This window comes from Simochromis diagramma, unplaced genomic scaffold (genome assembly GCF_900408965.1).
Source record: "Simochromis diagramma unplaced genomic scaffold, fSimDia1.1 OVJJ01000816.1, whole genome shotgun sequence".
In the NCBI taxonomy this organism is placed as follows: Eukaryota; Metazoa; Chordata; class Actinopteri; order Cichliformes; family Cichlidae; genus Simochromis; species Simochromis diagramma.
The window spans coordinates 4,778,683-4,920,014 of NW_024386908.1; the positions used below are offsets into that span (position 1 = coordinate 4,778,683).

The 141,332-nt window shown below is 40.8% G+C and overlaps 7 protein-coding genes and 1 long non-coding RNA gene across 16 annotated transcripts; 6 read left to right on the plus strand and 2 right to left on the minus strand.

Moving 5' to 3' along the window:
* Positions 1-1,174: 1,174 nt before the first annotated feature.
* LOC120735936 (aldo-keto reductase family 1 member D1-like) lies at positions 1,175-10,559 on the minus strand. 2 transcript variants are annotated; one of them, XM_040035739.1, is made up of 9 exons: positions 10,101-10,558; positions 9,710-9,877; positions 8,041-8,157; positions 7,845-7,922; positions 7,462-7,584; positions 2,438-2,547; positions 2,187-2,352; positions 2,010-2,092; positions 1,175-1,928 (listed from the first exon to the last, which is right to left on the minus strand). In XM_040035739.1, the coding sequence occupies exons 1-9, from the start codon at positions 10,191-10,193 to the stop codon at positions 1,886-1,888; spliced, it is 981 nt and encodes a 326-aa protein (XP_039891673.1). In that variant the 5' UTR covers positions 10,194-10,558; the 3' UTR covers positions 1,175-1,885. The 2 variants fall into 2 exon arrangements, with proteins under 2 accessions (XP_039891673.1, XP_039891674.1); XM_040035740.1 differs by lacking the exon at positions 7,462-7,584 and having other exon boundaries at positions 10,101-10,559.
* Positions 8,154-31,821, plus strand: LOC120735937. Its single transcript, XR_005696385.1, has 4 exons — positions 8,154-9,145; positions 12,943-12,948; positions 30,969-30,971; positions 31,807-31,821. It is a non-coding gene; the product is annotated as an uncharacterized LOC120735937 (long non-coding RNA).
* On the plus strand, positions 14,293-28,698 carry trim24 (tripartite motif containing 24). Of its 3 annotated transcripts, none has more exons than XM_040035736.1 (19): positions 14,293-15,081; positions 16,598-16,716; positions 16,843-16,990; positions 17,105-17,237; positions 17,429-17,545; positions 18,134-18,248; positions 18,347-18,493; positions 18,658-18,772; positions 20,815-20,954; positions 21,082-21,318; positions 21,476-21,598; positions 21,705-21,852; positions 21,975-22,032; positions 22,178-22,295; positions 23,923-24,215; positions 24,707-24,818; positions 26,460-26,534; positions 26,886-27,047; positions 27,156-28,698. In XM_040035736.1, the coding sequence occupies exons 1-19, from the start codon at positions 14,808-14,810 to the stop codon at positions 27,702-27,704; spliced, it is 3,183 nt and encodes a 1,060-aa protein (XP_039891670.1). In that variant the 5' UTR covers positions 14,293-14,807; the 3' UTR covers positions 27,705-28,698. The 3 variants fall into 3 exon arrangements, with proteins under 3 accessions (XP_039891670.1, XP_039891671.1, XP_039891669.1); XM_040035737.1 differs by having other exon boundaries at positions 21,103-21,318; positions 22,178-22,304; XM_040035735.1 differs by having other exon boundaries at positions 14,294-15,081; positions 22,178-22,304.
* A 3,330-nt stretch (positions 31,822-35,151) lies between the features above and the next one.
* Positions 35,152-47,892, plus strand: atxn10 (ataxin 10). The gene is made up of 11 exons (XM_040035068.1): positions 35,152-35,310; positions 35,870-36,061; positions 36,378-36,463; positions 38,616-38,712; positions 38,818-38,982; positions 39,080-39,160; positions 39,389-39,545; positions 39,715-39,832; positions 40,062-40,246; positions 44,228-44,291; positions 45,948-47,892. Exons 1-11 carry the CDS (start codon positions 35,180-35,182, stop codon positions 46,130-46,132), a joined length of 1,461 nt encoding a protein of 486 aa, XP_039891002.1. The 5' UTR covers positions 35,152-35,179; the 3' UTR covers positions 46,133-47,892.
* Positions 47,893-48,040: 148 nt separating this feature from the next.
* On the minus strand, positions 48,041-61,429 carry wnt7ba (wingless-type MMTV integration site family, member 7Ba). The gene is made up of 4 exons (XM_040035076.1): positions 59,920-61,429; positions 58,567-58,793; positions 53,381-53,652; positions 48,041-50,496 (listed from the first exon to the last, which is right to left on the minus strand). The coding sequence occupies exons 1-4, from the start codon at positions 60,000-60,002 to the stop codon at positions 50,017-50,019; spliced, it is 1,062 nt and encodes a 353-aa protein (XP_039891010.1). The 5' UTR covers positions 60,003-61,429; the 3' UTR covers positions 48,041-50,016.
* An 11,978-nt stretch (positions 61,430-73,407) lies between these two features.
* Positions 73,408-120,158, plus strand: LOC120735614 (peroxisome proliferator-activated receptor alpha-like). 6 transcript variants are annotated; one of them, XM_040035069.1, is made up of 12 exons: positions 73,408-73,450; positions 80,361-80,420; positions 98,721-98,830; positions 102,687-102,738; positions 105,071-109,964; positions 113,640-113,859; positions 114,235-114,389; positions 116,865-117,003; positions 117,809-118,008; positions 118,092-118,355; positions 118,444-118,687; positions 118,791-119,035. In XM_040035069.1, exons 6-12 carry the CDS (start codon positions 113,676-113,678, stop codon positions 119,033-119,035), a joined length of 1,431 nt encoding a protein of 476 aa, XP_039891003.1. In that variant the 5' UTR covers positions 73,408-73,450; positions 80,361-80,420; positions 98,721-98,830; positions 102,687-102,738; positions 105,071-109,964; positions 113,640-113,675. The 6 variants fall into 6 exon arrangements, with proteins under 6 accessions (XP_039891003.1, XP_039891009.1, XP_039891005.1 ...); XM_040035075.1 differs by lacking the exon at positions 73,408-73,450 and adding an exon at positions 73,522-74,580 and having other exon boundaries at positions 118,906-120,158; XM_040035071.1 differs by lacking the exon at positions 73,408-73,450 and adding an exon at positions 73,900-74,580 and having other exon boundaries at positions 118,791-120,158.
* A 1,764-nt stretch (positions 120,159-121,922) lies between these two features.
* Positions 121,923-123,694, plus strand: cdpf1 (cysteine rich DPF motif domain containing 1). The gene is made up of 3 exons (XM_040035973.1): positions 121,923-122,250; positions 122,524-122,635; positions 123,083-123,694. The coding sequence occupies exons 1-3, from the start codon at positions 122,135-122,137 to the stop codon at positions 123,209-123,211; spliced, it is 357 nt and encodes a 118-aa protein (XP_039891907.1). The 5' UTR covers positions 121,923-122,134; the 3' UTR covers positions 123,212-123,694.
* A 454-nt stretch (positions 123,695-124,148) lies between these two features.
* cdkn1ba (cyclin-dependent kinase inhibitor 1Ba) lies at positions 124,149-127,182 on the plus strand. The gene is made up of 3 exons (XM_040035972.1): positions 124,149-125,559; positions 125,865-126,027; positions 126,199-127,182. Exons 1-2 carry the CDS (start codon positions 125,157-125,159, stop codon positions 125,996-125,998), a joined length of 537 nt encoding a protein of 178 aa, XP_039891906.1. The 5' UTR covers positions 124,149-125,156; the 3' UTR covers positions 125,999-126,027; positions 126,199-127,182.
* Positions 127,183-141,332: the final 14,150 nt, after the last annotated feature.

The following is a 141,332-nucleotide window of genomic DNA, read 5'->3' on the forward strand; positions in this document are numbered from 1 at the left end:
TTTCCATAGGCATGCTTCTAATGGTGGGCACATGAAGAACATGAGGGGCGTGAAAGCTCGGGGAACCCTTAACCAATTTCTTGTCCACCAGGCCATGGCAGAAGCAGATATGGTATGTAAACACTGGTTTGTTTGTTTTTAAACCCTCTGGTTAAGGTTAATATGGACATGTGCAGTGAATATCAGCGCTATGTGGCCAGAAGTGTGATAATATAATTTATTTTGTGTAATAAACAACTGCAAGGATAGATGATTACAACACATAGATGACTAATACATAAAAGTAATACATAGATGAATAATGATGAGTTATGATGCGTAATCATGGGAACAAGTGGGTTTACAAACAGGAGCAGCTGATTAGCATTAGAAAAGCTGAAATAATACCTCAACTGAAGCCAATTGTACTAAATGCACTATATGTGCACTGTTACAAGAATGATTTTGTTCTATTGTTTTCTATTAATTTATATAATTTTAAGTTAAGCAGGACAGAGTTCTTTTAAAGAAAGATTTACTTATATTCTCAAAAGCTAAGCATGACAGGCTTCTGTTTAAGAAAGAGACCTGTTTTACTGTGTTAATGTTATTTTGAGCTAAAAATAAATGGCTAAATGATCATTTGTTTCCCATATGGTCATATCACAAAGAATATGCATCTGCTTAAATCAAATTCAAGTCAAATGGTTAAAAAATAATTTCACACACAAAAAAAAAAGAGCTACCACACTGGGAAGGGTGAAGACAACTGGGTTGCCCGGCCCTAGCCACGAGGTGTCCCTTATTTATTTTTCAGGGAGTTGGCAACCCTAATGATCGACTGTTCCCATTAGAATTCTACAGTTATCATCTTGTACCCCCTGAAAGTCCTGTATGCTTTGAGAGACCGCTACAGTAGGGAAACGTACAAAAGAGTGTCCAAACCATTGTAATTTTGGCTTATTTCTGTCTTATATAGCATCCTGACTCCTTAGCTAACTTAATAACTTTAGCTAAAGCGAACAGTCTAATTCACAGGTGTTGAACTCCAGACCTCGAGAGCTGGTGTCCTGCAGGTTTTAGATGTGCCCTTGATCCAACACAGCTGATTTAAATGGTTAAATTACCCCCTCAACATATCTTGAAGTTCTCCATAAGCCTGGTAAAGAAACTAATCATTTGATTCAGGTGTGTTGACCCAGGGTGATATATGAAACCTGCAGGACACCGGCCCTTGAGACCTGGAGTTCAACACCCCTGGTGTAATTCATTAGTGCAGTATTACTGGATCACCTCTGAAGTGATATGGTATGATATGACTATCACTGAAACGGCAAACTTTGTGCTGGATTATTGTGCAGTTTTCTCGAAGGACCTGGATGTATGACCCCAAAAACTGAATTTAAGAACTAAAACTGAATGGTGAGAAGTGAAACTGAAAGCATTCAAGAGCTAAATTTAATTCAAATTCAGTTTTAAAAGCTGTTATTCAGGTTGAGCAATTCAGATTTGGTCTGAGCAATGAAAGTGTTGGCAGGATGAGAACACCATCTGTCCAGAGTTTAAGCTTTCTATACTTAACAGTCTTGTTTTGATTTAGCCACACCTTATCTTTATTCTGTAGTTTGCAAACATTTACTATCCCAAGTTTGTTTGTTTTGTCACTCAAAACTTATCTGTAAGACTTTTACAAAACTAAAGATATCTGTGAGAGCAGACCTTCATTATTCTTCCCACAGCACGGCTCAGCAGTGAAACCCTTTACCCGAGGAAATGTATTATATTGTGTGCTGTAAATTTAAGTTTGTTTTTTTTTAATTAGCTAATAGCAATTAAATATTATTTTTAGAAAATTAAAGATGCCAAATTTAATCACTCTCGAACAATGTGTTGCTGTTTGTGGTGTCTAGAAGTCATCATGAAATGGATACTCTGGATGGTCAGACCACCTGTTGAGCCAGAAAAGAGAAATATTAATTGGAGCCGTTTGTTCAAGGAGAAAAACTTGACACAAGCTGCACTATGCTCACCTGAGAAGCTCCACAAAGCGGATGTTTGTGTTCAACCCTTCAACTGCCTTCATATCAGCGTCAGAGAGAGAGAAATCAAATATCTGGAAAGTTGGCAAATAAGTCTGGTTATATTCCATGCGTCTGGTTTTCAGAAGGCACTTTTTGCTACCTACACACCTAAAATTATAAACAAACCTCAAAGTTTTCCTTTATGCGAGCAGGGCTGAAGCTCTTTGGGATGACCACCACGCCTCTCTGTACATTGAACCGCAGACACACCTGAGCCGTGGTCTTGTTGTACTTTTTGGCAATCGATACCAGCAGGTCATCTTCCAGCATTGTGGGGCACTTTAGGTTTACCCTTTATTGAAACAGTGATATTTTAATATCAATCAAGAGAGGCTGAGAACTTGACTAGCTACTCATAAAATGAGTGTGACCCATACCAAGATGGATCTCTGGATGTTCCCAGCGGGCTGTAACCAACAATGACGATACTATTCTGCCGGCAGTATTCAAGCAACTTTGGCTGGGTGAAATAGGGGTGGCATTCAACCTGTAATAGAGCACACATGTATACATACACACATGTTTCTGATGAAGACAGCTTGGCTTATTCCTTGCGAGTGTTATGAACCAACACTTCCAAGTGCATCTTGATTGTTCATGTTACTTAAATAATAACTTCCTATCTCTGTTATGCTTTCATTGATTCAAAGTTCAGTCCTTTCATACTGATAATATTTCAGGCACTAAACTTACTTTTTAAATAAATTAAGTTTTCCCCACATTTCTGGGCGGTATACATTGCCTGCATTTTGTTCCTATACCTCTGCAACATATCCATGTCCTATCCATACAATGTTCACATATCTATCAAAACACAGCTGTGTGTGTGATTTAGTTAAAACATATTGGGCATATGTCTAAAATCTGAGTCTTTCTGTTGTATTGTTCATTAGCTGTATGCGCAAGTATTCAAAGACTGAAACTAAAGCCTTCAGCTGGTTGTGCCTCAGATTCTTTCTTCTGACTTTAATAAATTGCCGCTGCACAATAAAGTAACAAAAGCATTGACTCTTGAAACACTACTTTTTAAAATGAAGAATGGTTTGCACATTTAGCTGCTGATCTTACGGTAAATATAGTACTGTACATTTCCCAAGTCTCGAGTATTTATATTTCTAATAGGACACTTTCTTGTAAGTGGTGCTGAGCAATAGTTCTCCAGGCTTTCTGAAGACAAAGTTTTACTTTGGGCACTAGCTACAGTGGGGCAAAAAAGTATTTAGTCAGCCACCGATTGTGCAAGTTCCCCCACCTAAAATGATGACAGAGGTCAGTAATTTGCACCAGAGGTACACTTCAACTGTGAGAGACAGAATGTGAAAAAAAAAATCCATGAATCCACATGGTAGGATTTGTAAAGAATTTATTCGTAAATCAGGGTGGAAAATAAGTATTTGGTCAATAACAAAAATACAACTCAATACTTTGTAACATAACCTTTGTTGGCAATAACAGAGGTCAAACGTTTACTATAGGTCTTTACCAGGTTTGCACACACAGTAGCTGGTATTTTGGCCCATTCCTCCATGCAGATCTTCTCGAGAGCAGTGATGTTCTGGGGCTGTTGCCGAGCAACACGGACTTTCAACTCCCGCCACAGATTTTCTATGGGGTTGAGGTCTGGAGACTGGCTAGGCCACTCCAGGACTTTCAAATGCTTCTTACGGAGCCACTCCTTTGTTGCCCGGGCGGTGTGTTTTGGATCATTGTCATGTTGGAAGACCCAGCCTCGTTTCATCTTCAAAGTTCTCACTGATGGAAGGAGGTTTTGGCTCAAAATCTCACGATACATGGCCCCATTCATTCTGTCCTTAACACGGATCAGTCGTCCTGCTCCCTTGGCAGAAAAACAGCCCCATAGCATGATGTTTCCACCCCCATGCTTCACAGTAGGTATGGTGTTCTTGGGATGCAACTCAGTATTCTTCTTCCTCCAAACACGACGAGTTGAGTTTATACCAAAAAGTTCTACTTTGGTTTCATCTGACCACATGACATTCTCCCAATCCTCTGCTGTATCATCCATGTGCTCTCTGGCAAACTTCAGACGGGCCTGGACATGCACTGGCTTCAGCAGCGGAACAGGTCTGGCACTGCGGGATTTGATTCCCTGCCGTTGTAGTGTGTTACTGATGGTGACCTTTGTTACTTTGGTCCCAGCTCTCTGCAGGTCATTCACCAGGTCCCCCCGTGTGGTTCTGGGATCTTTGCTCACCGTTCTCATGATCGTTCCCACGGGATGAGATCTTGCGTGGAGCCCCAGATCGAGGGAGATTATCAGTGGTCTTGTATGTCTTCCATTTTCTGATGATTGCTCCCACAGTTGATTTTTTCACACCAAGCTGCTTGCCTATTGTAGATTCACTCTTCCCAGTCTGGTGCAGGTCTACAATACTTTTCCTGGTGTCCTTCGAAAGCTCTTTGGTCTTGGCCATGGCGGAGTTTGGAGTCTGACTGTTTGAGGCTGTGGACAGGTGTCTTTTATACAGATGATGAGTTCAAACAGGTGCCATTCATACAGGTAACGAGTGGGGGACAGAAAAGCTTCTTACAGAAGACGTTACAGGTCTGTGAGAGCCAGAGATTTTCCTTGTTTGAGGTGACCAAATACTTATTTTCCACCCTGATTTACGAATAAATTCTTTACAAATCCTACCATGTGAATTCATGGATTTTTTTTTCACATTCTGTCTCTCACAGTTGAAGTGTACCTCTGGTGCAAATTACTGACCTCTGTCATCATTTTAAGTGGGGGAACTTGCACAATCGGTGGCTGACTAAATACTTTTTTGCCCCACTGTATTTTTTTCACTCTTTTATCATAATTATTAAAACACCTAACACTGATCTATGAAATCAGTATTATCAGTGTCACAAAAAGGCAGCTAATTCAAAGGATTACTCATCGAGTCTACACATTACAGAAAAGTTAGGAAAGAACCAGTTTCTTTAGGGACTTATTAGCATCCTGTAGTAAAAGAAAATTTCTTCCCATGTCTTTTATCTAAATCTCTGCCATGAATAAGGCAAGGCAAGGCAAGTTTATTTGTATAGCACAATTCAACAACAAGGTGATTCAAAGTGCTTTACAGAGACATTAGAAACAAGAACAAATAAAAAGCATGATTTAAAATTAATAACACGATTTGATGAGCAAAGAGCTTTTAACTGGAAACTTGGCATATCTCAGTATGGTGTGAGGAAACTGGACAAGTGGAAGAAAGAAAGAAAAAAGCTTGCAGAAAAAAAAACCATTACAGCAGATGAACAGCATCTGAAAGCTATGTCCTTAAGAAAACAGAAAAACTGTATCAAAGATGTGATATGGGACCTGAGTGGTGTATCTCATCCTTCAACTAACCCATCAACAGTTTGTTGAGACTCACCATAAATGGTCTTTGTGGAAGGGTGGCTGTCAAGAAGCCATTCTTAAGGAAAAGAAGCAAGAAGAAAAGGCTGAATAGTGCCAAATTACACAAGAACTGTGTCAATACTGCGCCGTGCTACCTCACTGAACTCCTTAGTTCATATACCCCTGGGAAAGCCCTAAGATCATCAAGACAATTACTCTTAGTGCAGCCTAGATCCCGGCTAAAGACCAGAGGTGACCGTGCTTTTGCCCTGGCAGCCCCTAGCCTCTGGAACAATCTTCCTGCTGCTATTCGCGCCTCTGATTCCATCTATTCATTTAAATCTCAGTTAAAAACTTACCGAGCGTTTTCAGTTAGTTAGTTCACATCCCCTATAGGTTTACCCTTATGTTATTTATCTTCTACTAATGTTCCACTGTATAAATACCCCCACCTTATATTTATGATTACCCACTAATTTTATCTTCTAAACTATGCTCTAATGTTTTATTTCTTTTTTTTTTGGGGGGGGGGGGGAGAATCTTCACCCCTTTGTTAGTTACAGCCAGCTTTATAGAGGCGACCCCATCATAACCCCCCCCCCCACGGTGTGCTGCAAACTCTGTCTGTGTCTATGTGCACGAGCACATGAATGCCTATGTGAGCGCGTTCCCGCGTGTCTATGTGAGTGCTTGTGAGTGACTGTGCGTGTGGATGTGTGTGCGTGACAGTTAAAACACTGTGGGTGTAGGTGACTCCCTAGAGGTCATAAAAAAACCATCTCCCTTCCAGACCACAGTTATCCAGGTCAAATGTTGAGACCCCCACCCAAACATTCTCTGGGGAATTTCCACTCAGCATTAACTCCTCTCTGTTTTACTTTCACAGTTCAACTGGGGAGGGTCTCCTATACTCTACTCCTAAGTTCATGACACAATCAGGCCTTTATTACATTGAGGGCAGTGTCAGTGTCTCTACAATAATTCTAGATTCTATGTTAACACATTTCTAAACTCTAAATCAGCTAAACATTTCTACAGCAACCAACCGAACGAAGGTGACCCTCAGGCAATGGGGAAATTCAGCAATCAAAGCATGAACTTGTTTGTTTCAGACTTATAAGTTCATAAGTTGAACTTAAGTTCCAAGGTGCTCCCTGGTTCGCCGAGAAATATAATATCTTCACAGATTTCTACTAATGTTCCACTGTAGAAATACCCCCACCTTATATTTATGATTACCCAGTAATTTTATCTTCTATATGCTCTAATGTTTTATTTCTTATTTTGCCTGTACTTTTTTTTTGGGGGGGGGGGGGGTTGTGAACCACTTTGGTGTACCTTCGGTTTTAAATGTGCTATATAAATAAAGTTGTATTGTATTGTATTGTATTGTAAGAACTAGGCTGAAAATCAGTGGCTACAGGTCTTATGGAGTGGTGAATCCAAATGTGAAATTTTATGTTCAATTTGTAGTCAGCACTCTTTGTATGGAGGAGGTCAAAAAAGAGGTACAACAGTGAGTGTTTACACTCATCTATAAAACACAGTGGAAGCTTTCATGCTGCATTTCAGCCAGAGGTGTTAGGATTTTGCATTTTGAGACACAGGAAAGCACAGCAATAAAGGTTCTTTTTGTCTATGTGAGGCGTGGGATAGCTATCTATCCTAAAGCTCTGCCTGCAACTAGGTGTTGGGGAACATGATGACATCAAAATATTTGTTTTGATAACAAACTTCCAGCATCTAAGGTTTAGTTCTGTGCCATGTTCTATTGCACAACTTGAGGAATTGGTGTACAAAAAACACATGCACACACAGAGAGAGTAAACAAGTACTTCCTGACACATCTAGATGCATAACTCCATTCAGAAAGCTTTAAACTTAATTATTAATTAGACTGATTTTCTAACTAAAACATGATGAACATTGAAAGCACAGCTCCCCTCCTGCAAAGAGCAAAGATTTTTGACCTTAGTATTCTGAAAACAAGTACTTAGTAACTTATTTCCAGACAACTGCTTGCTTAATAATGAATAATGTACCACTAACCTGGTTTGACACAGGTTTGTGTTTCAGCCCCGGCTTGTTAAGGATTAGCTCTAGTTGTCGCTTGTTGAAGTTTGAAACCCCAAGAGATTTTACAAGGCCAGCGTCTTTACAAGCTTCTAAAGCCTGTGAGAGACATAGGAAAGCACAATAATAAAACAATATAGTCAACGTTGAACTTTGAAACAATTTAAAAGCTCACAGAAACAGTAAAACTGAGACACTGTTGAAGCTGTCATTGATTTTTACCACATATCTTTTTGTATTTAACTATAAGTTAAAGGACGCGTGTACCCTGTTGTTCTGTAGCAGTTATGTTGTCTTCACATATGTTAGGAAATCACTGAAACTAAATTTTCTTGAATAAGCAGGCCACCAAGTCTCACCTCCCATGTGGCACAGAGGTCCGTTTCATGATAAAGCCACTTCCCAGTCTCATCTTTGGGGTTAAATTCATCTCCTGGCTTCAGAAAATTATAGTGTTTCAGTATAGTATAGTATTTCATTTGGTGCAGTAAAACCTCATGAAATTCAAATGTAAAAATTAAAAACTTGTTATTAAGTTTTCAAATGTGTGCATACCTTGAAAGCCATGGGCAGTTCTATAATATAGAGGTCAACATAATCCAGCTGTAATGTCGTCAGGGTTTTCTCTAAAGTAGGTCGTACTAGCTCGGGTGGATGAAATGTGTTCCACAACTTCAAAAGAAAAGAAGAAAAGTTAACAAATGTAGAAAAAAGCTACAGAACTCAGCATTTGGTTTTTTTTTAAGATTCAAAGGTAAGTCATGAAAATGAATATGTTATCGATTCGTATGTTATCCATACCTTTTAAGTTTCTCACAGGCAAAAAGCATTTTAGACTCGTTTTTGGTTAACTTTTGCCTTGAGGGACTTTGTGATGTTTGTCTCGAAAGGTGTTGTACAAATCAAAATGTACTTACTTTATCTTCCTTATTTTTTTGTGGTTCAGGGAAATAATATTGGTATAATATTCAGATTGGCTTTTTTTCTTATTTGCATTATTAGTTATTTACTTTGAAATAACTAAAGGAGTTGTACTTTTTTGTCACTTTGGCCACCATTTTTGACAGGAAAAAACACATTTTTAAACTTTAAATTTTTTGTTGCCATCAACAATTACACCCAGAGAAATCCTGCTAAACGCATTTTTCATGCATTCTCGATATAGATATTAAAGCTCATCTAGAAACATGCATGCTAGGAATGGTGCAACCAAAACCTGTGCATGCCGTCATAGTGCTGGATTTGTTTCAATGAATTAGATGAAAAACAACCTGCTTCACCCTGAATAACCTACATGAGGATTTTTGTGGATTCGTTATTAATGGAACTTGTTGTTTGACTTCTAAAAGTCTTGATGATCTTCATGCATCACTGAACTCTTGAGGTGGGAAGTAACAAAGCACAAATATTTGTTACAATTTTATAAAATTTTCTATATTGCACTTCAGTAGTAAAACAGGCTCGTTACTTTTGCCTTAACGGATTTGCTTTAACGGATTTTTGTCACTATGAGCCAACATTGTGTTTTTGCATATTATGATACATGCAAATCAAACTGAGGCTATTTAAAGACTACATGAAAATACTCTGGAGATTAGTTTGGTGTACTGTGATGGGTTTAAAGTAAAGAAGAGTGTGTGACCGGTGCACAGTGACTGTGGTTTCATGAGTTTGCATGAGTTCTACATCAAGTGTAGCAGAGATTCATATGAATTTTAGCTGATGATTCTTAGATCTATTGACTGATATATATTTTTTATTTTACTTCTTTTTCTTCAGATTCAAGCTGAGTATACTTAGATTGGGAAAAAAACTTAGGCTGAAGTTTGTATTCCCATCTGCTAATATTATTTTATCATTGTGTTAACATAGCCGAAGGTTAACTCATTCACTGCCAGCCATTGGCAGTGAATGAGTTAAACCCATTGACTCATGCACTGCAATTGACGGCTATAGACGTCAATGGCAGTGAATGAGTTAAGTTAGCTTTGCACAGAAATAGAAATGTCCTCCAAACAGCTACTAAACAGCCTGTACTTTTTTACTTTTACTTGAGTAAAGAAGTTGAATCAGTACTTCATCCTTTACTGGAGTAGTTTTGAACAGTAATAGATGTACTTCTACTTAAGTACAGAATGTGTGTACAGAAAAACAGAAAGAAAGAAAAAGTTCAACGGTCAAGGTGCACAGGAGAGGCTCACACAAACAAGTATGCTTTGCAAACCTTTCCACAATAGAAGATGTCCTCTCTTTTCACAGTTCCATCTGCTATTTTGTCCCTTATTGCTTGCCCCACTTCGTGTTCATTGTAATAGATCAATGCTCCGTCAATATGTCTGTAGCCCGTCTCGATCGCAATTTTGACAGATTCATATGCAGTTCCTTTAGGAGTCTGTCAAAAAAAAGAAAAAAGAAGAAGTAGTAGTACTGGAAGTAATATATAGTATAAAATAAAATAACAACAACCATAATAATAATATAATAAGCACTCAAAAGTCACAGCGAAAAACAAACAAACAAAAAATCCTACCACTATTTTTTATTTATTCATTTAGTTTTTGCTTCGTGACACATGCACAACGATATACAATATACAATTAAATCATGAATCTTACCTTTTGGGGATCTGCATAAGTTCCCAGTCCTATCAAGGGTATGCTGTTTCCATCAGATAGGGGAATGGAGTGACTTTCTGCTGTCAATTCCATGTTTAACAAAAATGTTTGTTACAAAGATCTTGATGTCTGACACTGTGCACTCACTCGAACTTTTGAATACTGTCTAGGAGGCTGGCTCCTCTGCTCTCTACTCGGCCAGAAACTCCTCCCAAATGCAAAGTGCCTCAACTGTTGCTCATGAAAACATGAAAAACCGGACACCAAGACAAACGTTTACAAATGGAAGTGAACACGCTATCTGATCATCATGAATGAGACTAAAATGCTATACTATATGCTATATTATATGTTGGATTAAGCTTTCAGATACTGGTGAAAGCTGGCAGTGACAATGGGATTACGCTGAATTTATCTACCCCCAGGGCCCTATTTCAGGAAGCCGGTTTAGAAAACTCAGAGTGAAAAACGATACTCAGGGTTGAGTAACCCCGAACTGTCCAACTCAGAATATTCGGTTTCAGAAAGGCTGATAACAATTAGTTCAATCAACGCGGAGTTGCTTTAACCCCAAGTTAAGCGCGCGCACGAGGATACATAAAGCCCTGATTAGTGGAGCACAGATTAAGCGAGTCACCATGGAGACGGAGGGAAAGAAGGCACGGTCAATGTATTTTACAGCGCTTGAGGCCGAAATTCTGATGGCAGCGTATGCCGATAACATGCAAATTTTGCGGAAAAAAGTAACACAGCCTCAGCTGCCAAAGAAAGGGAGCATGCATGGCAAAACCGACAGAGTCAATGCGTGAGTGTTAATTTAAACATTGATCTAGGAATTTCCACCCATTTAACACGTTATTTTATTATATTTTATTTTTTATTTTACACATTTTATTTTGTGACGTGATGTGAGCGCAGGTGCAACCCAACAGGCCCCAAACGTTCCTGGCAGCAAGTAAAAATGAAATATAAAAATATAGTCCAAACAGGTAAGGTGTAATTGTATTATGAGCCATAGTGCTTGGTCTGTTTGTCCGATGTCAATCAATTGCAGTTAGAGGCTACATTAATTTTCTTTCTGTAAGCACTTATTGAAATTATCTGAGCACATTACAAGTACATATTTGCTTACTCTGTATGCTCAAATGTGACCCGTTATAGCCAACAGAAAAAAAGCGGAGGCCCGAAAAACAGGTGGGGGTCCTCCACCACCACCACTCACAGAGGCTGAGCAGTTGGCTTCCACATTTGTGATAATGTTGGCAGCATCACATATGATCTTCACAGTGCAGAGAACGCAAATTAGCATCCATTACTATAATGAAATAATTTGTTAGTTTGAAATGCTACAGGGAACTATGTACCTGTACATTAATGCTGTGGAAAGACTTCCTGTTCACATAGTCTCCTTCATTTAGTGAAGGAGCAATGATTGGAATGTGAGTGCCATCTATACAGCCAATCACGCCTGGGAACCGTGAGAATAAATGTGAAATTTAAGTAGTAGTTCAAGTATCACCACATCATGGATTACGTTTTGTTCATCCTGATACCTGCAATTTTGTGGAATCCCTCTTTGATAAATCTTGTGGGTCTATGACCGGGGAACACCACAAACGAGTACAGGAGACGTTTCAGTGCAACTGTAACATTCCTGACTGCCCGACAGACGGTAGCCTTGGAAACGTGCTCAGCGTCACCAATATTATACAGAAAGCTCCCGTTTGCAAAAAACCGAAGTGCAATACAAATAATATGTACAGAACTGAGAGGATGTCCGCGATGTGTCACATGAGTAATATTAGGCCTGAGGATGTTATTCAAATGAATTATAGATTGTGCTGAAAAACGGTAACATTCACACAGGAAATCATCAGGAAATGATAAAATGTCCAAACGCGCTCTAATCACTCTCTCCCGGCGGAGAGCTCTGCGGAGAATTTGGGCTTCAACATCTACTGGCTCTTCAAGGAAGGGACACGCCATGTCTGACACTTCCTACAGTCAGGTTTCCGACACAGAGGCGGAGAAAGTCAGGGTTAGTTGAAGTAAACCTGCTAGGGGGCAGGTTAGCTTCACGGAGTGTGTCGTCATAGTGACTCACTCAGGCTTCAGCTGAACTCGCTTTGTGAAACCGAAAACCCAGAGTTTTCGTTAACTCAGGGTTTACTTACTCAGAGTTTGCACTAAACCGGCTTCCTGAAATAGGGCCCAGTTCTTCAGGTGACACGGTGTTGAAAGCCAAAAGGTGAGAGGGAAATTAAAGGGTATTATCAATGGGACTATTCCACTCCACCCTCATAGTGGTACATCCCATCTGCCTAGTATTGAAAAGTCTTTCAAGATTCAAGAGCTTTATTGTCAATACATGAGTATACACAGTTTACAGTGTACCAAAATGCTGTTTCACCCCAAGCCCCCTATGGTGCATTTATATAAGTATATAAAAGATATATCTCCAAGATATATAAAACTAGGATTTACAACAAATAATATGCTAAATTTAGGGATAAAAGGGTACTAATTACTAACTATACAATACTATAATGACAACTGTACAAAAAAGTCTTTGATTTATGATTGACCTGGAAATTATATTAATTTATACTAATACTTATACTAATGGTTTTTTTTCCAATAAAAACAATAATAACATTAATAGATTACCTTTTTTTTTCCTAAGCTTTATTTTCATTTTTAAATTAGAAACAAACAAAAACAAACAAACACACAAAGCAAGAAAGAAAAAAAACAAAAAAAACAAAAAAACAAAAAACAAACAAACAGAAAACTCACAACTATGGGACAGAGCAAGTATCATCAAATAACCACAGCATGGCAGGCCATTGTGACCACAGAAGCACTCCCAGGTGCACACTCTTGTATCTATGCCTTTCAAGGATAACCTCAAACATCTGTAATAGATTACCTTTGAATGTAACTTGCCATGTTAGCCCTCTACTGCATGACTTTTTAATTTTTGGGGAAAAAAATATTTCTCCCTATTTTGGGGGAGCTTTAGGGTCCCTAATAGTATATAAATCATAAAATTTGACACCCTGCCCCCCCCCCAACAGATATTGGTTTGTTGCTTCAAGACAACACTGTGCGACAAGGGTAGTCAGACACCAAGTTATTCTATAATAAGTTTTATAAGTACAACAAGGATGAACAAATAAATAAGCAACAAATAAACAATGTAAACATTTCACAGAACAATGAAACACCAAAATACATCCAACATTTGACCCTAACCCCATGCACATGCACGCACACACGTTGTGTTTCCATCACTTTTGGGGACAATTGAATTGAAATTGAATGATTTACCTTGCAATTTGTCCCCATAAAGTAGGCGAGACCTCACAATGTGAGTGTGTAAACAAATTTGTGTCCCCACAACAATAAGTAATACACGACCACACACACACACACACTAACACACACACAGACACAGTTACTTTACCAACTGACCCCTGAGCTCCTAAGTGTCCGTCAAACCTGATTCAGGGACCCACTCCTCTACTTCACTGTCACTCTATGATAGCTCACTGTCCTCACTTTCTGAGGACAGAAAGTGCACATTCCCTTGGTTTCCTTCCATAAAAGGTTTTTACGTCCATGTCCTGTAATTATGAGTAGATTGCAAAGTAAAACACATTGACTATGATCATATAAATGCACACAAACACATCTCTACACACATATGCTAATGCATTATATTGCCTGAAAAAAATTAGGCTAACTGCACAGTGTTGCCTTGAGGCAACAAATGAAAATTAACAGTTTTACTGTATAAATAAATTTTAAAAAGTAGAACAAACAATCAAATATGTTTCTTAATATATTCATGCACATACAAGTATTTTTATATACATTTATTTCACTATAAACATGTAAAATAGTTATCTTTATCTTGCCTCCTAATGGAGATGCCTCTCATGGAGTGCAGCTTGCAGAAAGGGGTCCTCCCCGCCCCAAAAATAAAGTCACACCACCTTCAACTCATCATTTTATTGGAAAGATATGTGCCTGGTAGCATTATTTGAGAAAAATTTAAAAAAAAAAAGAAAGTTTTTTTTGTTTGTTTGTTTGAAGGGCCAGTGTAATGCATGAAAATGTGGTTTGTTGCCTCAGGGCAAAACTATGCAGTAGAGGGTTAATATAAGCCACATAATATCTCGTCAAAAAAATAAGTCGTTCCATTTGTAGTTTGTCCTCACCAGGACACCGTAAACGCGTTAAAGTAACGCGGTGCCGTGTGGGTATTATATGGTATGTGTTTTTAGCTGCGAATACACAGACAGTCGACAATCCCTGCTAATATGTGAGGTTTAGAACACAGTATGTGTAGCCTTGTTTAAATCAATAATTTATTGTGTGTGGTTATCTTTCTGTTGTTTTGATAAGACCCGCCACAGACCATGGAGTGTTTTTTTACGCGTTTAGCATATGCACAGTAAAACTAGGCTACGATGCTAACGTAGCTTCCCTAAAGGACAGAAATGCACTTTAGTTAACTAAAGCTGCTGTACAGTTAAGCAATACTGCGTGAAGCATGAATGAACCTTGGTTTTAATGCAGTAATCGTTTAATATTTATCTTCTTTAAGTCAGAGGAATAAAAGCTGTTCTTTGTTTTCGACTGTAACGCTAAGTGTGTTGATTAACTGATTGAAAAGCTCGGGTAGCTGTAGCGACTGAGACAATGGACGAAAGTGCCGAAACTGCTGAAAACGACGACATTGTCATCATCGTGGAAAACGAGGCAGAAAGTTTACCAGCGGAAGAAGAGAGACTGAAACAGCAAGCCACATTCGGGCTCATGGATACGTGTCCTGTCTGCAAGTTGAGCTTTCACAACAGGGAGCCCAAACTCCTGCCGTGTCTCCACTCCTTCTGCAAGAGGTGCCTACCTGCCCCCTTCATGAGTGCCGAACCAAGACGCGACACCCAAGGCCAAGTTGACAACAGCAAGTCATGTGAGGAAAATTGGCTCACAGATAAAGTTTGTCTGTGATAAGCAAACCATGACGTTTTGATTATGTGTGGGCTATTCCACATCAATTCCCCCAAATTACTGTGTAGTCATGTAATGTTAGATTTATCGGGAGGCGCACAGTGGGTTAGGTGGAAGGTTATTGCGTGGAGTTAAAAGGGGTCTAGTCTAAATCGGGCATCAGTATGGAGTGGAACAGTCAATGTCCATAAAGGAGAGCAGTTTTCTGTGATCTTTTGTCCCTTATTGACTCACGGCAGGAGTTATTGACTCAGCTCCTGCTGTCTCTCCACTCCAGCCTCTAGACTTTGGCCAATGATGTTGAAAGGTTTGTTGGTCCTGCTGTCATCTCTAGGACTGACAACTGTCCCCGCTCCCCCAAACATGCGCACACACACATACACTGAAATGGATAACAGCTACTACAGATTGATAGATAATCTCCAGCATTATGCTGCACACTTTAATATGTCTTAAAGATATGAGAGTTTGAAAATTGCAACAAAAAAGTTCCAAGTTTTAATAAATAAACACAATAAACAAGTGATATAAAAATATGAATTTTTAAAAATTAATTTTAGGAAAGTAGGGAAGAACATTATCACAATTTTTTTGAAATGTTACTACTAGAGACAAAGTCTATTTAGAAAAGTCTAATTGAAATTGTTATTTTTTTGAAGTATCACAATAAACTTCATGGTATAAATACACCTCATGTGTTTTAACATATCTGATTTTTAAAATTCAGCCCCCTATATTTGAAATGGCTCTTTCTACAAGCCTTAAAAGATAAAAATGCAATCATTACTATTAAATTTTTAACACACACACACATATATATATATAGTGCTTAACTCATTTATTAGCCCATCACCCAATGTAAAGTTTATGTAACAGCTGCCGTAAATTAACAGTAGTGATAATTACCAAAATCATTTTTTTATCTTTCTGTAATGGTTAATCCACCAGAATCCGTACGCTCTTTACTCAAAATTATATTGTTATTGCTGAAATATAATTTTTCTTGTTATGGATGAATTTTCAAATTTTACAAAAAACAGGCATTATTATTTTTTGATTTAGATCCCAAATCACAGCTATTTGCTTACGTTCCTGAGCAGAAAAATTCGTTTTAGTTATGCTTGATTTATTTCTGACTCCTTAGAAGTCCACTGTGTCATCTCAATTTCTCTGCAGCAGTTTCAAACTGTTCTTTCTGTTTTTGAAACAGGCTTAATAAGCGCTGATAATACAACCTTTACAATCAGTTGATTTAAAAGAGTCTTCATTACAGTATTATTTAGACATCATATAGATCTCATGCAGTTCTGCATTATCCTGTAAATAAAGTCCTTAAAGGGAGAAAATCAAGAGTAGAACCAGACTGTCTGAAATGGAGTGTTTAGAGCAGTCTGAGGGGTGAGCTTTGTTTTAAGCGGCCGTGTTTCGTATGGTGTTTTTTGAGCTAATGTCTTTAGTAATGTCTGTGTTCACTCCAGTGGTGGGCATTCGATGTCCAGTATGCAGACAAGAGTGCTGGGAGATGGATGTGCTGGACAATTTCTTTGTAAAGGATTCTGCCGAGGTGCCAAGCAGCACTGTGGAGAAAACCACGCAGGTTAGTCGTTGAGCTTATAACCTGAGCTGTTCCTTTCCCTGAGCTTTGATTTTATTGTGATACCACATTCCTGTAACTACACAACTGATTTTATTTTTACCCTTCCATTGTTTTTTGTCTTTAAAGGTGTGCATGAGCTGTGATGACAACACCGAGGCAACAGGTTACTGTGTGGAGTGCGTGGAGTTTCTGTGTGTCACGTGCATTGAGGCACACCAGAGGGTTAAGTTTACCAGGGACCACACCATACGCCAGAAGGAGGAGATGTCTCCAGGTATTTTCTTTCCAGGAAAGCCACCTGTTTTTCCTGTAATTGTTAACATGGTGATTCTTCTCCGTGACATTCCTGATCCGTGACGTTACGCTTCCCTCCTTGTTTATACACCAGATGCTGTCAGCCTATCCACACAGAGACCCGTCTTTTGTGACATCCACAAGCAGGAACCACTGAAGCTGTTTTGTGAGACTTGTGACCGACTTACCTGCCGAGACTGTCAGCTCCTTAAGCACAAAGATCACAAGTATGGAGAATGTATTTCTCTATTCACAGTAGGTTTATAGATGTTTAAGACAATGGTGTTGCAGCACAATTAAGTGCATTGTGGTTAAGCCTGCCACAGCTTTTAAACACACAATTTTTCCATGTTGTGATGTTTGATAACAGGTGTCTATTTGTACCTGATTATTCATGCTTAACCATCTTTGTGTTTAGCTACCAGTTTTTAGAGGATGCATACAGAAACCACAGGCAGTGTCTCGAGACCATGACGCAGCAGCTGCAAGAGAAAAGAAAAGCCATCGAGGAAGTATCCAGCTGCATCAACGGCGGGTAAATTTACCCTGCACAGCTGGAGCTTGATCAGAGAACCTGTTTTAGCTCCACTGCAGATATAAAGCGTTTTGCCATAAAAAATATTGAAGTGGAAAATTGAGCTGTATGAATTTAGGATTTTGGTTTTAATTAAATTAAAAGGGATTTCCACTTGATTTATATTCTTGGATTCCACTCCAGTAGCTTTACGTGACTTGCTGTTTCAAGTCCTCTTTATTTAACTTTTCCTGGGCCTCAATGCGGACTCTCAGTTGATCCGCTTTCTAAAATTAGCAGTTCCCCTTTAAACCATCCTTCCTTTGATTGGCTGCGCTTTGTAAACAGCGGTTGGGTGGGGCCGCTGTGCTCACAGCCAGCTCTGTGTGCTTGAGATGGCCATATTAACAACATCCACCTGCGTAGAGTCAAGAGTAGAAAACACTGTTTAAATCTGGAGCTTATGGCTACAGGGAATTCTGGCATACACGATGACCTGATCGTTTAAAATTAACATGTGGAAAAGAAAAAGCATAATAAAGTCCCTTAAAAATTAGACTGAAATAAAATCCAGATTAATGTGAGCATTATATGAATTTCACTTCACAGACTGCAGCAAGTTGAGGAAAATCGGAAAGCTGTAACTAATGAAATAAAGAAGTCCATCTGTAACTTGATAATGGAGATCAACAGGAAGGGAAAGATTCTGGTTAACCAGCTTGAGGTACGTGTGACCTGATTTCTTTAGGTGTAGTGATGTTTGGGTTTCTTTTCATTTTTCTTTTATTTTTTTTTTAAATAAACTTACACATTTCCCCCCAGGCTTTAACTAAGGACCATGAGTTGGGTTTGAAAAAGCAGCAGGAAGAAGTCAACTCTCTAGGCAGGCACCTAGACCACGTCATTAGCTTCACCAAATGGGCCACAGCTAGCCACAGCGGGACAGCTCTGCTCTACTGCAAGAGACTGGTGTGTAACTTTTAGCATCAAACAGCAATGTGGATTACTGTACACTATAAAGTACATTGTAGCTATTACTTGTTTTTGTCATTTTTCTAATATGTAATATTATCTGCAAAACTTGGTAATCTCAGTGACCTTAAAATGTCCCTGTCTTTTTCTCCTCCCCCTAGATCCTTTACCAGATCCATTACCTGATGAGAGCACACTGCAGTCCCTCCATCGTCCCTCAGAGCTCAGTTCGATTCCAGTGTCGCTCCGGTTTCTGGGCTACAAATGTAGACCTCGGTAAGGCTGTCAGCTGCTCACATGTATAAGAGGCAATGTATACTGATGGTAGCAAGAACAAAAGCTAACTGGCTGCAGAACAGCACATTTGAAAGGATCATGTGGGCCCTAAAAATTCAAATCCATTTTATAGTGCCCGATCTCCACACTTTATAACATGAGGCAAAGACCCTACAGTAGAAAGGTTATGACTGGGTTGTTCTATGGTCAAGCATTTGATAACAGAAATAAATCCAAATTTTATGTGTACCTTTGCTCATTAGTGTTATTTATTCAACAAATTTACTGATGCTTTTTTTTGTATGTTTTTAAAAGTTCAAATTCAATTATGCTTATCAGTGCTGAAAGTGATTGTTGTAAATTTTATGCATTTACAGCTATGGTTTAAAATGGTTTAAAACATGGTAGTCATAGAGCCTTCGTCTCACATTTATTTTCATATTTGATGATGATGATCATCATGAATGAATGGTCCTAATTCTTGACAATCGTTTTCTCCCTTTGTTTAAAAACCAGATAACGTGCCAAATAAATTAAGATAGTCAGTTATAATATGTCGTATTTAATTACTGTCAGCTGCCTGACAACAACAGAGCAACTAGTGTACAGATTCAACCTTTTAGGATTTACTTACCTGGATGATTGAGCATACATCAAGACATCTAGTTAAAAAATAAATGTGGAGATGTGGCTGTAAATATATTTTATAAAAGTCTCTGCACAGCTTAAGCATATAAGGACAAAAACACAAACCTGCAACCCCCACACTCAAAACTGGAGAATTTTTAGGTTGGGTAAATGTTGCATAAGATTAACATTGTTGTATTGAGTCATTTGTTATCTTGCTGATGCACGTGCATGAACCTACATCAGTTGTGGTCAGAAGTTTACATGATTGATGATGATGATTGATGATTAATGATGACTCACTATGGGCATGACTGTACTGGTAATTTTTGGTTTTGATGATTTCTTTGAACTGTTCTTTTTGCAGGATGCGATGATTCGTACAGCATCCGTCTTTAACGATTTAGGGAAAAAAAGAACTGGGCGCACAAGTTTGAATTTATTCCGGATTTTCTCTAATCTACACTGGGCATAGATACAGACTTAAATACATATAAACACCCCCCACTAACATCTGGTTAAATGTCCCTTAAGAAGTTGCACCTCAACCAGAAGCTTGAACAAGTTTCTGGCGTAATTCTGGCTGGATATTTGACAACTGTTTTTGGCAAAATTGTTATATGTCGTTTAAATTGGTTCATTTCATGGCACAGGGCCCGGCCTTTAAGCATAGTACACAAATTTTCAGTATAGTTGAGGCTTTGGGAAGCTTAAGGCTAGCCTGCTTTATCCATTTCAGATTTGGAATGGCTTGTTTGGGATGATTGTCCTGTTGGAGCACCCAGCTATTTCAACCGTCTAGCTGATGATCAGAGTTGAAGTTGATGAATTTGTAGGAAAGTCCTACTCCTTTGGTATTCTAACCAATCTGTACAATAAACCAGTAACACTGACAGCAAAACAGTCCCAGAGCATCATGCTGCAACCACCGTGCTTGACAAGTGCTGCAGTGTTCATTGCTATGAAAGCCTTATCTTTACTAGTCCAAACATACGCCTTGTTTTTGAGGCCAATTAGATAAAACTTTGTCTCGTCTGACCATAAAACTTCTCCCCAGAAAGCGTCCAAGTTGTCCACATGGACAGCTGCAAGTTTCAGTTGAGCCTGAAGGTGTCGATTTTGGAGGAGAGGTTTCTTTCTTGGTCATCACCCTCTCAGTCCATGGCAATGTTAAAGTTATTTCACTGTTTTCAGTTTACCTGACCATCAGCACATAAGAGCTGCCTCAGTCACTCCATCATCCAATCAGAGAAATGGTGACATTAGTCTGATGTTCAGACTGTTGTCATATTGAGTCATTTGGTATCCTACTGATTAATATTCGTGGACTGGGATGGTGGCATAAACTGCATGAAGAAAAAAAAAAAAAGTTCTGCGTCTTCGGTTTATGTAGTAGTTTGTCTTTTTTGGGGCAGGTTCCCTGGTAGTAGAAAGAGGCCCCAGCAGGCCACCGATCACCAACCACCAGACAGGTCCCAGAGCAGAAGCACCCACTGGAGCTCTTTCACTTTCAACTCAGCAGCGACAGAGCACACTCGCTCAGCTCCAGATGCAGGTAAAGGGATCTTTCAAGCTGTCCTTGGCTGCCTAAGAATGAAATGTAGTCATAGATATTCTTAAATATTGTGGACTTTTCTACATACTGTAGCCTTTTAATCTTGCCGAATACTCCTTTGATCAAGGTTGACAAGCTTTCCCAACAGCACCCCAGGGGGCCCCCTCCTAACTCGTGGTCATGGCACCAAAACGTCAGGCTACCTGGCCCCCCACCACCAACCAGACCTATCCATGGAGGTTCCTCTCCCTCTCAAGGTGTCCCCAACATGGTACAGCAAGGACGCAGGTATGGAAGTTCCCACCCCAACCCTCGAAGCCCCACATCATCTCTGCTTAACAACATGAGCTTCCCAGCTGCTCAGGTACGTCAGGTTGTGAGGTTTTGTTAAATTTAAGTACATCAGTGTTTGTTTTTCCTTTACTAAATGAAACAGTGGGACAAATTGATGCATTTTTTCTTTCTTTTTTAAATCTTTAAGTCTTTTAAGTGTTCTTTGAACTTGTCTTTTCTACATATAGTCTTTGAGAGATCTGATCCATACCTCCAGCTTCCCCCCTAAACCTACAGATGGGTCACAGGGTGTTTCCCGCTTTCCACAGCCTCTCACGTCTGGAGCAGCTACACAGATGTCACTGCACCAGGTTTGTAGGACCGTTATCATAAAGATTTTCAGTCTGACACAACATGAGTCCAGAAAGTGAAAGCATTTGCTGATAACTGAACTTTGTTTGGCGTTGTTTCCTTTAGAGATGCCTACCAGAGTCATCTTTCCTCAAGAGGAGTGAACCTGGTGGATCGGTCCCCTCCATCACTGTCTCTGTACCCAAACCTAATTTCCCTCCTATTCTAGCTTCAGCAACTGCTGACAAAACAACCATGCTTAATCACATGGCAGGTCATTATCTGTACATTGATCTTTTCATTTACAAAAAATGGCTTTTAAGGTCTGAAGTTGAGTTAAAAGCTCCATTTTGGGATTGGTTTTCAAATAAATAAAAAAATTGCCTCCTTTTAAAGGTCGAGGGAGGCTGAATTCCCCCATGGCAAAACCATCATCTTCAGACAGAAGCACAGGGTAAGAAGTGAGCAGAGCATCTGTCACAGTGCTACTTAATCCTGTAGTTTATTATTGTGATCATGGATTAACTGTGAATGTATAGCAGACTTTTTTTTTCTTTAAAAAAAAATCAAACACTGCTCTGTGGGAATCTGTATTGAAGGACGACTTCTTGGAAGCAGACTGCCGAGACACCATCAGCTCCTGCATTAAAGCGACGAAGGAGAACCTCTCCGGGTCCTGTTATTGTCATAAAGGACGAACCTGAGGACGACGACGAAGTCCGTTTCGTAAGAGTGGCATTTATAAACTTAGGATATTTACAGATTTGCCATTTTGATCCAAATGTATCATTCCTAAAACGTATTAAAAATTGATCTTTGACATATTACCGGCCCATTTTCAAAAAAGGTGGTTATTCTTTTTGAAATATAAACCGTCTGTGGATAAGAGACAAAGTTGAGAATCAACACAGAATGCTTGTGACTACACAGTATTATAAATACAGTGTATAGTTATACAGTATACAAACAGGCAAATCTGTAGTGAAAATCACTGCATCTGATTGACAACTCACTGAAAACTATTGTTGGTATCCAGACAATGCAAAGGGTAAGTCTTGCATGCAAAGAAAATATAAGTAAATAATATAGCAGTCAGGCTATAATAACTCAAGCCTAACTGCTCAACACTGCTTTTACCTTTTGAAGTTCAGGCTCTGGCTGCCGGGCTGGGTTCAGCATATAATCAGATTTAACATAGCTTTGTGTTAGCATGCCATTTGTGGAGCTGCTTGTAGAGACTGAGTTTTGTTAGCAGTATTAAACAGTTGTATCTGTTCTGCATGCAGCTTGCATTTCACCTTTCATACAGTAAAAATAAAAGTAATGCCCATATATCCGCTGTAGACCGTTGCACTTCATCTGACTTTAGCGCAAATGGGCAGGAAGGAAAAAGCTTTTTATTTGCCTAGAGTGCAGATAACTGGAGAACCTTTTGCAATGCCAGTAAGAAAATAATTGTAAATTTTGCATAATTACTGAATCTAGTACATTATTGCATTACTGAAAATGTAAAGTGATTACAATAACTTGTTACTTTGGTATGTGCAACACTCAACTCAACTGAGCAGTAACCTCGATCTCCTTGATGCCAGCTTATTCTGACAAAACTGATATACAGCAGCAGCGTTTAAGCTACCAGTTTATGCACACATCCCTGCTGGGAAACTCGTCATGTTTTAAAAGATCAAGAATTGAAATTCATTTCCAGGAGTCTTCTGTCCTGAATAGAGAAAGCATTCAGCTCACCATTGGAGAAAAGTTCAAATTCCAAAATGTGTGACAGTATAGAGAAGCATAATGCTCAGACATGTGAATGCACCAATGTGGTTTTTTTTTATTTTTTTAGGACTTCCTAATTTTAGCAAGACAATCCTAAAACACATTCTGGTCATATTACAACAGCATGGCTCCAAAGTAAACATTGGAGGCGTTAAACTGGCCTATCAGCAGTCCAGACCTATCATCCATTGGAAAATCTTTGGCAAAAATGGCCTGAACTTATTGAGCATTTATCAAATAACTATGAGAAAACATTACTGCTCTCAAAAACACAGCTGGTGGTCTCACTTCCCAAACACAAAGGAGCAGGGATGCAGTATTAGTACAGTAGTAGTGGTGATTTTGGCAGCATGTTGCTTGCATCAAATTTAAAATGTTTTCATTTTTAACCCTTATCTGTAAAAGACTGAGCATCCAAGTTTGTGAATGCCAGAACTTGAGAAAAAGGCGACATAGGATTATTGCATCTGCTAGGAGGCTGAGGGATACCACTGGCTTCCGCTGCTATTTTACATTAGTTCAGCCTCAAAATCATTGCTCCTTTTTCACTCTCTCCCACCTACAGGTGCAGTCCAGCGTCGGCTCTAGCCTGCCAGATAGCAGCACTGGAGCACAGTCTAAGCCCCGGCAGCTGCAGAAGGTCTCCCCACCAGCACCACCCCCTGGATCGGACTCCAAAGACAGGCGTCCTCAGCCCCAATCGCAGCCAGAGTCTGAAAAGAGAGCCGAGCCAGAAGAAGATCCTAATGAGGACTGGTGCGCTGTCTGTCAGAACGGAGGAGAACTGCTCTGCTGCGACAAGTGTCCCAAAGTTTTTCATCTGGCCTGTCACATTCCCACTCTGAATGAATCCCCCAGGTGAGAGACGCCTTTTTGGGATCATGCATAGACCACATGAATAAACAAGAGGTGGACAGGGTGCATGAGGAGGAGTGCATTTCATCCCAAAAAACCTCTGTTAGATTTTAGCTGGTCTGAACATTGTGTAGTTGAAATGGTTATTGCCTGTAATAGTTGTTGTATATAAAGCATATTGGACCATCAACATCATAATAAAATACAGATTTTTTTTCTTCAACCATTCTGAAATAAAAAAAAAATTCTGTACCTTCCACCTTTTTATCTTTATAGAATAAATGTAGAAATTGGTCTTAAATCCCTTCTCCGTTTGGCATTGATGAAGTCTAAAATCTCTCTGTTGCGCGCATGGTTATTATTCTTGCCCATAGTTAGCTTGTTAGTCTGTGCAGGCTGCTCTATGCAGATAAAATGTTAATCTTATTCAGCAACAGGTGTCCAATCATTTGGCGTTTCCTAACTGCTTTTCTTCACCGTACATCTTTCCTCAGCGGCGAGTGGTTCTGTTCATTCTGCCGAGACCTTGTCTCTCCCGAGATGGAGTACGACTGTGACAGCAAGGATGCCCCCATCTCTGAAAAGTTTCCACCTGTTGACAGAAGGGTATGCTAATCAAGCTGCCATTTACATTTATGTCCACGAATTAGTTTCAGTCCTTCAGCCTGCACCCCTCTGTTTTACAACGGAAAAGATTTTAGTTTGAGTTTCTAGTGCATTGTATCATAGTTTCTTTTCTTTTTAGTACATACTGGGAAAAACGAAAGGTCTGACTTGCCATGAAAAACATGTCTTACAACAGCGGTCCCCAACCTTTTTTGCACCACGGACTGGTTTATGTCCGACAATATTTTCACGGACCAGCCTTTAAGGTGTCGCGGATAAATAAAATGAAATAAAACCAGTACCGGTACCAAAAAAACAGAAGATAAATTCATAACACACGGGAAAAGACCCAGGGAAATTGAGTTGATGATAAAAATTATTTAAAAAAATAACGATTAAAACCCTGAAAACCATAAATTTCACACCCGAGCCTAAATTCTTGCGGCCCGGTACCGAACGACGCACGGACCGGTACCAGTCCGTGACCCGGGGGTTGGGGACCGCTGTCTTACAACTATAATTTGGTTATTTAACAGCAGCAGGTCAAGTTGGATTTAAAAAGAGCATCAAAGTCTGAGCCTGTTAAAAGTCTCATTGGAGATAGATTTCCTGCTCTGTGGGGGGGAAAATGGTTAAATGACTTCAGAATAGCATTTCATAATGTTCTCATGTCCCTGAAGCAACATTGTTGCTGTTCATAGGGACAGCAACAATGTTGCTTCTGAACCCAAAGTTATGTAAGATCTCTCTGGTCTCTATCATTTAAAATCAATGAAACTGCATTCCAAAGAGGCTAAAGAGGAGAGGGGACAGGCTAGTGCACTGTTGGTGCAGCAGCTAATATCTGCAATGGTTTTGTGGTATATTAGTGCTAATGGCTCAGGTTAAAATCACAGACGTGAAAGCTGAACGACTTTATCAGGCAAACATCTCCAAACACAGCCAACCTAAATGGGTATCACTGTCAACATTGCCTTAAAAAAACATCTAGCACTGACCAAAGTGTGAACATAAAATAAAAAGCCATCCATCCTGGCCATCCAGCGTAGATGTTAGTGAAACTGTTGGGAAGACAACGTTGGAGAAACGTGAACATTTTATTTGTACTGTATAATCTGCAGATTCTGACAGAAATCTGCAGCTATCCTTTGAAGCACCGCTCCTCTCTAAAGCAGCAATAAGGATAATTATTAGGTTATTTACATTGTTATGTAAATAACAAAATAACTTAAAGCAAAAATTGGGAAACGTAAAGTCCGAAGTCTTTATATTAAGGGCCATCAGTCAAACAATATTGTTTGGTCTGGGTCTAAACAGAGAGACTTCTTGTGTGACGTCTTCTTTTGCGCACGCACTAGAGCACGTTTGCTGTCGCATTTTATTTGTAGTGTGAACGAGCAGGCAAAAAAAATCGGATTTGATCAAAAAATCAGAATTGAGCATTAAGACCTGCAGTGTGAACGTAGCCTTATTTAAACTGTGATGTGATGCAGAATTTTTCTTTAATCAATATTTGATGTGTTGTCTTTGTACTTTGTACATTTTTCAATTAAATTGTAAGATTTACATTTTTACACATTTTCACCGTTTTGTTTTTTAAACTTTACACAAAGTTTTACATTTTTTTTTTTTTAAATCTAGAAATGTGAGAGGCTGCTTCTTCGTCTTTTCTGCAACGACTTCAGCACCGACTTCCAGCAGCCGGCTTCTCCTTCAGTAAGATGCATTCAATGTTCAGTCAAAACTTCTGTAGAGCATTCTGATATGTTATTTATGTTATTTTATTTTAGATATGTTATTTTACGGTGCTATTATTTCAAGTAAAATGAAGCAAAAAAATCTATTAATTTTTATTTACTATAATAAGTGGGTTTTTATTCCCACTTTTGCCAATGTGTTACTTTTTTCTCGTGTACTTTTTAATTTTACTCATTCCACTCTCAGTAACTTTATATAAATTCTGTTGTAACTATCTTCTCATATGAAAGTGATTCATAACATTTGAGAGAGTTTCACACAACACTTGGATTAGGTGCTCAACTTTTATTGTTCTTCTTCTAAACGTAGGAGACGAGACGGTACAAAGAACTTATAAAGACCCCGATGGATTTGTCAATAGTAAAGAGGAAGCTGGAGTCAAAGGCAAAAGACGGTGAAAGTTATGTCAGTCCTGAGGGCTTTGTTGCAGATGTCAGGCTCATATTTTTCAACTGTGCTAAGTATTACAAGGTTGGTCTGATATATGTATTTTTTTTTTTATTTTATAAATGCCAGTCATGCTTTATTTAATTTATATTTCCTTTATTTTGCTTTAACTGGAATTTTGTTTTTTACCAGCCAACCTCAGAGGTCGGCAGTGCGGGTTTGTACCTGGAGGACTATTTCGAGGAGCAGCTGAAGCTCATTTACCCAGACAGGGTCTTCCCCGGTGGGAGGGAAGAACAGATGATCCCCCCTTTAGAGGACGAGATAGACGAGGAAGAGGAGATGATGGAGGACGGTGCGGCTGACGTTAAAGATAAGCCACAAAGCCCTGCAGAAAAGGGGATCCCCCCAGTAGAGGAAGACACAGCTCCTCTAGAAGACAGAACAACACCAGCAGCAAAGGAAAAGTCGGACGCTGAAACGAGCGAGAAGATGACGGGCAAAGCGATAGCTGCCACAGAGGGAGACGCACCTCCTGCAGACGAAGTAAAGCAGGAAAATGTTGCTGCTGTAAAACAGGCGGAAAGCTCTCCAGCAACTCAGAGCGACACAAAAGACGGAGTAGCTTCCAGCTCCACAAAAGAGGTGAAACCTCGGATTACTACGGACACAACAACAGAGCCACCTGAAGCTCCGCAGGAGACGTCTGCTTCTGTGGACACAGCCAAGGAGAAGCGATAGATGGATGTACAGCAGATAGGAAGAGGAACTGTTGATAATGACGATGGATGAGTCCAGTCTTCCACAGAAGGGGCCCCAGTGGGGACCTACATTTGCTGCAATCATGCCTTTGTTTGTTTGTGTTTTGTAGTATGAATGTTGTTTTTACGATTGTATTTTTATTTATGTTTTATTTGATGGGAATGGTGCAGATTAGCATAGTTTATAGAGATTGCTCAGCTATTATTTATAGTTGGGCTTTTAATAGGAAAAGAACTGCTGTACTAAATGGGCTTTAGTAGCAGTTATGCTTTAGATCCACAGCAAAGATCTAAAAAGCTCTGTGTTCTTCTCTGAATGGACATTTGATATCTTGTAAAAGATTATATTCAGTGATGATGCCACTGAAAAGCACATAAATGACATTCTTTGTTCAATATGTACAGGTTATCAGTCGTCACGTTGCTCGTCACCTGTACAAAATAATGATGTATTTTGAAAGCAGCCAAAAATAAAAGTTTAAATTGGTAATGCATGTAGAATGTGTTAATGCTAACATTTCTGTTTAGGCTTTTACCTTCATGATCAAATACTGTTAAAATGCAATAGCTTTGTTTTAGTATGGTATTAACGCTACGTATGCAACAAATAAGTACTGTAGTTTCTGTACAGAAGGAAGTCCCACATTGATTGCAGTCAAACCATCTCTTGTGTTTCCACTTTCCACAGAGCAGTATTCTGTTGTTGGTATCGAGAAAAAATTGCTTCAGATTTTAGTGGGACTCACTTCAGATAATTCAGAGACGTCAGAATCTGTCGTCATTGTCATGTTTTACAAATTGTGCTCTACAAGATGAGAATGGCTCAAAAACTGACACAACATCATTAGCGTTAATATTCTCGCCTATATTGTTACTTTATTACTAATCAAGCATACTGTAAATAACTTAACAATGCTGAGCATAAAAATACCTGAATTTACAGTATTTGTAATAAACAGGGCTACATGAACATCTGGCTTGTGCTTGCGTCCCTCTGTGATAATCTGTTGGTTGTGATTTTAGAGTTCATGTTTTGGAGCTATGAACCGACGAGCCATTTGTCTACTGCAGTACATGCAGAAGAGCATCTCTAAATCTACAAAAGGGACAAATGGGCTGCTGCAGCAGAAGACCATGCTGGGTGCAACTCTGAAATGCGCGTGTTGTAGATTGTAATCGAATCTTTTATAAACCACCATCTTCATGCTAAGAAAATTGTTGTATCACTGGTTTAGATTGGTGATGGTGGTTTAATGGTGTGTTATTTTTTATTATTATTATTTTCTTGGTACATTTTGGATCCCCCGTTAATCATTCTGTCATTTAAACACAGCCTACCTGAGTGTTGTTGCTGCCCATGTCCATCTGATTAGACACCATGTTTCTAAGATTTTTAGGGCCGAGTACAGTGGGGTCGATTTTATCTGAATTTATAAGCAAGAAGAGGATCGTCCAGTCTTTAACAGAAACTTTGTATGTAATTTTCAAACTTGACCCATTCAATCACAAAGTAAAAGCAGACTGACTCTGTGTTATTCCCATCTTATTACATCAAAGTCGCTCTGAAAGTAGCAACTGACGAGTGGTTGCAGATCTGGTCACAGTCATCGAAGTAACCATTTCAAAGGCATAGCCAGATTGTAAGTTCATTATAAACTGGGTCAATAGTTTTGGTCATGATGCAATCTTCAACCACTATTTTCCCGACTGTAGCATTAAGTGGCCATTCGAGGAAAAGTTTTTGACCCTTCCAGATTAGCTTAATTTTTCAGTCCTTCAGGTTGCTCCACAAAATAGCACAGGCTGGTATATAGGACAGACTAAGACTCGGTTGGACCGTCTATACAAAGGATGGGCTATCTATACACCCGTTCGTGGTTTACTTTGGAAAACATGGCAGATAGTCACCCAAAAAAAGTAGAAAGACGGGTAGTAGAACGAACCGACAAAAGAAAAGCAAGCACCAAAAGAAAACATGGTAATTGTAACATAAAAAACCCCAGAAAGACACAGGACCAAAACTAACGGTCACATGAACCCTCCATAAGTCAACAATTTGTTATTTAACTGAAAAATCTATGAGGATTGCAAGCGTATTTGTTACAGTTTGGACACACTGGAATTATATCCATTTTCCCCCTACTCTTAGTGAGAAAGCAAAGCAGATTTTTAAATTATTTGTAATCTTGATATTTGTTCTGAGATTTCTTGTTACATGTCTTTTAGAATATTAGGAGACCCCATAGACCACTAGATGGGGCTTTTAAGTTGCCCTTCACCATGTGAATACTGTTTATATATTCACAAAGTAGTGATGGAATCTCACATACGCAAAGTTTCCTTTTAATACATTTATACACCCGACTCTTTGTGTTTGAAATTAAAGCTGCGAGATTAAAGTCGCTTTTTGCTCTCCAACATTTAAAGCACACAGATACACATTGGCTTTAATTCCTCTCAGTACTCATTCTTCCTCGGCTGTGGTCATTTTGAACCCTGAAACCAATTTTTCCGATGATCACTTCCAAGTGGCCAAAAGATCAAAGAGGCCTCGCCTTAGAGGAATGCAAGAAAAATAAGCGTGGCTCTTATTTATAGGCACCTGGGGCCCAGCCAAAATGGTGGGCTCAATTAGTGGTAGAGCAGCATTTTAACTCATTTGATGGATGATGCTTTTAGTGTTGGTGTTGGGTGGCTATCACTTAATTTGCTGTAATTGATACCAAAAGCCCAGTAGCTGCATTGGTCAGCTGAATAAATGCAACCAGACAAATTTTCCCCTCTTCCACTTTCCTCCTGCTGGTTTTCGAGGTTTGGTGCATGTGAAGCTGATTGAAAGTGCCAAGGTATGAAATATATGTCAGTGTAATTCTGCAATATCTTTGGATTATATAACAATTTCCAAAAATGGAAACAAATGGAAAATATAGTTTTCTGCATGGAAAAAGTAATATTACCTGCTTGTGGTGGCCTTAATTCCTTAATGCTGATTCAGTTGCTGATTTTGAGTCAGTTTCCTTTTCTTCCTCAGAAATGCGAATGTGCCATTGGATCACAACAAATGACATTCATTCTTACATACCCTCTTCTAAATTTTTCTCCGCCTGTTTTTCCTTGGTGGCACTGCAGTGGTGTGGAATACCACACAATCATTTCTGTGGCTTGGCCCCGTTTCGGAGCGAACAACTTGGACTCACCTGCTTGCTTGTAATTACATGGCTCAGCTCCCTCTACAGTTTTTGAGGTCGTGTTGTAAAAGCACCACTGTCTTCACGTTAGGGGAACCCTCACCCACTTGATTCTAGGGTTTGGAATCAGGGTTTGGCCTCTTTTTAAGGCGCCCATTGCTCGGCTTACCATAGAGGTCTATGGGACTATTCAGGTTTTGCCAGGTTCTTCTTGCTCAAGGCGGCTGTGGGGCTTTAGTTAAAGTCTTTTTATATGATGACTTTTGAATTCTGTATCAGTCACACATGTCCCTCAGATTGCATTACAGATCCCACTTTTTCCTTGGATATTGTCTCTTACTGATGGCTCCTCTCTGTCACACTTAGGTCCGACAGTATCACAGCCACTCAGTCGCTGTGATGTGCTAAGGCCTGCCAGCCATGTGACACCAACTGTGTTTTTAACCTCATCTCTCTGCCAACCTTCAGAGACTGTGCTGAACTGGAGGGTAAAGAAAAGTGGAGCAAAAATACATTTCATCTATGTGTGAAACCGTGTGTGTCTCTGGTGTCTGGTATCATATTATTAAAGAAGTAGGAACTTTAATCCAGGAAATTATTTGCAAGCATCATGACTCTGCTAAAGATAACATTTGTCTCAATCTGCAGAACAGTTATTAAATCATAATGTAAAAATGTGTGTAAAACACTGAATGCACATTGTGGTTTGCTTTTTTTAGTCTATTAAAAACCTTAAACCTTCTATTTGCATTACAAATAGTTGTACTCAGGACAGCTTTAGAGGTTAACCTTTACCAAGGTACTAGTGGTGTTTCTTTGAGAACCTGGAAGCAGATGACCACTTCTCTTTCGATGTGGTGAAGTACTTCAAACAAGCACGATTGTATAGGAAAGAGAGTTATGGTTACAAATGGCAGTCAGTTCTCTATAATATATATATAAGGGTTTTTTTTTCCAATCAACTGTGCATTTATGGTCTATTTTTACATTTAGATACTATATAAACTGAAAACTTACTAATTCAAATCTGTCACTAATCACTCAGGTGAAATCCAGCAGAATTTTATAACTGGTCCCAAGAACTTTGTGTTGAAGGTGGCTCTGAAACCATCCATGCCTTCATCTCTGAATTCTGCTTCTGAGCTGAGATAAAAAATAAATAAATAAATAAATAAAGCCGTTGACCACAACATTAAAAGCGCTAGCAATTTACTAAAGTAATGGGTCCTGGCATTTTTGACACATACCACCTAAACACTGTTGCATACCAAACATTCACCTCCATTGCAAAAACATTCCCCAACAGGAAAATGTGGTCCACTGAACCTCGAAAATACTTACAAATGGCTTGAGAACATACTGAATTAACACTTTACAGTCTCTGAACATGAGTTATTATGAGGTGTGCAGTGGGTCCTTAGAGCAGAGGGTGGAGTATGTTGTCAGCTAATGCTAGCAAGCTTAGTTAGCAAGCCACAGGGGGCTTGTTCAGATTAAATCGAATAAGATATAAAGCATTCTTTCGTCTTCTTCTTCCTCTTCTTTTGTCCCTAGCTGGCGGTTGGCAGGGAGGTTGTCCACGAAGCCAATACGTCGCTGTGGGTGTCGTAGGGTTTCCATCTTGATCAACGATGCACTTAGAGGTCTTGTGGTCTCTTGCCTTCACCTTTGCTTGCTTGAGGGTTAGACGTTGTTGTTTAAGATCATCTTCAATTTGCTTGATCCAAGTCTTCTTGGAGGTCTCTCATCACTCTCACTCTGATGCTGCTGCATCAAAAGGCGGTATGGCAGGCGATGGTTGCTCATGCGGCAGATGTGGCCAAACCATTGCAGTCGTCGCTTCCCAATCAGCTCTTCCATTGAGGCCTGCTGGTGACGTTGACTACGTATCACGCGTTGCTTAGACTATCACGGAGGGACACACGGAGAATCTGACGCAAACAGCGCGTTTGGAAGACCTCAAGTTTGTTGAGGTCGTGTTTGAGGATGACCCAGGTCTACGTCCCATAGATAAGAATGGGGAATCCCAGTGTACGGTACAGGCGGATTTTGACCAATTCTTGAATTCAAGAATATAAAGCATTAAAACACATTAAAAAGACAACAGCCTTAATGAACACAGTGTAGTTTGAACCCAGAAGCAGGGTTTTATACATCATCATTATAACAGGATACCCAGAGATGCTAAGTACCTCTTGGATTAGGTGTTTACACAATAAACTGCACAGAAATCAATATAATTTTACAGAAGCTGATTTTAAAAAAAGGCTCCACTACCACAAATGTGCTAGAGAAGTCCACTTGAGTGACCCCAGTCAGCAGAGGTGATGTCTAACAGAACGTGAATGGGCATGCTCCATCTACAGCCTGGTTCTGCTGGAGACTGCTTCTGGTTAAAAGGGAGTTTTTCCTTCCCATTGTTGCCAAGTGCTTTTTCATAGGGGGTCACCTGAGGGGTTTCTCTCTGTATTACTGTAGCTGTCTTTACCTTACAATATCAAGTGCCTTAAGGAAACTATTTTGTGTTGTGTTAACACTACAGTATCCTAAATACTTTTACTTTTGTTTCATGTATGTCACATAACAGAGATTTTCATTCATTCAGAGCAGCAAATAACTATTCAACCGCAGCCTTTCACTCAAAACCACAAATTAGAGCACTCGGGGGGATGAAAATTAGAAGGTTACATAATGTTGAGTCCACGAATGTCTGAATTGAAGCCCGTCTTCACAGAGCCACACTTCACGCATGGCTGAAAATGTTCACACCACAAATGAATTTCTCCTTTGTTAGCGCTATGCCAGATGTGTTGAAACATGGATTTTACAAGAGTGGAATGAAACAGGCTCTGGTATTAGACCATCAGGGTGCAAATAAACATTTATAATTTCCTTAACCACTGTGCGCTGTGTTTAGGTTCAGCTCAGTTTGCTGTCGTGAGTGCCGCTGTGACAAACTGCTGCTCGACACAAGGAGCCATTTCATTTCTCCTTGCATTTTTCTCTGTCTTGGAAGACCAAATATGACATGATTCACTTGGTATTAAAGTGTTTCATTTAACAACGCTGATTGTGTTTTGTACAGGCAAAATGCCCGACCATCTGTGAATAATAAAAACTGTGTGTGTGGTTGATTGTCTTGATGTTTTTGTTTTTTCTTTTTCCGAGAGAGCTAGATCGTCTGCCACAGCAGACTAAACCAGCCGCCGTCTAGTTAACATTACTGAGGTTTCTAGAATGGCTGAACCCTGATAGGATGTCCTGTTTTTCCTGTAACTCAACTCTTCAGATTCCCCGATCATGCCACAGCATTTCCAGTTTGTGAGGATATTTCCAGTTATTCCACTTGAAAAATGAATAATGGGAATTCTATAAAGGGAATGTTTGCTTCTTTCATTGCCTCATTTTAAGGCTGACAAATTGCTTGAGGTGGATGCTTCCTACCATCCGTAATCAACTCTTCTCAGCAGCGAGCTGCTTTTCACCGCTGCTGTGCTGTTCCAGGCCAGTGGAAATACAAGGGAGAACCATAATGGATCTGTAATCTAAAATTTGCCACTCTACATGGAAATCACAAAGGCTTGTCTTGCGGCTTTGTAGCTGCAGTTGCAGTAGCTGTTCTATAAATTATCTGGGTTGAATGGATTGACATTTGAACTTTTCAAATGTTGGTTTTGGTGAATGGATTTGAGATGTGAATGCAGCTGCAGCCTATAGCAATTTTAGGGAGGTTATAATGGGTACAAAATTAGACTAGATTAAATAGAGTTTGGTCTCTCTATTTTAAAAAAAACAAACAAATTTAGTTAGTTTTCCAAGTTCATAAAATAATTGCAGTTAGTTTTACATTTAAGTCTATGTTTTATTTGTTTTATTTTAGTCAACTAAAATGTTATTTCATATGTATTTTTAGTTTGTACCTTTTTTTAAGTTAACTAAAATAACCTTGGTCTCCAGAAGCTTGATGGCTCTCATCAGTTCTATATTTACTTCTGTCTTTCTCAGTGCTAAGTGCTTAATCAAATCATTACAGTGAAACACAGAATAGTTAAGTCATTTCCCCCCACAGTTTTATCCAAAAACACATGAAAATTCATTCTGTAGAGTCTATTTGCAGTCACAGCCTTCATTACACAGCAGTCTAGGGGACTCTTCTTCACCAAGAAAACAGCAGCACATGCTCAGTCCCCGCCCCATACTGATTTGAACCAATAATGTCTTAAAGAGTTTTCCGGACGTCCCGCCCACAAGCGTGAAACAGGCAAACATGGCAGCTTCCACCGACATCATTTTGGGGACCTCAGCGTCCATCGCTGGCATTTTAAATGAAAAACACGGACCTGAACACTTGCAGACTTTAAAAACATTTACAGCTGCGCTGCGGGATGTCGAATACAGGTGAGGTCTGGGTAATTTATTTATGTTTTATACGGAAATGGGCCGTATCAGTGCGGTCCGGCTAAGCTAACAGTAACTTGAAAATACCCAACTGTCAACTACGCACAGCCAAATATAACGGCACGCCCGGTTTCTGAACTCATTCAGACCTAATAATTGTCGCTGCAGCATAAAAAAACTAAACTAACACATATCAGCAGTATAGCTTAAATACTTGGTTTTGTACTAAAAGCACATTTTTAAGCATTACTGGCATTGTTTTTCCTGTGCAGGAGCTAACTCTGCTTATTAAAATTTAACGGCCTGTGCACGTGACATTATGCTCCCTTCTGTAGTATTTGTAGCACAGGAGTATCCCGCACATTGGATTCAAATTGTAAACTTCATGTTTATTTTTTTCTTAATGGAAAAAAGACAGTGTTTCACGCAAGATCCAGCTAATGTAGTGCAAATACCGCGTTATTAACTACATCTGTGTTTTATATCTGGTGGTCTCCCAGTGAGAGTACTGCAAATGAAATGAATATTGTGTATTTGTTCACCTGTTTGTCGTTGTCAGAGATGCTGTGGAGGAGAAGACATTCTCCACTCTTGTGAAGGTCCTGACCAGACTCTGTGAAGAGCTGCAGGCTGCCGGCTTGGACAGTGAGGATGTGCAGACCTTTACCCTGCAGCTCCAGCTGACCGCAGAGTGCTTCAGAGCTCAGAGGAACTCCTGTGTCCAGAGTATACGTAACCAGAGTCTGCTCAGGTATCCCCGACGTCACAAAGCAGCATGAGGGGGATCTTTCAGAAAATACAAATTAATTAAGTAAACAATGGTCATAGAGTTTAGTGACTGATTTATTTGGAAACTCTGCTAAAAATCCTTCTTGAGCATTTTTCCTGCTAAAATTTGGCAGTTTATGTTTAAGGAACTTGTACAATTATATCTTTGCAATTGCAGGATTTGTTGAAGTGCTATTTTTGCAGTTTATTATAATATTATGTCAAAGTTTGTTAGATTATTGGGCGCCTCCTTTCTTAAGACAAAGAAACACTTGACATAATGTGTCTTTGTCAACTAGGGAACTTGGTTTCATTGATGTATCCCTCAAACTCCTGAGATTTTTATCTACTGTAAATATGGAGATTCCAGATACCATCTTCGAACGTAAGTCTAAAATTCAGCTACTGATGCTTAAGGTACAGTACTTATTAGGGGTGCAACGATATTCGTATCGATATTGAACCGTTCGATACAGTGCTTTCGGTTCGGTACGCATATGTATCGAACAATACAACATTTGTAATTTATTTTATCAACTTTCCTTCTGACGATGCTGTCTGTGTTGAGCGCTCAGTGAATCTGCGTTCGACTACTCCGCCTAGGCTGCACTGTCGAGCGCAGATCCACTGAGCGCTCAACACAGACAGCATAGTCAGAAGGAAGAGCGCAGGGCAAGCTAGCAAGACAGAAGTTAAGCTCTACTTGCAACATTCAGATCTGGCGTTTGGAATTATTTTGGTTTTCATGTGAGGTATGACCCTGAAGGTAAGCGAGTCATGGACTAAAGTAAAACAGTATGTTGGATGTGCCATGCAATGCTCAATTACATGGGTGGGAACTAGTGTGTTAGCGCAGTTAGCTCGTTAACGTGTTGGCCGTCTAGCCCCACGCAGGGGTAGCTCGTTAACGGAGATTTGCCGTGTTGTGGCGTTAAGGTCATTTCAATGAGATCAACCTGAAAGCACTAGTGGGAACACAACGAATATGACTGCACATTTACGCCGACATCATCCTAGTGCAAAGACAAAAACAACAAGCATGCTACTAACTTTAGCCGAGTCATTTAGACAGCTGTTAGCACATGATTCTCCTTATGCTGCTGAGAATATAGCCCAGAAGAAGCGGATAGTATAGCTTTTATTTTGGAAAGAGACATTTCTCTGTAATAAACTCTCTTTTCCAAAGATGAGTGATTCCTCAATCAGATACAGGGCTTGCAATATCGCTAGCCCGACGTCCTGGAGCTAGCGATTTTTTCAGTCGGGCTACCAAAATCTATCTCTTCCCTGCCCGTCCGGCTATTGTAGGAAGGAAAAATATATGTCAATGCTTTTGCATTCTTTCAGAAATGTAGCTGGGTAATTATGTCATTGGCATCGGTGAGCCACTGTCAATATGTGACATATTGTAATCGCGTTTGAATTTGCGCTTGTTTTTTTGCTTTCACTTTGCAATCGTGCGAACTGTGTATAGAGAGCGACAGCACTGATCTGTGAGTGATGATAATTTGTGCACCAATTCCTCTGACATCGTCTTATTAATCGTTAGCTTACTATGCAAACATGACAAGTGAAATCTCCCGCAGCAAGCTTAAACATGTGAGAGGTTGATCGCGCAGAGAATCGCTGAGCTTATGTGAGTGCGTGTGTAAAAGCAGCACAATATATATTTTAGTTCTGCTGAGCCAAATAAGACAGGTCAGGGTGAAGAAGTGACAGCCAAAGAAGAGCTTACCACAAAACGGAGAAGTTATGACAAATCAGACTATAAGGCAAAAAGAAAGTGCAGCTTTATGGTTTCATGGACAAAATAATTTCTGTGGCTGCAATATGACGAGCTAAATAACCAGGGCTGCACATAAGTGGTCTGCAGGTGCGCATTCGCTGTCAAAATAAAAAACACGCTCAGGAGGTAAATTTAAACTTACAATTATATATTATAATGACAATTAAAAGGCATGAACGTATCAAAAAATATCGAACGTAACAATTCGAAGAACCGACCTGAATGTATCGTGCACCCCTAGTACTTATGTGTTTTTCCTTTGTCCCTTTCAAAGCCAACTAAATTGTTTTGAAGTGAGCTATAGAGGTTGTTAGAGATGGAAGTAGATTGTGCTGTTTTTGTCTTGTGGTGCTCAAATTGTAAAAGAAATTATGACTTTGACTAGTCAAAAAAATATTATGCCTTTTGTGTAGGCAGTTTCATATAAGAACTATTTTCTGTCAACAGTCTACATCCGCCAACCAGAAGAAGTGTGCATCCAACTAATATTACAGCTCAGGTTAGGGGAGGATGTCATTAATGTTTACATCCTGTCACGATGTCACTATCAAGAGCTGTTTTTCTTTTTTCTTTTTTTAGGGTTCTTTGAGTTTTACAAGAAAACGTTCTGTCAAGTTCTTTTGTATTCAAGAGTAGGCAAAAAACTTTAACAGTCTAGAGGGACATAAAAGCAATACACCATGGAGGAAAATGAATGTTGAATGAATGTTGAATGTTTTTTCTTATTTTTGATCGGTTTTCTGTGGCTCAGCTCTTCGCTGTGGCATCCAGTTTCTTGGTAACTTGGCTGTTGGTAACCAGTTGTGCAAAGATGACATTTGGATGATAAGCTTCCCAGACCTTTTCCTGTAAGTTCTGTGTGCCAAAATCTCACCCTCATCTTTTTGTTTGACTCCAAAATCACATGCAGATTCTATATTGGTAATTCTGTCAACCCGAACGTATCCAAACAGGCAGCTGCTTAGCACTGACGATGAGAAGACCGTGAACTACACCTCGATGGTAATCCACACATGCCTGGATGAGGCCAAGGTGGAAGATTTGTCCAAGCCACAGAACATTGAGCTGGCTCTCAGGGTGATGGAGCTCTGCAGGACTCAGCCTGAGCTGGACTGGACGTAAGTGCATCATTATGGTACTAACTTGAAAACTGTTGTTATGCATTAAGGGCATATTTAAGTGCTACTTTCCCTTTGCTATTTATTGATTTTTCAGAGTGCTGATTGCAACACAGCATTTCCTGAAGTCTTCATCGCTGGTGGAGAACATGTACTCTGAAATGTCTCACCATGATAGGTACTTCATTTTTGTTGTTTGGACAAAAACATGAACAACTCATTCAAACAGAATTGTAAAAATAAAGATATGGTTAAATGTATGCTACAACACCTTTCAACCTATTATTATTTTAGTTTGTTTGGTTTTTGCACTGCAGAGAATTGATGCACAGAATAGTAGTAAAAACAGCTAATATTTAAATAAAAACTATGGATGCTTCATATAGATGTACATTTTGTTTTTCAGAGTTACTTTATTAGAGCTACTTTTAGCCCAGCTAAGAGAGGAGGGCTCAGAAGACTGTGGCATCCCTCCCAGTGTGGCTCGTTTCCTGGCCACTTCCTTCCAGAAAGGTTGTGGTGCTGTGCTCACACTTGCTACGGGTTCTGCGTCCAGTGATGAGGTACAGATCATAAATTCAACACAATTTCCGCGGGTTTTTCACCCTGCGTTTGTTAGTCTTACCCTGTGTGAAATGAATTAACCTATGTTTCAGTCATTTTGACTCAGTATTGTGTCTCAAAAGATTCTTACTCTGTGGACTGCCCCCCGTTTGTTGCAATCCCCTGCAGGTCCTGCAGGAGGCACTAACAGTGATTAGTCTGCTGGATGTGCTGTGTGAGATGACCTCAGACCACAAGCAGTTCATGTTCCTACAGGATCATCCAGACCTTCTAGTAACTACTGTTGGTAAATGAAAAACAGCCATTAAGTCAACAACCGAGCAACAGCAGACATTACATTAAACAGCCCGCAAAGTCCAAATGCTGGAAAGTTTGAGGTTTATCATTTAATCTGTTTCTTAAAGGAGAAAAGCAGAATCTCATTTGTCAAAATCAGCTATAATCTGAATAGCTTTATGCTGCTTCTCAGAAGGTGTTCTGCTTTTCCTGTTGTCTGTCACAAACTGTCCATGCAGAGCTCCTGGAGCAGGTACACGCCACTGGGAAGGCCAGCAAGAATATTTTCAGTGCTGCTCAGAACTTCTCCTCCTTCAGTGGAGATGGAGACTCTTCTTCTTATTCTCCTGTCATCAGCTTTAAGGCACACCTCATCAGGCTCATTGGAAACCTCTGCCACAGCAATACCAACAACCAGAACAAGGTTTGGACAAATGAATGAGTGCAGGGATGGAAGTTTGTGGTGGTACTTGATAACAACTGTGACGAAGAGTGAATGAAAATTTTGCTGTAAGCCATAATTTCCAGATCAGAGGTAGCTCAATGTGCTGAGTCATATTTCCACTTGTCCTCTGTCTTTCCTTGACCTAAAAATCTTACTTCTGCACCTCAGAGTCCTTCATATGCTGCCATTTTAAATATGTTGAGAATTTACATACAGTATTTCATGATTATACTATTAGTGGGACATAAAGAGAACTTTATGTCTGTCTACCTATCTGTCAGAGACAGACACTCACAGAGTCTTAGACTTAAATCTGTCACATCTGAAGCGGTTCTTTAAGTAAAGCTTCAAAATAGCTGCCCAAATAAGTACCCGGAGGTATTTTGAAATAACTGTTAGGTGGGGAAATCTGCTCAAGCACTTTAGCTATTTTTTTCTATCTATCTATCTAGTAGGGGAGAGGAACAATCTATGCAGTATGGTATCACAATATTTTCCTTGCCATTATTGTCAATAGAGGTACAGCAAAAAATCAGTATTTTATTAAATAATACTGTGAGGATACTTTGAAAAAGATGGCTTATCTCATGCACCATCTTCATGAGATAAATGTTAGCTGAGCAAACAACGCTACCTTCTAATTCAGAGCAAGCTAATGACTCAGTCACAGTAAAAATAGGACAGCAACCACCTTGCATCTACAAAAACATAGCTGGCTGACTGGTGATTGTATTGACTTTTTTCATATTGTACTAAATGGCTGCGCAGAGCACAGGTCGCCTGATAGGAAGCTGTTCTGCAAACGGTTGCAGTCTGACTTGGAATGACTGCAGTCACTCTCTGAGAGATTACTTTAAATAATTGCTGTTTAATTTATAAATGCAGGAAGACTACCAACACACTACTATCAGTCTGAATGAGCACAATTTGAGGGGACTTGACTCAGCTGAGTGGTTGCATTCTGGTTATATTCCTGTAGAACAGGAAGGTTGCTGAGAGCAAATGTGATACTTACATTTTTTTTTTTTTTTGTCTATGCAGACTGCAACAGACAGCACTATGTGCCTATTTATTACAGATAATTGCTGTATTGTCAGAAATGGGTTACATGTAATTGCTTGCTTGACACCATGTAATTGTAAAGTGACAGGAGACTGACTCTGTCCGGCAGCATGGATGGCAGGTTTCGGTGACAGTGTTTGTGTGCTTGAATATTTCATTTTGCAGTAGAAAAATAACTGAAGTGAGATAACTTTTGTCAGTATCTTTTTATCCGAAAAGAAAGTTAACTTTAGGACATCATTTTCAGCTACAAAAAAATAAATCACAAAATATGTTATTGCAACACTCAGCATATTGCAAAATGTAAAACATCATATTGTCATGATATCTTATCACGTGGTGCCTGTTGATTCCTACCTGTACGTGCTAGCTATCTAGCTGTGAAAGATGAGCAGCGGTAAGGTTTTATACGTGGGAATGTGGATATTCTCATCATTAGTAAATGTCGGTGCTTATATGCTTCTCTTCCTTGTCTCTCTCCCATCCTCAGTAGGAGGAGGTAAGACACAAGGACGAGTCAAGTGAAGGAAGCGGGGAGACACATTAGCATATTGAAAATTGCCCAAAGCCTCTTTGGTTAGTTTTATAATATGTACCGATAGTTCTGTCAGGAAATTATGGTTTAGAACAATTATCGAATTTAGAAAAGGAAAATATTTACAAACCCTAAAATTTAAATGTTTTTCTTTGCTTACATTTATTCTAGCCTGCTGGTCTGCCCTTCTAATGCGATCCTTGGTCTCCTAGCATTTAAACAAATACCCTTAATCAGTCCAACACAGTTGGAGGGTCAAAAGTGTAAATGTGACTGCGAGGTTTGGGAGGCCCACCTGAATTAGTTTGCTTTGTTTGACCTCTCCACTAAATGATCATGCTCAGAGGCAGGTTCTAGTAAATGGGCTGCTGCATGCAACCTCAAACCAAATCTCCTGAGGAGTGCAAACGAGTGCAAAGTCTAATTGAGCGAGAGGCTGTGGGTTCTTTCAACACAACTCGGTTTTCCGCTCAAATGTGAAACATTAGCTTCTTGTTTATTTTAGAAATCTTATCAGTTTTTCTCAATTGACTTCTTTCAGCATGCAGCTATCAGCGTAAAGCACAGATGGGTAATAAAGCAGACAGTATCAACATCACTTTGTAGACTCGGCTGTACTTAATAGGAACAGATTTGTGGAATGCTTGTGGGATGGCCACCCTCAGTTGGCCCCTGTATAATATTTATGGATGCTGATCTGTGGTCTGTCAGTGGTCAGAAATCACCACGTATCTGTTTTCACCCAGATTTCTTCCAGTAAACCAAATGTCGTTCTGTTCACCTTTGGGAGAGATTGTAATTTAAGATGTGCATGCGAAGCGAGGAACTGCTTGTGCCGGACTGAAAGTCAGGGTCCAGCTGCTTGTTATTCATCCCTTTTATGAGTTTAAATATAATTTCAGTAACTTCAGACAATGATTCCTAAAGTGGAAAACGCAGACCTGCGTGCTCTGTGTTTCTTTGACAGTGTAAATGACATTTCCATTTTCTGTAACTCAGCACTTTGTCTTGTTCTGTTGCTCCAGTGTGTTTGGAGAGTAACCGCAACGGCGTGCGGAGGGCATCAGAAAGCAAATACAACAATTAAGCCTATAGAATGAGACACATGATAAAGAACAGATTGTCCTGTTGTGGTGCTCTTAGACTAACCCACAACCACACTGCTTTGTTTGCATGGATGTGAGGCTCTGCTAAGGGCATCTCTGTACTGTTCCTTTGTCTGCTGTTTCTTAACTCGAATCGTGAACCTCGATAAACGTCTCACAAATTCTTTTAGTAAATCTTGGATATAAAGTATCTGTTTAAGTAAGTTTATACAGATTTATTTCCTCCTGAAAAAGAGATATAAAGTAACTAGAGACTGTACAGCAAGACCTTTTGCTATAGTTTTGTTCACTTAATAAGTCATCTCATTAAGAGTATCTGGTTTTATTCTTGCATAAACAATAGACAGTTTGTAGTCTTGATATGTAAATGTTTTTACTTCAGCAGATGCTGAGTACTGATCCAATATCAGTGTTAAATTAAAAATAATGTGTTATTCAAGTCGGTCCAGTTGACATACCTGAGGTGTGAGTGGTACTGGTTGATTTTCAAGAACAAAATTGATGTGCTTAGCTGTAGTAGCTGCAGTGACAGGGATGGACAAGACTGGGAAAGTGTACATCAGAGGGACAGTTCAAAGTTAGAGACACAAGGCTGAGCTGGTTTGGACATGTGCAGAGGAGGGACAGTGGATATATTTCATTAAAGATATTGACGATGGAGCTGCCAGCCTGGAGAAAAAGAGGAAGACCAGAGAGACGATTCATGGACGTAATGAAGGCGGATCCACAGAGAGGTCTGGTTTAAAAAGAGGATGCTGAGGATAGTTTGAGATGGAGGTGGATGGAGCAGCCAAAATCATTTTGTATCAAGCTATATCAGGCTCTATTTTTTTCCTGATTTTGGAAAGTAGAATTTGGGAATAAATGACCTCCAAGGATAAATATACTAAATTGGCATTTGACGATTTATTTACACTGGTCTCATATTGGTTCAATGTGAGAGTCATCAGGCAGCTGCTTACTGCTGTCATTTATAGTTGTGCTAGTTTTGCCTCATTCTGCTCTCAGTTTCACTGCGAGTACACCTGCTGAGCCGACAGGTGAAGCGATGATAATGAATCAAGTAGTCAACAACGCCTCACGTTACGTTACAGTAATATATTACCGTTAAAGTTGAACAAACAACAGTGAAAACAAGCAAAAGAAATTGGGTAATTAATTACATTCTAATTCATTAGAAGGTAACACTGTGAAATTAGCTGGGGACCTGGCAGCTGAGTTACTCTATATTTGATATCATTTTCTTATATCCCATAGGTGCGAGAACTTGAAGGCATCTCCCTCATCTTGGATAACTGCAACATTGACAGCAACAATCCTTGTATCCTTTCTGTGAAGTATAAATATGAAGCTGTGGTAATGTAGCCATATTTCATGTTTATTTAAATCATTCTTCATATTTAAGCAAAAAGTTTGTGGGCTCTTTTGCAATTAAGCTTTGTATATTTGTATATTTGTACAGTAAAGGTAGTGGGCTTGCCTGCACAACTTTGCATTGAGCTTTAATTGTTGCAGCGTGTACTGGCTGGCAAGGAAAGAGTGCCGAAATGTGAAGAGAGTTATGTTGCTGTGCTTGCAGATGGTTGACAGTATCATGTGATGGGTTGCAGTTGGTGTTAAAATGGCTAATTCAACATGCAAATTTTGTTTTGTAAACTTTAAATCCAGTTTAATACACAACTAAAGTAAAATGCTAAACTTTCTTCTTCTATCCAGTGGAGTTACACTTTATTGGGCTTGATTCAATTAGCTGATGGGTACCAGCAGACCTTGGAAGAAAGAAAATAAACAGTTGGTACACTGCGGAGCTCCAGTTTTCACTTATTTATTGCACTAAAAGAAAGTGACGCTTCCAGCACCACATTCATCAGACCCACAAACCCTGACTTTAAACTGGAGGGAGCTCACATATAATGTATCTTTGTCACAACTTTTTGACAGTCTTTGAGAAACCGCATATGTCTTCAGGTCATTGGTTTTGTTCCCATGTTTATCTTTCATGTCTGCTTACCGACACATCCACACACACAGAACCACAACCCAGTCTATCTACCATTACATCCTGTCTAGAAAATGTAGTTATCTAGAAAAAAAAGTGTGTATGGGGTGACCTGAAATGCAAAGTATACACAACCTGTCTGCAAACCCGTTTGTTTGTTAGGCTGTCTTTGAAGTCAATGACCCAGGGAAAATAAAAACTGCTCATGAGTTGAAAGAGCTTGATCTATTTTCCAGGTTTTGTTGGTATTGTATTTTCTTTCTATAACAAATCATTTCCTAGATCCATCTTGCATGACATCTACTACTTTGTAGCGCGATGCAAAGTTGTTGTTGTTGCTTTTTTGGCTTTTTTTGGGGGGTGCAAACTCACCGCCTTTACTGTACAAATATACAAAACTTAATTCCAAAAGAGACTGAATAAGACCACAAATTTTGATTTAAATTGATGCAGTAGTGTTAAATGGATGCTTGTTTTTAGGCAATAGTAATGTGTTTTGTTTTGTTGCTCACTTTTAATCGGTTCAAAATCATCCATAGTTCTCATAAACTTGGCTGTGGTGTAACCCCTCAGTTTGTCCTTTGTCTGAAATGAGTAGTTTCAGCTATTCATCTCTCTTTAAACCTGGTTTCTTCTCATTGGCTGCCCCTTGGAAACACAAGGTTTGAAGAGCAGGTGGGTGGGGCTGCTTTTAGCCTTACTGTATTATGGAGATCCCCTCTCTATGAGAAAGCCAGAAACTGATTCCCAAGCTTTTGTCTAACAAGGATTGCTTCCACATATGCTGACTGTATTATTTGTAACTTTTCCCATCTTTAATATGAAGATCTACCTCTGAAGCTGTATAAATATGAGGAGAAAATAAGGAAATAATAAGTCATTGAAAAATATGTTTAAAAATAAAAGATGGAACAGCTGCATGTTCCACTCTCTAAAGCAGAAAGTTTGACATTGTTGTCCTTAACCGGGCATCTCTAGTCATCAGCCAGTGGGCAATCTTCACCATCAGGAACCTCCTGGAGCACAACTCGGAGAACCAGAAAGTGATTGCCACTTTGGAACGCTGCGGCACAGCTGACTACTCCGCGCTCAGGGAGTTGGGTTTCCTGGTGGAAGAGCGAGATGGAACCTTGCTGCTCAAACCTGTGAGGAAAGACTCCTAAAAAAACATCTGTGAGGAGAAAGAAGGTCCTCAACCCATAAACAGGTTTCCATGTAAAGTAGAAGGGAATACATGAAATGTGTACGCTAATGGGTGAACATGCAGCTTGTGTTAAAAGCCTCATGAATGTTACCAAGTACTTAAGCAGCTTCTTCAGCTTATAGGCCTGCTTAGTATTAGACAAATATTATCTGCGCCTGCTCAGGATAGCTAACAGTCACACTGCTGCCCACACAATAATCAAAAAAGTGCGATCAGAAAAGTATGTATTATGCTCTATAACGTACTTTTCTACCTCAGTAATGCTGGTACTCAAGCCTAAACTATTATGTAAACAAAAGATCTGTGGTATAGAAGCAGAGGTCAGGATGCCAGGAGCTCTGGCTTTGTCTTGATCCGAGTCTGGGAAATGAGTTTGTTAGTGGCGAGCTCATGCTGGTAACTTTTGGCAGGGCTGATGCTTTGCGGTTTAATCCAAAGACAAAGAGCACTGCAGTATCCTGGCTTTTTGCTTTTCACAGACACAGATGATACCAGCAGGGGTTTGGGTTTAATCCCAGGCCCATAGTGACTTCTGCAGTAACCATGAAACAGAGAATGACCAAAACATGATGTAATCTACCCCCTCCCTGCCTTACCTAATTAAATGGAGGCATCTTGGTCATGATATGAAGACCTTGTTCAAGTATTTCCAATGTCCACTTATCTACACAGATATGGTATTCACGATATTATAAGCTAAGGCGATTTATGGGGGAAATGCAGTAATACAAATGCATGTGTCGTTATTTAAAAACAAGGCCCAGTGTGTTTACCGTGTTTTTGCTTGCCTTTCCAGTTATTCTTGTTTTAGGATTATAACAGTATTAGTTAAATACTTAACATAGTTTTGTGAATTTCATCCTAATCTTCTATTTCTATCCATTAATGATTAAAACTAAGTCATTAGAGAGATCATGGCATGCAGGATGAGTTCTAACCATTCTAGAATAACACCAACTTAGACTTCACAATACTTTGAGCAATCTATTATTTATTATACCAGACTCCGGAGACTTTTCCGGGAATATTTCATCAATATTGTATTTCCTGTTTAGCTGTAGCCATGTTTGGTCTGCTGACCTGTGATAGCAATTCTACATCAGTAGGCAGTAGATAAAAACATACTGGAATTGTGCATCTGCAGAGCGAGTGAGAGGAATCGGACCATAAGCATTAGTTTGCAGAATGACATCCCTCCTGCTGCTGGATAAGCTGAACGGTCCTGACAACTCAACAAAGCAGCGCTTTATGCGCCTGCCAACACCCTGCTCCACCCTGTTTGCTCTGCACCTGATTTTTTAATGACAAAATGTGTTGAAACAATTGGTGGGACTCTCCTCTCGATCCGCCAACATAGTGAAGGGAGCTTATGGGGTTCCGGTCCCCAGGATTTCAGACGGCTAACAAAACAGCTGTTAGTCGCACTTGACTGAATGGCTGCAATGCTTTTCAGCCTCACAGGAAAGAGCCTGTGCAAGTCAGCCTGGCTGAATGAGGTGGCATGGCTGCAGCCATGTGGTCATCTCCTAACACATTAGTACCACATTGGTCAAGGTCATGATTTCTTGTTTCCCATGTCAGCATTTTACACCACAGGCCTCTACTATAATGTACTTGTGCCTTCTGGTTGGGGTTTCAAAGCTTCATTTTCTTTGGGTCGTACTATGAGGTTATGAATAATGAGTTTAATGCATAATAAAGGACTGCGTGTATCAAAGAGCTCTTTGTTTTTATTGAAATATTGTTGGCCTTTTGTGACACAAAACAAAAAAGCTAGAGGTGCCTTAGAAATTTTATTGGTAAAAAAAAGAATGAAATACAACTGTCAATGTTTGTGTTGCAGACTTTAATTTTGCAACAAAACAAATAAAATACAGATTTAGTTAAATTTCTTTAAGTTATAGCTATGCTTTTAGGAAACTGTTAACCAAAAGCACCATTAAGACAAATACAAAATACATGCACTTTGTTTTACACTACCCATGTACTGTCTATAAGCACCTTCCATGTACCTTTTTATTTTTATTTTTTTATAGGGGACCTATTATGCTTGTTTTCCAGCTGCATATTATAATACTTGGACTCTAGAGTAGCTTTGAGTGATTCACAGTTCAAAATAATCATTATTTATCTTGTATTCATCCATTTCCTTTAATAAAACCCTCTCATTAAGTCAACTTTCTTCTGATTGGATGCCATTTACAAATACAAGATTTGTCCCTTAGATGACCATATTAGGATGCCCCCTCTCAGTTAATACTACACAGAGCCGAAGTTGGAAAAACACACTAAAACTAAGTGTTTAGTGCAGTCTGAAGCAGGATTTCATTAATTGAAAACCTTTCCATGTTTAATATGAGCACCCACCATTGTAGCATTATATATGTGATAGAAAACAAGGAAAAGCACAATAGGTCCACTTTAATAGTGGTTTCCACTTGCCTTTGCATTACTTTGATTTGACAACTAACTATTAGAGCCCCCACTCTGAGTTATGAAGGATCATGTGAAGATAGACGATCTGGTCAACTTTTGATAAAACATGTAGAATATTTACAGTTTAGGAACCTTGAAGAAAACCAAAAATTCCAAATAACTTAAAGCTTTTCAATCTGTATACAATGATGTCAGAAAGCACTCCTAAATAGTGACTTTCTTTCCACCTTAAATGACATAAAGTGCCACGTTCCTCATATAAAAATATACTCTTCAAAATGTTTTGTAAGTTATATAAAGCCTAAATAAACATTTCTGAATACATTAAGGGTTCTGTCCAAAAATAGCTTTGAGGCCTTTGATCCTCACATACCCTCTTCCGTGTGGTTGGGGTACATGCCATCCACCCAGGCAGGCCTAAACCGCGCTGGAAGGCCTTGTGTAAGCACAGACCATGAATGTGGAATTCCACGTCTCTGCCGTTCATGGGAATGCTGGATGTATCTGAACCTGATTGCACCTCTATAGAGTTCCAATGAGGCTTACATGGTTTTCACAGAAGTCAAGAGCCTTCCAAAAACAAAACAGTGAACACAGTCAAGACGAGGTGCCGTTCAAACTGACAAGTACGGTGTTTAAAAGTACTTCATGTGTATTTTTCTGCCTCTTTGGTTCTTGGCATAGGAAAGCATCGGCGGTGAGTGTATGTCCATGACCCAACAGCTCCCCAAAGTAACCAATGTCTCATGACATAAAAAAAGAAAACATAACCACGTGAGTGCAAAAAAAAGAGAATAAAGCACTAGTAAGTTGCCCTTTATGGGAGGAAAAAATGGAAAAAGATTATTTTTGCTGTTTAGTTGCTGTAATTGAGCTTCCATATGACAAAACCATTGTGGCCCGCATGAATTAGAGAGAGGAAAAAAAAATGCCAGAGCACGTGAATTTGCTAACCATCCTCTAAGTGTGAAAAATATTTTGACATAAATAATTCATTTTCAGTGTTCAAACTGAGTACAGTGTAGAGCTGAACGCATTCCGCTGCAATCTTACTTCATAGTATTTCCAGTTAGCGTGTTCCAGACGTTTTCCAAGATCCAACAGTCGCCTTTCTCTTCTTCTGTGGAACATCTGTAGGATACGTCACTGATATTATCTTAAAAATCCTTTCACTGTCATGTCACTTTTACTCTAGCATGCAAGCAGTTACGTGTCTTAAATATTTATGTCTGTTGCTCCCAATCAAATTCCACTTTGTTTTCCATTCCAGATGGGATGTCAGAATGTGCAAAATGTAATAAATACCTCCAAAATTCTTCACTTCCAATTCCAGCTTCTCATATTCCCTTCCCTTCGTACCCTTGTCCCTTTTCCCTTCCTTTCTCGGTACCCTGCCTCATTGTTTCCTCACTTGCAAGTAAAAACCTCTGATTTCTCACTGCATGTGTTGCACTTGACGAAACAGCACCAGTGGAACTTGCAGTTGCACTGCCAGACTCGCGTGTAGTGGTGTGTGTTGTGACCCCGACCACAACACATCACGTTACAGCCGTCTGCGAGGCTCGAGGTGCCGTTGCACAGTCTTCCTCTTGTCCCTGTGCTTCCTGTGGCCCTGTCCTCTTCGCAATAGTTGGGAGAGCGCTCCAGGTACACCAGGTCTGTGTCTGTGGGCTTTTGGTAGCCTCGAGCCTGTTTGAGACGCAGGAAGGAGGGTTGGCGAAGCCGCGTGGCTCGAACTGGCTCTACTTGAACTGCATCGCTGTAGCGTTCCTTCAGCAGGTTACCGATCTCTCTGAAATTTGGCAGGGTGATCCAACAGGTCTTAGTAGTACAGGAACCAGATACACCATGACACTTGCACTCTAGCTTCATTCTCTCCTCCAGGATCTGAGCACACAGAGAGTAGATATTAGGTTGGTACACATTAATCATGGTGGTTAAAAGCCTAATCAGTAGGATAAGTAACAATTAACAATAAAACTTGGCAAAGAACTTAAGAAAGAGTATTTTGAAAACACAGGTCTTAGAATAGAAACTCAATGCAATAAAAATTAATTGCACCTGAGATTGCGTACACACAAGAAATCTCATTATCATGAGAACAAACTGAGTAAATCCTTGACTTCCAGTTGGCCTAACTGCCGGAACATACCCCACTCAAAATAAGTTAACTGAACATTTGGTCATCAAAGTCAGTTAAACGTCATGGATATAAACTTGCCCATTTAGAAAGCAAAAACCATTCTGATTTAATCTGCTTTAGTGCCAATGAAAGTGACAACAGGTGCACTGGAGAGCCAACAAGACAGTCGCCACAAAGGGAATGGTTTTGTAGGTGCTGGCCACAGACCATTCCTCTCTCCTCATCCCACCTGACTGAATTTTCTTCAGTTTTGGCTACTGCTAGTGTCCTCGGTGGTTCTTGTGGGTGCTGGTACGTAAATCCTAACCCATTCAGGGTTGATCCATCCAAGAAGGGTTGCTGTATTTCCCAGCACACTCTCAACAATGTGGAGGAGATACCAGGAGATGGACCGTTACGCGAGGAGAGCTGGACACGGTTGTGTAAGAACATCAACGCACTAGCAGGTCTGGTATCTGCTCCTTTGTATGAAGAGGTGCAGGAAGTTCACTGCCAGAGCCCTATAACATGAACATGAAAGCTATTTATGCATGTTTTTCTGAGCAAACCCTGTCACACTGAGCACATGTGACAGATGCAGAAGAGTATGGAACTGGTGTGGCAAACGTTACGCTGCCTGCAACATCATATACAGGGATGAGGATAAGGAGACAGCAATGGTCTGGGGGCATCACCTGCAAAACCATTCCCTTTTCGAGGATCGTCTCCACATGTTATCACTTTGATTTTAATCAAAGCAGATAAATTCATTCAAAGTGGTTCATGCTTCATAACTGAAACTTTAACTGATTTTTGTGTTATACTATGATAATGAAGTGTTCCCTTAATTCTTTTTTTTTTTTTAGCAGTGTTGATCCCCCACAGCCCTTTTAATGTTGAAGCTATGGGCTGTCTGTCTGCTTGGCTGCTTTATGGCTTCTTATAGAGTAGAATTGCCAAAGGAATTGAAAAATAGGTTGGAAAAACATGGAGAAAGATCAGTAACCGACTCAAAAGCAGTCAAAACACAGCTGCAGCACTAATCAAGAGTAACAGAGCCAGCCATAGTGCCACTAACCTCCTGAAATGTCACCACAGACCATAGTCTGTAGACTAGTTAAAATCTGAGAGGTAATTTTTGAGCCTCTGTTTATCTTATCAGTGAAAGTCAGAGTTTGTATGACATCTGAGACAGTGCGAAAGGACGGTGCACGCTCTAAGGATGACTTCCAAAAAAGGTCCTGCTTGCTCTTCCACACAAAAATTAGTTTTAGGAGAGCATTCTTTGGTCAGATGAAGCCAGATACATTTATTTGCCTTAGATAGGTTCCAATGTGTTTGGCGCAAACTCGTCCGGGACCCCCACACCAGCAGTGAAGCTCCAAGGTGATACGGGGCTGAATGAATGCAAAGGAGGTTGAAGAGATGACATTTATAGATGGGCCATGGCTACCCGTGGAAATCCCAAAATACCGGCTGACAAAATGACTGGCAGAAGACGAATATTCCAGCATGATAATCATCCAAAGCACACAAAAGTTTCTAAAGGAAGGAAAACTCAAAACTATGACCAGGCCAAGTATATTGCCTGATTGGAATCCAGCAGAACACCAACAGCTGAAAGAACGGCACAGCATCTCATCAGAAATCTGTGTGACACCGATATTCTTCATGCCAAAACGGATCGAATCTGTTATTAAAAGTTGCTGCTCTGGTTTCCTGTATTTTGAATAGAATCGGCCTGTTTTTAATTTCACATGAGAACAAACACTTGACCATTCAACTTAAAAGTAAGCAGCTAGTACAAGTTCATCATTTTGAATAATTCGACATTTAATTGACGTTGCGCGGGGGTGTACACACTTCTGTGTGTTGCAAATGGTCATTTTAAATTTGCAGGTCCATTGCTTAAAATGCTTAATAGCATTCGCTCGGCCTTCAAGTCTGTCTGTTCTGGTGAGCTGGGTTTTCTGTGGGCACTTCAACTTTCAGCACAGCAACATATAGGCCAACTTTATGTCAAAACCTGGGGAAAATAACTCATATCCCCGAACTGTAGTCTCTAATTAACTTTACCTTTGCTGAGACCACAGAATAGCATGTCAGCCCGAGAAAACTGACCAGAGCCGTTGTGCAACCATGCATGTATAGAGTTACATTGTGGTTTGAGCCAGATTTATATTATATTGCCATACAAATATTTTCAGATGACAAAATTGACAGGTGACTGTTTGCCTTGGTGACCGAGCTGTATTTTGTTTTCGATGCATTTTCAATGTGAGATGACTTAAAGCTCATAATTACATCATGTTGTAACTTGTTTGTCTACAGCTCTGGTCTTAAGAGAAACTCTGTCTTTCCCCTCGTGGTTATCGCATTTTTGGAAGTCCCTCCGGTCGGTTCAGTATTTGTGGTGGCGCAGAAGTGTGGTCTTTGGTGCTGCCGCTGAGAAAGAGGGCGGGGGATAATATCCTCAACTCTGACTTAATGCTTAGTAATTCAGTGAATGGGCTGTAGGCCTGTGGCACAGCTCCTTTTGGGAGTCGTCCTTACCAACCCTCACATTTTATGTCACACATTGTTTAATTATTATTTGCTTTATTGTTTAGTTTACAACTGGTCAGATAGAGTTTTGTGATCATGTGTTACCTTTCGCCCGGCCTCATTGTTGTGCAGGTTCATCAGCCTCCGGGCGTTTTTCTTGATCTCGCGGGCGTCCATGAAACGCCGCGAAAACTCCACGCCGTATTTGACATCAGCTGAGCAGCCTCCCCATTTCCAGCCCTCCTCCTGGTCATTGTAGCCCTGCTTGTCCTGGTCACAACCACACTGGCTCAGATTGCCTTGGCTACACGCTGCGGTTACTGCATGGGCAACTCCAGCAGCCGTGATGGCATAAGTGAACGCTGCTTCCCTGCTGCCTGAAGAAATAGAATCATGTTAATATACCGAATCCATTGTTATTCCAATATTAGGTTCATAGAGATGCTGATGGGCGTGAAGGAGGCCATCATTAGTCTGAAAAACCAGACCTATCAGAGAGACAGCAGAAACTTTAGGAGTGGCCAAATCAGCAACCTGGTTCACTCTTAAACAGAATAAATGCACTGGCCAGTTCAGCAACACCAAAACCAACACAGAAGAAAACTGAAATATATGTTTACGTGGTCAAGAAAAACCTCTTCACAACTTCACAACAAAGTCAAGAACAGGTGGACCTGTTGCTGTTGTCAAAGTCTACAGTCAAGAGATGCAAAAATCGAAGAATCAGAGCGTTTACACTAAGGTGCAGATTGGTTAGGAAGACCAGATTAGACTTTCCCAAAAAACATCAAAAGAAACCTGCAGAGTTCTGGGAAAGAAATCACTGGACAAATGAAACCAAGATGAATTTGTACCAGAATGATGGGAGGAGAAAAGTATGCAGAAGGAAAGGAACAGCTCATGATCGAAGCGTACCACACTATCAATCAAACATGGTGGAGGCATTGTTATGGTATACTGCAAAAGCAACCCAAGAGTTTCTCCAGGCAAAGAGAATGGGCAAATCAGTCACCTGATCTTAATGTAGTGGAACATACCTTTCAGCTCATGAGGACACATCTGAAGGGATTTTTAACATTTCTACTTGAAAAACTGAATTGAACTGACCATTGAAAGATTTAACAGAGAACCCTTCAATACTATATTCATTTTTATCAAGGCAGCAACCTGACAAGATGTCAGAAAGACATTATTCTCTGTCTTTCTGACATCTTTTCAAATGCTCTTAGCAAAAAGTGTTACTATCAGGAAAAAGTTGGGCTTAAAGACAATATAGCATTCAGCATTTCTGGACTGTGGCCCATGTTTGTAAGCTTAAAGGCTTTTGTCTTGACCCATTGAAAGTCACTTCTGATGTACTGATTCCTTGACACTACCAAGTCACTCCTTTTAGCTAATTAGCCCTCTGCTCAATTAGAGGTTATGCAGACCTATGGTAGAATTACCATGAGGTCACCAAACCGCTTAAGATCTATTTTCTCGGGATACCTTTAAGCTTCAAGGATTCCTCCTATTAGGCTTTCAAGGGGTAAAGAGTTAAATCAGGACCTCTCCAAAACTAGCGTTCTTTTTTGAAAAAAAAGAAAAAAATCATTTGAAAACACATTTTATGTTTTTGGCTTTTAAACTAGGCTGAATATTTGGCATTTGCATATACTTGTCTTGTTTTAACTTTTCCTTTTTATTATTATTTTATTCTCTTTTAGCTGTGAAGTCTGTCCTAAGGTCCGTCCAAGTAAAGCTTGGTCACCGTGCATGCTTTGTAGTGTCCTTCTTCTTTTTTGTAATGATTTGATTTGACTTGACGTCAAATAACACGCAAGGCAAAAATAAAAGAAAACACTTCTGTGTGGGCAGACAAAAGGCCTTTCAATTTTATGAGGTTACCCCAGCAGCCAAACATTTGTTGCATTTCACGACAAGTTCTCTAGTCCCTCGTTTCCAGCTTTCCGGAAAAGGCAAAAGCCCTCAAAATGTATTGAAGTGCAAAGCTGGGTTGCTGCTCTTTGGCTTTAGAGAAAAAAAATATTCACTGCTTTAAGGACATGATTAAATATGAAGGAGAGCAGTGGTGTATAACAGTATTTGTTAATGCCTTCCGTAAATTTACTGTAAGAGGCAAAATAATGAGCCTAAGAGTAAAGGCACAGTTTCATAACTCCATCTTTTCTCCGTAAGCCTTGTTTCATGCTCCATCGCTGATCTGCACAGTTAGTCGGTAACTGTTGAAGCAGTGATCACCATGGTGAAGAAAACACAAGTGACATCTACTGGCTGACTGGAGGAGCTTTTTTTTTTCTTTAAAGATCAGCACTCGCAGTTACTTTGCTTAATGTTTTTCATCAATGGGATTTCTCACGCAGCTCAAGTGTCATTCTGTCTCTGTCTTAGGCGGTCCGCATCATTCCAGCAAATGATACCGCTGTGTGTTGCATGTTGAAATAATCTGTGGCCAGGCTCGACTGAGATGTGCCCATTTCCAAGCTTTTTGCGTGTCACCAATTGAACTTCAGAATAAACACGTTGATATTTATGGGGTGGGGGAGGGGGGCAGAAAGGGGATGGATTTATTGGCACAGAAGCTGGTAACAGGATATCCCCGCTCACCAATCAGGATAATGCCGGGCCTCCGTTCTTCTGAGCAGCCCCAGAGTATTAATCCATGGCGTCTCTGGTGGAGGCGATTCTAATGGCGCGCCTCCAACCTGACAAACTCGCTCTCGCAAACCATCAGGCCTGCGGTTCGCTCGTTCCATAACTCAAAACAAACTCTTTAGTCGTCTCTCATCAGGCTGAATCTGCGACCCATTCGGATATATTGTATGGTTGAGTCTTTCTCCAGGCATCAGGCGCATTCAATAGCCAAACAGCCATCTCTTCGCACTGTGATTTGTTTTGATTGTACAGCAGTGCATGCAGGGTTCCATTGTTGCCATCCAGCTCCTGGAGCTGACTTCAATTAGTGGTTTTGCATGAATTTCGCTGGTCTTTCTCAACATTTAATGAGTTCACAGGCTCAGCAGGTCAATCAAATAAAGTGGTGGATGGCACATTGGCCACATGAGAGGGGGCTAAGACCCTAGCTCACATTTCTGTCTTTAAGACTAAAGAAAATGGGTAAGAATCAGGTGACAGATGTGTGTGATTTTACAAGAAATTATTTTACAACCCCCCCCCCCCCCAAAATATCTAGAAAGCTCACACATTTGTTGCAGCCTGCTAACTAGTTTACTTCTTATTAAAATAAAGTCTTTTAATTGTTCCTCATGGAAAGGGCGCGAGGATCAAAGTAAGGTCTGAGTCTGAGTCTTGTTCACACACCACAAAAGAAAAGAGACATTTCCTCTGACAAAAGAAATAAAGCGATCCAGACGTCTCGTCTGCCCGTCTCCCATGTTGAAGAAAGTGATTGCTCCCAGAGATGCTAGATTAAACGTGCATCCAAACCCACAGCGAGACCGCAACAAAACAGCTCCAACTACAATGTGATTTACATGAGAGGTTCACATTAGGAGCAAACACGCTCCTGTGAGGAATAAAACTGGGAAGAATGTGGACTAAAAGCGGGGAGGTGTGTTTGTGTCTGTGTTTATGCATCGCTTTCAGAGATGGACCTAAAGCGAGGCTTCACAGAGAAAGTCTTTGCCCCATCAACCACGATGCATGGCAAGCAGAGTCGCTTAAATCCCCTTTGGGAATACTAGCAAAGCCGTTAGAGTTGGAGTTTGTTCATTCATTGTTCTCGTGTGTGGAGCTCCAAACAGAAATGCCTTCATCAGTGCTCCAACTTTTTCCTCACAGCGCTGACAATAGTGACAGGATGTTCAAAGGCAACACTAGAAGAATGAGAAGAGATTCTCGTGGCAAGAAGAATGGCTTCGTCTACGCGCTGATGTTCAACTTTCAGTGATGGGAAATCTTGGCTGGGCTTGGTTTGAACAGTCCACCTGTTATCACATCTATCATTTCCACCTGTTGGACCTTATTTAATTTAATCAGACTGTTGTAAAATGTTAGCCAATAAACTTTCTTCTATCACCTTTTTACTCTCAATAGGTCATATTATATTAAATATTGTCAATCTGTACTTGATACTATATCAGTATCTCAAACACCCCTGTCTCGTCCTTGAAGCCGTTCAGTCTCAGCCTACTTTTCACATATTCTACAATCTACAAGCAGCAACCTCCATGGTAGAACTGGAAGTGTAAAACACTGCTGTTCCTCTAAAGGCCACTAGGGGCTGACTCCAAAAGATACTCATGGTGAATAAGTCAGAAATTGTGATTTGGAATTTTTTTGTGGAAAACCCCCTCAACTTGGATTTACCATTCAGAAAAGTCGGAGCAGACCAACATACCCTGAGATGGCAGCAATAAACATAAACAGTAGAAAAACGGTAAACTTCTCATCTGTACTACCACTATTCTGTATTTTTGACTCACTAAATAAGCATTTTCAGAGCACTCAGGCTCTATCCATGAATGTGTTTTGTAACACAAAACAAATATATGCATTATGCAGTGTTGCTAGTAATACCTGCATGGCTCTACCTTGCTAAGAACCAAAACAAATGCTGTTTTTCCTGTCTTTTTCTGGAATGTGCTAACTCTGGAGTGATGTCACTCCCAAGTTTTGACATTCGAGTGCCGAGGTATCTAGAACGCATACATCAGTCCATACTGACTCGGTTTTGAAATAACCAGCATTAAAGATGAAATTAACAATGTTTAGAGCATGATACGAAACACGGATTAAGTCTCTAAAGCCAATTTTCCTCTTCATAACAACTGTCGGAAAGCAGAATATTTCCTAACTCACCTGTTTGGATCTTTTTAAGACTTAAAATTTGGGACACGGCCTCTTTGATTGAAACGAGCATTGACAAAGGATTCTGATTCTAGTTATCTTGGGATTAACTGACAAACTATTTTGGCCAGCTGTGATGTCTATCTCATGAAATATTTTTTGCTTCAGTATTAGAAATTTAAATTCTAGCATATGTTAGTTAGCACAGATTTTGCAGGTTCGTATAGCAGTATATTTTGTGGCTGTAGCTTGCTAACCAAGTATGCTACCATTAGCTGATAACTTATTTATTGACTTGCTTGTCTTTATGTAGTCACCTCTGGCTCAAAAAATCCAACATGGTGCAAGCAAAACAAAAACGTATCTACAATCTTTAGGTAACCATGCAGTGGCTGCCTCCATCTTTTGGATACAGTCTATGTGTCTATGCAGAGAAAAACTGTTAATACTTCTTGTAGAAGCTGACTTTCAACCAGACTGACCTACTCTCAGCTCTTGTCCAAACACGGTCCTCTCTCCCAGGGCTGAGCAGTTCCACCGGCCGTAGCGGAACTGGTACTGACACTCGTTGATGCCCAGCTGGGCACCTTCACCAATGACGATGATGGCATCGGGGCGACTCTGACAGAGGGCTCTCTGACGTGGGGCCAGTCCAGGTATCTTGTTGCAGATGATGTTGGCACCCAGAGCTACCACAGAAGACAACGCCCTAGGCAGAGAGTAATGGGGCTTAGTGAGAGAGAACAATAGAAATTATGGAACTGAAATCTGAGTGAAATCAGAAAGATTTGAATTCTTCCCCCAACTTAAACCTTGCTTGGGTATCAAGATGTTATTGTCAAGAGGAGAAATGGGTACATTTGTCAAGATAACTAAATAAAAACACAAGTCTCATCATGTTTGATTTAATGGACTCTTATATAGACATAAGGAAGTGCCGTATTTAATTAGAAAAACTGGTTTTCAAATTCAGACATTTCTGTCCACCTCTCTTTCTCTATATTATATAAAACATGAACCAGCACAGCTACTTTAAGGCTTCAGAACCTGCCCTTAATATGAATGAGAGGCATGTATGGTGCAGCAATCATTCTCTCTGTGAGGGTCTGGGTCTTTTAATGTTGTAAGAAAAGAGCTCATTACATAGGCCTGGGCCTGTGGGCAAAGCGTGGAGTAATCCAAAAATGAGGCTTTTCCATATGCTGCTTTCCAATTATGGCCCTTGTCTGACGAGGTGCTTCTATGACAAAGTGGTTCTGGTGTAATGTGTAAATCCACGAGGGCAGGTCATCTCATCAGCGGCGCACACACTAGGACGTGCACAAATCTTGCCGATTAAATATTGGCTACATGCATACACTCAAGCGAATTCATTCAATCTTTATGACTCAATATGAGACGGAAAATGACACACGTGGCCATATGTTGAAGGAAAAATCCACAGCTCTTGTTCCTTGGCAGTCTATGATAGGATAAAATGAAATTAACTGTACGTCACAAATCACGCATTTCCTCCCCATGTTTCCCGTATATTGAGGGACTGGATAGTCCAAATTTCATTTTACCCCACTTTCTAAAATAAAATCTCTGCCACACCAGAACGAGATGCAAGCACGAGTCGGATTTCTTCATTTTGCAAAGTCAAATGCTGAGCTAAAAATAATAATCATCATAATAAAAAAAAAAAAATCAGCTGTAATAAACACCTGCACTAAAAACAAAACAAAACTTCGCTCTCTCTTAGTCCAATTTCCCTGTGCGTAATTGGCTAATTTGCGCACAAGGCACTACTACCTGCTGGAGAAATTACATGTGTTCATTCAGAAGAAACCTACAGGTAGCTACCGCTGGTGAGGATGAGGAAGATCTGTGGGTAGTAGACGGACAGCAGCGCACTGCGAGATGAGATGATGAGCATGGTTGCGCATTGAACACAGCTTGATTTGCTCGCTTGGGTTTAAGAAAAAAAGGGAGAAGAAGAATTGAGAACAAATGTATCCTTTTTTTTAGAGTCCACGCAAATGCAGAGCTGTTCGCCTTCTTTAGCTAACGGAGCCGTGGCTGTCGGCGGCTGTTCCCAGCTCCGCTATCCGTGTGTTGTTGGAGATGAGAGTCTGCATCCCTCGGCCGATGTGCGCTCTGCCACCTGGACTGAAAGCGGGCTAGGTGTTAAAGGCGAGAGAGAGAGAGAGGAGAGAGGGTAGGGAGGGGGGGAGGCAGATGGGATTCCGGATGTCCGGATGCGTCTCCAAAAGTGAGACTGTTATAGTATTTGGAGGGGAGAGAGACGGTGGCCTTTTTTCCCCGGTGCACCAGCCCCCGGGATGAGGCTGCATACCCTGCATCCTTCTGTGTCCCACCCCCTACACACCTCCTACCCACGTCCACGCCTCTCCCACCCTGCTCTCTTTCTCGCGTTTTTTAAAATATATTTTTTTAAGGTTTTTTTTGTTTGTTTGGGTTTTTTTTTTGTGGCAGTCAATAGTTAAATGTGTTTCTCGTTATTCCTTTTTGTCCTCATCCCCCCTTTGTGCTCGGACCCGTGACCACTTCAGGGTTACAGTTAAGTCCAGCACATCCAAAACTCAACCAGTAATATTGTTAACTCTGAAAAACAACAATGCCAGTGAATAACTGCATATTTGAATTACCCAAAATTGGTTTCAGCGTTTTAAAAATAATAATCTTCTGGGTTTTTGGCAGTGTATATACATATATATTTTTATTCTTATTTTTTTTATTTATTTATTTTTTTGGAATAGCTTTTTAGCGACTGTCTGTGGGTATCACCAAACAAATGGCTTTAATAACCATTACTTGCACTCCCAAAGAGACTTAACTCTTGGAGTTCCAGTTTCTCTCAGCTGGTTGGTGTTTGCTGAAATGCTTCAGATTTGCAGTGTCTCCGACTCTTCAAGCTTCCAGCTGTGTTGTGGTTGTACCCTCCGACAACACGCCCTCATGTGGTGACATGAAGGAACAATGTCACTCAGCTACATAACCGGTGCCAGAATGCGCAGCAGTTGGTGTTGCATCTGCAGAGTTACAGAGAACTGCTGTAACTGTTTAACAAAAGAGGTTTATAGATTAGTTTTCAGTGTGGGCAAGCAGAAAATAAAGATACTGATTAATCAGGACAATTTTCTGTGTGGTGAATGCATGCAGGAGTGCAAACAAGGGCAAACACTTGTACTTAAAAGTGCTGTGAAAACAAAAGGAGCTGCGTCTACCTTTAAAAGATCTTCACCAGCACTCGGGCTAGGCTTTATAGGTCTGTCTCACAGACTGGACGGAGAGGAGGGGAGAGGATAAAGTGCATATTTTCCTGGCTTGCTGACATTTTGCAGGCCGAAATGGAGCCTTTCAAAGATTTACTTGAACTGATGAAATGACCACAAGGAGATAATATTGATAGAAATCTGTTACTGAACAGGGTATCAATCATGTGAACAAAACTAAGTGGAGTAATTGAGGGTATTTTTGTGGAAATGAACCGCTTAATTTAAATTCCCTGTGGCAACCGGCGAAAGATAGCAGTGATTCAAATAAAATACCTTTCATTCCTTGGCTCGTGTCAGATGGGCCTGATGGTTGTGCCCACTCAGACTGTGTGTGTGTGTGTAACTTTAGCTGCAGGCAGATATAATGTAGCTACATGCAGCCTTTCCTGTAAACTGGACCTTTCTGTGTATGTGTTCAACACTTTTTCCCTGTCTCATGCTCCCTCGCCCTCTCTCTTTCTGTCTAAATAATCCCCCTAAAACCACAATTTCCAAAGCCAAGATAGCACTTACACAGCATGCACTCAGTGTCCTGGCGCTCGCGCGGCAATATCTGTTTCTTTTCATATTTCTGAGCAGAAGGCGAGGTGAACGGGGAGACACGGGAAGCACGGGGCCACGCAGGAATTCCTCATCCACAGCTGAAGCTCGAGTTTGTGATGTCAGCGACTCGAAATCAGACGGAATTTTGGTGCGATTGTGTCAAGAGTTTGACGGGAACTGATTTTGTGGAATTGTTCACGTCATTTACGATGAGCGGCGGATCTGGAAGTCAGGCGGGGAGGGAGCAGCGGAGGGCTCGAGCTGGAAGCAGGCCTGAAAAGTCCACATTATTCATAGTGTCTGCAGGGCTCTGAGGGATTTTGGGCCTTTCTTTTCCTTAAACCCCAAATCCTAGATGTCAATGAAACAATATTGTAAAATATAATATTAATCATTTGACAAATTATCTTACATTTTTCTGAACAATAGCAAACACACACAGGATCACACTCAGAGCACCAAATTCATGTGAAACTGCTTCACAGTCACCATGCCAGTCTGAGTTGACTCAGTGTAGCCAATCTTATCCTTAATGTCTTTCTGAGCTTCATCACCAGCATTAAAACATCACTGCAACCTCTCTATTTATATACCACCTCCACCAGACATGTCACATCCATTCCTTCAGAGGATGAAATGTGTCCCTGCCTTAACGTTGCCTTTCACAGCATTTCATTCTGCTCCTTGTGTGCTAAATTTCTCTCTCTAACTTAAAAGTAAACTGTATAGAAGAAGGTACTTTTTCTAATGAAATGTAAACTATTGGTGGGTAAAGATGTCGACATTTTCTACTTCATGAAGATAGTTATGTTGCAAGTTTTTCCCCACATCTTTTTTTTACAAGTCCCAGACAGTGATAGTGTGATGCTTTAGCCCAGCAGGGAGGAAAGTGATATATTGTTTTATTTCTAGAAGCTTTGGATGGCTTAGCAATCATCCAAAGTATGTGTCCACCGTCTTTTCTCTTTCTGAGGGGAGCTATTGCTGTCTGAGAGATCTTCTGCCCAGTATAATGAACCCTGTGTGTTATTTTACATCCAATAAGCTGTTTGTTGGTGTTGTTGCTCATATAGACAGTGTATTAGTTGGGAGGGACTGATAAATTGTGCATCTATTGTACTGTAGCTCTGGATATTGGGCATTGATTGCTATTATTTTTTTAAAGTGGTATTTTGGGGGATTTTTTGTGACAATGACTGTTCAAAGTGACAATAAGAGACGCATAAAATAGCTCAGCTTCTATTAAAAAACATCTTTGCTTTGTGTTGTACACATAAAATCCTCCATGACTTTCTTTTAATAAATGTACTGCTGTGCTGAAGCCAGGGACCCACTCCCACCAGATAATAATGAGGAGGAGCAGATCCCCAGTGGAGGTCTACCTGGAGGCCTAACCCTACTAACACTTCTTTCTTCCTAGAAAAATAAAGGTGAACCTAAACTATGTGTTCATTCTTGTACCTACCATGAATCCAAGTTTATATTTAAGCTTCGTAGCTTTCCAGGAACTATAAAAATACAGCTACGGGACATTTTTAGACTGTGTGACACATCATCATGAGGCCACAAATCAATCCCATGATTAGTGTTATTACTCTGACATTGTACATTTTTTGATGATGCCAACATCGTGACAGCGCGGGGTTGGGAAGGTAGGTTGGGTAAAATACTGACTTGCCAGCCTTATATGTAAAATGTGACATTTGAGCTCATAGGAAAAGACAGGCATCAAAGAGCTCGGTTCAACATATGGCATGTGTCTCTGATCTGCTAAGACAAACTGATGGGTTCAATTTGTTTAGCTCAGACAAGTGCATATGGGCCATTTTAACTCACTGCTACATGCAACTCGAGTGACTTTAAAGCTTAACCGCAATGTCAGAGGCATTGTTTAGACCCTAATAATGCGAGACAAACACATGGTGCTTATATGTGTAATGGGGTAAGACGCATGAGAGAATGCACAAAAGATCTGAGGCGCGGTTGGTGAAATGAATATGACCCCCTGCACTGTGAAGGGTTTTCAGAGATAAAAAAGGCACAGCCAGGCCTGGGGGTGAAGAAGCAAGAGAGTATTTACGACACAGCTACAAGAAACTACTTTGTAATCAAATCTAATTTACACCGTCCTGAGTATCCCCCAAAACTCGACAGCTGACAGGAGGGGAAATTATTTCCACGTTGACGGGCGACATTTCTACTTTTTCGCGCAGTCGTTGCCTTCGAAGCATCTTGAACCTTTTTCCAGAGCAGATTATGGCAGGGCTGTGTTTTTTAACGGTGACACGAGGGACATAAACGCCTTCAGAAATGATCTCTTTTATGTAAAGAAGATTTATGGGTTTTTTGGGTGCACAAATGCACGTTTCAAGCTGTAAACATGTTGCAGATGTGGGGGGAAAGGCTAGATGGCGGGAAGGGTTTCGAATTCACCACCATGAGAAGCTAAAAAGGGGAGAATTTTATCCTTATGAGTTTGTAATTTAAAGAAACAAGAGACTAACAGGTTCTGTTTTAAAATCTTATTGTTATTTCAAAAATATGAATTGCTTGGAATCGCTGCAACACTGCCAAGATTTTTGCAACAATCTGCTCGCTAATGACTGAAGTGGAAGCTTTATGTACTTTTATGCTGTAGCAATCATGCAGCGTTTTTATTCCCAAGTATTTATTCTAATTCTACTTGTTTTGTTTTGTTTTTTCCCCAAGACTTTTCCCCTTTTTCCGTTTTCAAATGGCTTCTTCTATCTGTCCTTACCCAGCTAGAGCTGCAGAGGGAGACAAAGGACCAGAGAAGCTCTCACTTCAGGTCAAACCTCTCTGGCTTGGGTCAAGCTTGTCCTCTTCCCACCAGCACTCTGGTCTTTCACACAAAAAAGCAGATCCCCTACTTTTTGATATAGAACAAACTTTACTTTAACCACTGTTTCCTTATTTCATTGCAGCACTGTCGGTCCCCCCACTGTTTAGATTCTAATGAACATTAAGCAACGCGCAGCTGAGAAAATTCCTCTTTCTGATTCTGCCGATATTGTTTCACGTGTCCGGCGATTATTCAGCGAGCTTGGTGTGGTTCAGTGTCACTAGTAATGTTGTGTGTGTCTGACATCCTCAAGGGGGCTCTTTACTCCCTTGTTTCAACGCCGTACATCCACCCCCATCATCCCCACCACCCCTCAGTCGTTCCACCATCTTGGTTCCTGCCATCAGAATTTCAAAATTTAACGGTCGTGTTTATTTGTGCGCCTTTAGTGAACATATATTCCACTTCTCACAAAGTCCCCCCGCTGAGCACACAAAAGCAAGCACTTTTTGACAAAATTGAAATATTTGTGCACTCTATTTAACCATCAGCTAAAGGAGCAAAGACCTGGAATTTAGTAAAATGTATCGGAAATTAAAAGAGCAGCGTGTGTGTGTGTGTGTGTGTGTGTGTGTGGAGCCACCTTCACCAAAACTTTGGTTTACTTGTTTCTCTGATAGAAACACGAGCCTGTTATTAGAAATTGACAGTGGGTTTTGGTTTCTATCGGATCTGCTGGTGTCTACAGCAGCTACACAAACAAACTGAATTCACACAAAGTGCTCTCTGAATGCAAACTCCAACTGCCCTGCAGTTCCACACAGTGGCATTTTGCAACTTTGTATCTCCTAAACAATTATGCTTATTAGTATGATTTTTTTTTTTCAAAAGTGCTAATCCATGAACATCCACAGAAAAATAAAGCAAGGACAAAAAAAAAGAAAAGAAAAAAAGGCGGAGGTCATACGTGGTGGTCATCGGGGTTCGTCTTCCCCCTCTGTGTAATCCGAGGTTCAAATCCCATCTGCTGCCTTCTGTGTGGCTGTCTTTTGATGGCGATCAGACTCAAACGAGGAACCCAAAACTACACTCTCACATCCACCTAGTGACTTTCAACTAATAACATGTCATTTAATTTTCCTCGCTGTCTGTATTTCGACAAGATTCGGCAGTCACGAGTCGCCTGGGAGGAGGCATATTAATAGCTTATTATTTTCATGATTTTTTTGTGTGATTATAGAGCACGTTTTAAGATGAATTCTGCATGATCAATACGCTGCTAGCAGGGCATCAAGTAAGAGTTTTCCTCAATATCCGGCTAATCATTGCTTTTTTAATATAATGGATTAGAAAGTTGTTGTATAGCTGGAATATTCTAATATGCTTTGTTCATTTTCCACTTAAAAGTGTCGAAATTTTCCCTTGGTGGGTGGGGTATTTTGTGTAACAAAACACAAAACCGCATGTGTTAACATTATTCAAATGAGTCCAGATTGTTTTTAATTCAGAATATGTTCATTCAGTAGTTATTGTTCATTTCAGTACTACTACTAAATGATTTCCCACACCATTAAAACATCATCAGCATGAGCTTGAAATGCTGCTACAAGGCAGGATGGATCCGTGCTTTCATGCTGTTAATGTCAAATTCTGACACTACTGTCTGAATCCTGCAGCAAAAATCGACACTCACCATGCAAAGTTTGTCCATTATTGGTGAGCTCAGGCAAATTATTGCCTCAGTTTCATGTTGTTAGCTGACAGGAGTGGCATCCGCTGTGGTCCTCTGCTGCTGTAGCCCATCTGCTTTAAGGTTTGATATGTTGTGTGCTCAGAAATGCTCTTCTGCACACCTTGGTAGTAACAGGTGGTTATCTGAGTGACTGTTACCTTCTTATCAGCTTGAAGCAGTCTGGTCATTCTCCTCTAACCTCTTCCATTAACCAGCTATTTTCTCCCAGATGATATTATCTCTATTTTCGGACCACTCTCTCTAAACCCTGGAGGGTTGTGTGGGACAGTAACCCATCCACACCAGCCCATCTACCACCAACACACCAACAACCATTCAAAGCCACTTAAAATACCTTTCTTTCTCATTCTGATGCTCAGTTTTTCAGTATTCCATCTTGACCACGTCTACATACCTAAATGCAATGAGTTGCTGCCAAGTGACTGGCTGATTAGATTTTTTCAGTTAACGATCAGAGTGTGTGTAACCTTGACAGAGCAGAGCTAGCAAAATGCCAATAGCTTGTCTAGTGTGGGCTGTGGGATTGATTGCTAGCTGTTGTTGGACATGGAATCTAAGAGTTCGGCCATACAATCCCAGGTCTTTATGGCGCTACTTTCACTTGTCACACTCTAGCTAAAAATAAAAAAGGAAGGCATCACCATGCAGCTCTACTAAAAAATATGACTTTGAAATGTAATTTGTAACCAAGCTGATTTCTTAAAGAAGCAGAGCACTAAAATAGCTTAAAAGAAAACGGTCAACGTCCATAGACGGCAGTTCATAGATGAACAGCTTCCAGGTCTTCAGAGGTGCTTTACATGTGCATTCTTTCTAAATGATTGATTGTGTAGAATTGCAAAAACAGCCCTCAGCTTCCTCGTTCTACAACCTCTACAAATCACTTTCCTGATAAGTTTGTGGTTTTAATCATTACTTTTAAACCTTACTGAATACATCCAATTTTTTTTATAATTGTATATTATGGTCTCATTATAGTCCAAAGGAGGATAAAGCAAGGTCCACATTGTCTACTGTGTGTTTCTCAACCAGATTCTCCCTTCACTCGTCACAGGTTGTTTCAAACTAAACACTAAAATGGTATTTTGAAAGAAGATGTGATGGCAGAGCAAACTCTCAGCTTGAGGCTTCACAACAGGACCTCAGTAACCACTGGGTGATGTCATAGTGGGTAGGTCCATCTTTTATATATAGTCGATGTAAAAGCTCTGGCCCCCCAAAAAAGTAAAAATCCATAATTCAGAGTTCTTTATTAAGAGCCAACTAATATGGATGTTAATAATCAAGTAGTTAATGATGAACACCTGTACTGATGACCTTTACTTAAAGTGTTACCACGTATACGCCTATAAAGGAGGAAATATATGAGAAGTGTAATTTTTTTAAAAGGAAACTTGGTTAATGATGGTATTAACAGCGTGAATGGTGATGTGAACGCTCACTAACACATCAGCAGACCTGTAAATCCAGCGCAGCTGTGTGATCCAGTACAACTTGATTTGATCTGTGAGTAATTCATGTGTGAAGAATTATTGCACTGGGGCTCTGGGAATCAAACATGTGTTATACTTCTGTAAGTCTCTATTCCCTTGAAAATACTTGGCCCTTAATGGGTTGGGTCTGACTGTTGAAACACACTAGAAATCGCTCCCACTCTTTCTCTTCCTCTTGCACTCTCTCTCGGGCGCACACACAAACACACACACAAACACACACAAACACACACAAAAAAAACCAACGCACAAATTGATACAACCGCAACCTCTTAACCGGTTTTAGCAGGCCCTATTAGCTCAAATCAGAGAAAGTCAAGAAAAAAGTCTTTTGTAAGAGTCACATCGTGTTAGTGCTGACCTTGCTGATTGAGTTTGCTCACAATCACATGGGTCAAGGCTGGGGTGAAGCTCACGGATCATTTAGTTTAATGGCTGTTTCCTGCCTGCTCAAATGTACGTGCCATATTGTAGGAAACAGGCAGAATGTAATGCAGCATGCAGCTATATTATTTACAGGACATAATGCAGAAAGGGGTGGGGGCATGGTGATGGTTGTGGGGGTTAGAAAGTATAAAGAGAGGAAAGAAAGGAATACCGAGGAGCGCTGAGAGAAAGCAAAAAGCAACAGCAAGAAAGAGAAAACCAGAGGGGAAGAAAGAGATGGTGACAAAGGCAGAGGGAGGAACTCTACTAATTTTGTGGCCTGTCTGTGTCACCAGCACCCTGTTGGGACGACAGATGTGCGGATGATGTCATGTAGAAAGGGGATAGGGTGGGAGGGTGGAGCGATGGAGGCGCGGGAGGACAGTCGACAGGCGGAGCCTCGATCTGAGAGAAAGGGAAGGGGGGGGGGGGGGGGGGGGGAAGAGAAGGAGCCGGACTGTGGCAATCTTGCATTGCCCCGCAGTCATGCAATTATTCATTTCACAAGATGTAGTTTACAGAGAGACTCCAAACAAAAACTCAAACTGCTTCTTAACAGCTCTCAGTGTTAGCTCAAAGTGCTTACACGACTATGAACCGCTCTGGTAGATCGAGAAAAACCAGCGAAACAAAAAAAAAAATGCAAAAAAGTCTGCCATGCTATCGTCAGTTTTTCGCTGCAGAGTGCAGCGAATGTGCTGAACCGGTGGTTTTACTTGCAGGACCTCTCACAAAGCGCAGCCTCTCCAAACCACACAGGCCATTGGAGCTATAATTTACTTAGTGCAGTCATTGCCGAAGTTTACCCTCCCATCCCCTGACCAGCCACAGCATAAGAACCCAATTGTTCTCGTGGTCTGCAGCGACAATGGCTATTTGTGGTCATCCGGAGAAAAAGAAAAGTGAGAAAGAGAAAGGGATTCAAGAGGGGAGAAAGCAGAGCCGTGCGATCCAGTAATTTGTACCGTTCACTGCTAAAGATACAGTCAGGGTCAAGCTCAGAGAGAGAGAAGGGTCAGGGTGACTGCCGAGCCCGGCTGGGATCGCCTCAAGGACACGATTTTCCCAACCAGCTCCCGTGCTTTAACCCATCCAAGCCCCCTAGAACAGTTAGAACTGTGCGAGCGACTTTAGCAGCAAGCCTACCAGCCTCCTCTGCCCCCCACCTGTGCCCTTTCAGGCCAATTGTGCTGGCACGGCAGAGGGAGAAATTGAATGAATTAGGCAGTTGGATGTTGCCTAATGGTCGTACTGCACAAATGCAGCCATTCCTGGCATTGTTATGTGTTCGAGTGAGACTGAGAGGGATTGTGCTCCTCGGTCCAGTGCAGGAAAAGCAGCTAATAAGTGACACAATCTGTGGGAATCAGCTCAAACCAAAAAAGAGGACCGAGGCAGATCTTTTCTCCGTTTTTGGAGACGTTATTGATGAGGAGGGAAGGTACAGCTGTGGATTTAAAGCGACATCATGTGAAAGTTTTAGTGCCTCCTGGTTTTAGAGGCGACTGCTTGAAAGCCAAATAAAAAGATCCCATCCTCTCCTCATAAAGTAGCACCGGCTACTGGAGTGTGGCCCCTGCCCCCTGACACAGGCCACATGCCCAATGTGAACACAGTGCCGCTTTTCAACACTCAGGCCTAGAGTTACACACGGCAGCTGCAGCGCACTGCTGTCCTGCTCTCTCTCTCGGGGAACTGACTATGACCTGAGCTTGAGGACACCCTCGGCCCTCTTGGTAATCATTGACCTGTTACCTGTGGCAACTAAGCCACAACGAACTGTACGACCACAGGACTGCTGATAGCGAGGCGATAACGTCGGCGTGTGGATAACAGCGCAGGCATGCGTGCTCACGCTTTTTTTTCTAAAGGAGTTAGATTACGTATTTATATATATTGGGCTGAATTATCAGCGTCACGGTTATCCCTGTAAGCCCCAGAAAATCCCTAACTCCTGTTCATTATCTCCTTAAACAGGGCGTTACTGTAAAAACAAGTATGCTCATCCAAGCTTTACTGCATACACAAAACTTTATACTTTGTGAATACCAAGCACAAAGGCAGCGGAGACTTTTTGACCCTTGATTCTGACTCCAATCTTTGAACTTGTGCCAACTGCCGATCGGACACCAGCTTCCCTGCCAAATTAAAATCTGTCGCACTCAAAGAGTTAAAGTATTCAAAGAGTTGGGTTGCTGTGGCACTAAAGTCTGCCACCAGAGTGACTCAATTTTCACTTTTACAACTGCACCATGAGATGATGTGCCGTGTATTACCCATTTGGTGCGCGTGCCGAAGTGAGCTGTTGAGGAGTTTATCAAACTTCTTACACTCGGCATGCTAATCTCAAAAGAGCTTTTTTGCTCCCGTGAGCTAAAAAAACTAGAGATGGTGAAGGGGAAGGAGGTCATGATTGGCGTGCCCCGGTTTGAGTGGTGTGATCGATCATGTCTCAAGTGTTTTTCGTGGTACTAGGTGGGGCGTGGCACTGCACTGCAGTAAGTTTGAGGGCGGGGGTGGGGGCCAGGCCAGGGGTACCATCCAAGGAGAGGAAGGAGCAGTGAGAGGAGGGTAGGTGGAGGAGGGAGAGACAGAGACAGACAGCAGTTTGGTCCTTGACAAAGCCTCCTCCCACTTTTTTTCCACACCTCCTCCAAACTTGCTCCTTCCTCCTCTTCCCTCTCTGTGGCTGCTGTCTTTGGGTACTCCATGCAGAATGGTCTGTGTCTGAGAGCAGTGGCCTGAAATAAAACTAAGAGGGGCCTTGGGCGGTGGAGAATGCTAGCTTTGTCTCAGCTGCCATCCACACTGTCTGGAGACGTGGGCTCAAAGAGAGGGTCTGATTGCAAATTAGAAGTGCCAAATAGAGCACCCTGGCCAACTCCACTAGATTCAACACTGTTTACGCCATCTCGTCTCCTCGCCCGTCCTCCTCGGACACTTTGCCGATTCGATTTTATGAAAAAGTCCCGTAAAAGAAGGTTAATGGCGGGACTCGGTGCTTTTCTCTCGTCAATACTTTTCACATAATTGATGCGAGTGAGTGTTCAAATTTAGTCAAATGAAACATTGATGAGTACTGAGTGCAAAAGTCAATTTGGGTGTAAAATTTTGGATGATAAGTGCCAAATACGACATCTGCAGCAAATCCACCAGTGACATTAACATCTCCTAATATTTGTTTTACCTGAAGCTCACTTTATTATTATTGGAGCATTTTTTTTTTCTTCCCAGGCAAAGGAAATGTGGGGATTTTATAGTTTCAGGTCCACTTCTGAGGGAAAACAGACAAAAAAGATCATTAATAATTAAATATATTTCCTGTTGAAGGTATTTTATATTTTCAGCATGTCCATTTACAAAATTTAAGGAACTGTGAAAACATTTCTAAAGGTGATTACAAAGAAAAAAAAGTTCAAAAGTGCCTTATGAAAAATGCTTTTCTACAAAGAAAGGACATGGTGAAATAATAAAATACAGAATACTTACATTACACAATAACTTCACACTTCTGTGCTGACCACAATTACTAATATATTATATTACAATGAATATGTTTATTAACATCTAAGAAATTTAAATAACAGGGTTGTATGTGTGTGTGTGAGAACAAATATGAGCCCGAGCCCTACATAAGAATTTGATGTTTCTTCGCTTACATAAAATAATATATTAAGCAATTACTATCGCCTATGTGTGTTAATAAAATATTATCATCTCTATAATATATATATATATTAGTTATAAACATCACAACTGTAAGTAAAAACATTACCCTATTTTTTTTTATAATTGGCTTTAGTTAATAAAAGTTTACACACAGCCTTTATTCATGAACTATTGCAGCTTTAAATATGTGTGTGTTTGTCTTAATAATATGAACTCGTGTCACCTTCTAATCCCAGTAAGCTATAGCCTACATTCTCAGGCCATAGGCAGCTGAGCTGTAACATCTCTCTCTCTCACACACACACACACACACACACACTCCTAATCCTATAGTATGGCTCCATGCTCGTGAATATAGGTGTTCTGTACGCTTGTAAATACAGGTTTACTTGCACTCATTGCACACTCTGCTAGTTCACAGTGTGATGCTCCAGTGCTAATGTGCACAGAGCTTAGAAAAAACAACTAACACAAGCAGTGGTTTGATCACGAACTGAGGGACAAACATGCTTCTGTTCAACTTCTGTTACTAGTGTTAAGTTTTTTCCCACAAAATAATCACATTGACATATTTCCACCTGCTGTTTTTAATGTTTTTCTTCCTATTAATATTATTACAAAGATTTTTAAGGGAGGATTTTAATTAATTAGCTCCCTTAATAATTGACTTTTTGGTCCCCCTTTATTAATTTACATTGAGCAGTTGATGGTGAGGGAGTGTGTTCTTACACATTCCAGAGGAATATTAAAAGTTAATTTTTTATCCTTGCCTTCAGAGAATCTCATTTCTCAGTAACATACCTGAGGAAAAGGTTAAATCTTACAGGGAAGCCACTTTTGTGTGTGTTTACATTATTAAAGAGTGACTGTGCAGAGCTCTGTGTAAGGAGTATAACATTTAATGAACTTTCCATGTTATTATAAATAATTTTAGATTAAAAAAAAAGATTTAGACCTAAAGATGCGCACTATTTATTTTTAGTCCAATCATAAAATTCCCCTACAAACTCTCTCGGAAAACATTTTTCCCCTAGTACACGGACTCTATTACAGTTTCATTTCCTTACATTAAACTAGTATGACCCAGCATGAAAAATCAAATTATTAGCTATTAAAATATCTCCCACGTCCCCTCGCTTTTGACACTTGGGTTTTTTTTAATTTATTTATTTATTTTTAGCAACTTTTCAAAATGTCGGGGATGTGCTCCAGCAGCTCTGGTTTGACTCATCACCACAGCTGATTAATCAATAAAGTGTCTGTGAGGCAAACTGGCTACCTCAACAAGTCCGGGCTTGTCTGCGAGTCACCTGTGGCGTCGAGTGAATAAGGAGGTCTTCATTAACTTGCAGAGAGGACAAAACTGAATGAAGCTCATTAACTGCAGGGAGGGAACAGGTGTGTGAAGTCCCGCTTTCGGGGAGTGTGTTTTAAAAGCTAGCAGATGAAGAAAATGAAGTAGCCTAGCTGTGGAGGTTAAGGTCTAAGCTAACATGAGAATTACATTTAAGTTAATGTGCTGTTAATAGAGCGCCGTTGGCCCGGACGGATGGTGACGCAGCACATTTTGCTTGTTTTGTGGCTATTTTTCTTTAGCTTCACACTTGCAGTTTGTTTTAAAAGCACACACTTTTATGAATAATACTTTACAGCAAAGCTACTTACCAGAGTAATTGTTAATTACAAAAGCAGGGGTGGTGCAAGTGGGGGGGAAAAGGCATGGTATGTGTGTAATAATTCAAGGTGGGGCATAAAACCTGTGTGCCATGGAAAATATGTGACTTTACAGTGACCTTGGTGGTTGTTTTATAGCATTTTTGCTTTTAATTCTTTAATATTCTTTTACTGCTGTAAATAATTTCGCGGCAGTAATTTGTGCTATTTTCAGCACCAGTAAAAGTTGACGGCGGAATTAAAATAGTCTTTTTCACGAGGCTGACAAAAGTTCACGCCAGCAAATAGTGCTTTTTAGGTCCGCGGAGGGGGCAGGAGGGGAGGGAGTGAGGCAGCCCTTAATAATCATCTGAACGCAGGCTCGTTTTTGCTGATATTTCAGAGTGGTGGCTTTTGTTTTTCCCCCCCTTTCCCTTCGTATTTTGGAGTCTTTAAATAAGCAGCACGGCAGAGCAGCCTGCACCGCACAGCGGTGTGGTTGTATAACTCGTGTTTCACCTCAGCTGAACTTGACGCATCTGGTTCACCGGCGGCGCGAGTCGCACGGCGCAGTCTGCTGTGTGTCCCCACTGAACCGAGCTGCATGGCCGGCCGAGAGAGACGCGGAGAAAGAAAGGGGGGGAAACGCAACACTTTCGTGGCATAGCAGCGGCTCTCGGAGACCGAGTCTCGGGATGACTCCTCCACATCTCAGTCTGCAAATATCGTCCCTTTCTTGCTTTTTTTAATTTCCTGCTGTTCCGTGGCTCCAGACACAAAAAGGAAGACGAGTCACCGTGGGCTAAAGGAAATATAAAGCCGGCCGACTTGGACACGCCGGAGCAGACCATCCAACTTGAACTTGAGACGAATCGGTGCGTATTAAAATGCCGCTCTATACGTTTATTTTTAGTTTTAAATTTGCGCCAATTGCGTAAAATTACATCAAAGGTTTTGTTTTAAAAGCAAAAGCAATACAGCGTGTGTGAATTGTGGCGGTGCGTCTCCCCTCCACCAACACCCTCCCCAGACTGAGTCAGTGGATATTGACACTGTTATGACTGAAACAGTCCTTAGGGGAAGTTTCCAGCGTGCCCGAAACTGTTTAATAGCTTAAAAAAAGTCTTTAAAATTGAGAACAAGTCGCAGACACCTTATAGTCTATACGCGGTGATGGAAATGGTCGCCAGGCTGTAAATTCTCCGTCGCAATACGAGAAAAGAGGTCGCCTTCCCGTGCCCTAGTTTCTGCTAGCTGAGAGGCATAATCTTCCCCCTTTGTTGTCCCCGATGCAAACACAGATAGGCAGCCGGGCGGATCGCGTCAATCCAGCGGAAAACATCACCGCTCTCCAAGTGATCAGTTTGAAGGATTTGAAAAATAAAAATAAAAATGTGCGTTTAATTAGTAAAAACTGCGTCTCCCGGAGCTGTGCGCCCCGAGATGATGAGCGTATGTAAGACCCGAGAACATATGGTAGAACTGTGCGGTTTCCCCCTGATGTGTCACTGTGGTTTCCCCTCAAGAGAAGTTTTTTGATGAAATTAATTCATTGAAATCCGAGAGCAGCTAACTCAGCAGTAGCTGAATGTATTTTTAATGCTCTAAAGGCCCGTTTGGTGCTTCCTGGCTGTGTCTCAGGTGTACACTGAGCTTCTCTAAAAAGACACATGCTTAAATTCCCCGTGAGATATTAGATTTGTGATGCGTTTGATGTTGATTTGTTTGATGTTACACGTGGATGTGGGCAGTAATAACAGGTGCTTTACACTGGCCAGGTAGCAGCACACAAAGTTCTTTTTACAGCCTCGTTCTTTGGTTGTTTTTGGCTGAAGATAATCACACAGATTCCTGCTAAATAATAAATAAAGTGGGGAAATCATCGTCCTCTTCTAAAAGCAACTAAAGCAAAAATGCAGCCTGCACATAAAGTCATAAAAGCATGGTTGCTTTGTAATTTGCACTGGGTGTCAATTTATTAAATTTGACTCTATTGATTTAAAGCACAAGTCTCCTTTTTTGTTAGCTTCATACTCTGATTTTTTCAAATTTACTGCTGTCAGTTTATCTTAGATATATCACTAAGGCCACACTTCACCGGCACGGAAACGCATCGCAGGTTAAAGGTTAAAAAGTGGCCCACGCACACCTTAGAGAATTGCCTCTCCTTTTCAGTTCATCTCTGCTCATCTGGCTACATTTTTGTCTTTTTTGCTTTGTGAGTGTATGTGTGCCTGCGTGCTCTCAAGGCTTTGTGTGCAGCCTGGTTGGCCGGTCGGGTAAGATTCTGTTCATTCTGGATTGTCGGTCAAATTTGCAAAGAAGCAGCAGCGTTTCCCAGGAAAAGATCTGTGTTAGCTGACAAAAACACGGCGTGTTGTGCTATTGCCACATTCTCACCATGAAAGAGGAACACAACTGTCAGGAGCCAAAAATTTGAGCGGGGTCAGAACGACCTCTTGGCTGCAATAGCTTGGTCACAAACACAATTTTTTTCCCCTCTGTGTCTTATGAGATTTATGTTTATAAGGCACAATCATGGTTATAAACAGGAAAATGTGCCTTTGAGAGAATGCAGCAGAAACACAGGTGGCCTTTAGACAATGGGCCGGGGTTCATTTCTCTACAGTGAGGCAGTGGGACAGAAGAAAGCACATGGCTGTGGAGTGAAAATTGACGTGATTATTTTCAGATTCAGCCCGCCACCCCGTAGCTCTGAGCTCCGTTGTGGGCCATACTGGCAGTGGCCAATATGGTAGGAAAGAAGAAGGCTTGGATTCAGCAAAAAAAAAAAAAAAAAATTCCTCTCATTTGCTTTCAGAGCAGCTTCATCCTCCCTCCCACACTCCCTGCCACACTCTCATATCTCACGCAATTGATTGAAACCCTAAACGGCAAGATCAGGACGGAGCGCAATCCAGCCTTTCTATGAATAGTTGATTGGACGTGATGGCGATGTGGTGTGTTGTTACTTTAAGGCCATTTCAGGTCAGAGGGCGGGGGGCGGTGGGGTTTGGCGAGGGGGATTTTCGGCGTGCACGGCCGATGCTGCAGTGTGGCGTCTTGTGCTCGCCCACCCCATCTTTAGCTGTTTCGTATAGGCGCGCAGAGTCCTGTCGCTCCCTAATCAGGTCATCTGGCGTTTCGAGAACTCACACATACTCCTTTAGCTTTTTGCCTGAGAAGGGCTTTAAAATGTGTTTGTTTTTTTCTCCTTACCCCCTTTTTAATTCGTCATTTATTTTATCGTGTGTGACAAAGCCACCTTGTCATGTTCTAATCTGCACAGATGGATGGTGTGTTAACAGTAGGTGGGCGTCTGTCACTGATTATTTAAGTTTTCTCTGGTATTAATAATGTGGAAAACCATGAGATGTAAAGTGTGTCACTAGTGTGTGTGTATATCCCGAGTGCAACAGGCGTTTGTTTGCATGTGTGTTTGTTGCTCTGCTGTGCTTTTGCTGTCCCCACCAAACACTTCACATTTTAAGTCTCTGTGCATCTCAGCACAGGGCATTTAAGTGCTTGACCTAATTTCTCTGGCAGCGAAGAATCCACTAGTGAAGGCCTTCTTCTGTGTGTGTTTGTGTGTGTGTGTGTATGTGCGCACGCGCGTGTTGCTCTGGGTGTTTCCTCCTTGCCTTTCTAACAGGAAGCTGATGTGGAGTTCAACTGAGGACAGGGAAAAGGCCTTTTCTTTCCACTGTGAATCATTTGAGAGAGAGAGAAAAAAAAAAAAACGAAAAAGAGTGGAGAGAAAAAAAAGAGACCAGGCTGCTGCATTGATTCAGCCCTCTGCAATCTGGCCTGCCTCTCTTTCTGTCCCTCTCTCTTTTCACTCTCTGTACCTTAGTGTCTATTTAAGTTTTTTTTGTGTGTGTGTGTGGAGTTTTTCTGATTCCAGATGAACAGCAGTGTTCTGGAGGGACTCAGGGGTTTATGGAGAGTTCACAAGTCCTGTGAGAAGACTGGGTGAGGGGGTTGCTTTGTGGGTAGGAGTGCATATTCTTCCGGTTCAGTTATAAACTAAGTGCAGCAAAAAAGGGGAGGTCCATTAAATACTTGGAAAGCATTTAAAGTATTTTTAAGTATTTACCATACACACACAAACCGGGTTTATCAAGGCCAGTGTCGAGACACTACGAAGCATTTGCCCTTTGTATTGCTGAAAGCTAAAAAGTAAAGAACAAAAGATAAAAGTAGCCAATGAATCTTCTGAGTGATCTGCGGAGTGATAAATGGTACTGTACCACAGAAAAAGAATGACTGGAAGCCGGTGTTATAGATCAACTCGTTGGCATCCCAAAAATGTAATAATTTTGTGGAATAAACGTGAGATTGATTCATTTGGTTTGAAGGTCACCGAGTTTAAATTTGTTCTTAGACATATTTCACGTGTGATGACACTTATTCCAAGAACTACATGCAGACCAAGGCAAATGCTAGAAATGTTGAAACAGCATGACCTAATCTCATCTTCAAGGTTTCATGTACATATTTTAGTGTGGAGGGGTGGGGGTGGTAGGAATTAAATAAGGCCAGATACTCTAACTAAAAACACCTACTCAGCCTCTTTCATGTTTTTTTTCATTACCTTTTGAACTATCTACAGACTGATCTAGAAACATCGTCACACACCCAGCAGCTGCCGAGAGACAGAAATATTCCAGAATACCTGTTTCGTAAGGACTGTATCGGTCCTTACGAAACATGCTATTCATTAATGAATAGTCTAGTCTGCTCAAGGAGTAGTCAAGGAACCATTTTTTCCTTGTGTTTTAATATCTTGTTTGTGTGACTACAGCAGAGGGGTTTGACTTGCTCAGTAAGCAAGCCTTGGCCGGGTGTCTTTAACCCTTAATTGGACTTTGCAGCATTAGCCCTGAGGCTGTAACTTCGTGGACAGAAAAAAAAAAGCTGAAGTCTTGAATAAATATGTTGAGTCAGCAATTTATTATTGTTGTTGTTATTATTATTATTATTATTATTATTATTATTATTATTGGTTAGTACATAGTCTATATAGAAAGTGGTCTTCTCAAAATGTTGAGTGCAAATTATATAATTTCAATATGAGGTATGCTTGATTTTATACACTCAGAGTCATTTACAATCAAGTCTATTTATGTAAAAAATAAAACTTTTTTTGATAATGCATTATTTATTGTCTGTCTATAGAATGCTAGCAGGATTAGCCTTAGCACTGAAAGTTGGACAGACACTGTTGCCCTTTTTTTTTTTTTTTTAAACTTTCACATTATGTTAACTGACATTAGAGGTCGATATTTCATTTTAATCACCAATCCTGTTTGATGAAACACATGAGCCACCATTGAGAGCTAATGCTAAATGTAAATGCCACCATACCTTGGTCACAATTCCAGTAAATCTTTTACAAACAAGCAGGCTATGCCCTCAGTGGTAAAGAGAGAGAGAGGAAGACTTACATTGTGCAGGTTTTTATAGCTGACGTGGTATAAGGAAGAAATAAAGGAACGCGGAGCACTTCAGGACACGCTATCATTGTAGTAGCATGCTGTAATGTAGATAACAGTAGGAAAACTGTTAAACTAACAGTAACTTGGTGGCAGCCCTGTTTTATTGTTAATGTACATGCAACTCTTTTACAGTGCAGAAACAGTAAACGTAACAAGGCTTCTTGCCAGACTTAATTTCCACAAGTATCCAAGTGTCTGCTTGGGTCCCACTGTAAACTTCATAATCAGACTGAGCGTGAGGCTCCAGTTACACTTTAAAGAAGTTTAACAGGAATGACTCCTTGTTTGTGGTGCGTTCAGTGTCCCTAACCCAACAGCAGGCATCAGGTGATGCTGAGGTCAGGGGAAAAAGACTGAATGAGGGTGGGGTTGTGGGATAGATCACTTCTAAGCTGCAGCAGTGTCTGGCGATGCAAGAAAAGGAGACCCTTAGCTCTGATGTGCTTGTGCTATAGATGCTAAAGAGTGTCCTCCTCCTATAGCAAGGTGTTGTGCATATTGCACCTTTTTAAATAAAATTATATATAAGTTTGCTCTGTAAAGTTGCATTAAAGTGCAATAACAATTACATTAAAATTGTGGCTAATATTTGATACTACTTACATATTACATATTAATATCTATCTATCTATCTATCTATCTATCTATCTATCTATTACAAATTATTTTAGTTTGCTTTTGAATTCTTGATAGACAAATATGACGCCCCATAATGGGTGAAAGTTATAGTTTTTATGCTGATTTGAACAACTCAATCTGTACTTCATGAGGTATATCAATGTCCTTTTTTGTATATGAAAATATATGTTAACAGATATAATTAATATTTATTCTTTATGATTGCAGTTAAACACGATTATTTCATGAAAACTAAAACTTACGGTTGAAACAAAGGGTAAATATTATTGTTCTGGTCTTCTGCCATACAGCGACGATATGTAGCAGCAGAAATGTTCCAGTAACGATGTGTCATTCCCAGCTTGTGCTGGCCCACTGTGAGAGAACAGCACGCAACAAAACGGTGCACCACAAATCCTAATCAATCACAGATCTCGATCATTTTTTCACAGTGCAGGTTGAAGCAACAGAGTGGCGATCATCCCCAATGCTAATTTGTAAACGGACCCTTTTCTCTCTCTCTCTCTCTTTTTTTTAAGGTGCAGGGCAGCACATCGAGGAGAACGAGAACCCACAGGGCCTCAGACATTGTAAAGCAGGTGAGCATACATTTGTTTGAAGGGCACAGAGATCCATGCTAATTTATTCAACACTCTTATGCCTGCTGAAAGGGTAGCATATATATTTTTTGTATTATAATAAATTATAATATATTATAATAAATGAAAATCAAAAACATCAATTCAAACCTATATAACTTTTCTGTCTTTGTCCATCATCTCTTTATAATTTTTTAATTATAAAAGGGACGAAAATTTGAAGGCTGAAATGGGAACTGAAATTTAGTCACTGTGAAATCTGTACTTCGTAATGTCATTGAGGGTTTTCAAGTAGAGTTTGCTCAAAATGTATGCACACTCGAGGCATCCTTCCTCATCTTTTGTGAAAGTCAAAGTGGCAGAGTGACATAAAATGGGATGATTAAGAGTCAAACTGCATAATCAGATTTGAGTGATGAGTCACAGTTTGTCCAACAGGACTGCCGAACTTGGAGATTCCCACTGAAAGCCACATGAGCCTGCCTATAGAGGTGGTTATGTGTGATAGAATAGAATAGAATAGAATAGAATTCAACTTTATTGTCATTGCACATGCACAGGTACAGGGCAACGAAATGCAGTTTGCATCCATCCAGAAGTGCTTTAGTGATATAGATATATTACAGATATATTATATATAGATATATTATATAGATATATTATATAGATATATTACAATATATATTAGCAATAATATAGATATGTGAGTATCTATATATATGATAACTAATCATTTTGGTTCTGTTCTGTGAAGTATTTGATTCCTTGTAAATCAGAACAAACGACGTTGTCATGCATTTGTTGCAAAACTGAGTTTTCCATGATCTGTGCAAGGAAGGAGAGGTTTTTTAGTTAATAAGGGCACCTATGGTTATCCTTGGGCATAAAGTGCTGAAATAGAAATTAGAAGGAGACGATTCAAGACTTCTTTTGTGCCAAATGAATGTGGGTAAACTTTGAAGGCACCTGAATGAATAACATTCTTGACGAAAACACAAGGGATTACTGGAATTATGTTTGTTTTGACTTGCATAGAATACCACATGGGTGGAGTTGGCTGATTCATTGCCATGAGATCAATATCAAGCTCACAAAAGTTCACTGAGTTTACTCGGACCACTGGTAATGTGATGTTCCTCTTAATCTTGTTTTGTGCTTCTTTTTAAGTAAGAAAAAAACGTCCTCCAAACACTACTGTGTATTTCTCATGCAGTGCTCTGCATAGATGCCACAGTACTTACTGACTGTATTGAACAAAGTATCGAACCCTAAAGTGCTCTTGTTTTCCAGCCCCATGGTTAGATTAACTGCAAAATATTTGCATGTTTCACACATCGTTTTTCCAGCACTTTCTCATAATTCAACATGACATATTTAGTATGTTTGGAAGCATCTGGAGCTTCACTAGAACATGAAATAAAGTTCTGTGCTTTTGAACAGTGCTTGGCTGCAGGATATGCTTTTGACTGGAGTCGGGCAAAAGAGTTCATTGTAATTTTCGTTTAGTTGTGAAAGCTCAGTTTGCTTCTGCGTGTGACCTGTGTCCTTTTTCTGTGATGAGTGGAACTAATCCACTTAAGTTTAAAGTTAAAATCTTGTGTAAAAAATTAAAATGAATTGGAAGCAAAGTATTCCAAAAATTAAGAACTTAATGCACTCAATAGGAAGTAGTCCTCTACAGTATAATAATAACTTTATAATGTAGACTATTGATTAAAGCAGTGGTTTAATGTTGGAGCTGCTCCAGGTGTCCGGCGATGGAAATTAAAAGTGTATCCATGTGTCTTATGTAAGCTTCATGTTTTGTGTAAAAATCTGGTGCAAAGACATGTAGAGAGAAATGTTAATGTTAAAAAAAGACAAGTAGAAAGTATAAAAATATGTTTTGGGAGGAGTTAAAGAATAAAAAGTAGTAAGTACAATTTATATGAATATTTAAATAGAAAATCACTAATTATTTAACCTACTGCAGTCATTGTGTTGTGTTATGTAGCGAGCTTTTCAGGCCTGCAAAACAAACTTTAACAGAGCAATAAAAAGCACTTGTAAATGGGGTTAGACGTCTGATCTGTCGCCTCGGTTTCTCCTCTCTCTAAATTTCCTCTGCTCTTTTTCTGCAGAGTTTTAGCTCATGTGTGACCTCTGCAGGTGTCACTCCTTATACAGCATGGGCAGCACATCTCAGCTTCATGTTTACACATTGAAATAAATCCCAAGTTTTAACGCTTGCTTCCAAGCATATATGTATATATATATATATATATATATATATATGTATATATATATATATATATATGAAAGAGAGAGAGTGAGTTCTGTAGCTGTAAATTCTTTAAATAAAACAACATCTGTACATCAAATTAACCATCAAAATTGAACTTCTACATGTTCACAGAGTATTGGATCTAGGTCGCTACACTGAATTGCAGTAGTTGGTCTACATCCCACTACATCCCTTCTTTGGTATAAAACCCTTCATTTGATAAATCCAGTTTAGTGGAGGTCCAGTAGGCAGCTTCTCTCAGGTCAGGTGTTGTCCATATGTGCGCGTGAGAGTCATCCTCAGGCTCCCACTAATCTCCTGCTTGAAGAAAGGGGATGGAGCAAAAGAGCTCTACTTTATTTCCACCCTAGCATGTTGTATTCTGTTAAAAGGCTAATACTCCAATATCACAATGAGGTATTTTGTTGCTGTGTGTTACGCATAAAACAATTTTAATTTAATTGTTTTTAATAGTTGCTTCTTAAAACATTATAGTGAAGCTGAGCTTCTAATTTGTTTTTTGTTTTTTTTAAACATTCTTACACACTGTGCACAAGAAATAAACACAATAGATGTGTACAGACCGGGGGGAATCGCAGAGACATGGTCTTTTTTAAAAATCATTTTTTAATCCTAGGCTTCCCCGCAGTGTTTTGGCTGCATTCCTTTTTAGCATTTTAACGTTGTTTACATACTGTAGATTTTTGTTTTCATAACCCAGTTAACCCAGTTGTGGACTGACTCATACAAATATTGTATCTCAGTTTGAATACCTCAGCTCATGCTCTTATTATGAAAAACCTCAATTGGATTGTCTGGCTCTTTTCCATTTCTGAGGCTGTAAATATCTTACTCATACTTTCATTTTTGACATGAACTGTGATAGACTTGATTGTAGTCATTATTGCTGTTACTGATAGAGTAATTTTTTTTCTGTTTATTCGTATAATTTATCTGTTATTTAGCCTTTGAGTTGTATTGCTCTGCCACTTTCTTCCAGTCTCTATTCATTTCTTTACAACTTCATTTCCTATTCTGTGCTGGCTGGACAGACTTAAAAAGTGATTAGTCATTGGGGCACAGTCAGTATCTTTGCGAATGCTAGAGTGTATTAACCAGTGTGTCATTATCAAGGATGAGTGGTGTCATACTTGATAACAGGAGCAGTTCACGTCCGCTGGCATCCAGTTACAAAGTATTACAGACAAGGTAATTACAGGGTAAAGTTCAGTGCAGTGTAACAGTGTGATTTAGTAAGCACAGAATTACAGGAGAGGTGTAAGGTAATTTTATCTTGTGAGTGTGTGTGTGTCTGTGTTCATGAAGGAGAAGTAATCAGAGTGGATGACTGCTCTCTACCAGACAACTGGAATGAACTGTGCAATGGCAAAATGAATCTCTGTCTGTCTCTCTCTCTCTCTCAGACTGGGGGCTGCCCAGCCTCCACAGAGTGCTCGGCCACTGCTTCATTGTGGCCCGGGGCCTCATTTGAATGAGCCTTTAGTATGTTGTGTGAACAAGTCAGCGCCATTTGCATTTGTTCCAGTCACAAAGGTTTAACAGGTCAATAGGGACTCCCTGGCAGAAAACTAACACGCTAGGGTAAAGTATTTTTTTTTTTCCTCCCACCCTCACATCTCCTCCATCACTGAGGTTGTCAGGCACCTAGTCATCTTGTTCTGAAACATGTAACTGAAACATGTGGTGGCTATACATTTGAAAGCCTGTGTGTGTCTGCTCGTGTATTTGTATATGTATTTTAAGACGTGACTGCTGAATGGAGGGCGCAGGGTCGGAAAATAGAAGCTAATACTCTGACAAAAGTTTAATTAACATACAACTTATAGAGGCAACTTGTTTGAGGAGGGCTGTTTTGTTTCTGTGTGTGTGTAAGTGTGACAGACACCAGCACATTTCTGTCTGAAGCCCTGCAGTTTTATTTCCCGGTCCTGGAGTATTTAGACTCTAAAATTTTAACATGGTGTGGAACAATATGTGGGAGCTAATTGCACCTCACTAGCTCATTATAAGTGCGATGGCAGCATAAGTGACCATTGTGTCACTTCTAAAGAGATAAAGTAACACCTTCTTTTAAAGGGGCTCTCAGTTTGGTACTTGTCTTCTCTGGGAACACAACACGTTATAGAAAAAAGTGCTCCTGTATGTCCAAAACCAGAAATCTCTGTCATGACGGTAGCATTCATAATGGAAAGTAATGGGGGCTAACATGGAGTCATTTTCTGTGTTGAAAATGGTTGTACAGGAAAGCAGCTAGTAATTGTTCTTATAATACAAGTGATGCAAACTTTCAATGTCTTCTAGGGCTGCCACGATTAGTCAGCTAGTCACGATTACGTCGACTATCAAAATCGTCGACGACTAATTTAATAGTCGACGCGTTGTTTGAAGCTTTGTAAGATCCCAAAAGACGCAGGAATAAGCAGTAGGATTTAAGAGTGTAATAACGGACTGAAACAGAAGATGGCAGCACCGCATGTACAAGGCAGTGTTGCCAACTTAGCGACTTTGTCGCTGTATTTAGCGAGTTTTCAGACCCCTTAGCGACTTTTTTTCTAAAAAAAATCGCTAAAAAAAGACGTGAAAGCGCGTATCGCTTTTACTCTCAACAAGCAGCGGGTGCTGTAACGCAGTCAGTTCTTCTTTTACTCTTTTACTCTTATGCTGTTTTGTGGATCACAAGGTTTAAAACTACTTATAAACACACACACACAAAGTAACTCCACCAGAGTGCCTATTTCGGGTCACTTTTGCCGGTCCAAGCCCGGGTAAAGGAGCAGGGTTGGAATTGTGACATTAAAAAAAACAATAGTTGCTAAAAGAAATTTAATTTGTAGTTCTAAATAAACTCTTAATGCATTTAGGACGTTTTTTACTCACTTTATGTCTCTTCCACGATGTTATTTCTCTCTCCAACAACATAGGTTACAATTAGATTAGCATGACCAATTATGCAAATTAGGCGATGACGTCATTTAGCGACTTCTAGCGACTTTTAGGACAACCAATAGCGATTTTCCTTACTGAGGAGTTGGCAACACTGGTACAAGGATGCCAGCTACCTTTAAACCCCGAAGAATAATAAGCAGTGTCCAGTATCGTAGCTGTGTCCAAATTCAGGAACTGCATCCTACTGTGCCCGCATTTGTAAGCCGATTGCGTTACAGCGACTCGACGAAGACTGTCCAAATTCGAAGACTCCGACAAAAGCGGCCGACAAATGCGTCCTCCTTTTCCCCAGATTTGAAGGATGGGTCCGGGTGTGTACTTCGTGGCCCAACCTATACCAGAATTCATAGCGTGGCCCTGCTCAGTTTCCAACAATGGCGGCAGCTAGTTAGTTTTAATGTTACTCTTATTATTCTTTCTGGGTCACAAAATAAACATTTAACATATTTTCAGGTGAGAATGTAACTGTGTAAACCTCAAATATCTGCTCAGTCTATCAAGACACCACATATTTTCAAAAGCGCTCCGACGTTTTCGGAGACGTCTGTTACCCACTGCGGTCTTTCGCTACTCAGGTTAAACATGATATAAGTCACTTAGATAACTTCTTTTTAGTATTTTATTTGTTCCTGAGTAAATCGGTTTGGCTGAAATTAAAGTTATAGTTTTTACACAGCTGAATAAACGTCAAGCAGACAGCTGATTATCAGAAGTGTGAGAAGCTCGAGAATGTCCTTTTATATTTTAGATAGCAAGGAGTTTATTAAACTCCACCGAAACAATCTGCAAATGTCATTAAAATTTAATAAACTATCATCTTGTCTTTATTTTTAGTTAGCACATACCTTAAACACTTAAAGCTGTAAGCTAATGATAGTTATATAAGAGCAGATGCATGCTGGTGCAACAAGCTGTACGTTTCATGTCCAGTGGATGATGATCTGATTAGTCGACTAATCGCAAAAATAATCGGTGACTAGTCGACTATCAGAATAATCGTTTGTGGCAGCCCTAATGTCTTCATATTAAAATATTTTCATTTATCTTAATATTTGCACAGAGGTTCTCGTATTGGCTCTAACAAGGTAAAAATGCTTTTTTTTGTGCCAGTAATCCTATTTTGGGAGAAGATCTAGAGAGAACAGAGTATTTCTCATTAAAGATTAATTGTTATTTTTGGAAGGATAGCAGAAGTGACTTTTTATGGCTCTATTTTCTTCTCAGTGTAGCCTCTGTCGCTTGGGTCTTTGACAATCCAAAATCAACAGCACAGTGAAACAGTATTTTTTTATTGACTACAAGCTTACATGTACTAAAACGAAAAGCTTTAAAAAAAAGTTATTTTTGTACAAATAGTGGGCTGTGCGCTTGAAATAATAGACTAATGCTGGTCCACCGCAGAATTTCCATCCACTTTATGTGGGTTTTAAGTGCAGTCAAAGCAGCAGTGTGTCCCAGTCCTCAAAAGTATTGTTATGCATTTAAAATGTCAAAAGCTTCATTCCTCGTACCAGCCAAGGGTCCTGCTTTAAGACACCAGACAAGCCAGCAGCCTCCTGATAGCACGGCAGTCTCCTTATGCCGGTTTTATAGATCCTGAATTAGCTAAGCTTCAAGAATCTGGATGAGTTGAACATCATCATCGGAGATTGCATACGAGGCTCTGTGTGAATATCTGCAATTTTCTGTGATCACGTAGATTAGTCCCCACTGCTATGAAACTATAAGGACACCAGCTATGTCCTACACACAGACTCTACAACAATAAAAAAAATCATATAAGAACAAGGTGTCTGTGGTGTGTGCAGGGGAATGTAATCCCTGCCTTAGTCTCAAAGACGTGGCCAGAGGCACAGACGGTCGATGTCATCGTGATCTCAAAAACTTATTCTTTTTTCATGTGTAATTTATTCAATAATAAATTAGAAATGTACAGAATTTCTCACAGATGTTGACTGGGATAAATAAGGTGGTGGCATTTTATTTCCACAGGGTCAAAGGTCAAGTTCACTATGATATAATGTTTATCTTTCTGCACATTAGTCAACATTATATGTAAGGGAGAGACAGGGGTTCAGATACTGAACTGGTTACTCTTTTTGAGTTCCCACATTCAAACAGTTTCGATTATATACAGTAGATCTTTAATGCTGTCAGGTTGAAGGTGTGTAAAGCATTTGTGTTTTAGAATTTATAACATCTTTCTTTTGCAGTAACAGCTCTATTATTTTTATTTTTAGTAGTAGTAGTAGTAGTTGTAGTGGTAAATATTAATAGTCAAAATTAAATTAAATCTTCTACCTGTGAGTGTGTATAGGCACGAGCCTAAAAACAACCTGACTGGTTGTTGGAGGCTTAAAACTGCAATGCTTTTATTTTTATTCATAAAAATATAATAACCTTCCAAATGGCAAATGCACAGAACTGGTATTTACAGCAGTTACACTGTCCTGAAATTTTTTTATTTAGTGTATGCATAATATATAATAAGTCTTAATGCTCCATTCAAGGTCAAGTGTGTGTGTGCATGTGTGTGTGTGTGTGTGGTATTTGGGTAAGAAGTTTATCTTGTAACTCTTACTTGAATGATATACTCTTAGATTCTTTTGCATCTGTGTGAGAATCCTGGTTTGTGTTTTCCCCAACAACGAAATAAAGAGCATTATTTTTTACTGAAAAGCATTAGCTTGACTTTGTGCAGCTTAAGAAAAAAAGCTGTTAGCTTAAAGTGGACTTTATGCTCGACAACTGATAGGATATGTAGCAATGCCCTGCGCACAGGCTTTAAATAGTTTATACACCATTGTAAAGCAACACCATAAGGAACTTCCCGTTGTGACTTGGTGGACGTGATATAGAAGATAGTAGGATAAAAACTGTTTACACTTCATGCACAACAGTACTCGTGATTAAAAGTTTATTGGCTGTGTGTATGTTAGCATATTTCAAGTAGTCTTGGACAGCACTTTTCAGGGACACTTGACAGACAGCAGAGGAGGGAAAAGTCAAATATTTTGCGGCAGAGATAAGTGGGAGCCATGCTTACAGTGCTTCTGTCTTGCCTGCCTGGCTGTGCTCTGCTGTGCCGTGTTTCGTTGGAATTGTTTGTGTTGAGCCGTGTGACCCACTATTTGGACTTCTGTTCCATTATCTTTCAAAAACTCGCTGCACTTGGGTCTCACGCAAAGAAAAGCAAAGTGAGAGCCCAGCGTCAGGTGCTATAAGCTGCTAGCTAGGCCTGTAGCCAGGCCCAGAGAGCCAGACCTGGCAGCTCCGAGGCTGCGACGTGTGAAACGCTGCACACAAAGGAGCTCACTCCATCTGTATGCACCCTACATAGGCAGGCTTTTGTTGCAGCCGACAGGCACATGACTGCTAGCATCTTAACCCCTGAGAGCCAGCGTCTCTTTTCCCCTTTCACTAGACTGCACACTGCAGTAGACACCACAATGAGTCAATACTTTTAGCAAAAAACAACACTGGATTTAAAGCAGGAGTCAGCTTGATAGTTATTATGTGGCTGGTGTTTCTGGCCAAAGATTGAATTTAAAAAGAAAAAATACATATGTGTGAGTATAGGTTTAGGGTTAATATTGGTGGACAGATAGTTGAAATGCTCTGATCATTCTCTTAATGCTCGGGCAGAACTTTGCCAAAGTGAACTGAATGCTATACATTTTTTTAGGAAAATCATTTAATGTTGAGGTCAGCCGTGAATAAAAGACCACAAAACAAAACAAGAAAAAGTGTTTTGACATGAAATACATGTAAAAATGTGCAGATTAATATATTCTGTGCTTGTGCATAGCTTAAAAAATACAATACAAATCAGAGCACTTTTAACATTGATATGCCATTTTTTTCTGTTTATCTGTAGATTTTTTTTGTAAGGTTTCATAGAGAATTCAGGAATGAGACTGACATCCCCAAATGGGAGGGGTGTCTGTAAAATCACTACCATCAACATTTAACAGCTGCAATAGTTCAGAGAAACTTCAGCCTATTAGCACTTTTAATTTTTCACGTTTAGTGTGATATAAGGTTGTCCTGATGTGATCATTAAGTTTCTCACACACACACATTCACACACTCTTTCTCTTTATAAGCATTGAAAATGTCAGTGAACCAGCAAAAACAAAAAAATATATTTTTAATTCAGAAACGTGTGAAATCCCTGCTCAGATACTGCTTACTGTTGGTTTCATGTGTGCCTTGTGTTACCTTCTGTAACCCAGACAAATCCAGACATGTGTGTGTGTGTGTGTGTGTTCATGTGTGTGTGAAGCTGAGAGGATGTGCATGTAAACTCGTTCCCGATATGAAATCAACCAAAACACTGTGTTTGGAGCATTTTTGAACCCTTAGTCAGCTGAATTGGATACGGGCGACTAAAAGGAGGGTGCTGTCAGTTCAGTCAGACAAGTGTCTGATTTTTAGAGATGAGAAATGAAACACGGAGCAGGAGGCTAATGGAATTGCTCAGTTCAAATAAAACACGGCTTCCCACCGCCACCATCTTGCTTGTATGAAACACGGGTCCCGATGGGGGTTGTGGCGCGAAGGGCTCCTGTTTGGACCGAGCTAGGTCACGCAGGCCCATCCAGGCTGCAGTGCAGCCCTGTGACGTGGCAGGTCCGAATGCTTTAAAAGGTGGTACCACTCCCAGAGAACGCCAGGGAGCTGCATGTGAGCTGATGATAAGAGCTGCAAAATTGATCATTTATTAATGTGGGATGGACCCGAAATGTGAGCAGTAAGGAATCAGGAGAGGCGTGTGTAGGTGTGTGTGTGTGTGTGTGTGTGTGTGTGTGTGTGGGTGGGATGTGTGTGTTTTTCTGTGAGGAGATGAGATGAGGGGTAAGTTTTAAATGTAAGAAATGCATCTTAAAATATGCTTTATTTATTTAATATTTGTGCCTTTCTGCAGTTTCGTGATTTGCTGTCATTCTTACATTTTTAGTAATGACTTAGAGCCACGTGTGATCTAAAAAGACAATTGTTCGAGCTGAAAATGTCATAACCTTGAGAGCACTCGACTTTGCATTCAGAACAGTTTTTTCCCCTTGACAGCTAGCACTACAAAATGTTTGAATAACTCACTGAGAAAAGCTATTTAATGCAAGTTAAAATAAGTACACACTACCAAGGGCATGCTTGAACTTATTTCAACTTAGTTTTGTTGTAAATGTCATTTTGCCATGCTCTGCACAGTAGAAAAAAGCTTTAATTTTCTTTAACCAAGGATCACTTTGACATTTCTATTTTCCCTGAAAAAACATCATTAATTAGATTTTTTTTAAAACCCTCTCAAGATGGGCAGTGTACTCTGTCAGCTAAATTAGAAACCAAAGTTTTCCAATAAACCAGACAGTTGCAGAATGACCTAGAGAGGAGAGTCTCATGGTTAACTGAAAGTAGGACAATGATTCTCCCAAAGCTCTGTCCTTACTTTAATGAAGAAGAGCTGCAAAAAAGGAGAAGCTGTCAAAGTGCTGCCTGCTTGCGATTTATTGTCTGTTTGGCCGTTTTAAAAGCTGTTTAGGACATTTGTCTTTAGCGAGCGCAGGTCCGTTCCCTCTCTCCTCTTTTCCAACCTTTGCTCTGCCATGTGGCCGAGTAGGCTCCCTCCACACAGAGAAGCTCGTTTTTCAGAGGTGAGTGGCTTAATGATTGAAAAGAAATACATCTGAAACGAAGTGCTCGGTTTGTGCCCCTGAGAAGTGTGAACTACGTACGAAGAACGCTTGAGGACATGTTATTTTATCCTTGCTGGCTTCTTATTTGTTCAGAGCTTCTGTCAGTTGCTTTACCCTCTTGTGTTTTATTAAGTGCGAGTTTTAAAAAAACAAAACATTTTTTAAAGTAAAGAAATACAGAAATGTGTACATTTATTTACTCCTTATAGTTCTCATGGGAAATAATTAAAACACATTGCTGTTGAGATCTGAGGAAATTTGAATAATGTGCTTTTGAAAGGACATTTTCTAATCACACATTCAAATCTCAAATGATACTGAGCAGAAATTTTGCTTCTTATTTTCTGAATAATTACTAATTTTTCCAGTTTAGTGCAAATATGTAGAAGGATTTAATGTTTCAAGTGTTTCCTCTACTTTTAATTACACAGGTTTAGAATCTTCATTCATTTCAAGGGTTAACTAAAAGTCAACCTCTAATAGTTAACAAAATCGACAGTTTCTTTTTTAAACTGTGATGTTTATGCTCTTTATTTAAATGACTCTTTTAAAAAAACAAAGGGAGAGGAAATACACCGCATTTTAAGCTTTTCCATACATCTCTGTGCAGAGATGATTTTATGAAAGAGGTCAGAGATAAAGTTACTATAAAATGAGTTTCAGCAGAATGTTTAACAACTGAAATTATCATTCATTTATGAATGAAGTGTATCTAACCTTTTCACAATAAAAGTTTGTCCTTTTCCAGGCTTCAATTTGGGGAAGAAGTGTCATCATGCAACCTGTAAATGTAGAATTTAAATTTGAGCGGTTGTCACATTTCAAGTTGATCCATAAATCGAGTTAATTATTAAAATTGCATTAAAAAAAATCTGGGAGTGAAAAAAAAGACCCCTGAATGAATTTAGCTCCTTTTTTTATTTGAATCTGGAGTGATTTCTGCTTGTATTGGTTCGCATTAAATTAGAAATTGCCCACAATGTGTTTTATGTTTTTACTCTTAACAATACTGAATAATATAATATATTAAAACTAGTAGTTTTGCATAAATGATGTGAACGTGTGTGTGTTTACCCCTATGTTCGTTTATCTTTTCCTGTTTTACAAACACTGTTTATTAAATATATTATGAAAAAATAAATAATTCAGTAGTTTCCTCTTTTCTTCATTATAACGGTAAAAAAATTAAAGTTAATTTATATTATATAAATTTCAAAGTAACTGAAATACTTTAGTGTGATTTGAGCGTTAAGAAGGCAATCTTTAAATCCGACATAAACGAATGAATCTTAATGAAAAAGCGTACGTTATGTCTCCTCTCCGCCTTTGCTGTTCTGGACATCACCGGATTTAATCCTGTGACTTTTACTTCCCAAGGTGACTAAAATGAATTCAGATCTTTTGAAGCATCTTAAGTCGTCTCTGTTTTGACAAATGTTTAAATTGGTTTTAAAAAATGAAAAAATAACACATCGAGAGAGATCGCACAAAATACAACGTTTTTATGGCGATTTGACACGTTACAAGGAGTGTGCGGGTGGCTGCATCACTCGGGCCGCCATCTTGTCTCCTCCTGTCCTCCATTTTGTAATTTTTCTCCCTCAGTTCTGGCCTACCTGCTTTTATTAAAGTTTTCCTGAGTGCTCTGAGCCTGCTTTGCGTGAGGTGAAAAAAGAAAAATCAGCTGTACTCACATGATTTTCAGTTATACATTACATTTTGGGATGACCTGTCAGGTTGTTGTTGTTGTTTTGTTTTTTTTCTGTCAGCTGAACTGATGCTGAATTACTGCTTTTCACCTTAAAGGACCTTTTCTGAAGACTGAAATCTGCCAGCTGATGCAACAAGTTACCTGCACAGGCACAGCTCCTCACAACGAGGACTGAGTCCTATTGACAGGGTGTTAATCTCTCAGAACAATTTGTACATATAATGAGCAGCACTCAAGTTAAAGGTTGCATGTGATTTAGGTTTTACAGATGTGCAGCGTAAGTGACTGTGACCTATAGCCTTATAATGGCCACCGGGGGTCACATAGGTTAATAGAGACTGATGTTTGAGGCCCCAAAGTGACATCCCAAAGGGGATGGCCCCTTAATCCTTATTAGGCCTGTGTGTTAGTGATCCTTACCTTTCAAAGCAAACAGCACGCTCTCTTTGCTGTGGGGCCCTGACCTGCCCCTGGCGTTACACTTCTGACCCTAGGGTCGTGGCCTTTGTTCAGAACCCTCAAGAACCTGACCTTAGGGTCACGGGTGTAATAGAGAAGTTGTTGAGGCACGTGCTGCCGAGGGGCCCCTCGACGGACCACCTTGTAGAGGGAGCGGGCCCGCCGCGCCGGCCACCGAAGAAAGAGGGAAAGTTTGTGTAAGTTCGCCAGGGTGTGAATGTGTAGACAGCTATAACTCTCAGGTTCACAGTAAAACATAGATCTCCTGCGCGACTTTTTCACCCTTCAGAAGAACATCTTTGACGTGCAAAAAATACCCAAATGTTGGTCTTTTTCAGCGCAAAATCAGTGCAGTCACAGAAGTAGATCCCTCAGAGGGTCATATGTCTTTTTACTGGCAATCCCAGGTGGTTCTACTTAACCCCATTAATTCTTCGCTAACTAACAGCGAAACGTAATACACTGAAAAAAAAAAAATTTTTGGTTAAAAAGTGGATAATCGATTTATTTATTTTAGTTATTGCTGTGCTTAATGATGAATTTCAGTTTGATAGCCGATCTGCTGTGATTTCTCTCAACTACTTGTTGGCTGTTTAATTGCAGTTCATGTTGCGATTTGTTTGTATTTATATGGTCCTGTAAAGTTGCCAGCAGTGATTATCAAAAATATTGTGGTTGAGTTAATTTCACTTTGTGCATGTGTGTGTTGCTTGCCCTGGGGCAGTGCAGCATCGAACAGTGTCAGCGTGCTGTAAATTTTATACTGTGTGTGTGCTGATCGGCTGGTTTGTTGCAGTAAATTTGTGGGATGATTCATAAAGATGTGAAGGCATTCGGGGGCTGATAAGTCAGCGACTTAATTGCTTGAGCTCCTCAAGAGTTATAAGTCATTTTCACTGAGACTTGAGCTCTGTGTTGCAACCATGACACATGTATTGTCACTTTTTTATGGTTGGGTTATTTGATAATGTTTGTATTCGGTTTTCCTTTTGCATCTATTTGATTTTTCGTGAATATGTAAGACTGTGCGGTAAAGCTTCTGTTCTCTTGCACTTACATGCATATGAAATGTTAACAATGCTTTTACACCCTGGCGTTACGTGTGCTGTAAGGCAGAGTGCAGCTCAGTTTTAACGAAGAGATGAAGGGAGCTGATAAGGGGGGAAAAAAGCGGTTGTAGACTCGTGGAGATGTCATAAAGGAGGTTGTTAATATTGGAGTTTCATCAATGGCAGCATTACGCAGGCCACTCCTGCAGGGGCGAGGCCGTGCAGAGGGCTACAGTGTCAGAAGTTGGCAGCTGAGCCAAAACCAGAGCTGTATCCTCAAATGAACTCTCCGCGACGTACGGTGCAACAGGCTCTGCCAAGTTTTTTGAATTCCTGCCACATGTTAGATGGTAAACAACTGACTTGCAGTAACAGTATCTTAGATAGAAGATAAAGAGCAAAGGGACTCTTCTGATTCCAGATGAAACACGAGTTTGTCTACAATAGTGCTTGATATATATTCAGCAGGCACTCGTAACAGCGTTTAATGATTTCAGCGAGAGCAATTGGTTCAAAGACGTGGCGAGATGTGACGTCACAGGGTTCAGTCTGATCACTGTTTGGTGCTCGACCGGGGTTTTGCTCATCAATGCCCACGAGGGAATTTATTGCTTTTTTGATAAAGTGCATTTAAATCACCAGTTGCTTCACGTTGAACCTCGGGAGTAATCTCACTCCTCATTTTTCACGAGTTTGCACATTGTGCGTCATTGAAATGCGGATGGTGCAGCAGTAGTACACACAACACAGGGAAGCCGAGTTTTTATTTGACTGTGTGGAAAGGTGAGGAGAGAGCTAGGCAAGGCAAGTGCACCCGTTCGCTTCCTTTCTCCCACTCTTTCTCTCTCCAAGCCCGTCCTGCGAGGTAGAAAAGGCGCACACACAGCAGCGTAACGCCTTTTCTTTCAGTCTCCAGGACTAAGAGTGCAGGGTCGGTACAAGTAAGCAAGCAGCCATATTAGTTTGCTCTTGTGTTGCTCATACTCGCTGTTTTTCATCTACTTGTCGCCTGTTTAAAATGAAAAAACAAACAAACAACCAAAACACCACACGTATTGAAAAAGTCTGGAAATACTGATGTTTTCCCAGCTTTCATTTGTTTAAATTCATGTTAGTCCTCTTTAGACTCTGCGAGCATAAACACAGATTGACATGGAGTCCAGCTAGCTGTGTTTCATGATGTGAGATTCGTCGTTTTGTTGGACAGTCCCCCCCCCCCTCTCTCTTTTGTATGGCTGCTGCTATGAGGAGAGAAAAAGGGGAAAAAATTTGTCTGTGCTGAGTTCTGGGTTTCTTTTGGGAAAGCGAAGACTAGAGGGGAGGGGAATGGTGTCCAAAAAGGAGGAAGTTGTTTCTTTGCCACGGGGGAATCTGTTGCAAACAGTTACGGGGCATTACAACAATTTGGCTGCCCAGAAAAGTTTTTGAGGAGGGAAGTCGGGTGGAAACCGGACGGGTGTGAATAACCTTCAGCATGCTGATCCAGAGGTTGGTAGGTGTGCATGAGAAGAGGGGAGAGAGGAAGACAGCAGGGGTAGTATCTGGCACAAAAACGTTAAAAAAAAGATCCTTCTCATGCAGGCTTAAATTAACACTAGCTGTTCAGAACAGGGCTGTTTATTACTGTAGGCTAGAACAGTGCTACCGAAAGGACAAGAAAGGGTGGGAGACAGAATAGACTCGATGCGGAGGGGGAAGGAGGGTGTTGGACATGAGCAGAGTCATCAACAGAGTCCATTTTATCGTTCGGTTACTGCCCGACATTTCTCCTCTCCTTAGTCGCACGCAGAACCGGCTGCTGTTGCTGCAGTTCGCTGCAAGGCGAGGGTGGCCTAGTAATGGCACATGGCGGGCGCACTGCGGTAAATATTACAGGATTTTTACAGCGTGGTTCAATGCCGCAATCATGGTGGGGCAGTCGCATCCAGGTGCTTATCTGGCTTTGATTGCGTGACAGAACAGTTGATGTAGCTTTCCTACGTATTAATGATTAAGCATTAAAAAAGCCCAAAAAAACAAGCAGTAATCAAAAGGATATTCATCACTGATCATACCCTACACTTTTGGCCTTCGCTAGGGGAACGCCATTGCTTCAGTGCCAGCTGGGAGTTTAGTGATAAAGACGTGTGGGTCAAAGCCAAATGGCTGATATTAAACTGAAAGGCCCAGCAGCTCTGCAAAGAAAAGATACACTATTAATCTTTCCCTCCAGTCTCAAAGTTAGGTGTTGCAAGTTGTCCTAGTATCCTTTAATCATTTGTGAGTGTTTGCTGTGACTCTCGTCCTCAGCAGAAGTGCACCCCCCCCCCACCCCGTAGCCCAGCTCAGCTCCCTCCCCACCCTGCCTCGTGCATGCGCACGTCATACTGGGTCTGTGATGAAAACGCGTAGTGCGCACGCACTCCCACACGTCCCTGTTTCATCATCAGCTGAGCTCTTTCTCCTCCACTCACAGCTCTTCTCCCCTTCCTCTCTCACCCCCTCCCCTCTCTCTCTCTCTCTCTTTGCTCTTGCTTCTTTTTCTATCCATCGCTCTCCTCCTCCTCCTCTCTCCCTGGGTCCCGGCCACATGCGAAAGGGTAGACTAGGACGCTGCAGCTCTGAAAAAAAAGAGGGGAAAAACGCTCTGCTGCTATTTCTACAGGCAGGCCCTCCCCTTTAGCTAGTCTGTGCCAAAAGAGGGAGGGATTTTTTACTACTCCCAGTCCCAGGATTTTAACCCTCTGCCTGCTCTCACTTCTCTCTGCAAGATCTGTTCCTCAATATCATGCAACAAGTGGCTTTGCTTTACTCCTACTTCGACATTGCTGCGCCATTTGCAAGGGCATTTTTCAGATCCTTGTTTTCACGCGCTTTTAGTTTTATCACGTTTTTGCCTCGCCTGGGTTGTTGCTAGTAGAGATAAACTGGACCTGGGAGTTTTGCGCCGTGCCCTAGCGTTTGTGCAAAGATTTTTTTTGTTTTGTTTTTTTTTTTTTTTTCCTTCAGCACGTTTCTTGATTGCTCAACATGTCAGATTTTTTTTTCCTGGATGAATCTGAGTATGAAGGCTGCAGTTTGTTTTGTGTGCTGTTCGATTTCATGTGTCTCGCGCATGGGTCTTAAATTGAATTCCTTATTGTTTTCCTGTGCTCTTATCTGCTTTGCCCTCTACCTTCCTAGCCCTTTCCATCTCCAAACCTGTCCCTCTTTTTTTGGTTTTTTTCTGCCCCACCCTCTCTTCCTCACGTTCTCTCTCTCTCGCTCTCTCTCGATCTCGTGGGCAGTCTCCAGTGAAAGGGGAGCAGGAGGGCGGAGCAGCAGCGGGGCTTTTTCTGGGACAGGTGCCAATTCCAAACAAAAGGCACAAAAAACAAAAAAAAAGAAAAAAGAGTGTGATAGATCCCAACGACAGAGGGAAAAGTGGTGTATTTAAAGAACTGATTTGTAGTAATTAGATGTGTGTGCATGTGTAACTATTCTTCTCTTGCAGGTTTTTTTTATTGCATGAGTGAATAGCAGCAGAGATCTTGAATTCTCTCTTTCCCCCCTCTCTCGGCTCTCTTGCTCCCGTGAAGGCATTTGAGTTTCGAGCGGGGAAAAGAAGGAGGGGTGGGTGGAGTTGGGAAGGGGTACAGGGAGGTGGAGCCTTGTCTCCTCTCCTCCCTGCCGAGTTTTCTGCATTATTCATATGCCCGGGCCAGCGCTGCGATCTGACTGGCTGCCTGGCTTAGCATTCATCCGACATTCAGCAGCTCTGTTTGCTAACATTCCTCATTCAAAGCCTTGTTAACTGCCAGACGGGAGGAACACGCGACTCCATGGGAAACCCACATGGCCTCTCCATTGTGGCGGCCCTGACAGTCTCAGACAAGGAGCTGGCAGACAGGGGAGAGCAAGAGGAGCTGGTTTGTAAATATTAGATAGCAGTTAGCTCAGGTTAGGGAGGTTACCCAACGCTCAGAGATGGGTTTGGGGTGAAGTGGGCAGATTATCGCGGGCAAATCCCGGGCAGAGGCGCGGACAGACATTGTAGGAAAGGCGCTGAGGCAGACACGGAGGCTGGTACTTTCTGGGACTCTGAATGGGTCTGTCGTTGGCGTGCCCGCCTACTTCTTGCAGGGAGTGCAAAGCTGTGTGACTGAATCCAAGCTCCTTCTCTGCCCTTCTCTACAGAGAGGATATGTGGACATACTGTGTGCAGCCGCGGATGGGTCCAGCACAGCCGCTTCATCCAGGATAGCTCATTGCTGTGGTGTGGGACAGTTACTTCAAAGTCTCAGTGGGTAAGTCAGAGAGAGAGTGTGTGGGTGTGGAGGTAAGTGTGTGTGTGTATACTTAGGTGTGTGGTGCTTGCACACATGCAGTGGTTTTCTTTTGTCAAAAGATGAAGACATAACGAATGTGGAGAGCCGCATCGTGTGACCTGATCACCACGTTTGTGTGTATGAACATTGTGCCTGGGTGTTGTTTCCTCCAGGGCTACATGACTATCCAGTGAGAGCAGGCTTAACTAAATATAGTCAAACTGGTTAGAAACGTGGCATTGGCTTTGAAATTTCGACGAAACTGAGCAAATCTCTTCTCTAGTGCATTCCTACCTGTACTTTAGCACTCCGGATTGGCCTTTCGTGTGTTTCACAGAGAGAAATGCTTTTTTGGAGGGAGCAGAGAAGGAATAGTGCTGTAATGTTGGGCTGATGGCCAGGGAAGGCCTGCTACACAAGGCCGAGCCCCACCACAATGCTCTCTCTATCTCTACCTCTCTCCCTCTGTCTGTCTGTCTGTCTCTCTCTCTCCCCCTCTTCTCAGGTCTATCAGAAAATGATTAAACGCCACTCGTATTGAGCTCTGCTATTAAAACCTCATCTTAATGAATATGTGCCTAGTTTATTCCCTGGAAGTAGAGGTTAAATATTTGAAAATGGGTCAGTGCTGACACGTGGCCCCACGTCGCTTTAATATGGCTCAAACAGGCCTTTTTGGACACATCGTTTATGATGCTTTATTAAAACGAAAACTTTTTCCTAAAAAAAACTCCATTAAGGTCTTAAGATTTAAAGCTTGCCCGCGTTCGCTCGGTTACAGACTATGGTTTGATTAAACTGTAAACGCACACGGTTTGAGAGGTACATGTTGACTGTAGAGTGCTCTGCTTTTTAAAGGCAATTAAAAAGGTTATATTATTATTACCTGATTACAACTGCTACTTCATCCATGACGATGAATATCGGCTCTAATTTTGTCCGTATTATATTAAATTTTCCACATAATTAAAACACTGAGTGCGCCACACCCCTCAGCAGTGCCATTCAACTTGGCATCTTTTAATTATCATCCATAAATCAGTTTTTGAAAAGCTCGCTAATTGAAAATCTTGCTTTTTTAAAATTTTATTTTTTTATTTTAAATCGATATCACTCCACGTTGAACACCTCAGCACATCAGAGTCGACCATGACCAAAAGGTAGGAGTGGAGGCAGCGTGAGTCATCACAGATAGCTCTAGTCATCCCACCTACATCCTACGTTTGACAGGCCTATTCAACCGCCACTCTCACACTACTGAGCCTGGCTTAAACTCCTCCATCACTGTCACACTGACAGGAAATCCTGACGTCGCTTTAGTGCATCCAATCCCTGTTCTTCAGACCCTCAGTCAGGTGAAATTAGGAGTTATATAGCAGCATTTAGACACATTTACTCTTTAGGTGTAGCAGTGAAAACTGCAGGAGTCAGATACAGGATATGGCTGTCTTCTCATTTCTGCTCAGACTTTTTGTTTGTTTTTACCTTCCTACATTATCTGTTTAACTCTAATGAACACACATTTCCTAGAAACACAGTACAATCCAATATATTTGTGTGAGGAAGCACTGGAATCCGCTGTCCTGTCTAAATAGAGAGAAGCCCGCTTCAGAATGTTTTTAGCGCCTTGAAAACTATCGATCACCGTTTGGAAACATATCAAAATATTTTTCTAGCGATTTTCTTTCGCTTTTTGTATACGCAAAACTCCTCATTTATTAGGTCTTTTTATTTCATCGCACATCGTGCGTTGTACAGTACATGTCCACAAGATATCGCCAAGTCTGTAAATAGTATTTCATTTGGGGAAAATGAAGGAAGCAATCCTGGCCAGCTTTTGAAATTGATAAGCGTTACTTTTTTCCCTTGCAAATCTGGCAGTAAATTGTAGTTTTTTGAGCGATTTAATGCAGCGCACATTGTTTTCCTATGTTTGAAGAGCCATTAATTGTTCCTGCCGTGATTCCTATAAGCAAGTAAATATTTTTTGTTTAAATATTTACTGTAAATGTGAATGTAACATCGAAAGCTTGTAATCGAAATGTTGTCATTACAAAACATTAGAAAAGTAAACGACATTCAGAAAGCGAATATAAAGACCGTCACACAACATCTTGTGCGTGTGCGCACACACACACACACACACACACACACACACACACACACACACACACACACACACACACACACACACAGGCAAACAACCAGACACATTTGATGCTGTGTACCCCACAATGAACCCTGGCTCCTAAGATGAATGGGGTTCCCACGCCTCTCCCAAGGAGTGCAGGGCACAGCCTCCTCCTCTGAGCATTCACACACACACACACACACACACACACACACACACACACACACACACACACACACACACACACACACACACACACACAATGCACTACAGTTGGCCACACAGTCTCCCTCAAACATACACACAGGTGCATTTCAGTAAAATACAAAGGCACACACATAGTAAAATAGCATAATGACCCATTTTTAAAAACTACAAGTATACATACTTTAATTACTTACTTTGTGGTGTAAAAATAAATAAATAATATGATGGAAGTGTCAGTTTTATAGATGGAGTCAGTTTGGTATGAAGACGACTTAATTTGTATAGCAGCAAAGCAGAAATGAGACGTGAGAACACACAGATTGTTTTTAGTTTCAGTTACACTTCTTTTTGTTTCAATCCCTGTTTGTGTGTATGTGTGTGTGAGAGTATGTGTTGTTCATGAAGTGTTTTTATTTCAGGGAAGGTTTTAGATGAATTTGATTTTCATGGGAGATTCCAGCTTTTTATTTTCTGAAGGTGTAGCAAAACAGTCCTTGAGAAAGAGTGTGTGTGTGTGTGTGTGTGTGTGTGTTTACTATATTAGTACACAATTTAGTTTATTAAGTGAAAAATAATTATTTTGTTGTATTTGTTTTTTTTTAATCGTTGGATAACTCTAGTGTAGTTTTTAAAAGACTTGAGAATTCTTTTTGGTGTTTTCGTTTTCTTATGAGAAATACATTTGTAATTCACTGATGTATATAAACATTTAAATATGTAATTGCTTTACAGTTTTGTAAATGTACTTTACAGTTGGTGTTTATTATTTCTCTAATATGTTTTAAGAATACTGTGTGTGTGTGTGTGTGTGTGTGTGTGTGTGTGTGTGTGTGTGTGTGTGTGTGTGTGATAGAGAGAGAGAGAGAGTGAAACAGAGGATGGTGTCCATATTATTTATTTATTTCAGGCTTAAAATGTAGATTTAAAATTAATTGTTAACATAAAAAAATATTTTAGCTATAATATTTAATTTTCTGCTTTCTGTTTTTGTTTCTAATTGTTCAGGTACTGTCGTTTATATTTGAATATTAATATAAGCACTTTTAAAAATTCCACATTTTGTTTAATAAAAAGTAATATTGGACCAAAATGAAGACGTACGAATGCCTAAAAGAAATGCCGAAAACAAACCCAAAAAAAAGGCTAAAGGCTAATTTGTCTTTCTCTGGACCTACAGTAATCTAAGTTCCTGTAGTAATTTCCTGGAGTTAGTGCCTTTTTGAGAGATGAATCTAAGCTGCACTGGCAGTGAATGGTAATGCAGTTATCCCGTCTAAATTCAGCTACAGTATTCTGAGCTATGATCACTCTAACATATGCTACATCAGCCTTAATGATACATTTAAGTAACTGCTTGGCAGGTTTATGACCTGAGCGATACATGGACACCTTGCCGAGTGTGTGTGCACATGTGTGTGTTTTGTGAATAAATTTTAACAATGCTGCACGCACAGACATGTGTAACTATAATTATCTGTTTTTCGCTTTCATTTGCAGAGTCATTACTTGGGAGTGACTTTATTTTTCCGTGCAAGACATTGATATCAAGGTTAGTCTAACATTTTTATTAATTTTCTTTAAAATTATATTCTTGTTATTGAATCCGTGTATGTTTTTGTAGCACTTTTGGTGTATATAGCAGCACCTATTTTGTGTGTGTACATGCCCGGACAGTCAAAAATCATTCGGGACTGCTTTCCATGATATAAGCACACAGCTCAGCGACTGCGGTTTGTTGTTAGTTTATCAAACACAACCGTCTCCAGCACACACCAGCGGCCGTAGCATCGTGTGATGCGTTTTGTCAAAACTCGTATCGGTGCGTTGTGTCTGTCGTGTCATCTGAAACGGTAAGTCTGTGCTGCAGCTCAAAGATAATCTCCTCAAAGGAAATTAGTCAGGAAAAATGGGACAGAAGAGCCGTCAGCCTAAAGGTCAAATGAAGATTAGAGAGAAACAGTACACGAGGGCACACCGGCTGGCACCCCGGAATTACACAAAGGCCTCATTGTCACAGGAGCCCTCGGGTCTGCGCACTCTCTCCCAGCATACTTAGGGAGACATGACACCTGTTGGTGGGTTTGATCAACTGCATGCAGAGCGACAGGACACCTCACACTTAAGATTTCTCTGATATTAAAAGACGACTTTGAGTCGCATACACGTCTAGAACATTTTCGGATCGGCGCTCTTCTGCACAAACACACTCACGGGTTCGGTTCAGGCTCGAGTTTTTATCTCACGTCAGTTTCAGGCTTTCCGGCGGCACGGCTGACCGCATGCCGTTAAATCAAAACGACAAATGAAAAAACAGCAAGCGGTGAAAAAAGCAATTACTCTTGATTTATATTTGCTGATTATTGTAACCCTCCAGACACACCGGCTCCACTCACTTCAAAGGGTGAATTGGTTAATCTCAAATAATTGTGAAGCTCAGTCCTGACAGTTTTACAGTTTATGGCACTGTGTATTCAAAATGTTGGATGAATGTATTTTTGGAAAGTTGTTTGCAAGTTCATGCCTCGATCGAGGATCTCACTTGCGCCTCTCTTTAGTAGTTTTCTTTTTTTTTTTGACAAACTGTAAAACAGTTGTGTTATCAAAAATGTTTTAGTCACATTTAACAAACAATTATATTTTAATTAAACGCATTAACTAAAGAAAAGTGTTAATGTAATGCTTTTGGGCAATGTTAAAAGGTTTTTTGACCCAAAATTACAAAAGAAATGAAGATTTTTGACTGGCCATGTGTTTTTAGGGTTAACGGTTTTGTGCTTTGCTTTCTGTCTCCACCCACTTCCAGTAGAGATTAATGAAATTCTGCTTGTTTATAGTATTTAATAACTTTTAATAAAAGCAGTCCTATGTATTCCAAAAAAAGTCATCCTTTTCACTCTGGATAATTTAATAATTTTTTTTACGTAACATTTCTGAGTAAAATCAAAAGACATTTAACTGCGGTTAGAAATCTCAGTGACACATGCATAAAAACGTTGGTTCAGCAGAAGTAAACTGGAAAATGCATTTGTCATTATTTACCTGGAATGACCCTTTAAGTAAAAGGGCCTCTCCTGTGTAAACCCGATACCCTGCATACACACATTAGCAGTGCAAGTGAAACAGAGCTGCACACACAGTCAGGCCTGCTTACACCTCACAGGGTTGGACAGTAGGTAGCTCATATAGAGATTTGTGTGGCATTTATGGGATAAACGACCTGCAATAAAACAGCCACAAACTGGTGCGTGCGCGTGAAGAGTTAAGGCAGTGACTCACTTTTATAAGTTTGACCCCCACCTCGCGCCCTCACGCCTCTCCCCTCCCCTCCGTCGCTCCCCAACTCGAGGGGGAAACCGCAGCAGAGCCGCAGCCTCTCCTGTCTCACTCAGGAAACTCCCTGAAACAACCACAACCTCGTCTGCTCGACCTTTCAGGCCAACACACACTCTGACATACAAATCTGCTCATTTGCAGCGAGGTTTCCTGCGACACACACACAGATGGGTTTACCATGAAGCACAACACACGACTTCAGAGTTTTGGAGTCACTTTTAATGGTGTGACTGTGTGTGTGTTCCTCTAATAAACTGCCAGGTAGCAATACAGAGAGATGCAACAGGATAGTCATGAATAATACAGCCACAGGATACTTGCACTCTCTACACATTCACATGCAGACATGCAAGCACCTGCAGTCGTGTGTTTGCACACCGGCACTGAAGGAGGCCCACGTACTGCTCTCTGTATCCATCGTGTATGACATGTGTGAGCACGCTGATATAGGTGCTCTGTTGTTTTCTGATGCTCCTGTGTTAGACAAGAAGTGAAAGTCTGACCTTTGAACAGAGAAGCGCAGCTCACTCTCTCCTCTCGTTTGTCAGCATCGAGACGAGGAAACCTGAGAGGAGGCGAGTTGACAGACCGCACAGACCTGCTCAGGGAAGATGACCTGCCAAGCTCAAGTGACATGCAGAGGAAGTGTTTTGAGTGTATTTTGTTTTGTTTTTTAATTACCACACATTTCGCATATTAAGCCTCTCCTTTAAATGTATAAAAAAATAATAATAAGGAACCTCATGATCAGCTGGGGCCTTTCTGCATGGATGTCCTCCATGTGCCTGTGTGGGTTTTTCTGGGTACTTTCCTCCCACAGTGCATCTTAGGTTGGGTAAATAGTGATTAGAAATGTGTCTGTGGGTGTGGATGTGATTGTGAGATGTTGTTGTGTGTCTGCGTGTGTTAAACCTCTGATAGATTGGCAGCTGGGTCGGGATTTAACAAGTTTAGAAAAAAAACAAAAACGGATTGAACAAAACAGAAATAAATATATGTTTAATTTCTTTAAATTTAAAACAAGCACTTTTTTGGACATGCAGTGTTTTATCTGTGAATTAAGTAAGTTTAAGTGCTGCTTCATGATGATGTTTTGCTAAGACTACAGAACTGGCTTTGTTTAAAATTACAAACATTTAATTACGTTACCGTTTTCACATGACATTGAATATAGCTGCCTACATTACACACAGTACAATACACTAACAGTACAAGCACACAGAAGTTCAGCCTTGACCTTTGGAACGATGACAAAATCAACTTTATGAAGATCCACCTGTTTTTTCTGCCTTTAATTGGATGCCATGGTTTTCATCGGCACATTTGTGATGCTGTTGTTTTATTACATTGAATTGTGGTTGAATTTTACACACTTAACTCCACCCATTACAGCTTATCTGTAGTTAGTTTTTTTTGTCGTTGAGTTTCTGTTCCCACAGGTTGACTGGGTGCGACTGGAGAGCCGTCCGAGAGTTAAACTGTCCTTTGGGGTGAGGTAGTAGGTTGTATAGTTTTAGGGTCATTCCCAAGCTGTCAGATGACTATACAACTTACTGTCTTTCCTGAAGCGGCTGTAATAACATCATCTTCATCATCGTACCCACAAGAGGATAAGAAGCATGACTTTTGAATTTGGACTCGTTCGTTTGTTTAACCTAAAATAATATGCAGATTTTTGTGGGAAATTGTTCTCTTCTTATTGATGCCTCTTGTTGTTGTTTTTTATTATTTTTAAAAAAAGGTAAGTTCTGCTAGTCTGAAGTTGTAACCAGTGAAGCTTGTTCTCACAGCGTGTTGTAAATTTAGCGAAGTAATGTGAAATCTAACCACTTTTACTTTTGCAGCTTTTTCATGTAACTTTTCCTGCAAGTGCATCCTTTTATGTGCAGCATGTAACATTTCAACTGACATTATCATGGCAATCCTCATTGCAATAATAAATAACAAAGTTGCTTTCAGTTTCATTTATGCAGCGATGCGACTCGCGCACAAATCCTCTCCTTACCCGCCTGGGTGCTTTATGATGTTCGTACAGGGTGAGGTAGTAGGTTGTGTGGTTTCAGGGTTGTGATTTTACCCCATCAGGAGCTAACTATACAACCTACTGCCTTCCCTGGAGGGCAGCAATACATCACAGGAGCGCGCGCATCTTTGTCATTTTCCCTGCCTCTGAAAAATGGGACAGTCTCTTTTACAAAGGCCCACAAAAGACTGGCATTCGATCTCAAGGGTTCACGTGTATGGGTGAGTGGCGCTCGCTCACACGACGCATTTCAGAGAGACAATCACTTTACACATTTGTAACTCGCACTGGGAAGATGGCATAAAAAAGGCATTTATTTAATTTTATTAGCATTCATGTTTTAATACTGCTTGTACTTTTCCCTCAGTAATTAAATAAAGACTGGACAAGAAATAATTGCTGAGCAAATAATGGCTGAAGTCTGATCTTTGTGCTGATAACAACTGTGCAACAGTAGAGTCTCCCTAGATGGGATATTTTCTTCGAAATGCTGCTTTAGTCTCTAATCCCTTTAAGGAGCTCATAATGCCCTGAAATTCTAATCCCCAAAGCCTCTGTGTCTCAGGAACATGTATCTTTTTATCTGTCTAGAAAAGTCTCCTAAAAAGCATGCATCATTTCTCTTTTGTTCTTTAAAACAAAAATCAATTGCATGGGATTTCTTCCAATTAAGATGTTAATACTGTGCAAGATTAAAGGCAAGTAAAACTCCAGAAAACAATTGAAGGTAGAGCAAACAGCCAAGAGTCATGCTGTTTTATGAAACCACACGTAGGAGTGCAGCTTTTGCTTTGAGTTTTCAAGCGACATCCCTGACCAAAGCTGATTCTGTAGCTCGCTGCTTAAAAACCATTTCGTATTCAGAAAAAATGAGCTTGTGTTTCCATCCCAGATGGAACGGGAGACCAGGTGCCGAGGTAAAACCAAAGAAAATCATAAATTATCACCCTGCCATTTGTTTGTGGGAGAACACGCTGAGCCACCATGAGGGGTTTTTATCGTCTACACTTACTGTGCAGGTCCACAGGAAAATATGACAGCCAAAATATCCTATTGTCATGCGTCATTTCACAGTAGATGGCGCCAGATATTAAATGCGGTGTTGTTGGTTTGCTGGAGACAATCGCAGTCTACACTAATTTGTTAGATGTACTTTAAGACGGGCTATAAATTTCTAAGGAGTTGGTACAGAATGAGGGTGTCCTGCTGACCTACATGTAGGAGGTCCAGGCAGGAAAGGAGGGCTGCTTTCTGCCAACTAAAGTAACCTTAGAGCAGCACTGACACAACATCGTGCTTATGGTTGAAATAAAGTTAATTTTGCCACAGGTCAAGTATGTGTTCCATAGGGTCACAGTTAAATATCAAAAATCTTCCAAGTGTACACCATCAAATAAAAAACACCAGCTGGTAGCCACAGTATGAAGTGCCATTAGCACTAAATTGTGAAGGGAGGCTTTTTGGAGCAACCGTTTTAAAAGCAAGTACACACGCCTACCTTATTCATGCTATTAAATGTGTTTTAAAGAAGATGGGGATTTTTTTAAGGTGTAAATAAAAGGCAAACACCTGAAAGATGCCCATGATTTGTATCCCAGTGTGTGGCTTAGTAGGTAGAATGCCATTCAAACACTCAGACAGTTGTTATTTGGATTGCAACTGCAAATTAGGCTGACACTAAAATGACCTTCACTTTCTTACTGCTTAACTGTGAGCAGCATAACACCAAGAGACAGACTTATTTGTCATTTCCCAGCAATACTTGGACACAACACATATCTCTGATTGTCACCTGAAATGTGTGGCTTCACACAAATGCTACAATAGAGCAAGTTTTACACTAATGAACAAAAAGCTGTGAAAGAGAAGGTTTGGAATTAGAAGCAAAGGTTCATTCAGCTAGTTTGATTGTTTTAAATTGGTGGTGGGTGCGGTGAACCTTTAGACAAATTACCAAAAAAAAAGCAATGAGTCATCAATTTGCATATATGTGTTTTGCTACATCGAGCATTTTTATTACTGTGTATTGTGCAGTTTATTTTGTTTTCTTTTTTAACATATGCTTCAGTGACGGGGGTCACAATGATAACGTAGAGGTCTGACAAAGTCATGTATCAAATATTATATACTTGGCCTTAAAGGGTTTGTAAGGTTAAGTCATGGGTGTCAAAAATCATTTTACACTGTAGGCCACATATATCCCACTTTAGGGGGTAAGTGGGTCAGACCAGTGGAACTCCATGCCAGTGTAAAGAAGTTAAAACATGAACTAAATGCCACAGATTTCAACAGTACGTCTCAGTTTTTCTACACAATAAAGAAATGACGCTGAAAATGGAAGAAATCTGTCAGCACGACTCTGTAAGTAACAGACTGGTAAAATTACAGTTGAAAATGGCTCGTTGCACACACTGTATTATAATAATAATACTTCAAAATATATATATATATATATGCAGTGGATCCACTATAAAAAAAATCTTCCTATTATGGATAATAAACAAAACAGGAACGTTTCTGTCATTTAATTCATTCTGATATTTGTTCATTAAAAATAGAAAACCTAGAAAAATACTGTTAGAAGTCCCTTCACATTTTTCACTGCTGTCCAGTGGGCCAGGTTGGAGTTTTTGGCGGGCCGAGTTTGGCCCCTGAACCTCATGTTTGACACACTCACTGATACAGTAATTAGCCTGCAAATATAAATATTTACTGACTAAATTACAACCATCTTGAGTATTTTGTAAGGTCCTTAAAGATGAAAAGTGACCACTGTTAACTGCAGTAAAATACGTCATAATAGTGTCACAAAAATATCCATTTGATACTTGCAGGATATTTGAAAAGCACACACTGCTTACAGCGAGATTATCACCAGACTGACTGCCAGCGGGCAGATCACTGGAAAAGCTGTCGTTTTATTGAGCATTCACGTAATTATTACTCGATAGTATGACGCTGCTGACATTTTAATTACAGGAAGTGGTTTTGGAGGCGATCGGATGGCATTAATCTTACAGGCCCAGGCAGAGAGATCCAGTCGCCCTTCACCGGGTACAGATAAAGGAGACAATGCGCCTCCACACCGGTTCATCCTGTACCGAGCCACCAAGAAGGGATTGTGTCTTACCGAACACCCCCCCTCCCCTCCCCGCACACAATTCTCGTGTTCCGATTGGTTGAAACCATAGGTGTGTCAGGAGGTGTGTGCGCCATGTTGCGGTCCCTCTCTACGTTATTTCCTGCTGAGGATGACGTTTTTGACGGCAGGGAGGGAGGCAGCAGAGCCGATCAGCAGGCGCATCCGTGAGCGTCCCGGGCCCGAAGCAGCTCTCTCCTCCTCCTCCTCTGATAAAGCACAGGCGTCCATTCCAGCAGCGAGAGCTTGAAATGCTCCGGATAGCAGACTCCGAGCTGAGGTATTTACCAACATTTATTTCTATAACGCTATGTAACTGTGTAAGAAGCTCTCTGTGCAGTTGCCTGTTGATTCAACAAACTTTGTTATTCAATCGCGCAGAAAGTATAAGTGAAGTGGACACTGTGGCTAACTTTGTATCTCTTTTCTCTTAAAACACACACACAGACACACAAACACACACACACACTTGTCTTTAGTGAGCTGTATTGCGAGTGAGCTCTAGATAAACTTCCTTTAAGTCATGTCTTCATCTGTTGTGACTAAACCGCAGACGCACACTGGAATGCACGCTTCCCCCTGCAGCCCCAGATATGCTTCTATGTCACACTCTGTGCAGCAATGCAAAGAGATACTTTGATGATGCAAGACTGATGTGGCTTTTACGTTTACTCTGTGCCTGATTTTTAAATTTATTTTTTCAATCTGTGGCCAGTGGATGACCTTGTTTTCGAAAAGTCCAAACAGCTGATCCAGATTCAGCACTGACAAATGTGAGCTGTTGCTTTTTTTTTTTGTTTTGTTTTTTTTAAATTAACAAAGGCTAAGAAAGGATGTGCAACTTTCCAGGTGACTAGAAATATGATGCTTTGTGTTTTGATTTTGGCTCCTTTGTAACGTCTAACGTGCTCTCTCCTGAGTCCAGCCGACGTCTCTGGCTGCAGCTCCTGTTTCCTCTTCTCCTTTAACCTAAAGATAGAGCCCTAAGGTCTGGGATCAAAGTTCCTCTGGGAGTTAAAACACAATGTCCTCTGAGGTAGAGGGGAAGCATGGGCTGGACTCAAACGGAAATATAGTCAATTAACTTTGCTGTCACCTTGTCAGGACTTTAATACATGAATGAGACAGGCCAGAGTTACAGGCATGATGGGACCATCAAAATACTGTGACATCCAACTAATCCATAACAAATGATAATAAAGTTCCAAATTTTTAATAAGCTGTATTTAATGTAAACCCAAGAAAAGCTCCAGGAAGCTCTCACATTTTAGAAACTACAGCCTTAAAGTTTCACCTTTCTCCAAACTCCAAGAGTTCACCAACAAATCGCCATACCCTCTGCAACATCCCTTCGATTTAACAATTCATTAAGCAGCGTGTAGTATGCCTTTTTAATTTATCTCTTATCCACTGTTACAGCGGTGGATATGGAGGTGGCATGGAAGGGTAGCTTCATTTTTTTTTTAAATTCAGTCTGATGTCAGTGTTAGCACATAACCTCCTGTTTGTGAGGGGCAGCCAATCAAAAAAAAGCGTGGGGGTGATTAGAAAAGGAGAGGAGCAAAACCAATCACTGGGTGAACTGAGGGCTTGCATGAACACCTAGTGTAATATTATTAACTACTATTTCAAACTGTGAATTTTATACGTGTGTGTGTGTGTGTGTGTTGGACTCTAGACTCCAAGAAAAATAACAATATGTGGAAATGAGTATCATGGCTGGACTTTAACTCGTTGATCTGTGGTTTATCTGCTGTGTATTGTTGCAGAATGTACAGGAGTTACTCAATCTACCCTTTGATGAAGAAATCTCTTTGAGCACCCAGGGGCAACAAATTTATCAGCGGGCGCACGCTCTGCATCAAAGCAGTTTAACAAACCAGTTGGTCAGCAAGTTTGTCAATGACTGCCCAAAAAGTTTGCTGTGTTTTGTTAGAAAAGTCTTTAGGCACAGGTATAATACAGTCTGTATGGTGCAGTTGATGGCGTGCTGCAGGTGCCGGCACACATCTGTTTGCACACCCGTACTTATTTACCTGCATGGTGTCAGAGTCCTGTCACGACCTGTCCCCTAAATGCTGCAACACAAAGACTAGATAAACATACAGACGCATGCTCGGATCAATATAATCCTTGCTGATGGTGCTCAGGAGTTCACAGAGGGCATGTTTCCTAACACAGACAGGATTTTATCAACTTTTTTCAACCCCTTTTTTTGTCATAGTGCATGCTTTAAGTAGCTTAGACAGCGAAAGTTGTACAGTCACACTTGGGTTTTTTTCATGCATGTCTTACAGATGTGTGCAGCTGTGCAAGCTGAGATTGTGCATCGCAATTTCGGCAGATTTGATGTAATTAAAACACAGGTAAAATGGTAACACAATACTGTAAAAAATGAATGAGTTGCATTTTAAGAGGGTTAGGAAAGCAGACCATCAATCTGAAACGCCTGTCTGCGGGGAAGACTTGTTTTTCTGCCTTTATCCTACAAACTGTGCGTCTGTGGTCACCTCCTTATTAGGTTTCGCATCCAAAAAATGCTTTGGATGGTTCTAATCTGCTTATCAAGAAAGTCTGCAGTAACATCTGCTGTTATAAATTACTGGAAGTTGGAGAGACCACCTTACAGAACACGAACATTGGCCATGGTGCTGTTGTGTTGCGTGATGGTTCAAACAGATGTCCTTTACCCCGCTGTGAGCAGCTGGGAGCTCCAGCAAACACCCACCCACACAACACGCAGCGAGATCCACTCTTGAAAGCAGACGTGCAGAAGAAGAGACAGGTCGACTGTTTACTTCTGTCTTGATTTTAATCCTCAAGAGACAAAAGTGACTTTAAATTGTGTGCCGTAGACCTAAAAGCTATTCACATAGTGTAAACAGTGTATATAATAGACACTATATGCTCCGTGCAGGTTCATATATCAGAGTGAAAGGCTTTGAATTCAACTGTATGTGTGAGTACTTTGGCTGAACAGATCGGGATTAAACGTGTGAAAATAAGTCATTTAGGATAATGTGCTGCTGTTGCTCACAAGGCACGGTTCACTTACGAACATAGTCCTCACAATACTAACTTAATAGACTTTTTCTTATGGCATTAGGACCCCGGTGGAGTGAAAGACAGTGCTTCATTTGCATTTTTCAGACGGTCGTCTCACATGTTTGACAATAAACATGCATTTCATTTTCTGTTTTAATATTTGCTGCTTGCTCGGTGCCTCCTGTGGAGTCATATTATGATGTTTTGTAAGAATGTGGTAAACGTGTGACCCACTGTTGAGTCCCTGAGAGGGTGTCCAGTGGATAAACCTCGGGATGCACTCACCGCTGTTTGTGTATTGTAAGATGAGATGAGAAATGCTTCATATATCAGCGCTTTAGTAGTCTTCATGTGAAAACACACTGCCTGAACTTGTCCATCTGTCCATCAACCAACCAGTCATCCATCGCTTATCTAGCAAATTGCATAACTGTATGAAAAGTTAAGCCAATGCATAAAATCTGATGGCCAGAAAGGGGATGGGGACTTCTAGCTGCACAAAGATGTCAAGTTGCATAGAAGTTAATGAGAAAACTACCATACTGCTCACTTGTTCTGTGACCTTAATAAACACTTTCCTGATCTGCTTATGTTCTCAGTCACTAGTTGCATGTCTTATTTAATACAATATGATATTAATTTTGTACATTATAGTCCTGATAGACTCTTGCAAAGTACGGTAAACTTTATCATATAGCTTATACCTTATAAATGTGCAGTGGCTCTTAATTTCCTAGTTCCATCCAACCTTCGCTCATCACATCAAGTTTCAAAATAAACATGATGGAGATGTTCAATACGATCAGTTTGATGTTTAAAAGGAGTTTGTCCAAACATTAGCAGAGGTGTGCTTTCACACTCACAGACTTCATTTTCCTCATCCAAAATCTCCTTTTTTTTTTTTTTACAGTCTGGTGAGTGAGGGTTTGAATCCCTGATCTCTACCATGGCAGGGGATCACTACAGCCCCCCATCCCCACTGGGGGATTCCCTCCTGGGAAGTCCACTATGTGGAGACCTGATGGAGGATCTTCGTGATATCTCCCAGTCTATAGGAGATGACGCACTGGGGTTTGATTTTCCAGAGTACCAGAGCACTGGTTCGGGGTCCAACAGCTCTGTCGCACTGGGTGAGTATGAGGGGTAGCTTCATCACCAGTTGAGATTGGTTTCCAAGAACATATGCCTCAGAGAATTAAAAAGCTATCTAACACCTTCTGTAGGGCTCTGGTCTACCTTGCTGTTTTGGTCAAGATTTGGAGCCTAATATGGCTTTAAATGACAATATTAGAAGCTCCTTATTAGATTTGGCTTGACCCAAAGACCCCAATTTTAAAAACATATATTTACTCACATAAGTGCTACCCCAACTTCAACCCATCGGTGCCACTGGTGTACAGAGAGACAGGTAAGAAACTTGGTGGAAAGAATCAGGGGCAGGATCCTTAATCATGCCAAATGTTAAAACTTGTAACCTCTTGTCTTTTTTATCTTTTCTGCTGTAGAGACCTTGACCCCAGCCTCGAGTCCATCATCAGGAGTGTGCGGAGCAGCGGCCGGCCAAGATGAGAGCGGCAGCACCCTCAACCTCGAGTGCCGGGTGTGCTCTGACAAAGCTTCGGGCTTCCACTACGGGGTGCACGCATGCGAAGGCTGCAAGGTAAGAAACTTGGGACTTAAAGAGGGATCGTGTAGCCAGCTGGAGCACATCGACTGCATCATGCAGGCGTACTTTGGCGCGAGAAAGGCGATTAAAGGAGCGCAAAGATATTAACGTAATGAAAACACAGTTCAACTCACGGCTCTTTTGAATGGCACAGCTAAAAGTTTAAAAAAAGATGACGTGCATGCCTGAACGCACGCAGCACCAAAACACATACAGAAGCCTGGCAGCGCAGAGGCGCCTGACCTGGAGACCAGTGGAAACTTTCTGAGACACACAGCCGAGTCATGTGGGGTAGAGGACATGACGGCTAGGCCTGTCACCTCTGTCCTGGTTGGCACAGAGCCAAAGTCAATGACATTAATACACACACGCACATTTATAAACACACAGAGCAGCTACTGACACAGTGGACTGCTCTACTTTGCTAAATATTCCCTTTTGGGATTTGATGTTTAGTAAAATGTAGTTTTTGCTGCTTTCATTTTTCCTTTATCTATGTTTTTGGACATTCTTCACAATTTAGGGATTAAAAGTTTATTTTAAAACACCGACACTGAGAATATTGGGTAAGTGAGACCGCTGGCCTCAGTAACCAGCGCGCGTGTTAAAAACCATAGAGGACGGTCGCTGCATTGTTTGTGCAGTCACATGAGATCATTGCACCCTCGCAGCTGGCCGCAGGTTGTTGCTGCTAATCTGAGATTTATTTGCTACTTTTGCATGAGTTTTTAAACTCTGACCGCTTTCTCCCTGTTGATGTCTCATGCTTTGCTTCTCTTTAATAAAGATCTTTCGCTTTTCCACGACATTGCCGCTGATTGGAAATGCGATAAAGATGTCTCTACTTCTGCATTTGCACATAGGTTGGGGGGGGGTTTTCTGATAAAAAACAATGACGGTTGATCACTGTGCTGGCTCTAATGCTAAAAAAGTGCATCTAGTGGATAATCTATTGCTGTCCAACTCTGTAGCTGCCCACGGGGGCTCTGTTTTACGACACACGTCTCATTCATCACCACAGTCTTGCTGTCAGAGCGGCTGCCAGCGTTGGCATGACACCTATCACCGTGTCACACAGCAGCTGTTCTGAAGCAGGGACGTGATGACCTTGAACTGTTGGACACTGCATATGTGACGGGGCGTGCTCTGACGGCACTGCTTCTAAACTCTCTGACTGCAGTAATCTTGCTTCTGATATGTCACAGTCACAGTTCGCGGTTACCATGCTGGACGGGCTCTGTGGAGTATTTTCAGCACCTCGCTTCAAAGAGAGGCGCACCGAGCAGTGGGACTGTGAACGCGCTGTGATGTTGCCCTACCAGGGTTTAAGTCTGTGGTGATAATGGGCCTGAAACATTAGAGCAAAGGAGATATTATTAGAGTCAGGAAAAGCCTTTAGTGATAGAAAATTGAAAAAATGAGAGAGACTTTTGCTCCTAAGCGTTGCACAATCGTTCTCTTTGTTTATGTTGTCAGCCTTGCTGCTCTCCTCCCGGCTAAGATATCGCAGCACAGTACTGGCCTCTGGTTGTGTCTGTTTTTCCAAACACAAACATGCAGGGACATGTATGGCATAAACACACACATCTGTTTTTCCTCCTTCTGCAGCTCTGTAATGTTATGTAATGCATTTCTGATGACTGTAATATGGCCTTCAGTGCTTTCTATTGGCTGATTCCACCCACACAAAAGAGATTCTTTTGCTTAAAATTGACACAAAAGTGGCGTATGACGCATAATAAAACTAAGAAAATTATAAAATAGCTGCTATTCAGCATAAATTCAGCCAGGTGTAAGATGATGTCTTTAATGACCATTTGGCCTGTTGGAAATTTTACTGATGTAAGTGGAGTATGCATTAGAATATCACGAGCCTTGCCTTATCTGAGGGCTATAACGTCTCCTCCAAAAAGAGATGTTCTTCAAAAAAAAGGTCAAATCTACTGCACATCTTTAGAGATCCTTTCCTTCAAGAACAGGTGTAATTTCCCTCAAATGCAATCCAAAGATATTAACATTGATCTTTCCAGAGCTTAAAAGGTGCACATTTAATACAAAAATGCATAAAATATGCAAACTGTTAACTGTTTTGTTCATGACTCTGAGCAGGGTGCTAATGCAAAGGCACTGGGTCCCATTCACTAATATGTGCGTATTAATGTACTTTGCACATGCAATACTATGCAAGTCTTGAGCCATATTTCTTTAAATCTTTCTTGGAAAGTGGGAAACAGGCTGCTGCAGTTTAATGAAACGTGTGCAAGCATACATGGAAATAGAGTATATAAGACAAAAACAGAGTTTGTACAAAGGTGGTGCAAAATGTGTTTGCAGAGTACAAATGAAATCTGGTAAGAAAATATGGATATATGTTAGTTTTGTGCATTTTTTTGCTTATGCAGTGTGGTTGAACAACGACCACTGAGAAAGCTAAGTGATAACGTCTTTTTGTTCTGTCTGTCAAATCAGGGTTTCTTTAGGAGGACCATCAGGCTGAAGCTGGAGTATGATAAGTGTGAGCGGAACTGCAAAATCCAAAAGAAGAATCGAAACAAGTGCCAGTACTGCAGATTCCACAAGTGCCTCTCTGTGGGCATGTCCCACAATGGTAATGGAAAAAGTTGAAAGTTTGCAAAATATCAGCCAGTGTAGTCACAGTTACAGGATTAGAGTAAACAGTAAAACATATAATCTGAGAACAAGCTCAAGCAACCGGTGATAAACTTAAAGGTCAGGCTAAGTTTGCGAGCATTAGCTACCATAAGCTAGCTATTATAAGCTAACCAAAAAGGTAAAATTGTGATTCTACCTCTCCGACATCTGTTGATATGGAAAAACTAGTATCATACATCTTTTCCCCATATGTGGAACTAAGGTTGCAAGTATGTAACAAATTACTCTGATCAAAGCACTGCTGAAACATCGCAGTGAAAGAACTTGAGGGTGATTAGCCCGATGCACCGTGAACTGCCAATAAGAGTCTGAACATCCTCAGTCTCAACATGTGCTCTTTAAAACATCAGCAGGTTGTCGTTCCTCGGTAATTTAGCTCTACTTCAGTCAAAATGCTTTTGCTGTGACATCTGGCCCGTCGTCTGCAGTGAATGCTGGAGGGTCACTGAGTTTGTTGTGATGACCTCCCACTAGCAGCATCAGAAACATGAGAGGAACATGGCATGCCTCAGAAAAATAGAAATAGAACAGGATGTACCAGATCTGTTGTACGTGATTTTCTTTCTTTCTTTCTTTCTTTTTTAGGGTACTAGTGCATATTTGAATCCTTGAATCCTTGAATATTTGCTGAGGCAGCATAAGCCTTATGGCTCCATATGTCAATTTATTGTGCAATGTGAGGGGGAAAAAAAAAAGAAAGTCCTGTGGCAATTTCTAATGACCAGTGTTTTATGTACCAGCCATCCGGTTTGGTCGTATGCCCCAGGCAGAAAAACTGAAGCTGAAGGAGGAAAGCAAGATGGTTGAGAAAGATGTGGAAAGTCCCTTAATGTCTGACCACAAGTTTCTGGTCAGGCAGATCCATGATGCCTACATGAAGAACTTCAACATGAACAAGGCAAAAGCACGGCTCATACTCACTGGAAAAACTAGCAAGCCGGTAAAGTGGAAAATAAAGTTTGAGAATATTCTCTGCTCTATATCTCTGCCCTCTGCCTCACCGACAGATTCTGTATTTCCCAGCAGCCTCTCATCATCCACGACATGGAGACGTTCCAGCTGGCGGAGAGAACGTTAGCGGTCCATATGACAAACAGCGACTATCCGGAGTCTGACAGCGTCCTCGGACAAGTGAGTCCGGCTGTGTCGTGCGGGGAGCTTCGGCAGAGGGAGGCCGAAGCCAGGCTCTTCCACTGCTGCCAGAGCACCTCAGTGGAGACTGTCACAGAGCTAACGGAGTTTGCCAAGGCTATGCCGGGTTTCCAGAGTCTGGATTTGAATGATCAGGTGGGTTTCAGGTTGCCTTCTATGGTAAGAAGTGGAAGGAAGAGCAGATGAGTGTTCACATGCTATTGCTTTTCTATTTACCTTTTAGGTGACTCTCTTGAAGTACGGTGTTTACGAAGCCCTCTTCACACTCTTGGCCTCGTGCATGAACAAGGACGGCCTCCTGGTGGCCCGTGGTGGAGGCTTTATCACCCGTGAGTTCCTCAAGAGTCTCCGCCGACCATTCAGTGACATGATGGAGCCCAAATTCCAGTTTGCCACACGCTTCAACTCTCTGGAGCTGGACGACAGCGACCTAGCTCTTTTTGTGGCTGCTATTATCTGCTGTGGAGGTAAAAGGCCGATAATAGGTGGTAGAATAATAATTTAAAAGAGAAAAAGACATATTTGAATTTTCCTTCTTCATTATCTTGTCCTCCCCCACTGCTCCCAAAGATCGTCCAGGCCTGGTAGACGTACCTGTAGTAGAGCAGTTGCAGGAAAGCATTGTTCAGGCGCTGCGGCTCCACCTGCTGGCCAATCACCCAGATGACACCTTCCTTTTCCCCAGGCTGCTGCAGAAGTTGGCTGACCTCCGGGAGCTGGTCACTGAGCATGCTCAGCTGGTGCAAGAAATTAAGACAACAGAGGATACTTCCCTGCACCCGCTGCTGCAAGAAATATACAGGGACATGTACTGAGTATATGAACTGAGAAATGCATATGAATGTACAGGAAGGAACAGCAATGCAGCTTCTGAGGCTGCTGCACAAACCGGAGCAAAACAAAAATCTTTTTTTAAGGAGGGGGGAGGCAGCTTTTGTTGGGAAAGTGACTGCTTCCACTTCATTAACAGGTCGCACAGTGGAAAGGGAGCGTTTTTTAAAACCATAGATGTGCAGAGGTATCATTAAAGGGTTAATTTTGTTGATCAGCAGCACCAGAATGTCTTGGAGCTGAGTGCCTTGGATGCCAGCTTTTACACATGTGAAGAAAAGTGAATCTGAAGCAGGCTGTGCTTATTAGCATATTGTGCAAAGAAATTTATGTACACATATCAAAAATATACCTGGGTATGACTGCTGACCTCATGCGTGCGTACACTGAGGATAACTATGCCTATGAACATAACAGATTAGGGCCCTCTGGATGTGGTTTATGTCATTTTCTTGTTCTGTTACTGCGTACTTGTGGCACGTTTGCTTTGACTACCTTGACAACTCGCAGAGAACTGATCAAGTGTCATCGTTACTTGCTGCACGAGTTCAGGTTTCTCCTGTTTTGGGCACAGCTTCTGCCTCCAACACATAACAGATAATTAGCCTTACTTCTCCCGCAGGCAATAATCTGTTATTTGATGTGTCATTTTTTTATTCATCCTCTGCCCTGCTGTTAAAAGCCAACACAGCGTGATAGCTCACTTTTTTTTCTTCTTTTAATTCAGATTTTCAGTGTTACAGAGTACATGTTTATGTACAAATCCTGCCATTATGTAAAACTAAATCTCAAGGAGAAAAATGTGCTAACAGCCAGTACTTTATATTTCCAATACAAACAAAATAATCTGTTAATTAGCTTGTGTTGTGTTTTGGAAATATAACAAGACTGCCTTAACCTCGGTGTAAGGGACGTGTGTATTTGCAGGCCTCAAAAAGAGGAGCTGATCACCTTATTTTTCTGTACTTGGACTCTGAACCGCGATGTAGCATTGCAAAGTTGTTGTAGGTCATAATGAAACATTTTATCTTTTATATATATATGTGTAAACATGCTGTTGATGTTAAATGTGTTGTAGTCTGAAATAAACTAATCTATTTAACATCACTTTGTAAATGAAGCCATCAGCTCTTCAGAACATACACCAAACTCTTTATGGTGGAAGCTTGTTTCTGTGACTTATTTCATTTTTTTTCTTCATTGTTGGTAAATCAAATTCTGAGGTATTATGTATACATTTTGACTTTTAATTCAATTCAATTTTATTTATACAGCGCCAAATCACAACAACAGTCGCCTCGAGGTGCTTTATATTGTAAGGTAGACCCTACAATAATACATACAGAGAAAAACCCAACAATCATATGAACAAGTACTTTGGCAACAGTGGGAAGGAAAAACTCCCTTTTAACAGGAAGAAACCTCCAGCACCGCCAGGCCCGGTTAGGGTGAGGAGAGGAAGACAGGATAAAAGACGTGCTTAAAGTAAAGTGAGTAAGTACAGGGTGGGCCATTTATATGGATACACCGTAATAAAACGGGAATGGTTGGTGATATTAAAGTCCTGTTTGTGGCACATTAGTATATGTGAGGGGACAAACTCCAGATCGGCGCACAGAATTTGCAGAATGGGCAAAACAAAAATTGGAACAGGACCCTCAGTTCACGCAGAAGATTTTGTTCAGTGATGGGGCAAACTTTTATGTGAATGGTGAAGTTAACAAACAAAACCACCGCTATTGGTTTGACACTAACCCACATTGGATGGATCCCTCCAAGACTGTTGGAACAACAAAAGTGATGGTTTGGTGTGGTATATGGGGTACAACGATAGTGGGTCCATTCTTCATCAATGGAAACCTCAAGGCTGCTGGATATTTGAAATTGCTACATGATGATGTGTTTCCCTCTTTATGCACTGAAGCTGGCACGTTCCCTGAGTTTTTCCAGCAAGACGGTGCACCACCACATTATGGGTGCCAGGTCCGAGCATTCCTAGATGAACAGTTTCCTGGAAAGTGGATTGGTCGTCGTGGGCCAGTTGAATGGCCCCCAAGGTCTCCCGATCTGACCCCCTTAGACTTTTATCTTTGGGGTCATCTGAAGGTAATTGTCTATGGTGTGAAGATACGAGATGTGCAGCACCTGAAACTACGGATACTGGATGCCTGCTGGCATTTCTCCTGCGGTGTTGCTATCAGTGTGTGAAGAGTGGGAGAAGAGGGTTGCATTGACAATCCAACACAATGGGCAGCACATTGAACACATTTTATAAGTGGTCAGAAACTTGTAAATAACTCATGGAAAAATAAAGTTACGTTGAAACCAAGCACACCATTGTTTTTCTTGTGACATTACCAATACGTTTGATGTGTCACATGGCCCTCTTCCTATTGAAAAAACAAAAGTTGTTTCTAAATGGCCACCATGGTCACCACCCATCTTGAGGAGTTTGCCCCTCACATATACTAATGTGCCACAAACAGGACTTTAATATCACCAACCATTCCCGTTTTATTACGGTGTATCCATATAAATGGCCCACCCTGTACTTACTCAGAAGTTTAAGTCAACAAGTCAAAAATCTGAGATATTAACTTGATATTTTGACTTAGCTCTTCCTGCCATTTTTCCCCTTTCAGTGGTGAAAACAAGCTTTCACATTTCGTTTGTCTGAAATAAATTATGATTAAATTATTATTTCATTGGCTAGAAATAAAAATAAAAAAGAAATACATAAATAAAATAAAAACTTTTACCTACTGGACTTACATTTTGACTGTAGGAAAAGTACTTTTTGCTATTCATGCTATCAATTAGTCATTCAAATATTATTAAATTAAACTGCTTAACAGTACAGTATTCAAAGTCACATATTTTACAGCTCTCTCTGTGTCATTTTTAAAATACAAGCGACGCTGTTATAATCGTTGTAACCACATTATTATCGCTTTACAACGCCATCATATTGTAATACTTTTGGTTGTCTTACCGCTCCAGTCCAGTCGGTGGCGGTAAAGCTTCACGAAACAACACTGACGGACTGGAAGAGAAAACCAGGAACTGACTTTCTGCTGTGAGCGATGGAGGAAAAGGCTGCTAGTGATAACCCTCAAAAAACATTTACGTGCCAGTTGTGCAGTTTAACTAGCCCCTTTACTTACTACGGACAGAAACCGCCTAACACCAGAGCTATCGTGTAAGTGAAAATGAAGCAAAAAACAAACAAACAAACAAAAAAAAAACAACCCGTGCCATTTTTAGAGCTCTGGTGTTAGCAAGGCTAACGCTAATGTTGTTAGCCGCTATGTAACTAACTGCATGCTGCGTTGAACACGGAGAGAAATAAAGTGCCCAGCGGTGACTAGACTGCACTTGCAGCAGAATAAGGCTTGAACTATGTACATGTGCCCTTCATGAATTAAAGATGGGCCAGAGTTAAGCATGTGTGTTGTTGTCTGTCGTTCGTCAGGCTGCTTGAGGAGTGTTTTATCACCAAGGACCCCTTCAGTCCGGACAGGGAGAAGTTTCTAGTTTTGGGGTCCATTTGCAGCCTTTGTGGCACTTGTGTCTGTGTTGGATCGGTAAGATGTCTCATCATATGGTCAGAATATTTTCCTATCATTTAATCTCACCCATATTAAACCGTGTTGCTAAGCTGCAGACAAGGTTCAAGGTGACAAATAAAGAACCTTGAACAAACTCAACCAGGAGGACTGTCCTCAGCTGTGGGCCGAACGTCCTTTTTGGATTTTAAACCCTGTGCTTTTGTCATAATTTTCCACTTGCAGATGCATGTCTGTGGTTTTGATATTTTGCTCAGATGACTCTCCGATCATGTGGCTGAAATGCTGAGTGGGCTTCATGGTTCTAAATCTCTTGCAATCAATATTCAGTCTTATAAGTGGATGGTGAAAATAAATAAAGTCCAAAGAGTAGTGGCACCCACTACCCTTTGGACTTTACTTATGCAAACATGGAGAGCCAAATGCTGAACTTTTGTCATTTCTGTTTCCTTCTCACTTTGTTAGGACTGCAGCCTTTTCTACACCAAGAGGTTCTGCGTGCCGTGTGTGAACAAGCACTTGGACCAGTTTCCCCATCAAATTCAGGTCGAGCTGGCTAAGAAGAAGCAGAGTGCAAAGGCTGCAGTGTCATGAGATCGGGAAAGGAGTCCACAACACGTGTGTGTAAAGATGACCACGCTGGACCAACCAGGAAAACAGTGGTTTACACTGTGAATCAGACTGATCGACTTTCCTGCTGGATGTTATTTATTTATCTTAAAAGAGATCGATAAGGGTGACATCTTATTAGGTTGATGGGCCTTCCCAGCCAGTTGCTTGTAGAGGCCAGTTTGGCAACTATTCTGGGAAAGAATGTGAACTATATGCACTGTGCGATTCCACAAACAAGTATAGCTACCATGTAACTGTTTTAGTGGCAGAATGTGGCACAGTTGCATCATCCCCTATTAGTTACATTTAGCTGTTGCGTTAAGCATTTACTCCCATTTTATTTTATTTTCTTTTTTTACTTGAAGCATACACAGCATTGAATCCGCATCTCTGCTTCCATCTGCATAAACTTGAGCAGTGTCTGTGAAGCACCATTAAAATAAAAACATCGCCTTTTGCATCGGCTGTCTGACTTTTTCACTTATTATTCCAGTTTACCTGTCCTGAGTCCAGCGTTCACTTCAAGGATTGTTCCCAACAGCACCACGCACCGTTTACAGCAGCATAAACACATTATGGATTAAACAGCGATAACATCGATATAACGCACACACTCGCTGTGTTTATCCCTACATGTTCAGAGGCTTCTCGAGGGCTAATTGAAGCAGCATGGTTGCAGGCAGGCCCCAGAGGGTTTTTTTTTTTCCTTTACTGGCATATGCTTGCAGAGGAATGCAGATGACACTGAGTTTAAGTTTCCCTTTGATTATTACAGGATTCCTACAAAGCCCACAGAATGCCAATAAAGTTGATGATCACTAGTTAAATAATGACTTTTTTTTTTAACAAATACAAAATGAGAACTCTTAGGGGGGAAATTGCTGTGAAACTGAAAGTGATTTTTTTTTTAAAGCGGTTTCTATTTTCTGTTTAAATTCTGAGCACGCACACGAGCAATTACAGCCAGTGAAGCACACAAACCAGCCCTGTGGCACCAGTGGCGAAGTCTGACAGCGATAGGCACTGAGCCAACGATGACGAAGCCCTTCGCTGATGTCACTGGAGGGTGAGTGGGTGCCTCGTTTCTTTTTTTTCGCCCCCCCTTTTTCTCGCACTTTTCTCGCATTGGAGCCCCCAGGTGTCCTTCAGTGACCTTGGAGCTGTAACTGAACAGAGCTACAGTGATTGCATTAAGCGTGTCCAATCTGCTTACGTGACGCCAAATCAAATCATGCAGCAGTATCTGTCAGCACTCGCACAATCGTTTGGTGACCGATTGCCGCCGCGGTCCCGTACTCGGAGCGCTCTCTCTGCCCGGTAATCCCGGTGTCAGGTGTTAACACGTGAGGTCCCCCGTGAGGTCTGATCTTCACCCCGCTGCGCGCTCTCTCTTTTTTATTTTTAGCGATCGTGCTAATGAGAGAGATAAAACAACACCTTAAATTTGTAACTACACCCTTCCTTCCCTGTCTCCTGACTCCCGTGTGTAACGAAACGCAGTAATTAGGCCATATTCATGTGCACAGTTATTCCAGCTCAGCTCTGTGTAAGAGTTTCTGGGCGGTTCTTAGTTCAGACCAATGAATCGCCTTCTCTGTTTAAATAGTCCTTGATGTCAACTTTTCTTCTACACTCGGAGCTGCCTCTAACGCCATGTTGGCTCTTATGACTTGATGTGTTTTCATCTGCCTTACTACGGAGTTGACAGGAGTGGCTGTGTTAAATCCCCCTCCTCTTCCTCCACACACCCACCCAGCCAGCCTCCCGTGCGCCTTCGGAGACGCTTTTTCCCCCACCTCTGAATTTTTTTTTTTTTGGATGATACGCGCGGAGCATGCATGCATCATTCCCGTGACTGTCCGTTTGAAAGGAATACTATTTCGGAAGCAGCGATTTGAAGCACGCGTGTGTTGTTTTTCGTCGTTGTATGTGCAACAAAATGTCAGATGTTCGCCTTTCTAACGCGAGCCCGGTGGAGAGGGTGGATGCTCGGCAGCAGGACAACGTCAGACCTTCGGTTCGCAGAAATCTTTTCGGTAGACCGAACCCAGAAGAGATCCGCAGGGATGCGGAGAATTCGGCGCGAGAGGAGGTGCAGCGTTTCAGGGAGACTTACGATTTCGATCTGGTGGAAGGCAGGCCGCTCGCTCCGCGCAGTTACGACTGGGTGCAAGACGACGACGCACCGGAATTTTATAGCAGGCAGCCTCACACCAGACCGAGAGGCTCTCCCGGAGACAGCGACCGGCTGGATAACGACGGCGGTGACAGGCCGTCGGGTCTCCAACCAGGCAAAAACGGTTCGAAGAAAAGGAGTGCAGAAGATGCAGGTGAGAGCTGTCATCTTTTTAGTTTTGATTGGTTTTATTTGGGCGTCTCGGAGGTGCAGCAGTTGTGTGTGTGTGTGTGTGTGTGGTTCAACCACCGTCTTATTTTGAGTTGTTACTGAAGGTGAAACTGTGCGGGAAGTTCTCTGAGAACCAAAAACACGCCATATTACTGATGCACACCGTTTCCTCCTCGGGCAGCTGATCGCACAAATGCGTCTGGTGGCTTTTAAAAATGTACTCCACGCGACAACATCCTGATAACTTTTTCTGCGTGTGCTCCCTCCCCCCCCGCCCCTTCACTACAGACTCTTGCTCCACCGAGTGTATGACTAAAAGGTCGCGTAGTAGAGATGGTGGCGACGACGATGACAAGTCGGACGGTGCAGGAAGTCAGACGATAAGAGCCGCGGAGGAGAGACCCGGCAGACTCGAGGTCTGAGCGGTGCTTCAGCGGGCAAACAGCGCCAGGTTAGGAGTCAGTGTCTGCACAAATAACCCAGCATGCTATTTGTGCGTTATGTCATGTAAACACAGTGTTTCTGAGTATGACTGGTCAACCCTTTATTGTGTGTGCGCGTGAATAACTGCCTTTTTCCATTGTACCATTCAACAGCCTCGTTTCCTCTTTATGTCCCACAGAGCAGAGAGGAGAGACCTGTTGCTGATGGAATACTGTAGCTTTTTTCTCATCATCTGACAGAGGGGAGAGATTTTTTTTTTTTAAATTATTATTATTTTTATTTTATTTTTTTAAAGCAACCTTTTCCTGCAGAAGAGACGAGGGAGAGGCTGCACAAGCACTGAACATGTACACTATCAAGTTTTGGCACTCATATTAATTAATTTGCCTCAGAAGCAGCAGACAATGTAGCATTGTGCAAATTGATTTTTGCTCATTTGTTTTGTATCTACTACCTATGTTTCAGATGTAGCACATAAAAAAGCATATTATGCTTTTCATACTTTTTTTGTTAATTGTGTTTTAAGTGTAAGTGTGTGAATTTGACATGGGAAGTTGCAGTGCAATTTCCAACAGAGAAATATTATTTTTGTTATAGTGGTCATTTTTAAAAAAAAAAAATCATTATTCAGGTAATTGATATAAGTAAAAAAAAAAGAAAAAGAAATAAATAAATAAAAAATTTTTTTTTAAAAAAAGTCAGGGTTATGTGGAAACAAAATGTCTTCACTTTTTCTATGGCTTTATTCTCCCAGTGTTAAATATCTTTATTTTGAAGGTCCAGATGGCCACACTGTAAGTTGAAGGTCCATCTAACTGGGAATAGCCACGACAGATAAAGTTTACACACAGATCATGTCTCCCTGTTTCCCAGTTTTATGTCATTATTTTATTATAATTTTTTTTTTTAAGGATGGGGGAGGCCCAAAGTTTGTGCCTTTAAAAAAAAAGAAATTCTCTGGGTGAGGGGTGGGAGGGGAGGATGGCTAAACTGCTGAGCAATATCCAACCAAATTTTTTTTAACAGTATTTGCTAATAATCCTAAGATTTAGCTTTTATTTTGAAATTAGGTAAGTTCATATTCTATTTACTTTTAGGCCACATATCCTTCCCCTTAGTAAGTAATGCATGTTGTCCAGGTCAACATAGATAAACTATGTTTTAAAAAAAAAAGAATCACTGGGCCTTTTTCTTTTATGCAAATATGTGAATCAAAGATTTGTCTTTGTGGTGTGGAATTCATGTGGAACATGCAATTGCACTATTCATTTCTCATTTTAAGTGAGGGCAGAAAAACAAAGTGACACCACCTCACTTGGTGTAAAACTTTGAAGTGTACCTGTGTGCCTCATTTTTTTTCTGTCTTTCTTTTCTTTCTTTTCTTTTTTTCTTTTTTGAAAAACACTGAAAAATTATACTAACTTATTTATGTTGAGCTTTTTTTTTCTTTTTCTATCTTTTTTTTTTTTTTCGTGGATGTATGTATAGCTTCCCAAAGCATAATTTTTTGCATTTTTTGTAAATATATATTTTCATTATTGTTTTTAAGATAAATAAATAAAATAGCAAAACTGAGCCTAATAATTGATTTTATACCCTGTGCTTGTGTTTTTTCCCCCCCTATTTTCTTTAAAATGCAGCTTGATTAATTAAAAGAGCATCGCTTGTATACTAGAAACAAAAGCCGCTCCACCCTTCACAAACGCCCTAAGTTTAGTGATCCGCCCATGTAAACTACAAGACTGATCATAGTAATTATCAAGTCTTAGGCAAAGACCTGGGGTATTACCACATTGGAGAATAATTGTTCCTTTCAGCATGTGGAATGACAAAGCAGCTCTAGCTACACAATAAGAAACAGTCAAATCACTCAGTGAAGAAGTATTTGTCACACTTTTTTAAGACACTTTACTATTAAATAATGTGCAAAATGAACTCTGCTTCCTATGAAGCTACTGCTCAGTAATCTTATATATCTTGTATGCTGCAGGACTAAATCCCTTATGCTGCAGCAGAGTGCAGACTGCGACTGTGCTCGAGCTTTTTCAGCTAAGCTCTGCCTCTAAAGTTGAAAACAACAAGGGTATGTCCTGAGGAAAAGAGAGGGAGAGAGAGAGAAAAAAACTTTTTTTTTTTTTTTAGTTATTGCCCTTCCCTGTCTCCAATCACAGCAGAGAGAAGAAAAGCAGACCACTTAGGAGCCAGCCAGTCAGATAGCTGTGGGAGGGAGCTTTGGACAGAACAGGCTATTCCTTTCATAAGACACAAACCACCCAATTAGTTTCATTGGCTGACTCTTTCCCGTTGATACCAGTGTCTAGGAGTTAAACAGAGTGAGTGAGCGAAACAGCTTTCCCTATGATATACTGGCTGTGAGTGTCTGCAGTCATTTTGAGCTAGCTCATGCCCCTTCTGTTAACTTTTACAGAATTATAAAAAAAAATTCACATGCTTTTAACCATAAGTGTCAATTTGCACTACAATAATAAATTGCATCAGCATTAATTTGACATTTATCCACTCAGGGGAAGTTTTCAATTGTGTTTCCTCTGGTTCGGTGTACTTTATGTGTATATTAACTATTAACTGTTTATGTTTAATAAGCTCTTAACACTTCTGCCATAATCGCTCACTTTAAAGAACAGCTTTTTCCGGTTCCTGAAAGTAGGTTTTGTGCTGCTTACGAACTTATTTTTCACCCGTTTAAACCCAAACTACAGTCATGTTAAAAAAGGGAAGTTTTCACAGGATTGTGTGAAACATTAAATAAAGCCCCCTGATTCAGCAGCTTGTAGAATCAACTTTAGCCACAATAACTTTAAGTCATTGCTTTCTGCACGACTTTATCAGTCTTTATCAGCGGAGGATTTCTGTCCCGCTTTGCTTCAGTTCACTGAGGTTTGTGGGTATTCGTTTATGCACATCTTTCTTAAGATCCTGCCACAGTATTTGAATCAGGTTTGAGGTCTTGGCTTTGACTGGGACACCTTGATTTTTCTTTCTTTTTCAGCCATTCTGTAGTAGAATTCCTGCTGTGCTTGGAATCATTGTCCTGTTGCATGATGCAGTTTCAGCCAAGCTTTAGCTGTTAGACATATGGCCTCACATTTGACTCTAGAATACTCACACTGGTAATACAGTGGAGTTCATGGTCAGTTCAGTGACTGCAAGGTTATCATGTCCTGTGGCTGCAAAATAAGCCAAAATCCCCACCATGCTTGACAGTTGGTATGAAGTGTTTGTGCTGACAAGCTGTGTTTGTGTTTTTGACAAAGTGATGCTGTGCATGATGGCCAAACATCTCCACTTTGGTCTCTTCTGTCTAAAGGACATTGTTCCAGAACACTTGTGGTTTACTCAGATGCAACTGTGCAAACCTGCTATGTTCTTTTTAGAGAGAAGAGAGAAGTAGAGAGAAGTCTTTTTTTCCTAATCGTGCTGTCATGACCTTTAACATTTAACATGCTTACTAATGTGTGCAGAGTCTGTGATCTTGCTCTTAGCTGTTTAGGAATTCGTCTGAGCATGGTTTGACCCAAGGGCGTATTTGCTGGGAAGACTGTGGCATTGTATTAACACACACCTGAATGCTCCAAACCACCACAAAGCCAAAACCTCTGCTTTTTAGAAAGGTGGTGACACTTGCTGATGATATATTAGTATCAATCAAAGTCTGACTGAATGACTGCTCATGGCTGCTAGTTATCCTCTTAATCGCTACGGAAGCACTAAGGGTGTACTTAATTTTTCACAGGACTGCAAAGACTCCTATAAGACTTTTTTTCCCCCATATGACTGTAACGTCATTCGTGGAAACATGCAGACCGTGCAAACCAAAGACTAAAACCAAAGCCTTTCCGGTCAGTGTTTATACAAAGATTATCACATACAGAGTGCACAAATGAACAAATCATTACCCTCTTTTATCCAGCTAAGTCTAGCTAAGCTAAATTCTGTTCGATGAGACACTGACCAATGAAGGAGACAGAGGTTCAAAAAACCAAAGACAAGCAAAGGCTAAGCGTGACCTCTACTATAGTTAGCTACCAGAAGTAACGTCACGACCTCTGCTGTGTTTTCATTGGTGTTATTATCACAAACATAATATGTTTGCAGTAAGTGATATTTCTAAATAGAGCACAGCACCTATTGCGACCATAAAAGACCAGCTTCTCAGATTCACATATGGCTGTCTGAACCCTAATGAGAACCAGAACCTATAAATGGTTAATGTTATATTTGCATGCTGTCAACTTCCTGGCCAGCAGTGGCAGCAAATGTCAAGCATGTAGTCATATGAACAGAGTCAGAGCTCTGTAGATGTTACTGAAGACAGAAGTGTGGAAGTCACATTAAGATGTTAAGACTGAAGAACAAACAATTAAATGGAAATGGATCTTTCAACAGGATGATCACCCTAAGAGCACAAGTTGCTATATGGATCCACAGGAAGAAATATTTCAATAAACCTTGTGGTGCCACATGCTCTTTGTTTTTCACATGACTTTATCTCTAAAATTTACTTTTGCAAGATTAGATCTCTTAAAAATTAGATGTTCCTCACTCGGCTATTACTTTTGTTGCAGTGGAAGATTAAGAGGCGTAGGATCTAACATCAAATCTGCCATCTGCATCTTTACTTGCATCAACCCTGAATGGATAGACAAACCATGTTTCCTTTTTATAAGTTCTTCCAAACACAAAGGAGCTCGTTTCCTTTTCTTGCTTCCAGTCACAACATTTCCCAACATTTTTCCAAGTCCCTGAACACAACTTTTGATCTCCTTCTCGTGTAGTGATATATATCCGTCTACAATGTGCTTTTAGACGGGTGATGGTGGTACCTTTCATGCCAAAGACCTAAGTTTGAGTCAAACAAGTTGCATGCTCACCCATCATTTGTACCTTTTATAAATACATTATTAGGTTTAGGCATTGAAAACAACTGGGTTAGCCGTGAGGCTCAGCTTTCAGTTTAACTTTCTGAATAGGCTGGGTCTCAGGAGAATAAATTCACAACTAGTCGCCAGCCAGTCATGGAGTGCCTATATTTCCCTAGTGGTTTCCAATGGTCTAGGCCTACATGACTGGGGCTTCAATAATGTTCAATTTTATTTAAATAGTGCCAAATCACAACAACAGTCACCTCAAGACGTGGTAGATAAAGACCCTACAACAACACAGAGAGAACCCCAACAATCACACAACACTCTTAGCAAGCACTTGGCAACAGGGGAAAGGAAAAACTCCCTTTTAACAGGAGGAAACCTCTGGCAGGACTAGGCTCAGGGAAGGGCAGCCATCTACCGCAACCAGTTAGGGGTGAGTGCAGGGAGATAGGACAAAAAAATACACTGTGGAAGAGAGCCAGAGATTAATAACAACAAATGATTAGAAGCAAGGTGGCGCATAAACAGTGATGAAAAAAGGTGAGTGAAGAAGAAAACACTCCTCTCTCCCAGAAGCCTAGACCTATTAGAGCATAACTAAGCGAGGGTTTAGGGTCACCTGATCCAGCCCTAACTACGGTATATGCTTTGCCAAAATGAAGAGTTTTAAGCCGAATCTTAAAAGTACAGTGTCAGTCTCCCGAATCCACCCTGAGAGCTGGTTCCACAGAAGAAAGGCTTCTTTATATTTGAAGGGTTTTTACCTTACAATATAAAGCTAGTTTTAACAGAGAGCCAGTGAAGAAAAGCCAGTACAGGACAAATGTGCTCTCTCTTTGCATTCCCTGTCAATAGTCTTGCTGCAATCGATTTCACAGCAACCTCATGCAAATACTTAGCAAACATTCAGGAAATCCACATTTTTCCCTCACCTTTCCCGGTGGTTGCCAGGCAGTAACCGATTGCTCCAAGGCCTTTAAAGTGCAGTATGCTGCTCTATTTAGCACTGTTAGTCCCGCTGTAAGCCTCCTTTAACCCTCTGATTTGTAAATAAGCATTTTTTCATGGGTTTCAATTTCAAGCTCACAGTTTAACAAATAAAACATCAACCACTGTGAAGCATTGTACAGAGCTGTACTCGGCATGACCTCAAAACCACACTGGAGGGTAAGCTTGTCTGTGAGTCTCTGTGTTAACCCACACTGACCTTTTATAATCAATACACTCCAGCCGGGGTGGTGAAAAAGATACCCACATGCACACAAAGTTAAAGCCTTGACTTTTAACAGTCTCTTATACCCTTCAAGATGTATGAAGAGTTTAATGAGTCCCAGTACATATCGGGTTCACCGTGAGCAGTCCTGCATTTGCTTCTAAGTCAGGAAAATACTACCATACTCCCAATGTTAAATTTTAGCAGGCCACTTATTATTGCTGCAGATAACGAGAGGAGAAATGGGTCATAAAAGTCTGACATCTTTGGAGCTGACGCTATTAGGAGATATTCAGCAGAGGCCCTACAAAAGTATGAGCTCATAGCTTGGCAAACTCCACTGGGGAATGGAGGTGTGTGTGTGTGTTTTGAACAGTCTTGTCTTGTTTTAATCTAGAAATACAACTTCCCCCATCTGTTTCAAATTATTAATTTGTCAATTTTTTAAAACCTCTGGGTTTTTTTTTTTACAAGGGCAGAGCTGCGTCACTTCCCCGTTGTGTTATGGTCCATGCTATTGGCAGCGGTGAGATCTGGAGAGATAAAGTAGAGATAGACGGGAAGAAAGGAGAGAAGGTAGAAAGAAAGAAAAGGGAAAAATGAGGGAAAGAATGGGTAGTTAAAGAGAGGGAAGCAAAGATGGGGTCTTTGGCTGTGTCTCGTTACATCCTGGCCAAATCACGTCCAGTGCAGGATGTAAACAAACGAATCTGCCAATGCGAAGTCTTTACACATTTGGGTTTTTTCTGGGCTCTGTGACTCATGCAGCCTGACTGCCCTGCCTTCTACAGTCCTGGAGTGTTTAGTTTGCCTTGCAGCAGGGGTCACCAAGACTATGCAGGCCTGCTGTGTTCCTTAAATATGCATACAAATAGTCTTCAATGAAGTGGATAGAAAAAAAGTTATGGATTTCCAAAACTAAAGCTCCTGGTTTCTATGCAAAGACAGGCAAGCTTTTAAATGTATTGTCCTCGAGATTTCAGTCCTGTCCTGTTACCATAGCAAAGACTGTTTGCACTGAAGACAATGTGCAGCAAATACACCAATTTTGATATAAACACAGATACAAACTCCTCACTTTCTGTAAAATTTGCTGTTTTGAGATCAGATTATGTCACCTACCAGACATTCATTACATCTGTATTCTGCAAAGACCTTCTCCTCTGCTTCTGACTGGCTCTCACCATAACATTCACATCACATTCCTTCACTGTCACCATATGGTGGATTTTTGTAAAATTCTTGTGGGGTAAAAATCGGATTCAGAAAATTGGTATTTTAGCTCTATATGTCGGTGATTTAGCTGGGTAGGTCGTTTTATAAGAGGGAAAAGGATAACAGAAAAAAAGACAGTGTGTCTCTCTGTGCTTATTCTGTCAGCTTCTCCTCTTGTTAGTGTTGTTTAATTTTAAACATATATAGTATGAAAGATGGCTGTAGCCACCAGGATGCCACCCTTTGGTTTGTAAAGTCTGGTGTGATGCCTTGATGCTCATCAGGTATAGACGTTTTAATCACAAGTCATTAGCCGATGAGACTACCCTGGAAATTTTTCTAAAATCCAAAAAAGTAAAACTTGTGCTTTTTGAAATATGTTGGCTGCAGTCCAGTGACACAGCTTTTATCTTAAACATGAGCCTTCTCCATTTTCAGTTTGAGTTGCAAGTTGTAGTACCACTCAGCTAGTAGGTAGCAAGTATTTGCATTCAAAAGTGAATACTACAGGCAGCCGTGGCATTCTCCTAGCAACCACAGCTAACGAATGAAATGAAAAAACAGACACATTTTCCAAGCAAACGGTGATCATATCACATCCAATATGGACAGCAACTCAAGCAATGTGTGCACGATATCATGTGAGATACCTCAATAGGACTAGGAGTCTTCTTGGAGCCACAACTATTACCCTCTGATGGCCTTTAGACAGATTGCAAGAGTAAGGCACGCATTTTGTACCTTGTGTGGGCAGTGAAGCAAGCAAACACATGCCCACACACAATGAAAACAGAGAGCAGAGGAGAGAAACTAGCAGAGCTAGTGAATATACACTTACTACCAATGTACTTCATACTTGTTACAAAGTTCTTTCTGCTTTTGTCACGCTTTTCCTATGTATGCACTTTTTTTGTTTTAGCACTTGCCGCTGGATTAACTGTGTGTCACTCTAGAAGGTAGCATGGTAAAGTGCAGATGTTAGCTTGAGGAAATTCCATCCTCCAAGATTCATTATAATTATAAACACAAAAACAATGAGCCAAGCATGCACACAGTGAGCAAGATAACATCCCTTCCAAAGAGGACAAACTGAGTGTGTGTGATTTGACCTCGGATAAAAGGGCCCAAACTTACTAACAAATCACCCAATCCAGCGGGGGGGAAAAAACACAAATACTGACAATGTAACAAAGGACAACTTGAAAAAAAGGAGCCAACATGGAGGTGCCAAAAAATTTCCTCTGAGGTATGTGTGGCACACTTGGAAAAAAGACACTTCCAGGCGTGCATGAGTTCAGAATCATTCTCTTTACTCGCTCATTTGCAACTGCAAAACACGAGCACTTCAGTTTAGCGTAGCTGAACTCTGCAGGCTGTCTGTGCAGTAAAACACACAGAATAACTTTTCAACTACTGAACATGTGCTAACAAAGTACTCATTTAATCAGTATTTTCCTACCAATGTTCATATTACAATATTCTGCACACCCGCATGCTCATCCAAGTAGTAATGTAGCAACTGGAGACTACTCTCTCGATCCTCTTATTAACCATTTGCGACATGATATCCAGTTTCACACAAGTTCAGGTACATCGTGTAAATCACAAACTCCGACATTAGCGTTGTGTTACATTAAATGACAGTAGCTTACTCTAATACATTTCTTACGTCAACATCATTCTGTTTATACATCATCACATCACTTGTCCTCACCTGCAAATACAAAAACACAAGCACTTCAGTTTAGCGTAAGTGCACTCTGCAGGCTGTCTGTGCAGTAAAGCACACAGGACCCCAAAGCTGCCCGATTCAGTGCCTGCATGAGCGTAACCCATGGGAATCATCATTGACCAAAATATTTTAGCTGGATTGCCAGTGAGAACAGTATGTGTCAGAAATACAGTAATAAAGAACTGAATGCATAACGTAACAATGATAAGCACACCAAACACATAAAATTATGGAGGGGGGGGTCAGTTATCTATTACAATACATTCATCTGTGTCCACCCATGAAATGAGTCCCACATATGTTAAACTGGGTCAGCCCCCAAAGATGCAAAGGTGGGTGTAGCTTCCAGCTCTAAAAAGTGAAGTAAAGCCAATGTACAGTACCTTAAGCCTGCATTCTTTTATAAACCACCAGAGAACAATTCATGGTCCCACAAAAAACATGACGACTAACTGTGTAACGTCAAGTAAATAAGACCCTGGTCACACAGGCCTAGAGACCGACCGGTAAGGCAACTACCTGTCATATGAGAAAAATGTGAGTATTTCCTGAACGGTTGCGATGGGTTTTTACCTTTATTAGTAAAGTTAAGTGCAGACAGGGAAGCAGGAAAAGACACACAGCAAAGGGCCTTGGGTTGACAACAAACTCTGTCTGCTGTATGTGGTCTCCTGCTCAACCCGTGAGCTTAACTGATGCCTCCCACTCCCACAAACTGTATCTAGTTACGCGTTGGGAATGATAAAGCTCTGGTTAAACAAACACTCACTGAATATGCACTGCAAGGTTCTCATATTTCCTTATGTTCTCCCAATGATTGTTGTTGTTTTATTTGTCCGAGTGGTAGATGATTTATTTTTTATTTTAAAGGTAATAGTAGTAGGAAATGCAACTCCTTCATATCATCCTAAATTAAAAGAATAATGATTGGATATAACATTAATCTGCTATTTTATGCATTTTGTCATATTTGAGTGTGGCATTAAAACATTATTGTTATTACATTATTGCATTATTATTTTTGATTTAGCATGGCAAAGTAATAAAACTGAAAACATATGGCTTTGGGTTTACATTAATTTAATTTAAAATTGAAACCTTTTAAATGGATAAAAATAATAAAAATCATTAATGATAGTCACGCACACTCACGTTGACACAGACACACCCCATCAAGGCCTCATCAACGCTTCGGCTTTGATCTCTTCTCTCTGACCCTGAGGGTTCAGTGACATGACAGAGAAAGAACAAGAGAGCAGTGGGTTAGTTGAAATAAGGCAAGCGTCAAATGCAGAGATAACTCGTGTTCGGACGGATCAGGCGATGGCATGCAAAGCTCATTATGTGTGTGAGTTTCCAAATATACAAGCATAGTAATATCAATCTGCTAAGGATTTGTCCTAAAAGTCATAGCGGTTCAGCAGCAGTCACTTTTGTTCAATCACTGAAGGTTTATGTGACTGTGCGTGTGTTTTCACAATGTTTCGTGCAACTCTATAGATTGATTAATGTGAGTGTCTGTGACACGTGCACTGACTGCCTGCTGCTTAATTTTTGACTTGTGTAGTGATGCATTACAAGAGCTTTTCTGTGCTGCTGGGGTAAATTTGTGGATGATTCTGTCAGCGTTACACCTAAACAACAGAGTGTTTGCAACTAGTAGAAAACACATTTTAAAAGAAAACTGAACTGATAAGGTTTTTAGCAGTGAGTAATGTTTGACCTGAGGACATACGTATCAGCACTTACAGGTCAAACTGAGTTCACATCAAACTCCTCTAATTTGTCTGATTGGTGCTGTGATTGAGTGAGTTTGAGTCATAACCCACTTAGAGGGCAAATATTAAATTCTTTTTTTTTAGATCTTTCCTATTACATCTGTTGCAGTTGCTGCTGCTGGTGAGTTCAAGGACATTCCATCCTCCAAGATTCATTATAATTATAAACAAGCATTCACACAGTGAGCAAGATAACATCCCTTTCAAAGAGGACAAACTGAGTCTGTGTGATTTGACTGGATAAAAGGGCCTAAACTTACTAAGTAATCACCCAATCCAGCCGGGGGGACACAAATACTGACACTGTAACAAAGGACAACTTGAAAAAAAGGAGCCAACATGGAGTTGGAAAAAAATTTCCTATGAGGTATGTTCATGGTGTAGCTTCCAGCTCTAAAAAGTACATGACTAACTGTGTGAATAAGACCCTGGTCACACAGGCCGAGAGACTGGTATGGCAACCACCTTTCATAGGAGAACAATGTGAGTATTTCCTGAGGGGTTGCAATGGGTTACTCTACGCCACAGGTGTCAAACTCCAGGCCTCGAGGGCCGGTGTCCTGCAGGTTTTAGATGTGTCCTTGATCCAACACAGCTGATTTAAAGGCTAAATTACGTCCTCAACATGTCATGAAGTTCTCCAGAGGCCTGTCAATGAACTTATCATTTGATTCAGGTGTGTTGACCCAGGATGTTCTCTAAAACCTGCAGGACACCGGCCCTCGGGGCCTGGAGTTCGACACCCCTGCTCTACGCTAATAGCAGTTGCTGGTAAAATTGCAGTTGAAGTCCCAGTCAAACACATCTACAGACTGCTCAGTGACCCCCTAGCTACCATGTATAGGTAGTGAAACATGCATATATAGGGAGTGCAGAATTATTAGGCAAGTTGTATTTTTGAGGAATAATTTTATTATTGAACAACAACCATGTTCTCAATGAACCCAAAAAACTCATTAATATCAAAGCTGAATGTTTTTGGAAGTAGTTTTTAGTTTGTTTTTAGTTTTAGCTATTTTAGGGGGATATCTGTGTGTGCAGGTGACTATTACTGTGCATAATTATTAGGCAACTTAACAAAAAACAAATATATACCCATTTCAATTATTTATTTTTACCAGTGAAACCAATATAACATCTCCACATTCACAAATATACATCTCTGACATTCAAAAACAAAACAAAAACAAATCAGCGACCAATATAGCCACCTTTCTTTGCAAGGACACTCAAAAGCCTGCCATCCATGGATTCTGTCAGTGTTTTGATCTGTTCACCATCAACATTGCGTGCAGCAGCAACCACAGCCTCCCAGACACTGTTCAGAGAGGTGTACTGTTTTCCCTCCTTGTAAATCTCACATTTGATGATGGACCACAGGTTCTCAATGGGGTTCAGATCAGGTGAACAAGGTGGCCATGTCATTAGTTTTTCTTCTTTTATACCCTTTCTTGCCAGCCACGCTGTGGAGTACTTGGACGCGTGTGATGGAGCATTGTCCTGCATGGAAATCATGTTTTTCTTGAAGGATGCAGACTTCTTCCTGTACCACTGCTTGAAGAAGGTATCTTCCAGAAACTGGCAGTAGGACTGGGAGTTGAGCTTGACTCCATCCTCAACCCGAAAAGGCCCCACAAGCTCATCTTTGATGATACCAGCCCAAACCAGTACTCCACCTCCACCTTGCTGGCGTCTGAGTCGGACTGGAGCTCTCTGCCCTTTACCAATCCAGCCACGGGCCCATCCATCTGGCCCATCAAGACTCACTCTCATTTCATCAGTCCATAAAACCTTAGAAAAACCAGTCTTGAGATATTTCTTGGCCCAGTCTTGACGTTTCAGCTTGTGTGTCTTGTTCAGTGGTGGTCGTCTTTCAGCCTTTCTTACCTTGGCCATGTCTCTGAGTATTGCACACCTTGTGCTTTTGGGCACTCCAGTGATGTTGCAGCTCTGAAATATGGCCAAACTGGTGGCAAGTGGCATCTTGGCAGCTGCACCCTTGACTTTTCTCAGTTCATGGGCAGTTATTTTGCACCTTGGTTTTTCCACACGCTTCTTGCGACCCTGTTGACTATTTTGAATGAAACGCTTGATTGTTCGATGATCACGCTTCAGAAGCTTTGCAATTTTGAGACTGCTGCATCCCTCTGCAAGATATCTCGCTATTTTTGACTTTTTTGAGCCTGTCAAGTCCTTCTTTTGACCCATTTTGCCAAAGGAAAGGACGTTGCCTAATAATTATGCACACCTGATATAGGGTGTTGATGTCATTAGACCACACCCCTTCTCATTACAGAGATGCACATCACCTAATATGCTTAATTGGTAGTAGGCTTTCGAGCCTATACAGCTTGGAGTAAGACAACATGCATGAAGAGGATGATGTGGACAAAATACTCATTTGCCTAATAATTCTGCACTCCCTGTACTAGTCAGTTGGGAAACGCCCGTATGATTGCAGACTAACATGAAAAGGTGAATGCAGCCATGGCATGTTATAACTATGAAAGCAATCACTGGGAGGTTTTTGGTGCAGCACCTTCTCTGCAATCAGTTTAACCTGGCAACAGCCTGGTCCTCTTTGCTGTTTCTGTCGTTAGTTGTTACCTTTAGGTACATTTGTAATAGATTCTTTAACAAATATTAAGGGCGTGTCTGTGAGTTGCACCCATACGCATCTTATTATCCAAGCTAGTTAGCATTAGTTGATAACTTAGCATCCAGTCTTTCAACAAAATATTGTGACTTAGATGACTTGAAATGTTCTCATAAAAATTAACTTAAACTGAACCTTCCAGAATTTTATCAGAATTTTGAGACACGAATAGGCTAAAGTCCCTGACCTTCCCTTTATATAATTAGGACATTTTCATTTGAAAGGCCAGCTGTAAAACACTAGAACAACTTCCTTTTACTGTGTTTTTGTGGCCACAAAAATCTAGTTTTTGAAATATTTTGCTTTAATAAAAGTGGTGAGCTGACTGACATTGCACTAGAGTCATTCTCCTTTTGTGAAAGTGTCTGCTGTTCACCAAATAAAAATACATTTTCATGAGCACAACATTTCAGGGACACTGATCCCTGACATGTCAAATAAGATTTTTGAAAATCAAAACCACAGGGCTAACGTATTAAGTATCTGAAAAACTCGGACTATTGTAACTTATCTGCGAATATTTGAACGTGATGTTACACAATTTATGACAGCAGAGTGGATCACTGATCCACACCACCAGGATATACAGGAATGAGATTGGAATGTCGTTCTGGCTGGAGAAGTGTAGTCGGATGATAACAAAGAGAGGAAAGGTTAGTCAGAACTGAGGGGACAGTTACAAGTACCTGGGGATCCCACAGGCAAATGGGAACCATGAAGAGGCCGCTAGGAAAGCTGCAACCACCAAGTATCTACAGAGGGTCAAGTCCTGGGGAGTCAGCTGAAGAGTAAGAACAAGATCCAGGCTATCAGCACTTACACCCTGCCCGTGATCAGGTACCCTGCTGGGATAAAAAGCCAAAGGAGGAGATAGAAGCCACTGACATCAAGACCAGGAAGTTCCTTACCATGCATGGAGGGTTTCACCCCAAGTCCAGCACCGTGAGGCTGTACGCTAAGTGGAAGGAAGGAGGCCGGGGACTGGTGAGTGTCAGCACCACGGTCTAGGATGACATAACAAACATCCACGAATGCATCAGGAAGATGGCCCCAATGGGCCACGTGCTCAGTGAATACCCCAGGCAGGAGAAACCCGAGAAAGAGGAGGAACCATCATGGAAGGACAGGACCCTGCATGGTATGCGCCACCAGCAGATAGAGGAGGTAGGACATCCAGAAACCCTACCAGTGGCTGGACAAAGCTGGACTGAAAGACAGCACAGAGGCACTAATGTCTAATGAGGCACTACACCAAGGGTGGTGGAGAATGACCGAGCTAAGACCCTGTGGGACTTCCAGATACAGACGGACAAAATGGTGGTGGCTAACCAACCGGACATAGTGGTGGTAGACAAGCAGAAGAAGACGGCCGTAGTGATAGATGTAGAGGTTCCGAATGACAGCAACATCAGGAAGAAGGAACATGAGAAGCTGCGCAGGACCCACAAGCTTCCAGGCCTCTGGTAGAGGACCCGAGCTTGAATGAAAGACCGCAGGGGCGAGAGGGGATTTTAATTTTTTTTAAATATATAACACATCTGCTGCTGTTGATTTGTGTCGGCATCTTACAGAGAGAAAAAAAATGAACATTCGTCACTGTGACTGTTTAATTGAAAGTAGGCACTGGGGGCTGTTCTATTGATGTGTTACTAACCACAGCAGAAGGTGAGATCTAGGCTTCAGAAGTGTTTTTAAAAAAAAAAAAATGCATTTACTAATATATATATATATAATTTGTTGGGCCTATTTTAGTCTACCTAATCTACTTGTTGACTGTATGCTGCATGACAAGAGATGGACAGGCAGGCAATGCTTTTCTCATGAATGTT

Excerpts from the sequence above, each read along its gene's own strand:
- LOC120735936 (XM_040035739.1), bottom strand. The coding sequence starts at position 10,193 with ATGGAATTGACAGCAGAAAGTCACTCCATTCCCCTATCTGATGGAAAC. Across the intron at positions 2,548-7,461 it reads ACAAACCTGTGTCAAACCAG|GTTGAATGCCACCCCTATTT; the intron begins GTTAGTGGTACA and ends GCTCTATTACAG. Across the intron at positions 2,093-2,186 it reads GCATAAAGGAAAACTTTGAG|ATATTTGATTTCTCTCTCTC; the intron begins GTTTGTTTATAA and ends CCAACTTTCCAG.
- trim24 (XM_040035735.1), top strand. The coding sequence starts at position 14,808 with ATGGACGAAAGTGCCGAAACTGCTGAAAACGACGACATTGTCATCATC. Across the intron at positions 18,249-18,346 it reads TTCTGGTTAACCAGCTTGAG|GCTTTAACTAAGGACCATGA; the intron begins GTACGTGTGACC and ends ATTTCCCCCCAG. Across the intron at positions 20,955-21,081 it reads TCGCTCAGCTCCAGATGCAG|GTTGACAAGCTTTCCCAACA; the intron begins GTAAAGGGATCT and ends CCTTTGATCAAG.
- atxn10 (XM_040035068.1), top strand. The coding sequence starts at position 35,180 with ATGGCAGCTTCCACCGACATCATTTTGGGGACCTCAGCGTCCATCGCT. Across the intron at positions 36,062-36,377 it reads CGTAACCAGAGTCTGCTCAG|GGAACTTGGTTTCATTGATG; the intron begins GTATCCCCGACG and ends TTTGTCAACTAG. Across the intron at positions 36,464-38,615 it reads TCCAGATACCATCTTCGAAC|CTCTTCGCTGTGGCATCCAG; the intron begins GTAAGTCTAAAA and ends TCTGTGGCTCAG.
- wnt7ba (XM_040035076.1), bottom strand. The coding sequence starts at position 60,002 with ATGCTCATCATCTCATCTCGCAGTGCGCTGCTGTCCGTCTACTACCCA. Across the intron at positions 58,794-59,919 it reads CTCACCAGCGGTAGCTACCT|GGCGTTGTCTTCTGTGGTAG; the intron begins GTAGGTTTCTTC and ends CTCTCTGCCTAG. Across the intron at positions 53,653-58,566 it reads TGGACAAGAGCTGAGAGTAG|GCAGCAGGGAAGCAGCGTTC; the intron begins GTCAGTCTGGTT and ends CTATTTCTTCAG.
- LOC120735614 (XM_040035069.1), top strand. The coding sequence starts at position 113,676 with ATGGCAGGGGATCACTACAGCCCCCCATCCCCACTGGGGGATTCCCTC. Across the intron at positions 118,356-118,443 it reads GTCTGGATTTGAATGATCAG|GTGACTCTCTTGAAGTACGG; the intron begins GTGGGTTTCAGG and ends TTTACCTTTTAG. Across the intron at positions 118,688-118,790 it reads TGCTATTATCTGCTGTGGAG|ATCGTCCAGGCCTGGTAGAC; the intron begins GTAAAAGGCCGA and ends CTGCTCCCAAAG.
- cdpf1 (XM_040035973.1), top strand. The coding sequence starts at position 122,135 with ATGGAGGAAAAGGCTGCTAGTGATAACCCTCAAAAAACATTTACGTGC. Across the intron at positions 122,251-122,523 it reads CCTAACACCAGAGCTATCGT|GCTGCTTGAGGAGTGTTTTA; the intron begins GTAAGTGAAAAT and ends GTCGTTCGTCAG. Across the intron at positions 122,636-123,082 it reads CTTGTGTCTGTGTTGGATCG|GACTGCAGCCTTTTCTACAC; the intron begins GTAAGATGTCTC and ends TCACTTTGTTAG.
- cdkn1ba (XM_040035972.1), top strand. The coding sequence starts at position 125,157 with ATGTGCAACAAAATGTCAGATGTTCGCCTTTCTAACGCGAGCCCGGTG. Across the intron at positions 125,560-125,864 it reads AAGGAGTGCAGAAGATGCAG|ACTCTTGCTCCACCGAGTGT; the intron begins GTGAGAGCTGTC and ends CCTTCACTACAG.